General features: G+C 46.9%; 5 protein-coding genes across 6 annotated transcripts; 3 read left to right on the top strand and 2 right to left on the bottom strand.

Moving 5' to 3' along the window:
* Positions 1 to 559: 559 nt before the first annotated feature.
* REC114 (REC114 meiotic recombination protein) lies at positions 560 to 15,109 on the top strand. Its single transcript, XM_065642145.1, has 6 exons — positions 560 to 694; positions 1,233 to 1,322; positions 9,594 to 9,677; positions 11,865 to 12,077; positions 13,387 to 13,455; positions 14,918 to 15,109. The coding sequence occupies exons 1-6, from the start codon at positions 560 to 562 to the stop codon at positions 15,077 to 15,079; spliced, it is 753 nt and encodes a 250-aa protein (XP_065498217.1). The 3' UTR covers positions 15,080 to 15,109.
* A 79-nt stretch (positions 15,110 to 15,188) lies between these two features.
* On the bottom strand, positions 15,189 to 70,223 carry NPTN (neuroplastin). Its single transcript, XM_065641684.1, has 8 exons — positions 70,012 to 70,223; positions 39,567 to 39,729; positions 35,597 to 35,691; positions 26,895 to 27,028; positions 25,161 to 25,434; positions 17,198 to 17,219; positions 16,623 to 16,696; positions 15,189 to 16,268 (listed from the first exon to the last, which is right to left on the bottom strand). The coding sequence occupies exons 1-7, from the start codon at positions 70,097 to 70,099 to the stop codon at positions 16,636 to 16,638; spliced, it is 837 nt and encodes a 278-aa protein (XP_065497756.1). The 5' UTR covers positions 70,100 to 70,223; the 3' UTR covers positions 15,189 to 16,268; positions 16,623 to 16,635.
* A 16,900-nt stretch (positions 70,224 to 87,123) lies between these two features.
* On the top strand, positions 87,124 to 96,544 carry CD276 (CD276 molecule). Of its 2 annotated transcripts, none has more exons than XM_065641776.1 (8): positions 87,124 to 87,177; positions 89,657 to 89,796; positions 91,117 to 91,461; positions 91,843 to 92,139; positions 92,939 to 93,079; positions 94,357 to 94,398; positions 94,879 to 94,914; positions 95,879 to 96,544. In XM_065641776.1, exons 2-8 carry the CDS (start codon positions 89,757 to 89,759, stop codon positions 95,899 to 95,901), a joined length of 924 nt encoding a protein of 307 aa, XP_065497848.1. In that variant the 5' UTR covers positions 87,124 to 87,177; positions 89,657 to 89,756; the 3' UTR covers positions 95,902 to 96,544. The 2 variants fall into 2 exon arrangements, with proteins under 2 accessions (XP_065497848.1, XP_065497847.1); XM_065641775.1 differs by lacking the exon at positions 87,124 to 87,177 and adding an exon at positions 89,249 to 89,512.
* A 4,626-nt stretch (positions 96,545 to 101,170) lies between these two features.
* Positions 101,171 to 104,014, top strand: LOC135992488 (zona pellucida sperm-binding protein 3-like). The gene is made up of 9 exons (XM_065641687.1): positions 101,171 to 101,578; positions 102,168 to 102,286; positions 102,371 to 102,474; positions 102,654 to 102,831; positions 102,907 to 103,027; positions 103,135 to 103,226; positions 103,297 to 103,442; positions 103,692 to 103,811; positions 103,908 to 104,014. The coding sequence occupies exons 1-9, from the start codon at positions 101,171 to 101,173 to the stop codon at positions 104,012 to 104,014; spliced, it is 1,395 nt and encodes a 464-aa protein (XP_065497759.1).
* A 10,303-nt stretch (positions 104,015 to 114,317) lies between these two features.
* INSYN1 (inhibitory synaptic factor 1) lies at positions 114,318 to 121,981 on the bottom strand. Its single transcript, XM_065642017.1, has 3 exons — positions 121,894 to 121,981; positions 120,852 to 121,576; positions 114,318 to 114,989 (listed from the first exon to the last, which is right to left on the bottom strand). The coding sequence occupies exons 2-3, from the start codon at positions 121,026 to 121,028 to the stop codon at positions 114,318 to 114,320; spliced, it is 849 nt and encodes a 282-aa protein (XP_065498089.1). The 5' UTR covers positions 121,029 to 121,576; positions 121,894 to 121,981.
* Between the last annotated feature and the right edge of the window lie 19,640 nt (positions 121,982 to 141,621).

The raw sequence follows: 141,621 nt of genomic DNA on the forward strand, positions 1-141,621 counted from the left end.
TGACTCGTTCATAGGGATCAATATGGAAAGGAGGAGTGTCAGGAGGATGGAGCCAGGCTCTTCTCGGTGACAACCAGTGATAGGACAAGGGGCAATGGGTGCAAACTGGAACACAGGAGGTTCCACTTAAATATGAGAAGAAACTTCTTCCCAGTGAGGGTGCCAGAGCCTGGACCGGGCTGCCCAGGGAGGTTGTGGAGTCTCCTTCTCTAGAAATATTCAAACTTGCCTGGACACCTTCCTGTGTAACCTCATCTGGGTGTTCCTGCTCCGGCGGGGGGATTGCACTGGGTGAGCTTTCGAGGTCCTTTCCAACCCCTGACATTCTGGGGTTCCGTGAAGCGCCGCTGAGGAGAGCGAAGCGGCAGCACCGAGAGAGAGAGAGACCTGCGCGAGCCCGAGCGCGCTATTTCATTGGCTCGCCTTTCCTTTGCCGCCCGCTGATTGGTGAACGATCCCACCCACGCGCTCTCCCTGCCTTCCGATTGGCTGCCGCTTCCCGCTCAGCCCCTGCTGGGTGCGGCTTCCCGTGGTGCAGCGCGGTCCCCTCAGGGCCGGGATGGCGGCGGCGGGCGGGGGCGGCGGATCCTTCTCCCTCCTCGGCAGCGCCACAACGTGGCCCCTGAAGCGCTACGGCCGCTTCCTGCCCCCGGTAGAAGGCGACGATGAGGGGCAAAACACCTCCTCTTGGAAGGTGCGGGGGGGCGCCGCTTGGTGTAGCTGTGACTGGCTCCAGTGGGTGCCCAGCAGTAACAACTGAGGCCTTTGCAGGGATCTCGTTGCGCTAATGCAGCAAACAGGAGAGATTTAGCTTCATCTTTAATGTAAACACATCCATGATATAATAGCGGCCCATTTTTTTTTTTAATTTCTTCAGCAGTAACTTGCGGTATTAAAAACTATAGATCTTAAAATCATTTTGGTTGGAAAAGACCCCCAGGATCATCAAATCCAACCGTTAGCACCAAACTACATCCCTAAGAAATCAAGTTGGAGGAGTCCAAGCGTTTGCTTAAAGTCATTAAACCTGGATATGCAGTTTTAATTAGTAAAAAAATTCTTAAACGTGCTTTCTGTCTGTGGGAGCAGAAGGCAAGTTGTGTTACTGAGAGGTAAATGATACACCTGAATTCCACCACCGACCTTTGAAACGACTTATTTTGCATTAGAAAGGAAGATGTAGATTTTTGTGCGCACAGGGCTAGGTTTTTATTTTGTCTATCTTTTTAAAGGTTTTTGAATCAAATGAAGAATCAGGCTATCTGATCCTTACCATTGTGGTATCTGGCCATTTCTTTATTTCCCAAGGGCGAGCAGTGCTGGTGAGTTTCTCATGTATAAAGAATATTTCTCCATTCATGTTAGCGTCAGTACTAACTTCGTTTCCCTGCTCAGCTTCATTTTCTCTCCCACTAAAAGGAAAATGCCAATTTTATTTTGCTCATGGTAATTCTCATGTGCTGCTTTCTCTCCGTGTTTATCAGAATAACATTAAATGTGTTATTTCATACTGAGGAACACTGTTTCTTCTATGGCTCTAAAAATCTAGATTAAGATGTAATACTAAGGGCTGTTGGTGTTTAAAGATACTGGTTTTTTTCACTATTCTTCTGCCTAAGAAAACAGAAAAAACACGCTGTAGATAAATATATAACTATTAGTCCCTATAAGATTTGCTGTATGGTCCAGCTGGTTTCTTGCCAATGAACTTTGAGTATTTTGGTTTTGATAATTTGGTTTATCAAAGGGTATGGTTTTTTTTTCCTATGTTGGGTAATATGATCTGACATACATGTTATATTCATGGAGACAAAATAACAACTTCATTTTCACATAGCCTGTACTTAAGCAGCACCAGCGACTAAACTAAAGATTTCACAGTGACACTGAAGAGGTTAAACAAAACACTTCATCTAGGAGGACAGAGAAGGCCTGTGCTGGAAAGTGGAATCAAGTGTGTTCAGTGCGTATCGCCAACACTCAGTGATGATAACAAGTAGGAATTGGCTGATAAATATATCTGAAAGCTCTTACCATCCACTGGAAGATGCTGCACCATTAAGATAGCAAAAACTTTATATATAGATATAGAATATATTAAAGAGCATTTTGTAGCTTTAAATATGTATAAGCTTATAAATTAGTTTTTGCTGTGCCTCTTAAAAGGGCTTAAACTTACAGAAATATCTTGTAAGTATAGGGGTAAAACCAAGGATATCCTTGAATTTTTTTGGCCGGTGAATATGTTAGGAGTATGGAATAGATGAGCTAACAGCGAGCTGTCCGTCTGGATATCCCTCATACAAGACACGGTATTTGGCTCACATATTTTGTGAGGACAAGCTGAATGTTCTTGGACAAGGTAAAAATGGAACGTGGAAAAGTGTTTCAGCAGTTGTGCTGAATAAGAAAAAGGCACGGAGTAATTGAAAGTCCAGATAGGTGAAGAAACGCAACTGAATTGAGACTCGCTGCCATCTCTTGCCAAATTCTGCTTGGATTGCACCTCTCCGGAGGCTGGTCCTGTTTCCAGTATCCCAATGAGATGGCTGCAAATGTTTAATAGCTAGTAGGCTCATATTACTTTATAGAATCTCCCTGAAATAACCAAATAAAGGCTAACAGAAATAAGTTTTAGTAACTAACTAAAGAGCAAAAAAGGCACAGGCAAAAGCTGTAGCCCTTCAAAGGCTGCGTCTGGCAAAGACTGAATCTGGCAAGTGCCAGCAGGCAGATAAAAGTGCTGTCCTGAAGGATGAGTGCAGGGAGTATGAGAAAAGCTTCATAAAGACTTGGCTGAGAAAAGCACTTTCTTGCAGCTCCCGGGTTCAGTGGCCAGTGAAGCCTTCAGGCGGTTGCCTGGCTTGAAATGCCAGCTGAGGAATTTCGGAGCATGATCAGCTTTTAAGAGACACTGAGATATTGCAGTAACAATCGCAGCCTGAGAATAGTGCAGAATAGAGGAGGAGCAGACATGCTTGGTAAATGTGACTGATATCTAATGCTGAGTTTAAAAGGAAAAAAAAGTTTGTCTGCTTTTAAAATTCTGGCAATGCTTCTCTACCAACCCCAACAACATTTTATTATGTTTTATGGAAAAATTATATGAAACCGGTGTCATACGTGTTTTAAAACCTGATTGACAATTCCTTTGAGTGCACTTGTTTGAGTTGATGCAATTGAGCTCATTCTGCAGGTGTGTTCTGTGCATACAGAACTAACCCAGTGCGAAACACTTTGGTACAATTGTTCTTCCTGGGAAAATCCCAACCTACAGATATCTTTTCAGTCTTTGAAGAACAAAGGCTGTGGAATGTCTCTAGTGGAGCAGCCAGGATCATCAAACAGAAAGGTGACACGGAGGGATTGTGCTGGAAAAAGCTGCACGGGCAGTGATGCTGATAACAGCATTGATATAAAAATAAGTATGACCATTACTGGATCCCTGAATGCTTTTCTTCATTGTCCAAGGACAGTTTACACCCCTGTCTTTGGCCAGGAGTCTTCTAAAGCCTGTTGACGACAGGATCTGGAGAGCAGGAGCAGCTTAAAACACAGTATACTCAAAGCCAGCCAGAACTGCACAGGCCCCTGCTGAAATTTTGCAAACTCCTTCACGAGATGCCCTATAACAAAAAAGCTGCAATACTGTGCAGTCTGTGTTATTGCTGTAGAAATTATCAGACTGTAGAAATGGTTAATCTCACGGGTTCTATCTCCCTCTAGTCTCCAGCTCTCAGGAGCTGTCAGAAACCTGTCACAATATCTAAACAGGCTTTGCACGACTAAGTACATATAGTTCTGAATCTGTCACAGACCAAATCGTCTCACTGGGGTCCATCACAACGGACATTCTGTCACAGAGGATAAGGCACAAGTTTCTGCTCCAGAGGGAATGTATCAAATTGGATGGAATGCTGCAATTGTTGGAATGATTCAGCTTATGTTTTTACTGCGTACACTCATTTCTACTTGCTGGCCTGGGCTACTGAATATTTCCTTTTATTGCCAAGGAATTCTCAACACGTCCATGCTGCCTTACTCGCACTGAAATTCCCTCTGATCTACTTAAGAGAACTGTTTCTTGCTATGTAGTAAGTGCATCCTTTAAGTTGTTGATGTCTAGGCTTTTGATCTATCTTCTCATCCCTGCTTTTCAGACATTTTGATGTACTACAGGCTCCCGGTTTTGAGGGGACTGGATGACAATTATCACAGCTTTGTACCTCCACATAGGAACACAGCGAGGCACGAGATCTGTGTCACAGGGGCACCGTTTCCTTCTCAACTTGAATAACTATACTGCATTTTTGTAAAATTTCTGTGGATGAATAATAAAGGGATTTCCTCCCCTCTGACAGTAATCTAAGAACAAGCTGCTAGCTAAATTCAAGAATCCATTCAGTGGTGAATGTTCTTAACTTTGTTTTTTTGACTGCAGCAGTAATGATAGAGCAGGAACCCTCATCCCACCCCAAGAATTTTAACGTGATCATCCTACGTAATACTTTTTTTAAAAATAAAGTTTTCACCCAGCATCTGTAAGAAAGAAAACTTATTAATTGGATGCTTTTAAAATGGATAATACTGTAGTTGATATATTCTGATCTCTTCTGGTTTAAAATTGGCAAGGAATGTAGTAAAATCAGTGCATTAATAGATGCAAAATGTCTTGGTTTGTACCTTCTGTTTTCTTTAGGAAGATAAAAGTCAGGGTGCAGCTGTTCTTCGGTGATGCATACATTTTACAAAGGCCAAAATGAACCTTTTTAGCTGCCAGCAAGCTCTGCGTTATGCTGATAATACTGTGGGTGGCTGCTTTTTAAAGTCCAGCAAAAAAATCAAAGTCACATAATAAAAAGGGTGAACTCCCAGGATCTGGCTGGTTTGTATTTCACACAGAACTTTTCTTTGTCGATTCTTCTGCAGTGAACAGTGATGTAAACTGAACTAAACGGGGCAGGTTGGTAAAATACCTTGTGTTATGTACACTGCTGTGTGGTGAGGTGCCGTAGGTTTGAAATAATTGATGACGGTATCTAAGAAAGCTCCAGAACTGCTCATTGAAGTAGTTTTATACTATTACAACAAATAATTGTGGACATGCTCAGTGTTTCTGTCAGAAAACAAGTTAGTTATTTTTTCATGGGTAAACTTTTCAGGAAGGGGTGTGTGCTTGAGATGACTTCAAACGTTCTTTAAGGACACTGAGACATGTTTGTAAACTATCTTAACACCCTCTTTCCTTTAAAAATGCAGTCTGCTTGTGATCAGCCAAATGGAATTAAGGGGATGGTAAATGGAACCTCAGAACATGGAACATAAAAGGCCCTGACATGTAATGCAAACCCAAGGGTGTTTTGATTTGGCTTTTTTTTTTTTTTTTTAAGCAGAGTTCTTCATTTGGAATTAAATTACACATTTCTAGGACCTGTTTTTGCTGCAGTGTTGCCTATCAGAGTGGATATTTTACAGTAGAAAAATCTCATTCTTGCATACTGTAGATAATGGAATTTTAACAAGAATATCTCAACAGCGTCTCTATCAATTTCTGGCCACACTCTTCAAGAAACATCATGTTCCGTTTACCACAACTCTTACTTCCTTTCCCTCCTTCGAATCAGCACATCATGAAAATTATATTTTGGTGGTTTATTCAATGCAATTAATTCCAGTGCTAGAATTCTTAATGTCCTCCAAATTAAACAAATTGAATTCGTAAAGAGGACTTACTTAATAGGATAAAATTAATCCAGAGTAATTGATTTGTGACCTGATCTTTTAAAGTGTAGACTAAATGTCCTTAGTGCTCTCCTGGTCCCCTCACAACTTCTAATAAGCTAACAGTGCTTGGGATACACTGGATTCTAACCTCATTAACTAGGCAATGTTCTAATGTTCTCGATGCTCGCTTTGCACTGCCTGAAACTTCCGCACCAAATTTTGGCGATGATATTCACAGCAGTGCTTTGGGTAGACGAAGGTCCCCTGCAATAAATTGGACCGAAACCTAGGGAAGTAAGCAGGTTGTTACTGCTGCTTAGTGGTTCTCCACTGCAAAGCTACAGGTTCTTTTTTTTTTTTCTTTATTAAAGGTCCTATGATTGCTATTTCACAGAGTAGAAGGAATCTTAGTTTTATTGACTTAGTACCCCAACCATAGTTGAAAAATGTCAATTTTAGTTTGTTTAATTCTGCACTGTTGACATGATTGTTTTGCACAAGCCGAGTATCTTTCTGCATGAGCTTCCCCATTTGTTTCATATAACGATACATTCCTGTTGTGTCATGATTACATACTGGTGATTGGCAGGAGTAAGAAGTTTTAAGGAGTTCTGATCTTTTCTCTTGCCTCAGTCCTTCTAAACCCAACTCTTAGAATAGTTTTTAAAGAGTAGTGACGTCTATTAATGACATGTGTTTACCCTAGAGTTTAATGTATGGGATGGATGTAGGGAAGGAAAGATTTTGTATCAAGAATAAAAGAACTTGCTGCTTCATTTCACTTTCCTGGCTCTGCAGAGCCAGAGCACTCTCTTTAACGAGTTCAGCCCTCATGTGTTCTCTTCCACAATCAAACAAGCTTAATAGCAAGATTTCAAATCCAGCTTCGAAAAGATTTGGGGGTAAAAAAAAAAAAAAAAAAATTGCATGCAAAAGGATAATGCAGAGCTTAACATCCTTTTATTCCTTATTCCTGTTAGTTTGCTGTCTGCCTGCCTTAGTTTTTTTCTGCTCCCCGCCTCGTGTTTGGGGATTATTATTTTTGTCACACTGACACTCCTACTCTCAGTTTTCAAGACGGCTCATAGCGTAGGAATAAAAACTAATGTATTTGGCCTTATTTAGATCTTGAAGAAAGATACAAGTAAGGAAAACTTCTATTTCTCAGCGTGTTACAAGGTAATAACGAAGATTTGGTTGGAATTATGTTCAAAGTTTGATTTTCATCATTTCTAATGTTAAGCTGGAAGGACATTTTTATTTTAGTCATTAATGAAGGGAAGACTTCTATTTGTTATAAAATAAGTAGGTTTCTAATTTAAAAAGTGTAAAATCGCAACTCGCGTTCTCTTTTGGGAAGGCAACGAGTTAAAAATTGGTATTTTTCCGATATACGGAAGCATTTGATTTATAATCTATACGTCAGGTTTCAAGTAAACCCTTGTGAACATGTTTTCCAACTCTACTTACTTTTCTGAAAGCATCTCAGTTTTGCCTCTGCTTTAGTGTTCAGAATAATACTCGAACATCATTTTCAAGCTTTTACAGATTGTCTTATGAATGAATCCAAACTAATTGATGCAAGCCAGCATAGCTGCACTGGTACATAAAAACCATTTCTTAAATATGTATTAATTTTTAGTTAGGATTGCCTAAAGGCCTTGCAATCCAGCATAAAATGGGTAATCTGTTCCTGTGTTCATATTTTGCTTAGTACCACAGGGTTTCTACGTGATACAATAAAAATATTCACCAATAACATGCAGTACCTTCCAAAATACATCACAGGCCTCGTTATCTACCTCTGGGATGCTGGCAGAGATGCTCTTGACTTGGAGCACTGGAACAAGGGAGAGATTCATTGTGCTCTTGCTTCTTGTTGCTCTGAATTCCTTAACCTAACTTCATGGGCAGACTCATAACTCTCGCATTGTTGAAAAACAGAGAGTGGTCATCATTAAGAACCTTATTTTGTTTTAATTCGGGCAGCCTCAAATACAGTCGGTGCTGAGGTAACATGGAAAAGCTTTGAGGAACAAAACAGACCTTAACACGGGGCAAAATGGGGTTTATTTGCTGCTTAGAACTGAGGAAAATCTAGAAGAGCCTGACTACAGACACAGTAACTGATGTGAACAATTTAATGATGGAGTTCAGGCTGAGTAATTCTGCAGAGCTGAGCTGGTCTGAACCATTTCTTCTCCTTTTGCAGGTATAATACTTGTGCTGTGTATTGCTGGAGTACTGCATTGAGATTTCCGTTTGATTTAGCTACTCTTAATTATTTCTGCTTGGCAATATGCAGTCACCCAAAGGTGCAAGACAAAAGAAAATACTTTCTGCTTTGTTCTTCAGTTAATTAAACCTGAACTAAATTACATTTCTGTTAATTACATTTTTGAAGTTGAATTAATAGGAGTACATAACTAAAAATTCCAAATGCTGTTTTTTTCCCAGCATTCTTTACTATAGAAACAGGACATATAAATGGATGGGAAACATCAATAAAATAGTTGGTAGGAACATTAAACATTGGCTGCCTTTTATGATTTATTTGTAAACAGTTATTATTTTAAGGAGAAAATGTTTGTTCTACGTACATTTACAGTATAGGAAAAACCCTATAAAATAGACTTACTATGGGAACAGCTATATTTAAATAAACATATTTGCTGTGTCTCAAGAACAGCAACTATTTGAAATGCATAGAAGCAACACAAGTAGCCACAAGTTAACGTGGCCTTTGTGTTTTGAGAAGGAATGGATATTCCCCTCAATATAAGTTAAAACATGTTCAAGATTTATGGCTTTAAATGGGGGAATTAAGTCCTTGTGCTGATGTGGAATTTAAGTTAGTGTTTATTTCACAAAAATAAATATAAATGCACTTAGTCTTGTGTTTTGTACCGCCATGTACTGAGCCCTCTTTGCAATGCGTGTGCACGTTTAATGCTGATTTTTTGCTGTCACAGGTGCTGCTATTTCCACGATGTTGGCACCACCAAAATTCGTGACATTTGACATGACTTCTTGCTGTGCACAATCACTACCTTAACTTGCCGATGCTTTTCCTTTTTCAGCTTTAAACAATATTTTGGGGCCAAACTCTGCCCAGCCCTGAACATCCGTAGCCAAATTTCAAAGTAATATATTCTAATGTGCAGTTTAACCTGATTATTCTGGCAATGTTGTAACAGCGCTGCGTTCTTCTCTTAGCCCGCTAACCTCATACCTGTGTTTTGCTCAGTATATTCTCCGCTGTCACCTCCTCCCTGAAGAGACTGACGGGTAACCCAACTGCAGTATAAAAACATCTTTATCAAGATGCTTCGTTTACCTGAATTCCAGCTGGAGAAAATGGGCCTGAGCTGAACCAACTGTCCCCTTGTTGAGGTTTTCCTGTTCTCTGCTGCCCTCTTGGGCAACTCCATGGGATGCAGAAGAATTTAAAGCTCTGATGCAGCCGGTTTATTATGTATTTCTTGGAGCCTTTCATAACACGCATAAACAGAAACGTAAAATATATATGGAGATTAGAGTGTACCTTGACTCAGTGTTGTTACTGGAGCTGCAGATTCAGATTTAATTCCTCATGTGGTGTATTTTTGAGAGGCTTTGTGTTAATGTACTTAAAGGAACAAGACGTAAAGATACCTCTCACAGGTCACTGTTGAAACTCAGCTGTACTACTGGAAATATTACTCAGTGAAGCACACAATTCCTAGCACGGTAAAAATCACAGGCGATTTTTTGACAGATACAAAAGACTAATTGCATTAGGGATTAAATTACATCAGGGATTAAATTACACCACGCGACTTCAGGGTGAGCTTCTGAGTGTTGCATGTTCGTGCTCTGCTTTATTTCAGGAAGGCTTTTCATTAATTGATTCCCATAAGTGGTTAAAGATAGTCAGAAGAGCAGACTGCCTGCTGCTCCGCGCGCACTCAAAGGTGAGCTGCTTTTAATATTTCTAATAGCTGACACAGTTCTGTGTAATATAAGTTATCTTAATATTGGATAACATAAGTTGTGAGATATTGTCAATTGTCTGTATATTTTTTTTTTAACTCTAAACCAGAATGCATTGAATCATCCTAATGTCTTTCGTAACTGCTAATACACAAGTCTTTTAGACTTTTTCTGAGTTATCTACTCAAACAGTTAGACCAGTATTTATTTTAGAATCTATCCTTAAATATAAGGACTCATTTCAGAATAAGTCTAGTCTAACGCTGCTGCTAGGAAATACTAAGTGTCTTAAACTATTTTAAATTCACGGGCTATGCTTGCCTGAAACCAAAATACTTTTGCTTTCTGATTTTTGTCAATTCTTATGAAATGTGGAGTATCATTGAAGACAACTACCGAGCTGTTCCACTAATTACTTCTGATCAATCAGTAGATCATCAGTTTTCTTTACAGTTAATAGAACCTATTGCCCAGCAGAGTGTTGAGAGATTCTGCTGCATCTCACAGGAAACATAAAATCAACATCACGATCACTTTTTGAGGCTTGAACAAAAGCTCTGAGGGACAGCTCAGAAAAGGAAGAATATTAACAGTCTTAAATGAGTTTAATGCATTTAAGTGTTTACTTACCGTAAATTCACCTCCCTTAAACTGGATTTAGTGGCACTGCAGTGGTCCTATCATAGTTCCTCTACTTTATATCCTAAATTGTAGCTGAAGTGATCCCTTAAATGCCGTCAGTGTACATAACTTCTATGCTAATCTTCAAAAATATTACACCATTTCTGATTTACCTTGTGCTCCTTCTCAGTCTTATTTTACTACTTCACTCGTTGCAGTTTCTTTCCTATGTTTGCATTTTTGTTGCCTGTTACCTGCTTTGCAGTTATCGAGTAATCCATGTCAAATAAACATGGAGGTTAATCAGTGAGATCGCGTACTTCAGAAGAAACTGCGTGGACATTAACTGATTGGGTTGAGTAAGTCATTAATATTGTGTTTATAGTGAGACTCACTCATTTCTTCAAGAGTATTATTTTGATAGGGCATTGTGGACTCTTAGCTAGCAGAATGGGTTTCTAAACTACATTTTTGAGAAGCTCAGGATGGATGAAGGGACTGTAGGGGTAACTGAAACAAGTGTTCTTTGAAAGCCTCCAAAAGGAATTCAAATTAAGACGGCAATTACCTGTTTGTCATTGTAATGAGAACTTACCTATCTGGCAGTTCCACAAAACAGTTCTTGGTGATGCAACGCTGAGCCAGTTAAGTTGACATCTTAGTTAATTAGAGCAAATGTAACTGGGCACTGGCAAAATGAGTGCTACAGTTTGAATTATTTTGACATTTTTTTCCCCTTTAAAAAGGCACCGAGACGAGCTTTTATGCTTACAATGCCAGTAAGCTAAGTCAGTCCAAGGAAAACTTGCTTCTTTTCTAGTACTTTAACCATGTTTCAAGTTTGGAATTTCAAGATCAAACTGAAAGTCCCATTAATTCGCTCCCTAAACAAGAGCATTCAATGTGTATCTGCCTCACATCAGCTGAATGCTGACAGACTCTTGCACCGCTGTTTTCAGGGCCGTTTGTTGGACCTCATATACTTTAAAAATTCTATATGGTACAGCACAACCACCTATACGGAGGGTTCAGACCTGTCCAGATTTATTTTTAGTATTATTTCACTATTTAGAGTAACACATTTGAGTTTCTTGCGCTCCTGATCCAACTGCTGACTTGCTATGTTCAGCTACTTCTAGTTTAGATTCCAGAGTTACCTTCTCCTTACTGTCCTGTCATTTTATGTCACGACTAACTGTTCAGAGTTGGCACGTCCTCATAGGATACTCCTTGCAGCAACAGTAAGAACCGAATTTCCCTGTTACACTTGTAAAAACCCGTGTTGTCAGGGCAAGGTTTGCTCACTTGGCTGACAAGTGGCCCTGTTCACTTAGCATTTTCTGGAGGGTTTTTAAAGTAATTTTCAAACTAGCTGCTGGGATAAACGAAGATACAGCAGCAAGAACTCATTTCTTTGTATCTAAGTTGGTGCAGCGATCCGAAAATTAATCGCCTTCTTCCGAACTACAAGAAATAAGAGTTTAATTAAATCCAAATAGTTGGAGGGGATCGACGATTAATTTAATTTCTCTTTGGTTGTGGAGCAGAATGAATGCCGCCTGTTCCGCGTGCAGTTTGGTGGCAATTCCAAGGAGCAGATGCTGGAAAGCTGCTGCAGCTGCGTTCGGAAACTCGCAGAGTACGTCCCGGTGCAGGTTGCGGATGAGCAGAACCAGCAGCTCTATCACGGTCTCCCCCCGCTGGGTAACGGCGAAAATCAAGAGCAGGACACGGAACAAAACGCATCAGTGCTACTTATGGTAAGTAAGAGCACAGAGACAGAAAAACAATCAACTATTAGCGCTACATCTGTAAATGACAAATTTTAAACTAGGAGACCATCTATTAATAGATGAAGTATGATTTGGGAAACACGAAATTCAGTTTACATGCAGGGAAACTGAGTAAGTGACCAGGGCGGCAGCTGCTGACGCTGGTCATCGTCTTCCTCTTGTCTCAGCGTGCCTGGAAAAAAGTTAACAATGCTCAAAAATGTGGTTCCAGCTCCTCAGGCTTATTGCAATAAACCTCAGAGCAATCAGATACCTTTGCTTCAGCCTCCAAAAGGTCACTAGCAACCAAAATTAATATACACATTTCACGGGACCGTAGGAATATTAGCAAGTGTATTCAGGGTAGGAACAGAATGTTTCCCCTCTCCAAGACAAAGACCCAAGGTAAATATGGAAAAGTGTTTCTGAGTGTGACTAATTCTTAAATATCTGCTCTCCTGGGTATCCAGAGGACCATGTTCAACTGCTCTAAAAAACACATCCCTGCAGCCAGCTTAGCCAGGATATCCTTAGGTACGTGATAAAAGTATCAGGACCAACACTGAGCCCTGAAAAAGGAACAGCAAAGCTTTCAGCTACGTCATTTTCCTGATGATAGGAAGGTCCTGCTCTACTGGACAGTGGAATCATATTTGGTAGAGAAAGTGCGAGGAAAAAAAAAATATATATTACTAATCTGTCTCACGCCGTTTCCAGGAAGGCATACGAGAGACCTTCAACAGCTGATACTCAAGATTTGTTGTTTGTTCTTTATGAGATAACCTATACTTTAGGCTTTGCTCATTTTCCGATAAGCTGAAGCAAAAAATGAAAGGTAAAGAAAGCATTTCATGGCAGAATGCTACTGAACAGCAACAGTCGGACTGTTGGTATTAATAATGCTTTTGCTCCAGAAGTTAAGACTGAAAACCCTGCTCAGAAAATAGAATTGACAACTTCAAGCAACTTTTCAGTGACGTGGCCCCCAGGAAGGAAAAATCCTCCCGGGGTGCATTCACCCTGCAAGTAACTTTAGGAAACACTGTGTAAGTAGTTTAAAAGTTGTCTTAGTTTTGACATGACAGTTTAACTACAGGCCTATTAGTTCATGTCTTTCGTTTTAAAAGATTTGAGCAGATGTGCATTGAGGTTCCAGGAAAAATGCCTTTTTACTGCAGAAGGTAGCTGAGCACGTTCTCTTTGCATTATCTCTAAAAATGGAACCACTTCCCTTCTTGCGCATACCCACACTCTGCTTGCTAACCAGCCCTGATTTGCATTTGGTATTTTTTTTTAGCCAGATGAGCCTCTACCAGATTCCTGCACAAGCCTTGGAGAAAGAAGATCTGTAACACAGCTAGCGCAGGTAAAAATAATCTAATATTTAGATCCTGTAACTGAATCTCGCAGGCACAGAAAGTTATCTGATATGCTGCAGTCATCAGGTAAATGTCTTCACCGAACATCGGGATGCCATCGTCTACACCAACAAAACCCCGGGATCTCCTGTAATGATCTCGAGCTAGGAAATAAGCCACAAAACCAGGTATTTTGTGGCGTAGTCATTAACCCATTTGCATAAGAACAAAGCACCACAAATACCCAGAGCAAACAAATACCCAGAGGGCACACCCAAATAAATGGGTTTGTCCTCCTTTGACTGCAGAGATGACTCTTCTGCTGTCATAGTTCAAGTCTGAAAAGATGAACCTCATCCTTAACCCACAGCAAAAGATCCCGTAATTGAACTGGCAGCTTCACCAAGAAGTCCAGGGAAAAGCTGTGTTTAAAAATAACTGGAAGTTACCGTTCCTTGTTTACTGTGAATCTGGGACTGTACAGAAGCAGATGATTAAGGAGAAAACTCTTTCCAACCTCTTATTTTTCTGCTTGTACAATGCAGCGAGCGCGCATCACCAAGCAAGCGATCAAACACGGCAGTTTGCCTTTAGCAACTGTGTTTTTCATGACTAACCTCTGCTTTCAGAGGCAATCCTAGGCAATGTAAATTAAACCCAATATAATAAACAACTTAGATTCTAAAAACTATTCTGTGGTCCCTGCATAAGATGGGAACACGATACCTGCTTCAAACAAAGCTCTCTGCCAGTGGTTCAGTTCTCCATTTCCACCACTGCAGGAAGCAAGCAGAAACACTGATTTTAAGCATTTTCTTGCAGGTTTGTTTTTTTTTTTTTAAAAAAAAAAAACCTCCTCAACCATCTTTACAGATACTTTTCTCCACCAGGAAAAGAGCAGTAGTACAGTGTGAACCAACAATAATTAGCGAAAATATTAAGGCCCCTGCACATCATACTTACCTTCGGCATTTTAGTGATTTTCTTTACGTCTGCTCTCGTGTACAAAATTACTGATAACCATGCTGCAGCTTTAATGCCTTCAGCACAGACAGGTAAAGAAAATTAAAGGTGGGGAGGTCTAGAGAACATTTACAGCCCAAATGATGGAAAAATTTTAAGTTGTAGTGAAGCTGCTTCAGTTGTCATAGGAACCACAGCATGAAAGCACTCGGGGGTCACCCAGTAACCTATGGGTGCGTTAGACACATTTCATCCTTTTCCAGCGTGGAGGTTCACAGGAAGCCACGCTACCCGTTTCTGATTTAAATAACTGCAAAAGAAATTAAACCTGCGTAAAAGCGAGACTGGAGCTGGGTGTCACAGCAAAAACTCCATCCCGCAACCCTGCCCGATGGAAAGGGTTCAAAACAAGGCAGGCGCATCTTTATTAAACACTGACGACTTTAACGGAGCTGCGTTGTTACCAAAAACGTGTAATGGTACCTTTTTTTGGTTAAACTCTGGCAGTCTGTGCTGAAGCAGCCGGCCGAGCTCGCCCTCGCGTCGCAGCGCTCGGTGTGGCGCGCAGAGGAGCTGGGGCCCTTCATCCGCTTGTGTCTGATGGATCACAACTTCCCCGCTTTTGTGGAAGACGTGGAGAAGGAATTGAGAAAACTTGCAGAAGGTTGAGAAATTCCAGCTTACGATACGCTCCAGGACACCCAACACTCGGGATGCACAAGCTTAAATGTGATTAAATAGTTGAAAAAGTCTCACGCTGCCTTTTTTTTTTTGGTCAGTGTTTTATTTTTAAAAACAGGTGAATCCACTTTTTATACATCATTGCACTTCAACAAATACACAGAACACAAGTTCATGCATCTACAGTTACGCACATCATGAGAACCCTGTTAGGTCTATTTCTACAGTCTTTAAATCATGAGAAATTACAGTGTCAAACTAAAGAGTATAACTAGTTGCATAGAATATCACCATGCTGTAACATTTCATCATTTAAACAAAAAAAAAAAAAGAAAATTATAAAAGTTTGCCTGAATTGAATGTACAAGAATATGTTGAACACATCAGTGCAAAAGGATTTGAGAATTTACATGAGTTAACAAAAAAAAAATCACTTAAAAAGCAATCATATATATATATTTATAAACTGAAGTTTTGTTTTTGTTTTCAACTGCATTCCACCACCACATCGAACCATTCCAGCTTTTGAAGTCTGATTATAGGACACCCAAGTCTCTCTATACAGGTTAAGCCCTTAAGATAATTTCAATTTATATTACGTCTCTAAGTACCAGAACACTATAATTCTCTCATCTTTCAGACATACAGTAAGGAATGAATATCAGCAGCTTAAAAATGAAACACAATTACTGTATTTTGGTTTTCCCCCTCCCCCAAAATATAAATATATATACTGTATATATTTTTAAGTTTTGCTGTACTTTACAAAAAGTCTCACTAGATGGCAGCGGTGCGATTTAGAGCTTTGCCAATTTGAACAGCTACAGGAAGTAAAAAAATGGCGCATGCGTGAACCGGCTTTACTGCTTCTAATGTTTAAATAGATTCAGGAAAAAAATAAAAATTAAAAAAAAAAAAAGCAACATTCACAGCACATCAAGCCCAAAATAGTTTACACCTTCTACACTGAAGCATTATTAAAATTTATCTGGCTAGGTCATCCTTACAGGAGAGGCTAAATAAGGCATGCGTTAGACAGTCATATTGTTGCTCACTTGAAAAGGAAAAAAAAAAAAAAAGATAATAAATCAGACAGAACTGGAGTTCTAGAACCAAGAGTTCCAACCCTTAAATTTAGCAGGTCATATTGCCATCAGTCTCTCAGAAACTTAAAGCTCTACAAAAGAAATGAGAAAAGGTGCCAGTCAATGCCCGGCAGCGCTCCCAGCGTCACCTCCCGCCCCAGCGTGCAAAGCCAAGCGCTCCGGGGCTCACACCAACAGAAAGGGGGGTTTTCATTATTATTATTATTATTATTAGCAATAGCGACGATCAGCATCATTAAACTACCTGCGTCATATATGAAAAAACTCTTTGCCCCGCCCCCCGAGTGCTGTTGGCAGGAAGGCGAGCGCCGTTCCCAGGGACTTCGGGATGGTTTCATAAAACAACGGATCTTTACGCACCCCAAGCACTACAGCAAAAGGGCTTTAGCCTGAGCGTTGCCGAGATGCGGGCGAGTCATACTTACATGAGAAGCGTTTTTAATTTGTGTTTCGCTGGCGTAAGTTTTTATCTTTATGATTGTTTGTAGAATTGGTTTTCCTGGAGAAAGAAAGAATTAAAAAGTTGCACCAAAATCAGTCGCAAGCAGAGGAAAAAATGTCTTAGTACTTAATTAAGTTAAACATCACTTAATTTTTCCTCCTCTTCAGTGGCCAAGGACAACATGACTTCTAGACTTTGTATGTTGCCACCTTCTTGCCCGGTGGAATTCATGTCCCATCTCTGGCATTTTGCTTCCTAGTTTTACCACTTTGTTGTCAGTGATGGTTTTTTTGTTTGGTTTTTGCTTATAATATTTGTAACAAGTACATCAAATCGGCTACATCAGCCAGTCAGGGAGACCACAAATACTTGTTTTCTAACTCCTTCAGCACTATTTTCCTTGCAAAGACCTTGCCCACAGCACTTTTCCTTACGCCAAACCAAAGGGTCTGTCACCATCCATAACCTCACACAAAACATCAATCCCATTTACTGTCAATTCCCAGAAACCCTCAGATTATGCTCATTAATTTTTTTTTTTCCTTAAAATGCACTTACATTGGCCCAGCTGGTTCATCATCTGCAGCAGAAATTCCGATGCGATCCGGGGAAGACGGGAAAAGGAAAGAAAAATAAAGACAGAGTGAGATTTGGCACCGCACGCCGGCCAAACCGCGAACAGCAAACTGATCTATCTACAGCAGGAAAGGCCATTCCACTGGGTAGTGCAAAGATTCATGGAGTTATTTTTCTGGATTCAGGTTTTAATGGCAGGTATGTTGCTTCAATGGTTTTTAGTTAACACTTGGAATGCTGGTCATGAAGAACTGCAACTGTAGCGGACAGATTGGTGCAATATGGTCAGACTCATCTTGTCCCCAAGTTCCAGTGGTTCAATCTCATAAAAAATAGATGAGAAGACAAACCAACGGTTCAGTTGTAAAATCCTGCTGGTTGTTTTCTTGCATTGATTTTTTTTTATATATATATATATATATATTTTTTTTTTTTTTTAAGCGATTCAACAGCTGATGGGTAAATTACTGGTATATACACACCAGGGTATATACACCATATGCTCATCTTCCCCCAGGGATGATACAACCTCTACATATTCCATTTTTCTCAAGGTCTAATTAGAACGGGCCAGGTTAGGAGGAGGTTGAAGGTGCAATTAATTTCAGAATCCAAACACAGTCCTTGGATAGCAATGGGCATCGCAAAGGGCTCAAACACCTCCAGACACAACAGACGGAAGACTGACGGCACCGTTCTGCCTGTGTCTCTTGGCGAAAAAGATTGTCTTTTGGCAAAAAAAATTCTCTTCAGAATTGGAAAAAGATCTGCCAATGAGTAACGTTTTGCACCAGCTTCTTTCATGACCAATTGAACTTTTTTTTTTTTTTTAATTAGAGAATACCTTATTTTGCCCCCAAGCTGTAGTTCAGAAGACAGAAGTGCATTGAAACAGCTGTACAAAAAAAAAAAATAAATCCAGAAAGTTAACGCTCCCATAGAAGGATTTTTGGGGGGGACCAATTCAGGACCTGCTGGTTTTGGCACTCAACAGTTGCCGTTCCCACCTCGTGCCGGAGGGATTTTTTAAATTTTTTTTTTTTCACTGAAGTCTTTAAGAAACTCTCAGCAGGATTCCACAAGGGTGCTCAGTGCACATGAAGCAGTTATGGAAGTTACAGTCTTAAAACAGTGTAGGCATCCGCATGAGCACACGCCGGGAGTAATGTCGCTCACGGGGGACATTACTCCACCTGGACCTTCAAGGCAACGGAGAGGCAAAGCCACCGCTAGCACAGACAGTGACCAGAACAAAATAAAGGAAAATATTTCAAAAAAAAAAAAAAAAACTAACCACAAACCAAGAGCTTTACGGCCAAAAAAATAACACACTAGCGACACACCGGTGTCCACAAAAGTCCATTACCAGCAACAGTGACACTATCGGACAAGGGACAGAGAGAACTGGGACTAATCGGGACAGCCGGACATCAACGCGCTGGTGTTTGTACAGCGGGATATACGGACACATCGGGTACTGAAACACAAAGTGCGGGAGATCTACACCTGTCCTCCGCAAACAGCTTTTGGTTTGGCCGAAGGTCTGAAAGCGGGTCGGGCTGTGCGAGCCCAGCGGGGCGGATGGACAGACGGACAGACAGCCCCCTGCTCCCCCGCCGCTTTCAGACTTCTCTCCGCTCTCTAACAAGCAGCATCGACACCTTTGAGAGTTTGTTTCGCTGGACTTCAGAAATATCAAGCTGCACTGTTAAGATTCAAGCTCTCACTAGAAAAATAACCTTTTTCCTTCGCCGTTAAAATATTTAGCTATTTCAGATAGGTAGTTTTGTGCTTGGTTTTTTTTGTTTTTTGTTTTTTGTTTTGTTTTTTTTTTTTAAAAAAAGCCTCACATTTCTAAAGGCTGCCATCGGGTGTTTTCCCTACGAAGATCCAACAAAAAATGCCTGTTGGAATAGTTAAGATTACACGGTGGATCACCACCTCTCGCCCCTTTCCCATCTAGAACCTGAAGAAAATAAACCCGAGGACAATTTTTCTGTGCGTTCCTACCCTGGTCAGTTTTAACTGCTGGAATAGTGTCCCCAGTACAGTACAGTACAGACAAAGACCGAAACCTCAGCGAAATCGGGGGGCAACAGAACAACAGAAAAATAAGTACAAAATTAGACTAAATAAAGATTAAAAACAGCAAACTGAAATCCAAATTAGTCGTGAACGTGAATGAAGAAGTCTAAGAAAAAGTGTTAACATTATGACTTGTGCATTGTATAGACTAAAGCGGAGATTAAACAAACTCCAAAGCATGCAGATCTCTCACTTACCACCATTTTTTAAAGGTATGATGCAATTGAAGGGGGGGGGGAAAAAACACAACAAAAGAAAAAAAAAACACAAAAAAAAAGAAGTCATAGTAACCGACAAATATCAATATAACTCAAAACCTTTATGCCAGAAGACCTGCTCTCATCACCGATAGTCTCTAACAGTAGGTAAAACCTGTGGCCATCGAGAACATCCTCCCCGTACGCTGCTTCATTCCATTCTGCTCCCAAAATGCTGCCAGGGGAGCTGTAATTTTATAAAAATCTCCTCCTTTGGCAGGAATTTGCTTTTGAATTCTGCAGGCTCCAAAAACCCCACTGTTGATATGATACAGGACTAAACAAGCCCACCAGCCAAGCTCTTCTTGTGGGTATAACGAGGAATTCTCTGCTTAGTTTTGCCCTGAAAAGCACATTTCTGAACCAGAAGGTTAGAATTGCTGCATCGTGTAACGTATAATCAATCCTTCCAGGCAAAAATATCTGCACATTAAAATCACGAGATGATGACAAATAGATTCATATTAACTGTCTGGGAATGTAACTCCTGCTTCGGCCTGAAAAGGGGCTGGGTTTTGTGTGTGTGTCCTCTTTCAGAATTAATTTAGGAGGCATTTTATATGTTACTCAGCTTCTTCTACCTCCTTTGCAAGATTCAAGTATTTATTTTTAATACCAAATTCATCTTCTGTAGAATCTTATGACTGGTAGCAGTTAAAAACAAAATGCTGACGGGTACTTCCATCACTAAGATTCACATCGTTGCGTCCAAAGGGACTCAATGCTGCTGCTAGTGCTTTAAAACTTGCAAAACCATAGAATCTACAGAAAATAAGAGTTGAGACGGGTTTGGAGTAACGCTCTTCTCTTTGGCTTCATTAATGGGAATATTTTGGAGGGATGGGGAAAGAAGAGGCGAACGGAGACGCTCGTCTCGCTCCGTAAAGCGAATCCAATAAAAATAAAAGCGGTTGCTCTGAAATGGAATGAAGGCAGAAGCGTATCGGCAACGGAGACTCTCTGGCCGAGATTACTTACATTAAACTGAAGGAATTCTCATCCCATAATAGCAGCTAAGAAATTAGTTTCTAAAGGCCCACAGGAGCCAGGTTATTTGATTACCACGGTGATACAACGCTGCTGGGTATAGTAGAGAGCTATGCAGCGTGCCTTTCTGACAGTTTCCTCCCTTTGATGAATTTTAAGCTTGGGAGGGAAAGGTGCGGGTAATAGGAAAAAAACCCCAACCTAAACGAAAATTAACTTGTTACAAGGTAAACCGTTTCAGTGAAAACATTTTTGTTCTTTAAATTACTTACAGTAATAGCAGGAACAGGGAAAGTCAAGAAAAAAAAAAATATGAGTATTAGAAAGAATGTGGGGATATGGATGGAGCTTCTGCAGAGCCGGAGCAGAAAAACATTTATGGGAAGTCTTTGTATTAAGCTGAGAAATAAGAAGGGAAGAATGAAAAAGGACACGTTATAACCCAGTCACCTCATGGCTTGGAACTAAAGGTCACGTAGAATATGGATTTTAAAGTAAAAACTGTTTACATTCCAACGGGGGAATGTCGCCAAGAAGTTTTTACTTTCTACTTACCCCAGAACACACCCTTTAAAACAGCGTCTTTGCTAATTTTAGGCTATTTGATCCAACAACAATAGGAAAAAAAAAACCCCACCCAAACGCTTTCTTTAGGAATCTTTGATATATCCCACATGCAGGTCGCAACGGCTGATCGCTACAGCTCTCAGAAATAAGCAGCTTAAGCTATACCAGAGAGGAATAAAAAGCTATTTGCTTCCTTTTCTTGTTGAGCGACTTGCGTTCCGAGCCCGTTCCCGGTGCATGCAGTGACCCGCCGGCATCCCCAGCCTCCTCGTGCCACCCGCATGCAACTTTCACCCCAAAAGCTGCTGGAAGCTACACGTTATCCACCCGCTCCGGCTTTTTACAAAACCTAGCGGCTCTCCGGAAAAGGTCTGCGATCCGTAGATTGCTCTCCCACGTGGAAAAGCAAGGCCAAAGTCGCGTTTTGAAAGGATGCAGAAATTCAAGCGCAATCTGCCTTCCCTTCCTCCTTCCAGCACATAATTTGGATGCAAGGGGGCTCGCAGTTACTGGGGGTAATTGCAGTCGCTGCCCCTCCCAGGAGGACAAAAACGCCCCTAAATCCACAGGTATGACAGCGAGAACCTGCGCTGGGCACCACCCTCGCACCATTTCTGGTGGAAATAGAGATTTCACGAGTGCAAAGTTCCTTTTTCTGCTATACAGCAGTAGGCGAAAAAAAATCATCAACTGAATTATGTGAAGGAGGAAATATTAGCAAAGGAGCTACTGAGCAGCCCTGTTCCATGGCATAACAAGCAAATAAACTAAAGACAAAAAGCAAGGTCCATGCAAAAAAAAAAAAAAAACACCACAACAAAACACAAACAACCCAAAACAACCCAAAAACGTGGTTAGGAAATGCCAAAGTTAAAGGAGCGTCCTCGCCCTTCCAGCACAGCAGCGTTTCTAAACGGAGGTAATGCTTCCAGGGAATCCATTGGAAAAGTGTCTTAGAACAAGCAGCCCTTTGTCCCCCCAAAATGTGGAAACCTGAGCAGCCTCACTCTGCAGCTAAACAGCAAATGGAGAGGAACTGCTCCAAACGTGACCAGGTTATCGGTCCGTCCGCCCTTCCGCCAGCGAGAGGAGGCGGTTGGCACGATGAGACGGGTCGTTTTTAACCTGTGGAACGTGGAGAGGAGAGGAAGGGAAAGGGAATTAATTCCATTTGCTTTATTTTGGCTGGCCAGGTAGCGCTCCGGAAAGCATCCCAGATACCTTCTCAGATAGAGGTAACAGCCCCCACTAGCAACTGGGTGCTTCGGTTCAGCCTCGGTTACTAAAAGTCCTTTTCGGCACTTTTTTGTTTGAACTCAAAAAGGTACAGCCCACAAACCTTGCTTAATTTTTTCTTTTTCTTAAGGCTATGAAGCTCTTGCAAACACCTGCTCGTACGGACTTCAAATAAAATCAGTGAAATTGTCAGTAGGGCTTGCCGAAGGGTTCTCTACCTGAGAAACATCATATTCCTCTAAAAAAACCCATTCTTTGTCAGTCTGGGTGGACTGGAGGGGATACTCAGCTGATACTCAAGAGACATCACAGCTGTTGCCAAATAATATTTATATTAATATGATGTTTAGACTAATATCTGCACGAGTTGCTGGCTCACTGACGTTACCCGCTCAGCTCGCTGCAGCGTGTGGAGGCGCAGGTACGATTTCAGAAGCAGAGACGTTCAATTCCAAACGACAAGCACACCATTGCATTAAAACATTAACTTTGGCATTTCGTAACAACTTATTTAAAATAATAAAATTAAGAATAACCCCAGTAAAACATCCAAGTGTGTAAATCAGCAGCCTACCGAGGATTTCTCAGATACGCATTTGTAAAACGCCCCTGCTTGTAGGGTGTTTCCCACCACGATACCACAGAAAGCTTCAAATGCCACTACAGAAAGTGCCAGAACATCCAAGGGAACGTAGGACCCAAGTCGGCCTTTAGTTGGGAAGATGCGATGCTGATTGTGTCTCTTCAGCCAGGCAATAATTGCCCAGATGTTGACTGTGATATGGGATTTTGTCCTCCAAGAACGTGGACAGAGAAAACATCTGCCCACCACAGAGGAGCGTCACTGTCCAGGACTCAACCTGAGCTGCCTTTAAAATAACAGCAGCCCGAGCAAGCGAATTGAGTAACCTCGGCGACTTGGCTCTTCATCTTGGCCGCCTCCAGAGATGATGAGCCTGGATCCCTCGGGCGTCTGAAGAGCGGCTGGACCAGCCAGGAAAACTTCAGCCTTTGACACAAACGGGGAAGCAAAGTCCTCACCTCCAACGTGCGCTTAATCGCATTAACACGGTGGTTGCATCACGAACTGGTAACATCAAAGCCAATTTCTATTGGGTTAAGCCCATTTGAGGCTGCTTGCAATTAATGTTGTCATATCAAATTTTAATTATTGATACTTTGTGAGACTTCACCTGCAATGCAGGGAACTATGAACGGGCACCAACACAGAGGCCGGATCCTCTCCAGCCACCCTGACACCAAAGTTAGGCCAACATGAAACAGAGAACATTTCAAATTGTTCTTTTTAATACATTTGAAGTTTTCTGGGCTGGTTGAGAGCCACTCAAAAACTGCTGGCAGAATAAGTCTCTTAGCAACTGTGAAGCCGTTAGTTATGCGGAGGAACATGCACTATACGGTTTAAATTTTGGATACACACCTAGAACAGTCTCAAGGCATGCTCTGTAAGCAGTTAGTAAATGCTACTCAAGTGGTTAAGATCAACAGCTAGTTTCCTCTAGGTATGCACTATTTAGGACAATTTCTACCTGCTACAGAAGGGATTGACGCCTCAGCCATTCTCATTTGTTATCTGTTTTGTAAGATGATTTTTTTTTTTTTTTTCATTCTCCGAAACACAGCTCAGCAACCGTGAAGTCGGTTTTGCCCAAACTCCACACGTCGATCCCTGTTTCGGCACCTCTATTTCCATCCCAAAAGGCAAACGTTGTGCTGCGTTATCGATCCCTTGTGCAGCTCAACGACAACTAGTTATTGCTGCCCGGGCTCCAAGGTGGCTGCTTTTGGAAGTTCTCTCCCGCAGCAGAGGGCTGGTCCGACCCAGGACAGCACCGCTGACTCAGCACTTCCCAGGCTGACTCAGCACATTGCCCTCCACCTACTCGAAAGCATTGGCTCCGTTACTTGGCCGCGTCATGTTCCTACAGCACGATGGCATAACCAGCCGTTCCTCACAAGGATTTTCTTGATAAACACTGTAGTAAGCAGCAAAGTGGCATATTAACCTGTTCTTCGATCTGGTTCTTTCAAATACTCATTTCAGGCTCAAACTGCCTCTTCCTCCATCTTTTAAAAATGAAGGTATGCAGAAGAAGCTCAGAGATGAAACAGCTACTACTTTTTTGTGCGTACCAAACACAGTTTAACTAATTAGTGCTACCAAACATGATAATAAAAACCTAATCTTTACAAAATATTGACTCAGTGTCTATTACAATAAGATATAGTTTCCAGAGCATTCCTTAAATACAAGTTCAGTTACACACCAACATTAGAGCCCTAGCCCCACTCTTTTAACACTGAAAACATATTTTTGAAGCATCTCTGTGGTCCCAATCTCTTTTAAATGTAACGTTTCCTTCCAAAACCTGCCCGGTGTCCAATCCAGATGTGACATGGAAGGAGTGCAACAGCAGATCAGTGTTTCCAGCTCCCCCTGTGCTGCCCTATGCTCCTTAGGGCTGACATGCAGGATTTTTCAGGGCAAAGAAAGAGATGGGAACGCTAGACCCCTTGTGCAACAAAAGCTTTAGAGATATTGAGATAACCACCCTCCCACCCAATAGTCTGAGATGTTGGGGAAATCCAGGGTTAGGACTTTGCACAGCACTTGGACCCTCTGCGCTTGCTGGGCTTAATGTCTGGAGAGGGAACGGATGAGAAAGCAAAGAGCTCAGAGCTGAACAAACCGGGCTGCTGATCCTTCCTGCCACAAACCCCACTCCGTTCTGCTTCCTCACATTTGCTTTGCCTTTACTTTCCTCCTTATGAGCGGCTTTGAGCACACTTACCGTCTGGGACTTCATCCGGCCGCTTCCTTTTCTCATAAATAACTATGATGACAACGAGGATAACGATTTCTGCCAAGATCCCCAAAAAGGGCCAGAGAGGAGCCAAGTGGCTGCGGACACGGAGGATGGTTGTGACCGAGGCAGAGCCGACCTGGTTGGTCGCGTTGCACTGGTACTCGCCGGGATCCTCGTTGATCTGTAGGTTTGTGATGCTGAGCTCAGTGTAGTTGTCTTTATTTGAAATAAAGAATCTGCCGGAAGAGTTGTTGATGTCCTGATAAAAGAAGAAAGGTGGAAGAGGAAAAGACCAAGAGCTTTAGGAAGTTCTGGTGCCTTTTTGTATCAATGGCATGGAAACTAGAAGAGATTTGAGGGATTCTTGCAAAGAGGCTGGTTCCTTAACGCAACAAAAAAGCCCACTGCCAGTGTATCTCTCGCTAAAGTGAATTGTGTTTCCAAACAAGAACAAATACCAGCTTGGCTGACAAGCTGTATTTTTACTCTTATTCTTTTCCCTCTCCTTTAACAGCATCAGCCATGAAATGCCAGTGGTTGCAATTGTGGAAACTACCACGGTCTCAGCCTTTTGCTTCAAGAGAAAGCGCTACGCTCCGTTCACCGGTTCACAGCAATAGGATGAAACAGGTCGATCTAAACAGATGAGACAAGTCACGGGAGAGAGGATACGCTCCCTAGGAGGGGACAAAACGATGTCAACATACAGGGGCTAAAAAAGAAAAAGCAGTGCCAGTTAAGGTTATTCCACACCGCATTAGAGAGCATTTTCTAACTATTTAAGGTATGACAGCCCCAATAAAACTTGGCCTAGGGCAGCCTAAGCCACTGACTTCAGCAACATTGCGAGAAGCTGGAATTCAAAGCATCGCATTCTTTCTACCTTTGAAAAAAAGACTGGCAGAGTTGCTTACGTTTAAAGAATTAAAAAGGGACAAAACTTGGGACAAAATATGGATGTTTGATCATCCTGAACGTTCATCTTGGATGAATTTATCAATAACTTCAGAAATACAGTGTGAAGGGCAATGTGCACAACACTGCAGGACTCTGATGACTCGCAGCTCTTCGTAAGTCACTCACACAGCACTATCCCATAAAAATTTAAGCTTGCACTTGACAAGGAACAATCAATTAACATTTTTCCTTCATCTATCAGCCAAATTGCTACCTCTCGTACAGCAATGTAAAAACAGCTGGGGTGAGGACTTCACAACCTCTGGCTTCTCTTCTGCTCTTCCAACTGCTGGTGAAATTGCTTTGCTCACTTAGATCAGTTGCCACATGGAAAAAAATACGATTACTTAAACACTAATAAGTAACCCTGACATACTCATATTAAGTCTTGTGAGCTCAACCAGTAAAACTGGAAAATAGTTTGAGAAATTTGTAATCAAATGCATTTTAATATCACATTTCATAACTCACATTTCGCAATTTGCAGCATATACCTTGAACATCACAGCTTTCTGGACAGTTCATAACTTTGCCCAGCGGCAACACAATGACCAACTCTGTTCACACAGCAGCAAAATAAATACCCATTTTATCCTGAAAAATTTCGGTTTCACTCATTAACGTATCAGACTTTGGAGGAGCTGCCTTTCAAGAAGTTATAAGGCACCCTAAATAATGTATCTCTAAACGCAAGGTACTCGTTTCCTTCCTTCCTGGGGGTTCCGGCAGGTTAATACGTGCCTGATGCCGCAGTTTTCTTACCTCAAATATTCCATTGACCTTCTTGCGCCACACCCACTCGGGATGTGGGAAGCCCACGGACTTGCAGTACATGAGCGCCTCCTGCCCCTCATTTTTGTTTTCACTTCGCTTGTGGCCAGTGATGTCAGGAATCGCTACGGAACACAACAAAAAACCCTCTACGTTTACAAGCTGCTCATTCAAGCGAGAGTTAATTCAAGCTCTGAGAATTTGAACAGAAAATAAGCGACAAGTTCCCCGGAAGCTGTTGCCTTTCCCACACTGAACCCACCTTACAGAAGAAAAATTGTGATTCCCGTGTCTTTCCAAGCAACATCTCAACTGAAGATCTGCAACAATGTCCTTCAGGCTCAATTGGCCAGACAAATTGAGGGACAAGGGAGAAATCTCAACTTCAGACTTGAGTTATTTACCACAAACCAACAAAACTAAGGTGGCTGAGCCGTTCCCCAGTGCAGGGAGCTGAGAAACACCCGCACGTCCCTCCCCACCGCTCAGGAGCTCCCTGCGGCTCTGCAGGACCTCCAGCTTTGAAATCGAGCTGTCAGAGACTGGTTACAACTTGCCCATCGCGTCAGGACTCTGAAGTGACGCTGTCAGAAAGCTAAATCAAGGTGTTCTGCCTTGCAGCAAGATTTTTAGGTTTGGTCCGCAAACGTGCTGTGACTTGTTATGCTTTATGCTTCTTATACCTTACAGGGAAACTACTCCTGGGTACCTGGAACACAGCAGAAGTCAAAATCCCTCCAACAAAGATCATTTTGTTCACCCTACCCACAAATCCATACATTCTAAGGAGGGCTGCGGGTGAAACTGGGCAACCACATGCAAAGCACAGCCCTGAATATCAGCAGACGGTCTTGTGAATTCATTTCTCTATAAATAACGTCCCTGCCCTTTGCCACATTTGTCACGGCAGCCCAGTGCAGCCTAATACCTCACGGGAGATTACGCTGGATCACTGGAGCGCCCGAGCTGAACCTTCGCTTAAGCAGATGGCTTTGGTGCCGTGCTGACCACCTTTAAAGCCCATTCGCTTTCTAGCTTGCTAATTATGTCACACGTGGCCTGCTGTGTGATGGCAGGACTCTGATCTGTTAATCCAGTCAAAGGCCAATCCCAGTGCTCCAGGAAAAAAAAAAATAATAATAATAAACAGGCATTGGAATTTATTACATATTCGAAATTCCCTTTGCCACTAGCAACGCCTACAGACAAGCGTACAGAGGGAGCATGGGTTCGTGACAGCTTATTGGCAGCTGCAAGCTAAAAGAATTAAGCAAATTTCACAGTCCTGAGCAGTCCAAGAAAACAAGAACAAGCAAAATGTCTTGTGCAACAATATAGCATGAGCTGAGCATGCTCCTTCCAAAAATTACATCATAATTCTTTGGGAAAATGTTCAGCAAGTTTAAGTTCTAAAGGAATTATCATATTCCAAATGCAAAGGCTTTTCGAATGCAGAAGGTATCCCACGCCTTACTCCTGCAAGATTCTTTTTGGACAGTAATGCAGACGATTGATAGTATTGTCAGAGGCAGAATTAAAATAAGCTGCTGAACAACTGAAAAGTCATGGTTTTAAGAACATTAAAGCTACAGCGTTCCTTAGTATGTGTGTATTCGCTGAAAAGACAGGAGAGGCTGATCAACCCCGGCTTTTCTCAAAATGCCTGTGTAAATTCAAACAGGATTTCCAACACAATCATCAGCTTTGCAGAAGTTCTGACCGTTTGCCATGGAAAGAAACAGGCACTTGCTGCTTACAGAATTATTCGCTCTTAGTTGCAATTTCTAATGGATGATTTGCACTAACAAGACGCTGCAGAGCATGAAGAGGCTGGTTTCTTAGCAGAGATATTGCCCACTGGAAATTAGAACTAACCCCAGAACTTCTGGGAGTACCCTTAAGGAAGTTATGCCATTTTAAAATATTTTAATGTGTTAAGCATGTTCTCTTTTTTTTTCTTTTTGCTCCTGATTTTAGGTAAACACTTTTTCAGCTGGGAGCTGAAAAGGAGCTCATTACTATAGAAAAATACTATGATTGTATCATTCCATACGGAAGGTGAAACAAGTACTTGATCCAAGTCTGTAAGAATCCACACAAGCAAATAATGGCTTTGCTCGCAATATTCAATATACGTGACTGCATAGCAAGACCAATGGATGAAGTTAGACAAATGCCGATTAATTGCAAGATGATGCTGACCGTAACCACAAGATATAAGAATAAGGCACTAGGAGTTTTATTTCTCCAAGAAAATTGACTCTTAACATGTATCTTTACATATCAAGCATGAAAAAAATTTGAGAGCCATAAAGCGTGAACTGAACGAAGACACCAGATCATAACAGTTCTCTGGTCTTGTGCGAAAAGAAGCTGCCGGGTATAGAAACTGCAGCAAGCTGCAAAGGAAAGAACATCCCACTCTTGCTACGTGGTCACATACCTGTGCCTATGAGCAGCAATAATACTCGGAGGAAATTAAGTTTTCAAGCTGAAGGTCTCCAAGCAGAAAATAAATCAGCTTTAAGGTTGAGTGTACTGGTACTAAGCACCAGTATGCACCTGCAATGGTCCTTCAAACCACTGCCTGCAGCCTCGAAAAGGAATATAATTATTCCAAAAGGTGATTCTTCTTTGACAAGAAGCGCAATTTCATCTCGCGATCTACTGAAAGGTGTCACCCCCGCCTCGCTAGGCTTAGAAAGTTCTCTTTTAGGCAGGCTCTAGGTAAGCCGGCGGCTTTCACTTACTTGAGGATGATCCGCAGAGATCGCATCCAACCCAACAAAAATGAAAGGCCACCACAAGAGACAGGCTTCAGGTGGCAGGGCAACAGTCCCAAAACCGGCACTGTCAAAAGTGATGGCAAATTAGCCCCGTTGGGAAAAGGAGAAATCGGATTTATCACCTTTGAGTCGAAGCCCCGCACAGTCCCCACCTGTCAGCGCCATGGTTTTTGCTGCCGTGTACCCACGGCCGGCGAGCCAAAGCACAACCTCGCCAGGGAAAAGGGGACAGCCCGTCAGCTCTCTGCAGCTGGCCCACTTCTTCTGTGACACTGCTGATAGAGAAAGCAAAGAAAAATAAAAAAAAAAAAAGAGGAAAAGCTTTCTAGGACACAGTAACTTCTACTGCAGGGTGACCCGAGTGTCCTCCTGCAGCCAAGAGATTAAATTATATTTCCTGAAGAAGAGGGCATCTTCGTCGGGTTATCCTAATGAGAGCAAGAGCGACGAGAACACGTTGAGCTCTTTGCAGGGCGATGCAGCAGCCATTTCCAGCTCTGCTGGGGCAGGCACTATTTTTGTACGCACTCCACGGAATATTAATATTTCAGGGCATCGCATGCTAGCCAGCTTCAAGCTACGCCTGAGATATTAATCCAGTCCTTATTCTACCAAACTGTTGGGCTAATTGCATTCTGCCGCACAAACTACATTTAAAACATCGCTGCGAGTGACCTCGATCACAGATTTAGCAAGAGAGCGATGTTTCCCTGTGAAGCTTTTCAAGGCGAGATTTTTTCTTACACCGTTCTGCTCCAGTGCCAGTAAGGAATAAAGCACAGAATGAAGCGGGTTTTGCTCGGAAAGGATTTAGATTTCACTTCAGCTTTTAAGCAGCGGAATCCACGTCTCTGTTCAGATACAGTTGGCTGTCGAGACATGAGCACAACACGCTATGTCAGCTCCTCATCACTGAAACCAAGATAATGCCCCTGATAAAAGAAAGCAAGTTTTATATTCCTACATTGTGAAACTGCAAAATTAAATACTGGAGGTTTGTTTGAAGCAGCATATGAAAGAGCAGAAAGAGGCAGGGCAGGTTTAATTGCTACTAAAAGAGAATCAAAATAAATACAGACTTAGTCATTCTTGAAACGAGTAAACTCCTGATAAGCATCATTCTTTCCATAGTTTTAAACTGAATCACAGAAAGAGGTTTTGTGCCAGAGCAAACGTTGGGCCTTTATGCTGTGAGTACCAAATACGCCCAAAATGCGCTGTGCAGCAAGTGCTTTCTGAATGATATGCTTTTAATACAGCCCTGAAAAGAGGCTTTTTTCTTGTTACAAGGCATGCAACACCATTTCTTGATATATAGGAGGTATTCAGCCCTTGATTTCTGGGTATTTTCAAGATTTTTACTAGCATTCCTAAAAAAGAGAGGAGAACTAATATGCATAACACCTCCAAACCATGTCCCACTTCACAAAACCCCTTCAAGTTTTCCCATTAACAGACAAAATTAAAGCAAGGGCAAAAGCACCTAAAAATATTCTTGCATGTAAAAACTATTACGTGTGATGGGTGACCTAGTAAAAGGGCACAGGAAGATTGATTTTTCTGCATTATAATTCTAATCCACATCTACCTTTACAGCCTGGGCGGGGAGCTAGAAGACCAAAGGCACCATAAGACAGGAGAATGTGATGCGCATTTTCTGCAACATGCTTAGGACCACTCTAAAGTGCAGTTGTGCTACAATAACGTCCGGTTTCTTCATTAATTTCTGGCCCCAAAACTGCTGCAGAGGTTTCTTAAGGCAACCAGGAGTCAAGACACCAAGATCCTTCAAGGCTGCTGAAATAACCACTCGTTTTCCAGCACGCTGCTTGGGCTGGAGCCAGAGTTAAAGTGGAAAAATTAAAATTCTCAGTGCAAGTGTTGCATGGGAAACAAAAGCCTCCGGCTCAGCTGAAGTTAGGGGGTATAATAAGCATTTTTCAAAAGTGGTGGGGTTTACGTCTCTCAGAAGCAGCGAACAGGACTGGCCTATTGGGAAATCAATAGCAACCGGGGAGGATAGAAAAGGAAGGTGCAAAACGAGCGAGGGGTGAGGAGGGAAGTCAGAAGAATCCCCTCAATGCAGTGATGGCAGAAAGACCTTAAACAAGAGGCATTTAAAAGCTCGACCTGTCCAGGCGCACAGAAAGAAAGGAGCCTTCGGTGGGAAGGCAGGGCAGAGAGAACAGATGTCCCCCATCAGTCATGCTACGTACATCGACATCTCTCTTGACGCTTGCGCTATTTCTGGGCAGCCAGAGGGAACTGGAAGCGTGTTCTTTCCCATCTGGCTCTCGCTGCTGCAGACGATGGCTGGTAGAATATCAGAAGACAAAAAGAAACTTGTTTCTTCCTCCTCCTCCTCCCAAGATCTTGATAAGAGCAGAAAGACTGCAGAGGCAGAATTCTTCAGAGCTGCGCTCTGAAATAATCTGAGCGATACTCCAAGCCTCCACAAGATGCTTCATCTGAAAGCCGACTGTATGAAGGAAACCAAACTTACGCCATTCCTGGCAATTTGGAGAGACTGATATCAAACCCCAGTATTTTCAACTGCTGTTACACTAGTGCTGTTCTAGCAAATTCTTTACCAAGAAAGTCTGCTTTAAATATGCGAGCACACCTAGTAATTCGACCAGCGATGCTCACGTTTCTGCATTTCTATCTTCTTACACAGCACATGGAGAGATTCAGGAAGAAAATAGGCAGCATTACATAAAAGGCAAATGGCACTGGTATATCCTGGATTACATCTGCTGCGAGGCATTTGTTGAGGTTGTTCGCAAGTTGTCACACAGTCACTATTTTGGTCCACAAGCACTTTCATATTCAGAACCATCTTTTCTGCGTGCATCGGCAGTTAAAAATCGCAATACGATTACAACTAGCAATTAAGCTATTAAATTTGCGTAAAATTGCTCACCCACAAATACTGTGACACGTCACACGTGCAGGCAAGCATTAAATTACAGCAACTGCATGGTCAAACAAGATTCCTGCATCACTGATGCACTATGTACATCTTGATTAACAACCAGGTAATGTCTCCACACATGAACTAGTATCAAAAATCTGTTTGCTTTGAGAACGAGAACTACTCTGGCAGAACACACAGAATATTTACAGCGAACTGCAGGAATCACGAAGCAAAAAAAAGCAAAGCAAAGCAACACCTGTGAATTATTTGCATCTAGTACAGTTATTATTCAGAGACATTTACATCCAGGAAAATATGCGTGATACCATACCAACATACATGTACGTCTCTTCCAGGAGCAGTAACTCAAATGAGCATCTCTGATCAGAAATTAATTTACGTACAGCACTAAGGCTGCAAGGAGACCACAAAGTTCTCTTTAGCTGGTGATTTCAATGCAGTCCCAATTTATTACTACAGAATTTCCAAGTAAGAGGCGTTAGAAAAGCATCTTTTCAGTTTAAAAGTGCACGCGTGTTCTAATTTGTTTTGCAGAAGACTTGACAAGAAGGTGCTTCCCACCCTAGACAAGCTCCAGTAATTCTCTCTGCTAAGGAGGAATTTGAGGCCCATCAGCCACTGAAAGGAAGAGCTGGAGAACGGGATTACTTAGTCCTGGCTTTAAGACTGCTGAGCAAGCTGCAGGTGTCACACCTCCCAAGAGCGGTACTGGAATCATTAACTTCTGACCACTCAATTGTATTTATAGATAAATTACCTGCGAAAAGTTGTTAGTAGGATTAATTATGGTTCTCCCTCTGCCCTTCATGCCAGCACTTCAATCAGATATATTGGCTTTTCTTTCTGCAATGTTAAATCCCACGTCCCCGTAAATCTCGCTGCCAAGTTCTCCTGGTGTCCCCACCTGCCACTGGACAGCAGAGAAGCCCTAAGCCAAATGTTTCCAAAAGGCCTTTTGAGAGATTATACAAAGCTGGAAAAGGTCTTAATCTATTATCAAAGTAAAATTTCCTGTCTTTGGAAGCGGTTTGTCACTCAAAATAGCCTAGGGAAGGCAGAAAGTACTTAAGATCTTAATTAAGATAACATTAGAAGATTTAGCAATTAGAGCATAAGAGCAGAATGCAAAAAAATCCCCTCTCCCAACCCCTACACCTATGTTCCTCGAACACCTAAAAGACAAACTCACCAGAAGTATAAATTAAGTTCGAAGTCAACTTGCTGCAAGCAAGGCAATAACTATTTTTAGGGGTGCAGTCAGATTTTTAATCAATAAGTCCATTTCTCCTGTGTCCACATGCCGTACACCTCTCAGCTGGGCCGACAAGAACTTGCAGTGCATTTGCATGAGCATCTATTTTAGATTTCCTTTTTCCATGCAGAGCTAGCTTCTGCACCAGATTTGATTAAACACAGGGTTGTTTCATGCAAGATCGTTGGAAAAAAAGCTTTTAAAACCGACACAGGAAATCAGCAAGCTTTTCTTGGTATGGCATCAGTCAGAACGCTTATTTATGTGGCAATATTCTCCTTCCCCAGGAAACTGTTGGTGTGGTTCAAAAGATGCTGCTCCCTGGGGAGGAAAGATGGCAATCAGAATGCCACTGTGCATTTGTCATCTCACACAGATAGAATTACTCCTCGTCCCTCACTTTGGCTTCGGGATCCTGGCCATGCAGCAAGGCACCAGAAATTCCCAGGAAATAGGTCAGCTTTTGGCTTTTGCTACAGATCTGTGGTACCTACTAGAATTTAAATAGCAATGATCACTGTGTAGAGCAGGACAGGCTGCAGCGCTGGGGCAGGGATGCTAAGAAATAGCATCAAGCATCCTCCTTCCCATTTGCCTTTTTCAAACAGCAGCAGCAGCAGCTCTACTTTTAAGCTGGGGATGTAAGGAAGACAGTAAGTAATTATTAATTAAATTTCAAACAAGTTTACAGTATACCTTCATAAAACAAGCATCGGTATAGTCCCAGACAGGCTGGTTGCAAGACTTTTTAAACACATTTTCACATTAACTCATCTGTCTTTAACTAACGAAGCTGCCACGATGCATCAATTCCATCTTCGTGCAGCACAGAAGGGACAAAGCACGGCTACTGCAGAGCGGTGGGTCAGTAAATTCCAGCTACTCAATGAACAACCAACCATTGTGGCAGCAGTTTAACACTCTATAAAATACCATCAGCTCTGTGTTACTGCTGGTTTGTATGTCTCAAACACTGTTACATTGTTCAACAACTACAATAAAATTCAGTGCAAGCGGCGCGCTTGCTGCACTGCAAGATTCTCCTTCACATTTTGCGTTTTCTACTCAAGATTTTAGGGTCCTAAAGATTTTAGGGTCCTAAAGATACCAGAAGAGCACCAACACACACAAGACAGAAAAAAAAAGTGTATGAAAGTAGAAAACTCCAATCTGGTCCAGGGCATCTGTCCTAACCAGAACCCAGGCTTTCCCAGCAACTGAAATAGTCCCTGCAGACAAAAAACAGTTCCAAGCTGCCACATGCAACATGCTGGTTCTTACTTTTTTTGGTATTCAGAACAGGCAAATTCAAAGTATATTGAATACGTTTCCGATGGCCTCATTTACAGCGAGACAGGGAGGAAACCACAGCTGTCTTTCCATGAGCACAGACATATTCTAAAGCAATCTTTCCCCTGCTGGCCGTGCGCTCCCGCGATGGCCAGATTTAGCAAAGGAGTGCATTAGTGTGCGCTAGAAGGTGTTTTAGTAGCCTCTGTGTGGACCAAAAGTGCAATGGTCACATTCCCGTTATCTGCAAAATCTTTCCCCTGAGACTGTGTGCAAAACTTCCCCAGAAATTACAACCAAGGATTAGACACGGGCTTGATTCCATGAGGAAAGACCTTTGGATAGGCTCTGAGCGAGGTGGCAGAGGCACTGAAAGCACTTTTGGGGAGAGGAAACAAAACACAACAACAAGAAAAAAAAATAGTACCTCTCACTTCTATAGTGGCGTTGGCTACAGGAGAGTTTGAAAACACAAACACGCACAAGTATTCCCCTGACTCTTCTGCTCTGGGCTTCAAAATCCTGCAGACAGGGAGAGAACACATGAGCCGTGTTAGGTACTGTGTTAGCAACTTAAAGCTTTTAACTGAATTTCACAGCTATTACTTGTTATTCAAGGTATGTCGTACAGACCTACCTACTTGAAATAAAGGATGTTCGCCTAGGAAGTGAGCTCTAGTCTGGAAAGTCAGTATCAATTTAGCTGGAGAAGCTGCATTTAGTTAAAAAGCAAAGAAGGAGCCCAACAACTGTTAATTATGCACCACGGTTAGTTTGATTTAGCCTATTAGGCAGATATAACCTCCCACTGAGGGAAAGATGTGATTTACATGTAATATATGGACAATTGCAAAACAACAGACTACAAACAGAATGAAGGCTGACACTGTCATACTGTCATCTCAATCTGTTTTCATTTTTCCATAACAGATATGAGGCTGGTCCATTAATAGTTTTCTCTGATTCAGACTGGATGTAGAAAATCTGCAAAAGCTGGTCAACTCGTGAAGGAAAGCACCACACAGGAATCTGCTGCCACTTTAAATTAGGCAAGACTAATGCAATAACAACTAGTAGAGGAAAAAACAGATGCAAGCCAGAAAGAAGAAAATCAGAGCTGTAACAAATGCCAAAAATTAAAAAAATAAAATCACGATGAATTTTTACTCAAGATAGTATTAACTTTAAGTCCACCAGCTTTTGCTGTCCTTCAAAAACCTTCTGGATACAAATGACTTTAAAAGCCCTACACATGTTCTTCAGATATTTACCTACAAAAGACATTAAACTAGAGAGAAAGTACGACGATGTGATGCAGAATTTACATCTCCACACAGCACAGAGCAAGGCAGAGTTCTCCACAGCCCGCCCTCCCTTTACTGAAAGGCTTCTTGGTTTGCCTTGTTTTATTAATATTTTTTAAACACATTAAGTAAATAGCACACGGCAACCTAGTAGAAGAGCACTGTAATAAAATAATTTACACATGGAAACTTCTTAGACACATAGAAAGAGCTGTTCAGTTTAACACAATATTTTGACTCAAGTCTCCACTGTGTTTATAGCACTTTCCAGAATCGCCGGTGAAAGTCTAAAGTTAGTTATAAAGTTAATACACCTTTCCGATAAGCAATAATATACCCACTTTTCACCGAGTTAAAATTAAAGATTATCTTAACAGAAAGAACGATCATTCAGTATCAAACATGATAACCTTAATAATGATGTGATCATACTTTGGCCTCTGCTTTGTTTTAATCCATTAGAGTCAATGCTTAAAGGAGGAGAGGGAAAAGTGAGACACGGTATTCTTGCAGTTCTCCACAAACTGCTTTTTAAAGTGTGAAACAACAATGGTATTACTACCATAAATCATTAAAGCAAGTGTAAATGGATTTAGCAAAGTTTTAAAGACAGACAAACACCTGAACCAAGTTTCTTTAGCCAACAGCGTCCCTCAGCCCCATGGTTTTAGGAAGAGCCCAGCTTCTGCTCAATGTAGACCTTTCGGCAGATGTAAAAAACAAAACGAACCCCAGGTTTTCTTCAATTTAGCTCAGTAACCTGCTGCTCAACTCTGAATTTGGGAAGAAATCACTACTTTGCTGCTGCAAACCATGAACATAGACTAGAGGACAGGTCTCCAGAACGAAAGCACAGGATGGCCAGAATCACTTCCAGGCACTTGCTGCTTGTAAAAGAATACACCGCAAATAATTCTTGCCCATTTTTAATCAAAACGGTGAACTAAAAACTACGCTTAACTCTGAGCTTTCTGACTGTGACTGCCTTTCAGAAAAAGCAGCTACAACAAGTTTGAATAAAGAATCAAGAACTACGCGTTCGATTTCTAATGTTACACAAAAGCGGGATTCTTAAGGTAAGTAGTTTAATTCTCAAATTCTGAAGCTTACTGGATGGTGAATAACACTGAACTAACTACATCTCCTAGCAAAACAACATCTCAATGACTGAAACATCGAGAACCTGGAAAAATGTTTTATTTTTTAAGGACAATAAGTAGAATGCAAGAAAAAAAATCATGTAGAGAAATCCTGAAGCTGAATAACCTCTTTTAACTACAACTATGTTGATATTGCCTGCATGAATTTAGTATTTCTGGATCTAAATAAAAAAAAAGTAACCAAATCAAACTGGAAGTTAACAGATCAAATGCAGTGTGACCACATGCAACAAAGAGATGCCACAGAAAGCCTGAAAGCACAACATACAGCAAAGCAGCTTATAAATGGGCAGGAAATCTGAGGTCTGCATTGCAAATGCAAATTTCCTGGGATTCCAGCATGCTCTACCAACCCTTAATTCACTGGGAAGTTAAAGCCAAAGCCAAGTTTAATTCTCCCTTACAGAGGAATCTGGAAGGAAAAGCCCACTCCAGCTTGCAACAGATTATAGAGAAGTCAGCCATGATATTCCTGAATAATAACAATGTGCAATTTTCAGTAACCTTGATGTAAAGGTCCTTTTCTATCACTTAAGCTGGTGCTTTTGGACAAGACTGCTCATCAAGTGAATTACTAGATAAAAAAGCAGAGCCTTTAAAACTCAGCCCCAGTGTTAAAACACTGTACTGAGAAAATAACAGGATGTAATTATCGAACTAAATGAGACTACTTTTTAAGCTGCAAAACTGAACAGATAAGGCAAAGTGAGCTAAAGTACAAAACAAAAGGAAAAATTTAAACCCACATTTATCAGAATCGAGCACAAAATCCTGTGGATGAACGGATGCTACGCTAAGGCAATGAAAACCCTGAGTATTTCTTCATCTTGTGCAGGAAGTTTCTTTCCTTTAGTGCAGTGACAAGGCACAGTAGAGCAGATGCAGTATAATATCGTGGGCCTTGACCAGACAGAAGCATCTCTTTCTGGCCTACCAGCTGAGCAGGAGGGTCAGAAGTGGCCTAATGTCTCCAAAGGGTATGTTACTACCAGTGGTTAAACATGCCTGAAGTGCTCTTCATCTTAGCTTAACACTGAACACAAAGGTGTATTTGCTATCCGTGCTGGCATCAAGTGAAGAAAATGGAAGGAAAAAAAAAGAAAAATCACACATACAAAACAGATCTGAGGGCACCACTGAGCAAGCTTCATAAGCTTTCATCAAATCCATGGCAAAAAAGCCACATCTCAGGACTACAGAAACCCTCAAAGGATTTCTGCCTGATGCAAGCGGCAGTGAAACGAGAGCGGCGGCTGCACACGTTCCGTTTTCCTTCACACCCCACGAGGGAAGGGCAGAGACAAAGCCACAGCATGGGCACGTGGAATAGATTAATGCTGAAAATGTGTTTGCACTGACAAATAAGAAGCACAAGTGATACAGCTGTACTGGTTTAATCAAGATTTGGTACCATTTCATAGTAGTGGTTTGACAACTCATCAATTACAACTCGGAGAACACCGTATTTCATCTCCCAAGGCCAGAAAACAACTAAAGCAGCTCACTTCAGCTGTGAGTTATATGCTGCATTTCCCTGCATGGTAAAGATGCACAGCTGCAGGTCCATCTTTATGTAGACTGCACAATATACTTAGAGAAAAAGAAAACTAGACTATGTGTGCGTGTGTCCACACACCATGTATACCCTAGAGAAGAACTCAGAGTTTAGATTGAAAAGAGAAGTTTACAGTGTGTTTTTGTCGACATTATGTTTACAGGAGCCAGTTGGTACAGACATAGACAACAATCTTTCCAGAATTGTTCTTCTAACACTATTCCCAGGTGTAATTTTTGTGGAGCCTCTAGCGCAGATGAATTCAATTCATCTGAGGGACCGCGCAGTCCCAACATCCCACCACCTATCCCAAAGGTGTATGTCTACCAGGTTGGTAATTCTCCAGTATAACATGAAGATTATTCCGGAGAAACTTACTTGTATTCTGTAGTGTTGGAATTTTTTCTAGTGCCAGGGATCTCCTCTCCATTCTTCACCCAGTAACTGGCAGAAAGGGGGCTGGGACTTGTGGTGAGGTTACACTGCAATGTGACGGCTGAATTCCGAATGACTACATCCTCACTGGAGTTGATCCTGGGCTCTGAAACAAAGGACACGGTAAATAGGAACGAATCTGCACTGGCAGCGCTAGGCTAAAATTTAAAAGGGGAATTGGGAAGGGAAAAAGACTACACAAGGGATGGCACTGCACTAATTTGGGAGACATCAAGAAAGTCACAATAAAACAGCTGACCACTAGCGAAGGCAACACCTTACGGATCAGCACCCCTATGTGGAAAAAAAAAGGAATTATTAATTTTAGATTGTTTATTTTAATATTTAACATCACAACAGATTTCTCTGTAACACCATTAATTATTTTTTATACGCTACTGACCATAACTTGGGAAAATGCATGTCCTGTGACTATACGTGGAAGACCAGCTAGTCTTTTTGCAAGCAGCTTCTTTTTGGTTATTCCTTGGTTCCTCTACTTACTTAAAGGTTTAACACAAAACCGTTTTCTATGCAGAATAGCCCTCAAAGTTAAACAGTCGTCTGCATAATATTTCTGGACCTCCTCCTGCAAAAAGACTAGTGTCTACCTAAGGACAATATCCTGTGCACACAGGTATTTCAAATAGCACAACTTTTCTGACGTCTGAAAGTTGAGCAAACACCCAGTGTGAATAAGGCACAAGTCTGATGAAGGATGGCTGAAAACAGCCCTGAATGCCTAACAATAAAATGTAAGAATATATACCATGTTAAAATTAGAGTCGGGAACTATTTTGTTTCTAAAGTAACCTTAAACATAAACATTTATGAAGAAAAAAAACTACGTGAGTCTCATTGCATAAACAGACCATAAGAGTTACATACTTTGCTGGCTGCATTAGGAACTGAACCCATGCTGGTTCACATTACCCTCTTACCTGGGAACATCAAATTCACATTTTTTTTTTTAGGGGAAAGCCTTTCAGAAGTGCTAGGATTATTCTGAGGGCACTGTCCTTATATTTGATAATCATGGGGTTTTTTTAAGACTGGGCAGATAGCTATTACTCTCTAACAAATAAGGCTGACGAATTTTTAGAATAGTGGGAGACAAGTTTCTTCAGAAGCTTGGAAAAAAGACCTTTCTATTGAAGGTCTCAGGGCTCACATCTGGTTTCAAGTATTCTGAAAAAAAAAAAAAAGGAAAGAACACAGGATGACAGAGCTTAAAGGAAATTTAAGGATTCTTGCCTTTAGTTTTCCAAAAATACCTAGATTTAGTATTGGCTATAGTTTCAGCTTGAACTAAAGGCCACTCCCGTAGCAGTCTCTGCCATGTAAATCCTGCTGTGTCCTCTGTCTTTGATGTATTTCCTGACTTTAAAAGGTGAACCGAATTCCAAAGCAGTCGCTGCTGCCAGCTGCTCGTTTCACCCACCGCTGAACTCCAGGGTCGCCTCCTCTGCCATCTGGTCGGCAGTGAAGGGCAGGAGCCTGAGGAAGTCGGTCAGTGATGAATGTCTTTGTGATTTTCGCAAGTCAGCAAAGGATTTTTAATCCTGTCAATTTTGTTACGCCTTGTGGTAACATCTTTGGAATATAAATTTAGTCATACCCATGCTGGGTTTTTTTGATATTCGTCTGCAAAGCACTTGGAACACAAATTATGAAACAGAAAAAGGAGAAGTGGAAAATACCCGGACTGTCAGAAACATTGCATTTTTCAACTCGTGAAACATCCATGTATCCAACAGTATTGCCCAGAGAGGAAAAAAAAATCAACCCTACTAATAAGCTGACAAAGCCATTTGAGTCCTGTATGTTGTTTCCCCCCTTTCTTCAGCAGGCTGGCTACATAGCTGCTTCTATTTAAAACTAGGACTGCCATTTATCTGCAGAAAAACTGGCAGATACTGTAGTAAGGTTTTTTGACACTTCTCAGACACTTCGCTATTACCACACATTTTCAACTGTGCTTCTGTGCTGGGAATTTTAGCCGCACAGGACTTGTTTGGGTCCTATGGGGCATTCAATTGTTTTACTATAGCTGTAGCATTACTGGAGTGCCCCATATGCTTTTCCATCCTCCACAAAAAGCTTGTGTGCATTCTCAGAAAAATACTAACAGAGCTCTGGAAATATTTTTAGCCGTGTGTTTGAAACAGTAATTCGGTAACAGAAACATTTATCTAGAGAAATCAACTTTTGCTGGAATTCACTGATCACACTGGGGTTTGTTTTAAACATTTTTCTCTGATGATGAAAGAAGCATCTTCAAGTGCGTAGCCTGTGAAATAAATGCAGCGTTTCTTTTCAGAAGGAGGATGCTGGCGGGACAGGCTTCGGGCTGCTGTAAGCGAGACCGCACCACATCTGGCGAGCGCTGTTCTAAGAGATGCTGATGTCTGTGCTGAGACGCAACCTGCGGCGATCCTGGAAACAGAGAGTATACCTGCTGCCAGCAGAAAGAATTACACAAATGCTAGCAACAGGGAAAAAAAAGTCACCAAAAAATATCCATCTAGTCCCTGCAGAAAGTTAAATCTTTAATGCAGAAGGGGTTTGACAGTGGTAATCTCCTGGCTTTTGTATTCTGTTGATAATGAACCATCTTGGGTCAGCTCTTCAGCACCCAACATCAATGAAACAGAACATACAAATTAAAAACTAAACATGCCTGGAGCTCCAGTAACCACTTCTGCTAATTCGCACCTATTCTTACCTACATCTCCACTAAGCTGTGATGTCCAAAAAAATTTATAGCTGTCTCAAGCTCGCTTTGCTGCAGTTTGCTGGGGCCTTTTGTGTCTGACTTGCAACTTCTCACATTTTAGGTTAAGAAAATTAAAGGCCACTGGAAGCAACTGCAATCTCATTTACATCTTTTACCTGCATTTACGTTACTTTAATTTAGTACAAAAAAAAAAAAAAAAAAAAAGGGCAATTGGGCAATCCTAACCTGATTTAATTCTAGAAGCCAAACTGCAAATGGAATGCTATTGGGACGGCAACATCCAAAGGATGTCCACTTAAAAGAGCAAGATGCTGAGGAGCTTCTTTTTACACATCACTTAACGTGCCTATCTTATGTAGGATGAGGTTTTAAAATTTTTTTAAAAAAATTTAAAAATTTAAAAAAAAAAATCCATAATTGAAGTTCTTTATCCAAACTAGGAATGAGATAGAAGCTAGACACTAGTTATTGCATGCTAACTTACAAATCAAGTCACACTTGACCTCTTCGCAATTCAAGGTTGGGTACTTGAGACAAGCTGTGATTTAAAGGACAGCGAAAAGAGGTTGTGCTCTTTTGAATCATCTGAAGTTCCCCTTCAGCGATGCTGATGTCAAGTCAAGGCAGCAGCAAAACAGCCACCATCAGCTGGAAACTCCAATGCTGTTTAGTCAGAAAATCACCATTTCAAAGACAAATGGTGTTCGTGCACACAACGCAGCAGATGAGACATTTTGGGCAGCTTCGGATACGATAATCTCCATCTTCCAAGGATGGCCTAGCAACCTACTTCCCCCCCTTATCTCCGTTTCCAGGATGGCTATGCAGGAATTTGATGTTTAAGAGGGCTGTTTCCCTAGCAGTAGCAGGTCAAATCTCTGAACATACACAGTATTACAGAATATTAAAGTATTCTGCCCAATATTACCCCCCCCACACACCCCCCTGCAATGAATAAAACACAAAAGCAGAAGAATTAACCCGGGCACAAGGCACTTAGCAATAAAGTCACGATACACACTCCAGAATTAGTAGCATCAGATGCAACAAGACGACATTAACTGGGGAGGAAGACGAAAGGTTAAACTTCAATCCCCGGAGCAGGTTAGTTATTAGTATCAAGTGCCTGAGAGAGGAAAAACCCATTTTCCATACGGAGACATCTTCACATTAATTCATTCCCAAATGGTGACTTGTCATATGAAAAAGGATTTTCTCCCTCAGCAGGTTACTATAACTGACTAAACACAAAGCAAGGAGCACAGGACCACCACAGACTTGCCACACGCTAGAAAAACTAAAGGGCTTAACAGGGGCAGGGGGGATTATCCAGGAGAAATCACTTCCTAGAAGGCAAATTTTTTAGTTTTTTTCTTAAGGTGGTATCATTTCCTAAAATTACGTGGCTCTTGCTGTTGGAGGTCATGCAAGCGATCTACCCATCAGAGTCCTTTGGTACCTCAAAGCACAAAGGAGGGATCGGGCATCAGGACTGGAAGCTGAGCAGGTTCGAGCTGAACAACCCAATGCCGCTTATATTTTCAAATCGATTCATCATTGGGCGCACTATTTTTCCACATGTATCAATGTTGTTTCCATTTTCCAGAGGGAAGGTCTCTGATCCAGCAGTGCCCACTGCAGCGCTGTGCTTTAGGGAAAATGTGGTGGTTTTTCTTTCTCTTTTAGGTATCCAAAACCACGACTGAGACACAATTACAGAGTTTGGCATTTCTGTACCCAAACAAAACTCAAAGTGGTACACAAACGACCTATTTATGCACAGAGCACAATAGCAAGACAACACCTATGCCTCAATCTTTGCTGCCTTAGGACACTGAGAACTCACCGAGAAAGCAAGTTCTCCTGTACCTCCATGTAGCAGGCTCACATCGCAGATTTAATTCACTCTACCTATAACTCATTAGACATTTGCTTCTTCTCATCAGCAACTGCAAGACTTGTGCATCTTACGGAAAATGAAACGTGGTTCTTCTCTACTGGCTGTGACAACATAAATTTCCAAACTCAGCTGGGGCTGCTTCAAAAAGCAATTCTGCGCCAACCATACTCACTGCTTTTGAAAGCTTTTCTGCTGCCAAAAGTTGCATTCTCAGATGAAAGTCATTTAGCTAAAGTTATTAGTTCAATGCTGGGGGAAGATATTTCACTCCTCTTTTCATGGGCTGGATTAAGAATAGCTGCATCAGTCCAGTGCTGCCGCATCAGTGAACTCATTAGGAACATGCTGCTGTTCAGAAAGGAAAAGAAACACCACGACTTCATGGAAAAATCTAAACATTCAAGGTCACGTGTAACTGAAAGGGAAGGATTTGTACAGAAGCATACATGCAGCCAAAACCGCGTGAGAAGGCATTCAGAGAAATTCCAAGAGAACAGAAGAAATAAAAATAAAAACGGTTAGACCTGGGAAGAACACAAAAAAATCAAATATAAAGGCACTCACGGAGAAGGCAGCATTAGAGTGGTTGGGAGCCTACTACAAAACTACAAGGGGTAGGGAAGAAACACAAATTCAACACCGGGCTTGCTTTTTTTTTTTCCTCCACACAGAAGCTAAAAATGGATCTATAGATTTTCACAAGTCATTTTTGATCCTAAGGAGGAGAGACACAGATGGCAGACAACGTCAGCACTACAGGCAGAGAGGAGCAGCCTCGGGTTCCAAACAACAGCACAAGGTAGCAGAGGGTTTGACGGGGGTAACGGGGGGGTGAGGGTCACTAGACTGCCTCTAGATACTACAGTACCACTACTACGGGGTGCCGGACTCACTCTGAAGGACGCTTATAGTAGCCTGGGCTCGAATCCACGTTATGGAGGGATTTTGCCTCAAGTCATTCCTCCTGGGATCGTTGCTGGCCCTGCACTCGTAAGTCCCAGAGTCTTCCAAGGTAAGGCGGGTTATTCTCAGCACACTCACCCCATTCGCCCCGTAGGCAGTGTTAATGGTGACCCGGCGCTTCCGAGCGCCGTCCCACAGCTGTTTGAAAGACTCAGCCCGGTTGACTTCAGCATACCACCACTGGATCTCTGGAGTGGGGTTCCCAACCACATCACAGTACAGTTCAAAGGCGTCCCCCGTGAGCTTAGTTTCTGACATGGGCGACTTGACAAACCCAGCTAGAGGGAGGGGCAGCAGAAACGCAGTGACAGAGCGGCAGAAAACAAAAGATCTTTTAAAGAACAAAGCAATGAGGTGCAGAAAACAGAGAGGGAAGACATTAGCATCTACAATGACACAACTTTTATAGAAAAAGCACAACGAGGAGCACTGGCGGCTGGAGGTTGATAGTTTGAGAGCAGTATACTCCCATTTGACAGTATTCACGGCATGAAGCGCTTTTCTCCTCGCCGCTCCGGGGATTCCATCCCTGGCAGCCGTACTGGGGAAGCCAAAGGCTGCAATGCCAGGAGGTACCTCCAAGTCATAGAGCAGACTGATTTTTCAAGCCTTTTTCAGTTGCATGCACCTTGTAATCGGTAAGTGTTAAGAGTTCATGGCCAGATGTCTGTTCTCTGAAGAGTTTTCTTGCTTTATTCAACCGATTTACAGGGGAGGGAGGGGTAAAACCCTAACCTGCTGCCCTATGCAGCTTGCAATTGTGAACTCCGCTTTGACCTTTCCTTCCATCTATTTTGGACTTCCGAGGCAGGGAATTCCCCAAGACACAAGTGACCTACTTTCCTGAAGTAGCCGGATCGCCACAGCTCCAGGAGTCTCACAACCCTCTATGGTAAAGGCAATTTCAGTGCTATATACACACGCAGGCCAAAAGATCATTTCATTAGTGAGAAAATGGACTAAGGTGCTTCAACAGACCACACGATTTTTGCCTTCTGAGATGTGATGCAGTGCTGACATTTGAGATCAGGCCAAAATCTCCTTATTATGGCACGAAATCCTTCAATACTTACCAGCTTCAGAGCTGTGTTAAGAGCGCAGACATGCTAAGTTGTCCTTCAATCCTATTTTCAAAAGTATCTATTGAAAACAGGGTTGCCTTAAAGCCAGCCTCCTTCCCTGCCCAGCCCCTCCTAAAACTAAAAGATTAGAATGCAGCTGGCCACACAGATTATGCAGCAAAACCCGTCACATTGCTGTGTTCCCTGGGCAGCGGGACTTCTCATCAGCAAGCAGAGTTAGAGTGCCACACAGCTGGTAAAACTGTTTCATCCCTCCTCTTTAAACTCACGGCTTATTTTCAGGAAGAGGATAGAAAGGCAATTCTTTAGAGAAGGGAAAAGGTGTCCTTAAAGCCTTGGAAAAAATTCTGATGCACACTCATTGAATAGTATTCCCCCCTCCCATCATTTGACCACACTCTAGAAATAGTGACACAAGCAGTTGTACACTGACAATTACAAGGGTAATTTGCACTAGAGATGTATCTCTAAAAAAAAAAAAAAAAAAAACCACCTGGGCAAGAAAACAAGATCAAGAGTCTCCAAAGCAGAAACAGAAACTGTTCCTTGCCGGCACAGTCCTGTTTGAAGAGCAACTGTGCAGTAGCTGCAAGTAGCAGCTACAAGAACGCTCAAAAATAAGAAATATTAACTCCACAAATTGTTTCAATTAAACTCCTTTGACAAGTATTCTCCAGCCTTGTGCTCCAGCACCAAAGAAGGCGAGCTCTACACTCAGTAGAAATACCACCACAAATAACCCATTGCTGCAGGGAGGGAGGAGAAAAAGAAAAGCTATTACACGAGAAGTGCCCTAATTACTAGCAGCTCCAACCCCGACTCGGGCCACCGTCGTGGTTGTTTCTTGAGGTTAACAAGGATCACACTGTTTTCACCCTGCTGGAGGTGGGGTTATGATCGTGCTCTGCTGGACTGTCCACATTTCAAGGGATGCTGAACGAGGAAGGCTTTTGTATTCCCATCAAACAGCGAGATCGGCATTTATCTCAACGTGGCTTGCTAGACGCAAAAGGCTAAAGCAGCAGCATATGGCGTGGGCGAGCTTCTTTCCAAATCCTAGCGGTTCTCTCTCCTATACTAGAGCCTTTTTTCCTACTGTAATATTGAAATGCCACTCACAGCCAAAGAGATGATGGTAGCTCAGGGAAGACTGCTCAGAAAGCAATTCCCCTTCTACAGGTTCACAGTTTCCACTAAGCACAGATGCACAAAGATGATGAACTGAAATCCATCCCTGCAGTCAAAGGCCAAGTGACCCAAAAACCCTAAAGCCGCAATTCAATCCTATTTCTCCAGCTGTGCCGGCTACTAAGCAACCATTTCTGCGAGAAAGGCTTCTTACCTGGCCTGGAAGGGCTGTAATTGTACATTTTAAAACAAGGGTGAGCTGCACTGCTGCTGGGGCTACACAATAGGCATGCGTGGCATGAAAGAGGACTGTAAATCCTCTTATTAAAAGGAGTATCAATAATTTGAATACAACAAGCTGTCAAAAGCTTTCAGTTTTGAATCTGATTCTGCATTTGCTAAGCTCTTAAAAGTGTTGCAATTTTGCATAAAGCCTAAAAATAATTCTAAAATATTAAACTGGACAACTGCATCCAAAAGTCTGTGTAGTAAATATTCTCTGTGTTTAAGTTTTAAACCCGAGGCTTCCATCAGTTTCAAATCCTCTTGTAAAACAACGTCTCAGGTTATGATAAATTTCAATACAATGCTATTGTCATCTCAGCAACCATGTCATCAGCACAGATAACTCCATAATGATGGCAAAGAAAAGAGCAAACTGGATTTGGCGGCCCTCCCCACCCCACGAAGAGATAAAACACACTCTTTAAAAAGGTATTCCAGCTTCGAATAAAATCCTGGGAGGACAAATAGGAATGAGGGTGGTAGGAAAGCCTCCATATGCAAATTAATAAAAACCTTGCATTACAAAGGACTGGCAGTGCAATTAAAAACCCTACACGAGAGTCTGGGGTTAATGTTTTGCATTTTCAGTCATTCAGAAACAGCAAAGGCAAGACATCAAACAGCATCAGTAAGCTGAGGTGATGCTTCCAGCTACTGTACATCTGCCAGAGGGCCATTTCCAATTAAGATAACCAGCCAGAAGCTACAAAAAGAGCTGAAACCTGCCAGTATCAAAAAAGAAAAAAAGAAAAAGAAAAAAAAAGAAAAAAAGGCTACATATTACAGAGAATGCTCCCTGTAACACAACAGGAGTCTGGAAGTTGAAGCACTCCTGCTTTTTGGCAATTGTCAGCAATTTCCATAATTGTTCGAAACCAAACAGAAAATGACATTATACAGATTTCATTGCTTACATAAGAGGCTTTCGGAGCCCAACAGTTTCCTTACTTGGTCTTCTCCTAGCACAGTACTCACTGCTTTGTTATTACCGTGTTCTGCACAATTCTACAGACAGGAGCATCAAAAGAACAAATACACCCCAAAATACAAACGGATCGAGCCAGGAGGTCAAGATTTTTGTCCAAGTGATTATGCTCTAGCTGTTTAAAACTGAAAACCTGCCCTTCTTTGTAATTCCTAGCTGTCTTTTTCCAAAAATGTAAACCGTAGGAAGCACTGATTGCAAGAATGATTTTCAGCTTCGGCTTGCAAGTGTCAGCCCCACAGAGAATAGCAGAGAACTGCAGTCAGCATTCAAAAGCTCACAAAGATCAGGGCTCTTGGGAGGCTGGAGGGAGGAGGCAATAATCCACAGATCATATCTTCAGATCATATAGATCCCTGCAAAGCAGCAGAATAGCCCAAACCTTAAGTGAATCCTTAACGTAAAGTACATTAGGAATAAGCACCTGCAAGTGCTTTCAAGAAAATCTTACTATACTATGATTTATTCTATTTTTTTATTATTGACAGCTGTATTTATTTCATTATAGGCATCAATAAGTTACTCTGTTACACAGTGAGTTTTCACCATTAAAATAAAAATGATGGTTTGTGCCTTTTTTTTTTTTTTTAAGGCTAGTTGCTATCACGCGTAAAAGAACAAGAAAAAAAAAAATCTATTGTTAGTGCTAAACTGAGGAACTGGATGATCGGGTAGTGAGGTGGACTGCGAACTGGCTGAAGGAAAGAAGCCAGAGAGTCGTGGTCAATGGGGCAGAGTCCAGTTGGAGGCCTGTATCTAGTGGAGTGCCTCAGGGGTCAGTACTGGGGCCAGTATTATTCAATATATTGATCGACGACTTGGATGAGGGAATTGAGTGACTGTCAGCAAGTTTCCTGATGACACCAAGCTGGGAGGAGTGGCTGACACACCAGAGGCTGTGCTGCCATCCAGCGAGATCTGGACAGGCTGGAGAGTTGGGCAGGGAAAAATTTAATGAAATATAACAAGGGCAAGCGCAGAGTCTTGCATCTGGGCAGGAACAACCCCAGGTTCCAGTATAAGTTGGGGAATGACCTGTTAGAGAGCAGGGTAGGGGAAAGGGACCTGGGGGTCCTGGGGACAGCAGGATGACCATGAGCCAGCACTGGGCCCTTGTGGCCAGGAAAGCCAATGGGACCTGGGAGGGATTAGAAGGGGGGTGGTCAGTAGGTCAGAGAGGTTCTCCTGCCCCTCTACTCTGCCCTGGCGAGACCTCATCTGGAATATTGTGTCCGGTTCTGGGCCCCTCAGTTCCAGAAGGACAGGGAACTGCTGGAGAGAGTCCAGCGCAGCCACGAAGATGCTGAAGGGAGTGGAGCATCTCCCGTGTGAGGAAAGGCTGAGGAGCTGGGGCTCTGGAGCTGGAGAAGAGGAGACTGAGGAGTGACCTCATTCATAGGGATCAATATGGAAAGGGGGAGTGTCAGGAGGATGGAGCCAGGCTCTTCTCGGTGACAACCAATGATAGGACAAGGGGCAATGGGTGCAAACTGGAACACAGGAGGTTCCACTTAAATATGAGAAGAAACTCCTTCCCAGTGAGGGTGCCAGAGCCTGGACCAGGCTGCGCAGGGAGGTTGTGGAGTCTCCTTCTCTGCAGACATTCCAACCCGCCTGGACACCTTCCTGTGTAACCTCATCTGGGTGTTCCTGCTCCGGCGGGGGGATTGCACTGGGTGAGCTTTTGAGGCCCCTTCCGACCCCTGACATTCTGTGATTCTGTGTGATCCTTCACAAGGACTTTACAAATTTTCATGATGGACCAGAACACACACAAAAAAGAAAGCATGACGGTCCAGAAGGTGTAGCTATTCAAGTACACTATTATGTTTCCAATCAATCTTTTTTTTTTAATAATTGATGGTTGTCTGCCTGAAAGACAGCATGAAGAATAAGTGGCAATAATATTAAATCACTTTTGCAGAGATGCTTGTTCATTGAAGATTTGATCTCAACCGCCAATCGTGAGGATAAAGGTGAGGAAAGCAATGGACTAATGCTCTAAAATTAGAGAAACAAATTAGTCTCTACATAAAACTCTGCCAAAGATGAATGAAATCCAGTGCACAGCAGGGCTCTTCACATTTGCAAAATCTGCATGTTAAAATTTGTACTGTAGTGAAGAACTGCTAAATCCAGGTTAAAAATAAAAATGCATCTGAGAGACAGGTGCACTTCAACTGGGAGTGGGAGAGAAACTAAGAGCTATTCAAAAGGGCAGCCAAAAATTTCCATATGCAGTAAGAGAAACATGTACAGCAGACTCTCTGAGCCAGAAAGCTGGAAAAGCTCCATATTAAACAAATCCAGAGTTTAGAAGAGGAGAGTGGACAAGAAGCCTAAAGATAGAGAGTTTAAATGAGCGTAAAAAGCTTAGCTTTACCACTCCTGAGCGACCCGTTTTCATTAATGAGGCTTTATCAATGAAAGACACCTTTTGCAGATTAATTTTTCTTCTGTCAATATTTATCAGCTACCTGTCGGCTGAAATTCAAGCGAGGTCAAGCCAAGATACATTCCAGCTTTCACATATAAATGAATCGCAGTTTCACATACTAGCAATATCCCTCTGACTTCAGCCGGCAGCAGCATCCTTTCCAACTTGTAGCTATTTTCCTCGTCGACAGAAGCCAGAAAAAAGTCAGGAACCGAGTACCTCTGGAGGAGGTGCGGGTGGGAAAAGGAACGGGGCTTATCCTCTTGCTGACACCATCATGTAACTGTAGGATTAAATAGAGCATACAACTAGATATTTACGCATATTAGAAGCGCGTGGAAATATTTCACTGTAATTCTGACTAGCTTTGGAAGCCTGTAGGGTTTGGATTCTACATTGGCTGGAGCCCAAATGAAAAAGCGACACAAAAGGCAGTGCCTGAATAGCTTAAAACCAGTATCACAATGACCAGAGCTTCCCAACTTCCTCACCTCCTAGAATGAACGCACGAAATAGGATCTTGATGGAGAAATCAATTCTTATAAAACATGCTAGCAGTGATCTACCAGCCTAAGAATATACAGAAAGCAGTACCTGGCAAAAATCATCCTTGAGCTGCAGAAACGATTGCACCATTGATTTAAATACCCTTTTGTTACTGAAATTAACACGAGATGCAAAAGAATCTATGCCAATGGCACTGGAGAAGCAAAGCAGGGAAAATATTGATCTTCCCAGGTCAAAGCCTGGTTTAAAGAAAGGGGTTTAAAAAAATAAAGCTAGGTTCTGCCTTAAGAAAATGTAGATAAGCGCTAGCTGAGGGAAAAAGCGTTAAACGAGTTCCAGCAGAAAGCCATAAAGAAGCTGTAACAACATAGAACAAACAAATTTCTTTATGTTTTACATGTATCAAGTGTGAAGATTAAAGCTGAAAGCAAGCACAAGCCCATCAACATCAAATAGCAAGAGGAGACGGTCTTGAAAATGGAATCTGCAAAGATCGGGAAATGGGAAAATACGAAGCCCAAGAGCACAAGGGGCTGATCAGAGCAGTTCAAAGCAGGACGCGGGCACAAGAACATACAAAGGTGACCTAAATGAAGGAAATGCAATATATTTCCAAGGACGTTTTCAACTCTAGCTGTAACAAAGCAATTTTACTGTCAGGGCAAAGCAGCGCGCATCTCTGTCAAGGAAGATAATGCTCCTATCCTGATCCTATCTCTATCTTGTGGTGAGTTCCACTTACATAAAGAAAGAAAACATGGTTCAAGGCTCAAAAAAGAGAGTTTGCAAAGCTAGTGCAAAAATAACCCAATTTTCAGTATGAACCCACAATACACAGACAAAATGTAGACTACTTAGGGACTGAATGCCTTACAGATTGCCTACATTGACAGTGAAATCCATCACGTAAACAGCAAGAGGCTGATGTTTCCTATTTGTCCTATTAACCCACCATATGTCTGCATTTCACTGCTTCTCCACTGCTCCCAGGCCTTTAGCACAGTTCTGGAGATCGTATTTCTGTGCTTTGGTTGAGAGCTTTGCCTGCAATTCCATTCATTTATAGACCGAATAAAGTAGAGCTAAACTAGTCCTTTTTTGTTTCCCTTTGTCTCGGAAAACCCATTTAAAACTTCCTCATTAATGTAATTTATTTTTGTAAACACATGCCTTCAGAAGAGCCTTTCCTAAATGGAATAGCAAAAAGCCAAATATCTTTCCTAAAGTGAAGTTTTATATGTTCTATGGACCAGCTTTATCCAAAATACTACAGGTGAGATACCAATGCGTTACTCCAGCAAATGCCATCACCCTTGGTACCAAAGTTGCACGATCGAAATAGGGATTAGGGTTAAAGATTTCAGTTAGGTCTCCTCATTAAGCTGGTTTTACACCTTTTTCCTAATTGCTACTCTGGATTACGCAGTCTGATTTTGTAATATATACATTAATTCTTCCAGCTTCCCTAGGCTCTGCATAGGTAAAATGAGGCAAAGCTTTACCAGCACATGCTTCAGAGCAACTAGATAAATGGCTTCATCTTTTTGTAGTGGAATTATGAAAAAACTGCCGTTATGAGAATTTAAAAGGGAAGAATATAACATAACATAACCAGATGCAAACACTTCACGTGCTCCTGAAATGCTGCATTTGTGCTGTCTCAGAGACGATCACCTTCTTCCAAATTAAGTCTGGTGGTGACAGCAGGACTCAGGGTTACAAAATGTGGTCGGAACATCAGGAAACAATTGGGTAGACAGCGGTTTCAGAGAAGGGGACACAAAGCTAAGTGCTAGCTGTAAAATACTTCTTTAAAATATGAAGGCACGGCTTTGCTCTGCCCTCACTTTAGCTTACTTTCACCTTTATTACACAGCAACAGTCTCAGTGATAACTTGCATCAGAATATCAAAGAAAATTACTATAAGAAGTTGCCCTTCTCGCCCCTCTCCATTTGCCTTCTGCACCCATCATCCAGGCTTCCAAAATCAAGCACCAGGTGTCTGCTACACAAACTGGTACTCTGTCTAATTAATACCTTTTGCTTCTTCACTGAAGGGTGTTAATTAGGTGACAATTTTTTTGAGGGCAGAAAAAAGCCCACCATCACTTTGACAAAGTATTGCATTTTTGCTTCATTTAGGAAGGCAAAAGGCTGCCTAATTAGTGTCTAGTTTCTTTCCAATACTCACCTTTACTAAACCAAAGTATTTGAAATGAGTCAAATCTACAAAAAAAGTGACAGCTAGCTGGAGAAGCCTGAAGATATCTTAATTCCAAGGAAAGCACTAAAGCATCCTGCCTGGTTTTGCCTATTATTTCGTAGGTTTGACGGTTTCCCGTTCTTTTATCACTAGAAAGCAAGGGTTTTAATCATACCAATGGCAAGAAATGAGTTTGGGTTTAATCACTTCACTGATAAGAGATGGATTTCAGTTTTACAGTGTCCTCGTTGCTGCAGGTGCCTCACCAGCTGCCACAGCATTCCTACACATTCTATATTGCATCAGCCTTTGGCTATAAGTGCACTGCACCAGTTCCATAAACTAAATAAATAGGCATTCATTTTCTTAGTCTGTTTTGCCCTATTTAGCTAACTAGAGAAGCAGCTTTAAAACCAGTACTTCAATGTGCATATCAGATACTCAGATGAGCCTATACCGTCTATAAGCATACTGAGAACTAGAGCGATACACGAAATTAATTCCTGCAATCTCATCTTGCAGCTTTATATAGCTGAAGGTAGGTTATGACTTGCTACAGAGGAAAACGTTACCCAGAGAGCATCATCTAAAATGCATGAGCTCATGATGTAGCGTTAGATTCATTTCACAGAGAGGGAAACCTGAGGATTACTTTTCTCCAGGTCCACAGACATGAGGATTAACATTTTCTGGATGCAGACCAACATTCCTTACTTCTCTGTGCATTAGAAACCCATGCTTAGTTTGACATGCAAAAAGATTTATGGACGAACTAATTTCTTTTGTTTGCTGAAGGAACATTCAGAGTCCTTAAGTTTCAGAGCCTTCACTGTTGCAAGGCCATCCTGGGAACATGCCCCACGTAGCCAAGAGACACTTCTCTAGCACAAATGCGTGGAGAAAGGACACACCGATCAGCTTCTGGGTTATAAATCAGAGACATTCAGACTGGAAAGGATTTCTGAAGGTCCTCTGGTCCAACTGCCTTCCCCAAATGTAAGTGCCTTAGAGCAGGTTGAGTCCTTCAAGCTGCCCATTCATCTTCTCCCACATACATTCACCGCAGATGCTTTTATTCCAGAGTTTCCTCGGAATAAAAAAAAGTAATGCTTAGCTTCACACCACAATGATTTCCAAGTGCAACTATTCTTGTACGGTCACTTATCGTGCAAACACTGATCTCAGTAACCATAATTCACTGAAAAACAAACAAACAAAAAACCGCATCAAATGACAGTTCATAAAAACATTACTGGATAGAAAAGACACTGGTGTGTTGCGGCAGTTACAGCTACATGCTTCAATTTCAGGAAATTACTTTCACCCCAAATATATTCTCATTATATAAACTGTTTGGGTTCAGAAACCTTCTCTGGGCATCTTTCTCATTCACATGATTTCATGCGTTGTGGGCAGTGTTTCCAATTCTGCTTTTGCAACAACCCTGTATCTGTATGTTTGATACCATGATGAAGACATTAAAATAGATTCAAGTCTGGAATATCCAGTAAAAGAACCGTCGGAAGAAGAAATCAATACCTACTCCCTCATTTTGGCCCCACATTGATGTCAGCCTGCTGGTTATAGTCACCTTTGGAAGTGTAGGAGTACGCAGATCTTTTTTCCTAGTTCTTTAGCTGGTAAGAACCAGGTTCTTCTAGTTCTCCAGTATATAGTCTGAAGTAGTAACCGAAACGCTGACTTAAGTCTTCTACAAACAGGTGGGAAACTTGGTATTTTACTTAGTTACTGGAAAAATGATGGAACAAAGCTGAAATACATTCCACTTTAAAACAATAAGCAAACATTTACTTGCTCACTTTGTTAACTCACCAACTCCTATATTTTTCTGTAAAGTAGTGGTTTACATGTACAAACTAGCTATTCAGATGACCCATGAGAAGCAGACACGGGGTTAAAGATGCTATTTTTACACAGGCTTGTCCCTAAGGTCTGCTCTGCAGTTCCTATCATAGCCCATTTTCCACTGAGTGCAAGCTCTATTTTCGATTTATAGCTTCTTCATCATGAAAGTCTGCCCTTTTTTTAAGCCGATCTGCTTAGAGGCATCGAAGGAGTATCAACGAGAAATCTCCAAGCCTCTCTTCTGCCCTATGAGTTTAAAGTGATTCTCTCTGTTTTGGTTGGAGAGACATTTTTAAATATCACTGCAGACATGATATTAAGTCATTCTCTTCCATAGGAAGATAAGAAAATCCCTCATTTGCTCATAACACTGGGACCAACACTCCCCAAATAAACGATAGATCAACGGAGACATTTCAAAGCCAGCTCTGATCAGTTTTAAGCAGCACATGTCAACTTGCCTGTCAAATAATTAACAATGTCCAGATCAACAGTAAGTGCACCAATTCGTTCAGTGCCTTAAAAAGCATTTTTCTTCATATTTCAAAGAAACCACTAAAGGATATCAGTCAATAACTAACCTGGCTGTCTTTAGAGCAGCTCACGTATATACCGCAAGTAGCACAGAAGACGACATGCTAAACAGAATTATATTTAGCTATGTGGCATTTCAATCAGGTGCTTTAAAAAAGGCGAGTCTGGGTAACTTCATTTGGCAGTTTGGGTAGGCCAACAACTTGACTAACACCAATTAAACAAAGGCGGATGACAAGGCTGCTTGAGTGATCCCAGGAAAGCGGCAAGTCATTCCTCACAGAGGACACGCATCTCAACTCAGGGCAGCGCCAGCAGAACACAAGCCAGTCTTAATATTAAAGTAGCTTAAAATACCAAAGAGTCTTGTCATAATCACGTGCCTGAATACTACATGGATGGCTGGAAAAGGTTCCCGTGGGCTGACTGCAAACCGAAGGGCTCAGCGTTGCAGGACCGATGCAAGACTCCAGTGACTTTAGGCAGTTTTCATTTTCTGATGAGGGATTCAAAGCAGACGTACAAGTGGTAATCAGGTTCACTAAGTAGCCACATTCTCCCTCTAGTAAAACCTTGAGCTATAAACTATTTCTAATTTGAAGGCCAAAAATAAAATCCCCAACTGGCTGTTGGAATCAGGCACTCAAGCTCTTCACCTGAGGGAGCTGGGCTGGTTGCTTGCCTGATGCTGGCACAGCGCAGGATGCTAAGCTAAGCCTTTTTAGAACTCTATAATTGTCTAGCAAACGCTGCTCTTGCATGCCTGGCTGTTCAAAAGAGCCCACACTGTCAGGAAGCTGGTTTGAATGCATCAAGAAGCATTTATCACAAGAGATTTTCTTCCATGTTGACTTTGTAGACTACTTTCTCTAAGATTTTTCCCAAGATTAAGCTTGTATCATCCTCAGAATAGGCAGGCATTATTTTCCTGTTCTTTCCATTTATGCTTCTCCCTGGCACAACTTAGGGACAAAAGACAATTATCCATGCAGGGAGAAAAAAAATAAATTAGCCAGTATTTATTAGGTTTAACTCCCTTTTTTTAGGTCACTACAGAAATATTATTGTTGTAGTTAATGAATGTACAATAATTTCTCCCAAGCAAAACCACACAGGAGCAGAAAAGCTCCTATATATTGCAAAAAATTGTCAACAACTAAGAACCCACTCCCTGGAAATAAGCAGGAAGGAATTCAGCTTCACAACACTGAAAAGCTGAGTTTCAGTAGGCAGCAATTAAAATTTGTCCAATGTTCACACGTAACACAGCAACAGAAGCCTGCAAACTAAAGATCTGAAAAAAATTTTAAGACTACCAGATTTGCACCCTACAGCTATTGAGAACACTACAAAATGCTGGTGAGGATAACAAAAAATATCTTGTGTTCAGATTAGTTATTTAAAATCCTCAGACTATGCCATTAGAGAGCTAAAGGTTTAAAGTACTCCTCAATTTTGCTTTGACCTTTGCTGATTCAACAACCGTGTTTGAAAGGAAACTGATTACATTTCTCTTAAGCACAAAGGAAGCACATCCTGAATGGCAAACCTCTTTTTTCCCCTTTTATGCATTCTGCAGAAGTACTGAGCTGCTCTGTCTCATCCGTGATGAAGAAGCAGGACATTTGAATACACCGGCCTTTTTAAAGAAATGCCCTTTGCAGAACCGTTGGATTATGTAAGAGGTCACACAATTTGAGTTAGGGCTGAGAACAAGTCATTCAGTGAAAAAAAAAAATCCATCTACATGCACAAGAAATGCTATTAGCAGAAGGTACAACACATTTTAGATACATTTTAAAATGTAAATATATAAAATACCAGCTCCACTGCAGGAGATGGGTTTAGAAGAGGGATGTTTTATTTATTTCAAAAGTTTATTTGCTCTGTAGCTGGAGAGAATTACTGCCCACTAACTGCTAAATTCAGAGTAACACATCTCTAGCAGGTCAGGTCCTGATCTCCCTGGTCAGACAAGCTATATAAGCGGCAGAGGGCAGCCCAAAGCCAGGTTATTCTCCAGGAAAACACTAATATATTCCAGTTACAGGAGAAGACGAAGGCAGGAATTAAATGTATTAACATGTAGCAGGGATGCCACAATTTGTTTGCCAGATTTACGTCCATTTGAAAATGGAAAGATGCTTGCTTCAAGTTGCATTTTTGAATATTTTTCCCCAAGCCACTTCTACAGGGCTGTTCAACTTCTCCCGTTTTGACGATGCCTCTGACCACAGGAAGGTTTTGCAAACTCGAACATCCACACCAAGCCATCTACCAACTCTTCTCGCTTTTATGTAGGATGCGCCAAGGGAAATAGCCTTTGCCTTCCCAGCGCTTTGTGCCAGTACACACAGCTGCATCAGGGTTACGCCATAAATCGGATCCTGCCTTGGACCGGGAGGTTGATCTCGCATGGCCTACTGACACCGCTTAGATTATGAGTACTAAAATATAAACTGCTGAGGGCAGCTCCTCTACGGCATCAAACGTGGCTATTGATGAGATGAAATTCAAGTTCAGTATCGGCCAAGATTAACGCAAGCCTAACGGGATTACCCACACCGTGCATTCTAATCCACACACAGAAATCACCTTCCTCCAGCCGCAGGCTGCTCATCACCAGGAACCAAGCCTGACTTTGTGTCACGCCCCCCCCACCCTCCAGATGATGTGCAGAAGGTCAACAACCCCTCCACAAATGCCAGTTGTGGTTAAAGGGGTCAATTTTCTAGTTTTTTAGCTAAAAGAGTCAGCCTTACAGCTTGAAACACAATGTACAGCCCTCCTGTTTAGGCTCCCCTGCTCTGCAGCAAAGGCAGCAATCCAACTAAGGGCCAAGCAGATTTGGACTCTTCAAGTAGTAGTCAGCATAAAAGGCAGCTGACATAAAATACTGACAGAAACCTGTTCCTTTGTTCAGCATAAACAGGCAAATTTACAAAACCACCCCACCGTGCTACCAATACTAAATATAAGTGAAAAAAAAAAAAACAAACAAAAAACCCAACCCAAACAACGACAGCTGTATCTGCTATAAGGGCTCTGCAAGAATGAAAGTGAAGCCCCCTAACAGTTCACTAAGCAGTTTTTAAACTTTAATTTGGAAATTCTTCTGATTTTTTTTTGAACTGAGCAGCAGTACCAGCACATCACCGATACAATGCATTTAGGCAGATAGCTTGACAGGACTGAAATCTAGAAGATTGAAAGGCAAGGGTTCGAGATGACTTCACTATAAAACTGATGAGATATGAAAAAAGTACAACACAGAAGCCAGTGGCAAGACCCAGCACCAAGAGAACTCAAGCCTGGCCTACTCAATATATCAGGGGATCCAGACCCACCTGAGATGTATTTAAGAGTATTTAACTACATTTCAGAGATTTTTTTTGGTGTTTGAGAAGAGTAAAAATGGTGACCTAAACAATTTGGTTAAAATCTGATTTGAATCATCTCCCTTAAATCAAGTTAAAAAGGCACTTTATCTACTTTATATCACAGCACCGATAAAGAGCTGTCGTACTTAACATGATGACAACAGTAAGAAGTCTTCCGTGTGCTCTTGAACCAAAGACCACATTCAATTGTGCAGCCATTTTACAACAGCATTAAAGGATATTTTTAAAATACCTGATTAAAGACGAGACAAATTTCACTGAAAGAATTTCTCCTGTACCAGGATAACGGTGGTGGTCACAGCAAGAATGTAAGAACAGGGCAAACATGCAGTGATGTTCTGCCAGCCTGCAAGAGTTCGGTGCTGAGGCTCTTCCTAAACCAGAGGTGATGTTTTCATTGCCATCATAGACCAAGTTTATATTTCCACAAAGAAACCAAAAAGCTTTCTCTAGTAATTTTCCATCTCTGAGAGGCAAGAGCTGTGTTTCAGTTTGCAAAAAGAGGACGACAGTTTAATATTTGGAAAACCCTTTGGGAACTATAAATCCATTTATTTTTGTCACACTGAGGCCCCAAAACAGGAGAGCAGCAACGCAGGACAAGGTACTGACTGGGCAGCCAATGTCAGATTAACATTCAGTAGGTGCTGTTAAAAGGATAAATCATCTCTACAGTTAATTTGCTTAAAAAAGGGGAAACAAAATGCAATAATGCTTCGGGAAAAAAAAAAAAAGTGAATGTAGGCCACTGACAAACAACTCACTCTCAGATTTTTACTGGGTACTACAAAGCCACAGACCTTATTGTATCTACTTAAAGCAAGATCTGAGAAGATGAAGACAGAGGTACAGGGACAGAAAAACAGGTCTGTATTCATCCGTGCCCTTTTACAGTTCCTGCCTTGGCTATTATTTATAGCTCCTTAAAAGCTATTACTCTCCTGTCATTTTTGCCCCATTCTCCCAACTAGTTCTCTTCCTAGAAACCAAAACACAACCTTCCCCCCCTCCCCCTTACTCCATATAGTTCAAGACTGGGGTCACTAAATTGATCCTGGTATTGCTAAAAAATAGGAGCTTTGCAAGTCTGAGACCCAAAATATCTAGCTTTGCTTAAAACAATCTTATACCCTTAGCTGGGACCCTAAGTTGCCACTGAGCACTACAGAACTTGCAGCAAAGTGCTGAAAAACCCATCAAGTGCAAAATTTAACAAATTAAATCCGAAAGCAAACTATCAATACTGCACACCTAAGTCTCATATTTGGTTCAGTACTCTCAAAACTGGGGAGATATGTGAACTGTCCTGTCTACTTCAAGGAGTTTGTTTCTGGAAAGAAAAAGCTGGGAAGGGAACACTGCACTACAACATGTTCTAAGGGGAAAAAAAATGGGGAGCATTGCACTGTAACCAATCTAAACACAAATAATCCAACAGAAAGAAAAGCCTTTCACGGTACTGAATGGTTAGAGCCAGGTACTCAAGCACCACTCCCAACCCTTTTGCATCAAGGCACAAATAGGATAAAGCTCAAATATTTCCAAAAGTGCAAGAGTCAGAGGTGACAGCACTAAGATTGTGGGGGAAATCCAAAGGTGAATACAACCTAAAGCATTGTATGATGGGTGCCAGTCATCAACAAAAACACAAGCCCAGATACAGTAGAAGGGAGAGAAGACAATTTTGTGAAATGCAACTTGTTTTTGGCAGTTCTGAGAACACTGGTGCTGGGCCAGAGACATAAGGAGATCCCCAAGTCTGCACAAACAGGTGAAGCTTGTAAGACCAAAAGGTAAGTACCCTGCATTAAATAGAGAAATAACTGGCAGTGTTAGTTTGTAGACTATGGGGACCAAACAGGCACTAAATATACCACTTTTTAAAGTAACAAAGCACAAAGGGAGTGGCAATCAGAATGTTTCTCTCTTAGTGCAGATGTAGAGCAGCTGAACAAAAGAAAAGCTCTCCCAGTCTAACTAAAACATCTATTTGTTCAAATAACTGCTAAAGACAATCCTTTCACCTGCAATTCGGAAGTATCTGCACCAAGTCTTCCAGTATGCCTGAGACATACCCAGATTTTGCCATTAGGTTAAATTAAAATAACTTGTTTCTTTTGGGATGGGTCATACACAGCACAGCACCAGCACTCTGCTCACCTTCTCAGGCTTTTTCTTCCTCTGCATGAAAAAGCGGTGAGGAAAAAAGGAAAAAAGAAAAAAAGCCAGACCAGGCAAGCTGTAGCTTCCCAACATACATAAATACAGAAGAGGAGTCCATCCAGAGGAGACTTGAGTCTCTGAGTCACAAAACCTCCATGTTCAGCTGCTTCAGGATTTTGAAAACACTTCCCCAAGGCGACTCTCTTCTAGCGAAGTGCTAAACCTTGACAGCAACTAACAGCTGAACTCACCGTTTGTGTAGCCTGGCAGTCATCACCAGAGAAAGAAGTTTGCTATACAACTTGTTTTACCACATGCAAACATTGAATGAAATGATATCTCCAAATAATTAAGCTTCCTATTCAGACACATTAAGGTAACTTATCAGAAGCAAAAATTAAGCTCCTGATTGAGCCTACACTGAAAGTCTTCAGCTACCAACTCAAGAAACACAGGATAATGCAACTCTGGTCAAACTAAAAGTTTACTTATTTGGTGACTATCCGCCTTAAAACTGCAATTTTTACATCCTATTACCACATTTCTTACTATACTAAATTCACTAGACTTGCTCTCTCTCTATACATATACATATATTTCCTCCGTGTCATTTATTCTTGGCTTTCTTTGATCTCAACCTCTTAATTCCCTACTAGAACAGTTTTCAGCCTTTTTCTGCTATAAATCCCCTTTCTGAATAACGATGACACAGGACTGCAGAGTACAAATCAGCAGTATGAGTGGCAGAGGACATCATCTGCTGAGGTCTCCGAAACTTTAGGCATGTCTACCAGTGAGGATCCAAACGTTAAAGATTTCCTCTTTCTCTTGCACAACACCCCAGCATGCACTTTGTTATTAAAGACTCAAGTATGAAATTTTGTTATTATACGAATTTTGTCCGCTTGCAAAAAAATCTTAATTTTGGAAAAGACTAATTCTCCTGCAGAGCTCCTCAATATCTGCATAATTGTATGCAAACATTTTCCTTCTAGAACAGAATTTTTACAAGTTTTCTAGACTGATATGCAGAACTAAGAACTACTTCCAGTTACATACTGTGATACGTTTTTCTCATTTCAAACTATACCCCAAAATGTGAATTAATATGTCATCACACTTCTATAAAAATCAGAGAGAGATGCAACAGCACAAAATGTGAGAGTGGGAGTCAGCTGCTTCTAACCTTGGATGCTTAAAGCAAAGCAGAGAGAACAAAACAATATTAAACTATCTGTACATAGAGGCTGGAATATCTCAAGCAGATAATAATAACCAAAAGTACAATAAATGGAAATTCGCTGTCCTTGAAGATATACAGAATACAAGATCAACGACATACTGCAAAACTGTATGTTATGGATCTTCTAATTGTTTGCTCTGACAGCCTGCATAACAAGGGTCATAATTTCACTGTACTGAGACTAAAAACAAAACCCAAACACGCAAGAAGCCAACAAAAAAACAGAAACCAAAACCACTCATATCCAATCCTCACAACGTCTTTGACAATCTCAGATCCTGTATCAAGGGACCTTCCTTCCCTTTCCAAGCTCTGGACCACAATATCAGTTTCAGATTTTCCTCTATCAAGAAAGCATCATCTAATATTTTGAACACTTATGTCAGTCATTACATACTATGTCTAGCATCATGGAAAGACAAGAGCTTCTTAACATTACAACACTTACAAGAATTTAACAAGACTAACAGAAACAGTGCAGCTGAACTCCAATTTCTAACTGCATTTAAACCAGTTTAGCATCAATTATTAGGAGTTTTGAATGAATATGATAGGAATTAAAAAACTATTACATTTACAACTTGAACTTGCTAAAGTAGATTATCTTCGTTAACTACCACAAAGCTTTTCTAACAAACTAGGCAAAAAAAAAAAAATCCAAGAGTGATCAGTCAATATGGTATCTACTTGGTTTTTAAAAATGCACTCAAGCATCTGGGTTTTTTCAAGCTCTTGCTGTATGCCTTCAGTTAATTATTGCAGTCTGCTTTGCGACTGCCATGATGCCTGTTGAGAGCTTACTGCATTGCCAAAATCCTTGTCAAGCTCTTCTCTAGGCATTTAAGTTCAATTTCCTCCTTCTTTTTTTAATTTAAAATATGTTCTTTATCAATTTTATCAACTTCCTAGAATTAAATTTTTTTTTTCCACCCACTTTTACTGCTGAAGGTTTGGACTGATTGTATCTTTTCGCACCTTCCCTTTTCCAGCCCATTATATTCCCCTTCCTCTTATTTTCTCACGTCTTCAATATGCCTCTTAGAAAAATGCATTTAGTTCAGGTTTCCAAACACACACACAAGCTCTAGGGAGAGCCACCATGATCCCTAGGTGCACCCAAAGCCAGCAATAATCCACAAAACGTGGGAAATAGTAAATACCTGTGCTACTTAAACTAAACAGCACTTTCCCTCAACAGATTCACTAATGTAACATTTTAAAATACTTAATGTAAAACAAGCCTGTACAAATATAGTACAATCTAAGACCACTTTTTTTCTTTATTCAATCCAGAACAGGGCATTATGCTCTAAAAAAATTTATCATTCTTTATTATAGCAGAGACCCACAGCTTCTGACAACATATGATGAGGAACCCTTCACAGCTTCAAAAGTTATTGTCTTTTTTCTTGAATGAGTTTGCGTCAGTGCATAAGCAGTGACTTCAACCACACGGATGACCCAGATAAGCTTCAAGCTTATCAACAGGGCATGAATTTTTAAAAGTCTACAGTAGTTGTCTTACTAGGGGACAAATATTTTCAAGTTTTGACACAGATACAGACATTTGATCCAGGTTGAAATGATATTTAGACTCAATCTCCTTCAACACCGAGAAGAGACCATGTAGTACAAGACGTCAAAAAAGCGTTTAACTCAGGGTGAAAACAAATTTAACGCATCAAGTCATGCAAATAACATCTCAGATAATTATCACAATTTGAACAACTGGGTATTATATTTGATACAGAACTTTGATAGCTCCAGAGTTAACTTTTAACAGCCGCTCTCTCTCCTCCAACTTTATATAAGCCAGGTTTCATATTCTAACTCAAAAAAAAAAAAATCACAAGCCACTACAATCATTATGAAATACCCATAAAACAGAGAAGGGTTTGGGCAAGGGAAGAAGAACAGAGCTGCATTGCCTGCCTGTGGTTCAATAGTTTGCCCATGACAATCTGACCTCCTACTATAAAGTTAATATAAGCCAAAGGTGACTCTAGAGGAGAAAGAACAGATGCGGTTTCCCTAATTTAGGAAAGCTTTTAGCACTGCCCTATATAAGAGCCTCATAACAAAAAATAAAATCTCATTAATGTAGCTTGGCGTATCCTATGTTTTTTTTCTGAAATAACAGTACAAGCAGATGGAAAACAGAATGAAATTAAGACACGATAGGTCTCTTAAGCTGATGAAACTGAAGCAAGCTGAAGTATGGGCGGATGCTCGACAAGATAAAATAGGTGATGCAAACAGGAATGCCATCTGCAAGACGCATCGAGTGATCCTTCCACTCCACTGAACCTTGGTCTGGTCCCAACTAGAAGTGTGTCCAGTTTTACACATCACACTCCAGAAAATGTGACTTTAGAAAATCCGCAGAAAATCCCCAGGAACAGCCAGGAAAATGCAACTTCCCAAGAGCAACCATGACAATTAACCTGGAGAAGTACAGCAAGTCATTGCTGATGAGAAGGTAACACCCTCCTCCCCACTCTAAATTGCAAGGATAAAAAGAGTAAAAAGCCCAAGACTATAGGAAAGCAGGTTTAGGTTAGACTTCCAGAAGATCTTTCCAGCTAATAGATATGCAGAAAGTTTATCTAACTTACGATCTTAACAGGTTCATCAGTGGGAGCTGCAGCACCTCCAGCACTTGAAGAAAAGTCTGAATGCTCTGGCTTTACAACCCAAGGATGAATCACAGGCTAGCATTGTCCTTTGCAATGCAAGTTTTTACAATTGCCTCCTCTCAAGTAGTACTTACAGCGAAAGAAACAGCTCATTGTGAAGGGGACAATGTGCCTCATTCATGAATTTAACAAGAAGTAGTCTTCAGACAGTAGTTGTGTTGTAAGGACAGCTAACACCCTCGGCATATTCATCACTTAAAAGCAGTTCCACTGAGTCCCTCGCTTTGAACTGTGTCGTGACAGAATTAAAACTGTTATTTGAAATGTGACCACTAGCAGCTTATTGCCTCTTTACCTGTTAGCTGAGATCTGTCAGAATTCGGTGCAATTTTCGAGAAGTGTACGTACATTAGTCATATTGCTTGTTTTTAATTTTCCTATGCGGGAGTTGTAGGAGGAAGGAGAATAGCAATGGTGGGAAAGAGAACAGAACTTTGAACACTTTCCTCGCTGCTCAGCCCACACCCTCACTCCATAAATGCTGTACGAAACTGGTTTTTAGTTTTATCTGGGGACCATTAAAATAATGTCAGAATACAATCAGTGCAAAATGGATGAGAATCAGCAGTTGGAAATAGCACAACAAGTATAAAAGCAAGGTTTTTCACTCGCTCTTTTAAGAAGAAACTCATTTAAGAAGCTCCTCTTTCCTGATTTTATGGTCATTTCTGTACTGGTTTCTGCCACCAGAAAAGCCACATTCTATTTTTAGCCAGCTAGCTCCTTCTCATTCATCCAAACAGAGGATGAAGAGAGCAGAGCTACACAAGCACCATCTAACTTAATTTGTTTTTATTTCCACTTCTGTCTAGCTTTGAATAATAACCCAAGCAATTAATAACGCGGTTTTCAGTTTTAAAAATGTGATGTTTAAGAACACCCTCCTCTACAGAACACACAATTTGGTTCTGGTTTTAAGCGCACTTTGCCAGACCAAAGCTCTGGAAAGGGAAGAACTCGAAAAATTGCTAGCAATTCAACTCGCATGTCAGTGTGCTGAACAAACACTCTGGATTTCATGGGGGCAGTCCAAGCATCTGTTTTAGACAACAGTCAAATACAACCATGCTACTTTAACTTCAAACACTCTAGGGTGAAATTATTAGTAAACGGAAGCCTTTATTTCTAAACAAGCAGCTGGAGAAACAGAGGTATTGCAAAGGCTAAAAAACAGCAACTGGAAAAGGCGTGTTATTCACCACCAAACAGCAAGTCAAGCACCATTCCATAAGGAGGAGGATGTTTGTTTTGAAGCACTGAAGCGATTTTCCAACAAATACCAGTTGGAAACTACAGGTTTAACACAGATCATCTTGACAGACTGGCTTTTTTCCAGCTGTTCCTCCTCATGATTCTTCATCTCTCTTCTAACCCTCCTTTCTGCCACTTCATCTAAACTACGCTCTGGATACAAGTGATGAGCTAACGTGCGCCAGAAATGCAGCCTTGAAGAACCTGACAAGTTTCTCAGAAGAATATTCAGGAAAAGTTAAATATCTGACATGCATTTTTTTCTGTGATCTTTAGGTGCTTACGCAAGAGTTTAAAAGTAATCCATAGAAGTGTCAAAAACCTACTTCCAGTTTTAGTAAATTTAAGCCTACGGTTGGGTTGGATTAAACATATTCTAAATTACATTAATTCTGGAAAAATCACTGGCAATTCAACAGTGATCTCCTGTCGAAAGCAGGAAAGAAAAAGCTGCTTCCCACAGACACTCAGGATTCCACTGGGCATTTTCTGTGCCAAGTGAGCGGTGACCTGCCCTGCAGTTTCAACAAGTTCATTACCATTCCTTTATCATCCTAAACTTATATGGTGTTACTGTAGGTTCAACAAGTTCATTACCATTCCTTTATCATCCTAAACTTATATGGTGTTACTGTAGGTTCAACAAGTTCGTTACCATTCCTTTATCATCCTAAACTCATCTGGTGTTACTGTAGGTTCAATAAGTTCGTTACCATTCCTTTATCATCCTAAACTCATCTGGTGTTACTGTAGGTTCAACAGCACATGGACTATCACCTTTTGCTCCATATCAATAATAAGTAACCTAATTCTTGCGTGTACACTTTGGGATCCTTCCGAATACCTTCAAAGCCCACACCTGTGCGTTAGATTTTTTTTTTTTAAATGAGTTGAATGAGTTGTCACCAACATACTTGCACATGCCTGTTCAAACCACAACATCATTTTTTCTAATGACTTACAAGGAGTATACACAATTCAGGAAATGGCTGTACCTATTCTTCATGCCAAAACCAAAGAGGAATTGTTCTGTTTCATTAAGCATCTCACTTGCCATTATTTGCTGCAAGAAAACAGTTCCTCTGTGGCAGGGACTACAATCTTTAATTTTTTTTGCCCTTCTGCTACAACAGCATTCAAATTGGGGTAAAAAAAATCAAGAGCAGCAATAAACCTTATTCAGAAGAACCTCCACCTTTCACTTGGCTTCAAAGTGCTCTACCTCCTTTCCAAGAAAATTCACACTCACCTGTGTAAACTCCTACAGCAGCAGACACTCAGAGCCTCCCTTACCATTTAATTGCCCGGATGACCCTAGTCAATCAAGTAAAAATTTAATGAGCTTTCATGATACATCTGGGGTCTGCAGTCTTAGATCTGCTGCTGCTTGGTTACCTTCAGGTCAGGTATGGAAGTCACGATTAAGACACAAAGAGGCTGAAGCCTTCCACCTACCCCAAAAAGTTATTTCATTGTTGACCTCCAGATATATAACTACTGTCAAACACCAAATGTTTGTACTGCCTACCAGCTATTTGAAATTGTTATACCAGCTGCCAGCATTTGACACCTTGCTTGCAACTCTGCACAGGAACAGCTTCAGGCACACAGCCCATTTAAACTGAACGTCAAAAGACTGCTCTCACCTCGCTTCATCCAAACACAAGGGGAAGCACCCACGGCACAGGCAGATTAAGCCTGAGATGATGCTCAGATAGCACAGCTATCACACAAAGCAGACAGCACCTCTGCAACAGAGAACCAGACTCGAGGCACTGCTCAGCCCCACTAGCACATTCCTGCCAGGTCCCTCATTCCCACTGAACCCCAGTGCAACTTGCCCAGACTCTTTTAGGCTCTGCAAGAAGTCCCTCGTATTGCAGAAAGCCCACAATTTTAATTCATCCGGCCTGGATGCCAAAGCTGCTTCTGTTTGATTAACAGAGGCTCAGTTCTAGTTTCAGACTGCAAAATCTGCACATACTAAGTCAATAATTGTGATCTGGGATCTTCAGGACGTTATTTCTTTCATCTACATCTCTCCTACCACTGCCAAATATGCTGAAAGCCTCATTTTTTTCTAGAGCAAGCAGCTGACATGCTGCAAGGCAAATTCACCTCGGTAGAAGGAAAGCGCTAGGACTGAATAATCTCTGCAGAGCAGAAAGGAAGAAGAGGGAAAGAATGATGAAACGACAAAGCCTTGCGTGGGACTGGTATAGTAGTAAGGCATCCCTTCCTAACAGGTAAATTTTCCCCTCACACACATCAACTGCGAGCCGAGACCCCTGCCCTTCACAGCACTTACAGGCCAAGGCATCCCCGCCATCAGCTTCACCACGACGCTGCATAGGAAGCCGCCTCAGCAAGCCTGGAGCAGCTAACGCCCGCCTTCCCGGCCGCACGACCGAACGCGCGTTTTTTAGAGCGCTGCAGGAACCTTCCCGGGAGCGGGAGGCTCACTCGGGGTCAGCCCAGCCCCTCGGCCCCGCTTCGTTCTGACCCCAATTGCCATGCACTTGGCTGCAAACCCATGGGGAGGAGGCACCCCGCGCTGCATTTACCTCACGCTTCTTCAAGGAAGAGAGAAGGGTGGGTTTGGCTTGGGTTTTTTTTTTTTTTTCCCCCTTCTTCTTTTACGCTCCTATCAGAGGACCTCTTTAGTTGCTAAGGAACTACGGTTTTATTGCATTATAAATGATTTGAGGCAGGTTCAGTAGGCGGGAGATGTTCCATTCTACCGGCAGCCTCAGGAGTAGCCGGGGCGGGGGGGGGGGGACCCGCCGCGGCGCGGCCCTGTCAGCCCCCCCCTCCCCTGAGGGAACCGAAAACACGGGGGGGTTTCCCCCAAAACCCTGGGTCGGGCCCCCCCCAACACGGGTCCAGGGGGTAGGGCGCAGTGTACCCCCGCACCGCTTGACCTCCGTCCCCCGCCACAGCCACCCCCGCAGCAACCAGCCGCCCCCACCGCCCCGCGCCCCCCCGCCTCCGCCCCGCCGCCCTCACCGTTCTGCGCCGCGGCGGGTCCCGGCAGGAGCGCGGCCGTCGCCAGCAGCAGCGAGAAGGCGGCGGGGAGCGGCCCGGAGCGCGGCATCCTCCCGGAGGGGAGGCAGGAGGAGGAAGGGGGCGGCGGGGCGAGGCGGGCGGCGGCGGGAGCGAAGCGGCTCCGTCCTTCTCCGCCGACCTCCTACCGCAGCGCTGCGCCCGCTCTCGCGACGCCGCCGCCACCTCTCGCGAGATTTCAGCGGGGCGGGGGCAGCGGCGGGACGGGCGAGAGAGCGCGGGGCGTGGCAGCGCGCGGGCCGCCCGCCCGCCCCTCGCGGCCGCCATGTTGCTGTGAGGGACGTTTGGCCCAGGGCGGTTGTTCTCTCATGACTGAGGCGCCTGACCCCAGCACGGGGGAAGGACCGAGAGACATCGTGAATCCTTAATGTAAAACACAGTCTCTTCCCGGAATATATACTGGTACCTGTGTACATACTGACACCCGTTTTTACAAGTTAATTTAGGGGGAAGGACTGAGAGACATCGGACTACGAATCCTTAATGTAAACCACAAACTCTTCCCAGAATATATACTGATGCCCGTATACGTACTGATACCCGTATTTACAAGTTAATTTAGGGGGAAGGGTACCCAAAGTGCCAGGAATCCATACCTTAAATAGATTGATAAGGGGAAGGGTTTTGTATGTAAACTGAGGCAGGGTCGGGTGGTCCGTAAACCCTGAAGGACCAACCGATGGGGAACAGGGAGGGAAATCGCAGCCGGGATTTTGGGGGATATAAACAGGGGCTTTTCGCCCTATTATGTGTGCCTGCCTTTAGGTGGAACACCCGGTGCTGCAATATCGTTATTAAAAAAAAATCGCTTTGCTGAGAGATCCCGCCTGAGCCTATTCTATTTGCAGAATAATTGTTTCCTACATTGTCCCCGTTCCCCCCGTCAGCTTCGCGTCCGCACACATACAAAACACTAAAATTATTTTAGATGCCATTTTATCAATCACTGCTACTCATTTATATAAAAAAAATAAAACGGTTAATGTGTTTTTTCAAGCACCCTCTCCTTTTGGCACGAGCAGGAATCCGAGGCCACAAGAAGCAAAGATTTTCCCCAGGTTAGCGGGGCAGTTGGGGGCAGAAAGCACAAAAGCTCATTCCCAGTTCACCGGACCTGCCAAGCGCCACAGAAAATGTGCGATGCTGAGCTTTGGGCAGGTTTTCCCTTTATTTCTCTGTCTGTAAAACACTGATGCCAGGGCAGATCTACTTACGCTGCAGTTGCTTTGTACTGCACTGGTGAGCCCAGCCCATGGTAAACTCAACATGGAATTTAAGCCAGATTTCTGTTTGCTCAGGACAAGACAAACTGCTGGATCCTGCTGCTGAATGTGAGTCTGTTCTATTGCACACTCCAAGCGAGGAGATACAGGAGTTGCAGGAGACCGTTGGACAGACCAGCAAAGAAGGATGCTAGAGAAAAAAATAAGGGGGGGGCAGGGTGCAGAAAATCCCTGAAAACCAGATTTTCTGCTTTCTGCAGACTCCTCTGTTTCCAGCACAGAGATCTCTGCAGGCATTGGTGTCCCCACAATGGAGAGGACTGGCTCATCCTGGTTATTCTCAGCTGATCGTTTGCAAACCGAATCCTTTTATTGCTGGCGTGACTCAAAGACTGAAAAGGTGGATCGGACACACCTTTTCCATTAAAACCCTGCTCCTTGCTTGAAGCCAGGGAAATCGCTGCTCGAGCACTTCAGGACTTGGATGACGATCTTCATGGGGCTGAGGTCACACATGAGAAACGTTTGGGCATGTACAGGTGTTGTACATAATCCCGGCTGCCCCTAACTCCCCAAGGATGCCGTGGTGCTCGATTTGATGTGTATCCGATATTCCACTGTGCCGTGTATCCTGTGCCGAAGAATTTCCATGGTGCATTTCCATGACTCACTATTCATGCCAGCTGAATCATCTGTGACACTACTATTTGTTTTCTTGCCATGGTGCAGAAACATCCTTTTTCCCCTCCTCTCTGTGGAACAGCTCAGACAGTAGCACTTGCAAACCAAAAGGAATAGGCAAAAAAAAATGAAGGTTTCACACAGCGGTGTCCTTCTTTCTGCACTTTGCGTGGTGTTTTGCCTGCTGAATGTTAGCTCCAGAGGATTTTGCTGTAACTCTCCCTTTTGCAAACACCCACTCGGTATTAGGCCTTACCTACACTCGAATGTTTTCCAAGTTTGGAACTAGTTAGCGATGTACTTGCCTCTGAGCATGGTTTGTATCTGCACAGTAATACTTGTTTCGTAACCATGGCAGCTCACAGTGACTCATGCTGCCAGAGGCCTGGGCCAAAGTTAGCAGAAGGCTTTTTTAATTTTTTTTTTTTTTTCCCCTCTATAACCAGCTCAGCACGCCGTTGTTTTGCTAGATCTTCTCCCCACAATTGCATAACTCACCCGTCAGGTTCTCATTCCTCTGGCTCTGTCCTGGGGACAACCCCCGGGACACGCTGCCCTGCTTACGACTGGTTTGGCTTTGCCGGAGCGTGGGGCTGCGGCTGCTGGAGTTTCCCTCGAAGATTTTGGTCAGAGATGGTTACCCGGAGCGGTTAACGAAGGTGCTGCACAGACTGAGCTACCTGTGGGTTTGTGGTTGGCGCAGAGTTGCTGTGAACATATGACACAAGAAACCAAAGCAGAAGATTGCCACAGCCAGAAGAGGATTGTGCTGACAGGCCCAATCTGTTGCCTTCAAGAGTCTTTTGGGGTTCCTACAGATCCCTAATGTAGCAAGATCTATTCCTGCTATACTCGGGTATCCAGCCATGCTTAGCATCAGGTAAAAAGCTGTTCTTTTATCATACAAGAGCACATCCTCTTACAAGAGGTTGCTCTTGTTGTGGAGGAAAATAGGATTCACCAGCACTGGATCCAACACAGTGGCTTGATAGTAAGGAAATTGTTTCTTACAAAGGCAGGCTGAGTTTTGTGGTGCGGGGATTCCTGACCTCCTGAGTGGCAGGGGAGCTCAGACATGTCAACAATGTTTCCAAATACAGTAACTCAAAATCCCTGTGTTTCCCTTTCAGTCAAGACCCAGCTCCTTTTTGCCTGGGGTGTCTCAATTTTTACTCTCCGGTTATTCCTCAGTACAACAGAAAATCTTGGATTTGAAAGAAGCAAAGAGGAAGAAAAAACAAACCAGCAGCAGCAAATTCAGGAGAAAGTTTCAATTCTTCTAGCATTGCAGAACAGCAAAGAGACTTTTTTTTTCTGTATTATCTTTGAGTATGTCTTCTTGCAACTGGAAGTGTTTAAGGCATCCCTATTATTTCAATGTAGTTATTGATATGGTTTGGCACTCTAAGAAAGCTCTGCCTCTAGAAGTCTCTCTTGCCATCACCTTCTTTTGAATCTATTATTGGCAAGTTGAAAATGTAGGGTAGAGCATGAAATGCTCACTGATGTCTAGCAGTGAAACTTTGCTATTGCAGCTGCTCTCAGGGCTGAGAAACGCTGAATAACAGCGGTTAATGCTTTGAGGGTGACATGCTAGAAAAAACACAGATCCACATCCAGCAGCCTCGTCCGCAGACACACGCACACGGTGTGCTTGCAAACCAGAATGCCTCGGCACTGGAAGACTGCATTGTTAAGCGTGCAATCAAAAGATAACGCACTGTGTTTGTTTTGTGCATGCAGGGGGAGAGGTGAATGAGCAAACACAATGCAATCTATACGTGCATATACATTATATAAGGCTGCCAGCCCTTGGCATTCATTGCAGAGGTTTACTGGAGGTAAAGTATTCTAAAAGGTAGCTCTGGCCTTTGGGTTATGCACATGATTAATGTTATTTTAATCTCCCCAAAGGCACAATGGTAGGTGGGGAACATCATTAACACAGTCAGATACCTGAGTGGAGCCACCAGGCAGAGGTGACACCCATCCCAGCGAGTCACCAGTCAGTCATCCTAAATAGCCAGAGGAAAGACTGAACTGAAAAAGTTGGAAGAATGAGAGGCAGAAGAAAAGCTCATAAAATCATAGAGTAATGTGTTCTGAGGATTGAGAGGCAAAGGGAAAGCTGCTGAAATTATAGAGAAACGGGCTTTCTGAGGAAAAGAGGAATGACCCCAGGGTAGTGATGAGAAGACAATATAGATGTGCTTTCTTATTTTGCAGAAAGCTGGCTTTGCGCATCTCAGCCTCACTGGGTGATGGCAGTTCGGTTATTTCGAGTGATCTCCCATCCTCCCACGTGTTCAAATGTTCCTGTCAGAACTGGTCAAAATGTTTAAACTGATTTTTTTTTCCTCCCTCTGAGAAGAAGTATCTTTTCAAGCAAAACAAACATGGTGACAGGGTAATTATGGTCAGAATGATCCACAACGTAAACAAAGAGTCCCATGGGAAATATCAGCACATTTGATTTCATTTTTGTAATAACAAAAAGAACACCTGAAGTTTGTCTAACTTTATTTTTGCAGAAAAAGAGCAAGAACAACAAAAAGAGAGCACTTTTTTCCTGTCTCTGACCCAACCCCAAAGTTATTTCTCTCAATTGCAGATCTTCATCCAGCTCAGCCACACAGTAGTGTTTTTCTCTACCCATTTTTTTTTCAGAGAACTGGGTCCAATAGCTTAGTTTCCAGTTACAGATACACAAGAGCTCTTCCCTGACCTCATTATCCCAAGGAAAGGGATATCGTTATCCTCCTGCTCTCGTTAGGAGCAGCTCCAGGATGCAGGGGGACAGCTATGCTACACCCCAACTCTGTTCCACATGCTGTGGGTCCCAAACAGAGACCTCCAAAAAGGCACAAAGGGAAAAAGCTGAACACCTGGAGCAATTGGCAGGATGCAAAGGTGAAGTTGTGGGTGATGCCATCCGAAGTAGACAGCAGGTGGCACCCATGGATTAGCACAGGGTGAGCACAAGCCAGACTGGGCAATGCCTAAAGCTCGGGTTTAGCTTCGTCTCCTGGAAAAGCAGGGAAATGGGTTCTTTAAATCGCATGCAGGGGCATCTCTGTGTCCTGGGATTATTCCCCACAAGGCACTCAGGCTATTCCCATCACGTTTTGTTAGCCTAGGGGCTAGGCCTGGCTTTGGTCAAGGGCTGCCCACAGCAAGCAGAGCTGTTGTGCCAAGGCCACTGCTCCCTAAGGGACAGGGAAGGAAGTGGGACACCAGGGCTGGCAGAAAAGGACCCACCCCAAAGTACCTGAGCAAGGAAAGCAGGACGCAGCCAGGGTCAGCCGAGAGTCCCAGTCATCAGGCATGTGCACAGTAGTAAGTTAGGCTTGAGATCAAGCTGAGAAATCAATCCACAGGGCAGGATCAATCCTGGTGAGGGCAACTGGAGTCAGACACAGCCAGGTGAGTCCTAAGCAGGTCCAAGGTGACAAAGCAGACCTGAGTTCACACTAAAAAAAAAAAATAAATCAGCTCAGATCAGGATTTAGATCAACAGGGCTCATAGCTAGGTACAAGTGTAGCTAGGGCTGAACTAGAGACCAGCACCCCAAGGGCACAGCTCAAGTAAGGACTGAGTGTCCTGGGCCAAGCTTAAATAGGCTCCCAAGCCCATGGGTGGGAGTTCCAGGTGGGACTGCTCAGGGCTGTTAGCACCCCCAGGACTTGTCACCTGGAGTCACCTTGCTCAAGTGATAGAAGAGCTTGTGCCATCCCCAAAATGCTGCACGCTGTGTTTTATTAATACATCATTTTTATTAATGTTTTTTATACATACATATTTTAAGGAATACATCGAGGGATGCCTCAGTGAGCCACACGGTCCCTCACCTCCTCCTCAGGGCCATAGTTGGCTGTGCCACCCTGGCCTTCTGCTCTTCCCTCCTGGGCTCGTGGTTCCCAGTCCCAGCTCCCCCATGACGTGAGTCTCTTCCTAAAGGAGCACCCACATACGGGCATCACTGCGGGGGTGCTCAAGCCTGGTTTTGGGGGGCTGGAGGCAGCCCAGTGACCCGGACATCGATGACAGCTGTGTTCTCATCGCTTCGCATCGACCGCAGTCCTCTCGCTGCCTTCCCCCTCGGTCCCAGCCATGTGCAGCCAACCAGGCAGAAACGCCAATATGTTGGACTAAATGCCGATGATTAAAGTGAAATGAAGATGATCAGGCTTGGATCATTGAGGGGGACAACAGAGGGAATAGCCCAGCCAGGAGTTCATTATCCAGCTGATAAACAACAGCTCGTGGCAGCATGGATCACTCACGATGGTGGGCAGTGGGAGACCATACGTGTCACGTGTGCTGGTTATCACATTATATGTGACATTTATCTATTTTTAGCATCCCCTACAGGTCAGCTTTTACCAGCTAAAACAAAATTAAAGGTATTAGCCAGCCTTTACAGTATGGTAAATGATACAATTAGCTCAGCCTATTTTCCTAATCCTGTGTGATGCAGGTCAGATTAGACGTGGGTTTTTCTAGCCTTAATGGCTCTCTTGGCTTCCTCTGGTTAGGCCTTTTGAGATGGGGCTGTCTGTGCTGGCCTGGGGGGCATTTATTTTAGCCAGTGATGCCACGGTTTAATAAAAGCGATTTGATGAAACCTGACGCTCCCTTTTCCCTTGAGAGTATGACACCTAAAATAAACACCAGTCCTATGAGAGAACTGGGTCCCCCCGTGTGAGCACTAATAGGCTTTAACGGCCTCGAGCAGCTTCACCTGAGACCCCCACCCACACACCCTCTGCCCATCGCTCCATATAAGCTCAGAGCCAGGCAGCTGCTCTTGGTTTGAGCTGGAGTGAGTCTGTCTTAAGTTGGGCTTTCAGGCTGTGTTGGTCAGTGCTATACCACGTTAAGGCCTAGAAATGAGCTAGACTGGGAAAACTGGGGGTTTCTATGGAGGTTTTAGGCTTTGTTTGTGTTGGGGATAAGTGTCTGGGCTTCAGACTTTTTTGCACCTTTAAGAAGCAAAAGTTACTGGGGAAGCTGCAGTGAAGAGGGCTTGGGAAGAGCTTCTAGATGCAAATGCAAAAAGAAAAGCAATTTCTGAGCAGAGGAATTTTTAATTGATAGGAGAAAATGAGCAATGGGGGGTAGCATTGAGTGACCGTGGGCTCAGCTGAATAGCTTCAGTATCTCACCTACAAAAGCTCAGAGGAGTTGTCAATAGGGAGGTTTAATTGATGGCAAACATTATGGCTGGTACAGAATTAGAGACACTCCAGACTGAGCAGGGAGGACTTTTATAGCAGTGAACAGATGAGTGTTGTGAAAGATGACTATGATTCTTTGGGCATTTCTGGGTTAGATTGCAGTAAAATTGCAGCAAAAAGCAATTTTGCTTTAATCAACTATATAACAAAGCCCCAACATAGTAAAGAGCAGAAGGCATCAGAAGATACGAAATTGTCAGCATTGCTGGAGCTGAAAGATAAGATTGTACTCCTTACAGCTCGCCTGAAAGAAGATAAATTATCCACAGGGGCAACTCTGAAAGGAAATAATGGACAATTAAAGTTGTTTGAATTACAGTTTTGGGGAAGCATGGGGGGAAAAAAGCTGGTTTCGGTGGAAAGTCTGAAACCTCCTTCATGTGTGCTTTTAGAAAGCAGAACTAGTTTTGGGGAAAAAAAAAATATAAAATAGGCATGGCAACCCCTAAAGAAGAGCATAGGATGTGTTAAGAAGGGACCTTAGAGAGCGATGCTGAGCCTGAGGGATGTGTGCATGGAAAGGGAACTGCTCTGAGCTTGCCAGCAGCGAGAGGCAAATCTGGGGAAGCCTGAAGAGTGGTGAGAAGGCTGGAAATCTCATCCCTGGAGGTCCTTGCCAGCAGTCCTTGCTGGTTTGCCTCTCAGAGCCCGTGGGCGGTGGAGGATGGTTGTGTTCCAGCAAGGCTGGGCTGCTGGGAGCAGAGGTGGGTGCTTGTGCAGCATCTCTTCACCCTCCCTCCCTTCCCCAGGGTCTTCAGCACACAGTGTTGTGCCCTGGGATGCTGGTGGGCTTTGGGAACGCTTCCCAAACTTCAGATAAACCTTGGTCCCGAGGCCGTGTGGTCTCTAGAAAAAGCTGATGAGGTGGGTGCAGAGGTATGTGGTTATTTCAGGTTTCTGCTGATGTCTGCCCTTCTTTGGGCTCGATTTAAGCACAGTGCAAACAAACCACAGGCTAAAGGTTAAAAAAAGGCTGCTAGAGGAGTGTGTCTGCGTGAGCTCAAATAACCGTCCTGAAGCCACCTGTGTGTCTGATGGGGCTTTGCTTGGGTTGGCCAGGCCATGTCGTGTCCCCAGGTGAGTCCTGCTGTGGGACAAGGTGGTCCATGCTGCAAACCTCCCCTGAGGCCCATCAAGCTGCTGCATAAGTGTGGGGGAAGGAACAGCTGATCTTCAGTTTGTCGTGACAATGTCTTTGCCTGGCTTTGTGAGTGGGAATCTCCTTGTGGGACTGTGCCTAAGCAGGTGACAGGATATTTGGGAGAAATTCGGTGTATCCCGTGCTACAAGATCCCCTAAAAAGCTGACAGTTCCTCTTGCCATCCCACTGACCACCTGTTGAGGGGGCCCAGCTCCAAACAGATGGCAGTGGGGAGGACTGCGATGGGGATGGTGGTGCGAAAGTGGCATCTTGTGCATGATACGTTTGACATGTTGCCATGGGACAGCTGCAATTTATAAGCCTAAAGCATCAGCTGTAGACAAGCTTTGTGGTGACTTCTGCAGTTGCCGTATTTCTTTCCTTGCTGGCAGCTGCCTTGGAGGAAGAGAAGAATGAGGAGGAGGATGGTGATGGTGCTGAGATGGAGGAGCTGCTTTGGGAAGGGCTTTTCTTGGAAAAATCTCTGTTCTGCGCAGCACAGGGTGGGCTCCAAAAATGTGTGGGAGAGTCTGGAAATGTGGTACACTAGCGCTTGGCTTCCTGACATCAGCTACTCTGGGAGCAGCAGCGTGGGGGTTATTCCCTCTGAAGGCTTCATTTTTCTTTGGATCATGCTTTTCCCACCGCTGTAATAACTCCTTCTCCCCATGACCTCTTGGGACCACTATGGCACAGATGATGGTGAGGATGGAGCAGCCGATGGGCAGCCGGGATGTGCTGCAGTGCGTTGCTCTGAATACTTCTGCTAAATTTTTACCCAAGCTGGTAGGAACCAAACCACCCCTTAGGCTTTGACCTCATTTCAGGCTTAGGTAAATTTTGCTAGTGTGTTCCTGGGGAGAAGAGGGACAGCCAGCAACGTGATCAGCACTTAAGCTGCCCTAGAAAACTGGGCTTAAAAGGGATATTTGGCGTGTCTAACAGCAGGGACACTAATGGCATCATGGTTCCTTTGCTTTAGGGATGCTGCTGTGGAGGATTTTGCTGGAGCGCTGGGGATGCTGCGCAGGAGAGATCTGGGCTGTGTGTCCGTCTGCAGGCTCAGACTTAGGAGCTGGTGCAGCAGTTGGTGAGTAAGGACCGGGTGGTGGAAGCTGCCAAGCAAGCCCGGCTGTGCATGGCTTGGCCAGGTCCTGTGTGGGCTCTGGTGGGCATCCCCCAGGCACGAGAGGTACTAATATGTACTTAATATGTAATGCAGCCTCAGGCTCCCTACTGATTAGATCAAATTAGCCCCATGGCTGATTACAGTTATATTTTGTGGGGGAATAGCATAACGCTTTGCATTAGCTCAGTCACGCCCTGCTATAAGGTTTAGCCAACTTCACATACCATGTAATTGTAAATAGAAGTGTTGAGTCAACCAGGAACAGTTTCCATTAAGACTCTGTGCAGCTTTTGCGCAAACCTGGTGCTTGCGTGCACACAAATTGTGCACGGCACGTATCCTTTGCAGTGTATCTTGTGAGTACCTAATGGCCCAGGCAAATCTGTTTTCTCTGTGTGGTTTGTTCTTCACCGGTGCACCATCTTTTGATGTTCTGCATGGCTGGGCTGCGGTGTCACTGCTTTCCTTGGGACACGGTGATCCCGTCCTGTGGTGCCGCAGCTCCGCTTCGGCACTGCCCGGGTATTTATTCTGCTTGATTTCCCTTGTGCATGCACTTGAGGTTGGCTGTGCTGTTGCTGCAGTTCTGCCTACATGGAGTTTGCTTATTGTTGCGATGTGGGTTTTTGAATTTATTAAAGAAAACACCTTAAGAAAAGGCTTTAGAGAGAATTTTTTTGTTTTCCAAATCGTGAATTGATGAAAGCTGTAGTGGAAGTAATCTTGCAGAGGTGTTACTGGGCAAAAGAAAAGCCTTGTGACTTTTCTCTGATAAGAAAATACCTTACTAATATTTACAGATAGCTAGCCTGCTCTGAATGGAATTAATTTCCTGGGAGATCAAAATGTAGGACATGCTTTGTAACTAAACCAGAAAACCCTGCTCTCCTGTCTGCTTTTTCTGTGAATGGACAATTTGTCTGGTATGTTCAGGAGACAGAGCCCATGAAGATGGGTACGGGGACAGTGGGTAAATGGGCTTGCTGGGGATGATGGTGGCCATGCAGCAGTGTTTGGGAAGCTGCATCTGGTCGTTGTCATTGGAAAGCCATGAAAGCTGTGGGAGTTAACGGGAGTAGCCATCAGGTAAGGGGGCAAATGCATGGACATCCCTGCTGTGAAATTCCTCCTGCTTCTGCAATGTGAAATTTGGGAGGGAGCTGCCAGCACTATGGGACCTTCACCCCATATTAGGGTGGGCTCTGCAGCTTCCCATTTCTGCCCCCACCTCCGGCTCAGTCTACATTAAAGTGGCAGGACCAGAGCTGGGCTGTCCGGTGTCCCAGTCCCTTGCAGGACACGGACATGCCTTTTGCAAAGCTGTCAGTGCTGGATTTGAGGCGTTTCTCTGACCTCGGGTTTCACAGGTGCAATGCTCCTGCCTGCTCCCATGCAGGCTGGCACCCACAGCCTGGCTGGAGGAGGATGAGGAGGGACAGACCCCGACTACCCCACTACAAGGGTGGCTCTGGAACAGCAGGGGATGCTGTGGGGACAGATGAAGGCACTGGTGACACCTGGATGCACAGAGGAGCGATACCTTTGGTGAGCAGCCCTCATATTTCTTGGATTTGGGAAAAAAAACCCCTTTTTTCCTTCATGTTGTCCTTGCTGGCTGTTTGCCGAGTCCCAGCCTCCCTTAGTCCAGTGGGCTTGTTGGAGAGCTGAGGTGGTTGCAGGAAAGCTGCTTCGTGCTGTAGATGCTCATAGCAGCAAGGCTGGGTAGAAGGACTGGGGGATGTGGAAACAAAGGGAGAGAGGAGGAGGAGGAGGAAAAAAGCCTCATTTTCCATGTCTAGGGGAGGAGAAGTCCTCTCCAAGGGCCTGGTGTGCAGCTCAGCCTAGCAGCTTGCTCTTCACCCCTGCGTGCCTTGAAAGCAATGCAGCTGAAATGAAGAAGAGCCTTTTAGTCCTGCAGTGTCTGCTCTGAGGCAGAGTGCAGGAAAACCTCTACAAACAGGGCAGCTTCATCTTCCTGCTCCTGAGAGCCTCTGCGTGAAGCAAGGAGGCAGAGAATGACATGGTTTTGGGGTGTTGAGGGCACAGACATTCCTAGAAACCAGATCTGGGCAAAAAAAACTCGACGTGCTCCAGCTCGGCTCTGGGGAATGGCCAGTCCCACTGAGGATGTGTCCTGAGCTGTGCCCAGCAGAGCAGAGGTGAGGTCTAGTGCAAGGATTGCTTCCACCGCTGCTGCAAATTTAATACGACTTGAAAAAATAAATACCCTTGTGGCTGTGACTGGGAAGGCTGTGTGGGCTTGGCTGACTGCAGATACTTGCCCTTGGCATGCACGTGTTGGCAGGGCTCTCCTCACATGGGCTTCTGAAAGCATTTTCTGGGGGTGCAGACCCCCATGTCGTGGAGTAACCCTGTGCTCGCCCTCTCTCATTACCCCTTGCAGACCCCTTAAGGCAATTTCACAACAGTTTAGGCAAAACTAAGTAAAGACTGTTGCAGTGTTGGCCCCATCCCCACTCCCCAGTGCATGCTCCCACCCCTTCCCTTGCACCGGGGCACCCCAGTGTGAATTTGGGCTGCCAATCCCAATCATTTGTTCAATTTCCAAATAAAAATCAGCATGATTGGTTCATCTGCAGTTGTGGGAGCACCAGCACTAGCAACCTAGACCTCTAGCACTTTCAGCTATTGCCATCCTAGGTCCCATCCAGATTTTAGGACAGATAAAGCCCCCATGAATTTAGGGGGGAATGATTTGCAGCAGCTGTTTTGAACTGAAGGACAGATGAAGGCTCTGAGCCCCCATTTTGACCATCTCCTGGTGGGGGGATCTGCTGGGCCTGTGCTTGGGAAGGAGAGGGGAAGGGCTGGTGTGTACCTGGGTGCCACCCAGGTGCAGGATCAGGGCTTGGCCAGGTGTGCACCCACATCTGGGAACTCATCTCATTTTTGCCACCATCCCACTGGGGTTGTTCTGCATCTGGAGTCCACCGCTGGGCTCTCTGCTTATGAATGACCCTTGTGTGCTGCAAAAATGCTGAGCTCGCTCCAAAGCAGCCTCCTGCCACATGTGCGGACCTCAAACATCTGCGCTTGGGCGGTGGTGAGTGATTCGCTGTCCCCAGCCCCGTGTCTCGGGATGGCCACATCCAAAGCACTTTGAGCTCTGTTCCTCCTGAGTGAGCAGGATTGAGGTTTTCCAGATGCAGCCTCATCAAAAAAGGCTCAGGAGCCTCAGGTTAGCGTCATGGTGTCTTCTCCTGGGACTGGCTTGGTGCTCTGCCTTTTTGGTTCAAAGCAGCCTCAAAACCTCATTCCTACTCCTCCACATCCTTTGCCTTTTGCCATTGCAATGTTCCTTGCATTCATTTGAAGCGGCAGCGAGAGGAACAGGAGCCTTTTTCCACGTGTCCAAGGATTCTGCAGTGGAGTAGCTGAAGTGTGGTTCCAAAGTGCTTCAAAACAGATGATCCTGGCAGCTTTCGGGGGATGGAAATCTGCACATAGCCAAGGCGGGATTTACCCTCTGCTCCCCTGCCTTGTACCAAAGAGATTCTGAAGATGACATGTGCCCGCTGCCCTGTGCTGGAAGGAAATCCAGGAGATCCTCCTGGGCATTGCATGTTTTATTTCTCCACCTTTAGCAGCTGAAAACTACTGGTGCTGTGCAGTATATCCATGGTGTTAATTGGAAGGAGAAGCAGCCATGCAAGCCTCCCTGGGATGCATGGAGCTGATCTGCATGCTGTGGACACTTTGTCAGGAGGCTCCACATTTGCCCCAGCACCTCCATCCATCCTCTCCTTGATCAAATTCTGGCTAAGCATGAAATTAAACTTGCAAATTGCAGCCTTTTACTTTGTTTTTCTGTATATTTTTTTTGTCAGCTTCATTATTATGCACATTTCTTATGCGCAGATCTTGGGTACTGCAGGGTTTGAGGAAGGAAAATTAGCCAAAAATAATCATTTGGAATGGAGAACATCTACTATTTAAATTCCTCCCTGGAAGCCCTTTCATTGTTAATTATGAGCAGACTTGCAAGCTGCATGGGTTTTAATTTTTAGCTAGTTTTGATGTTGAAAAATCTGCATTTGTTTCCAAGCTTTTTAGTTTTTGCTTTTTTGTGTGCGTGTTTGTATTTAACACTAAGAAAGCTCCTGGTGCTCAGATGCTCACTTTTGCATCTTCAAAGACTAACAGAAGCTGAGTTGCACTCACAGTTAAGATATCAAAGTGGTGATGCTGCTTTTATCACATGAACTCTTGGGAGAAGGGACAAAGTCATGAAACCGTGATGCTGTGAAGCCCCCTGTGTCTTTTTTGGGGAGTCTTTGTGAAACCCTTGGGTTCTACCTGCATTTTTGGATTGCTGAGCTTTGATGCTGGAGATGCCCATGGACCTATTGCTCCTTGGAGCAGGAATAATCTCATGCAAAAAGGCCCCTGCAACCCACACCATCTCCCTGCTGCAGCATTGGGGGCTGATGGAGAAGATCCAGCCATCAGCCTCCAAAAATGGATGGGGACAATGTGCCAACATGAGATGGCTCATGTTTGGTCTGCAGGTGCTCCTCAGCTGGAGCTGGGATCACACAGCTGCTCTGCACATCCAGCACTACCCATGGCATGCTGGGCACGGAAAAATCCTCTTGATTTGCAGTGCACATCTGTGGATCAAGCACAGGGCTCCCAATTTAGTCACAGGCTTCTGAAGTTTATTGGCTTCATCTTTTCTCATTCTTGCTGCTGTCACCTGTGGTGCCTGGGTCAAGGCGTTCAGGTCTGTTGCTGCAAAATCCTTCCTTGCCTGCAAGGGGAAAAAGAATTGGTTTTAAATATAGTGTGTTTCAGGTTATTTTTGTTTGCCTTTTCATTTTAAGCTGTCCAGGTTTGGTTGTTCCAGCTTTGCTCTGTAATCAAAGGGGTGAGGAGCTTCCTTTGCTCTGGAGCCATGAAAGACCCAAACCTCCCACGCAGGGACCTGGCTGGGGCACAGCTGCCGCCACCGGAGCCTCGGGGACACGGCAAGAGCTTCTGGTGCTGAGAGACCCTCTGTGAAAAACTGATTTGAAAACAAGAAGCTGCTTCCTTTGGGGAAACATCTGTTGTGCGTGTGTGTGCTGCTGAAAAATCACCCTTGCAAAGAGCCTGGCTCCTGCTCTTCCTCCTCCTCTTCCTCCTTTCTTGCTGTGCTCCCTTTCCCGGTCTCAATCCCGATGAGTCCCCTCTGTGCATGTTCGGGAGTGGTGCTGGGTGCTGCCTGCCTGGGGCTGTATGAAAGGAGACATTGTGTGCAAGACTGTGGGAAGGAGCTCAGTGCTGTGACCCTGCCCCAGCCTAAAGTTGACCCCATGGGTTGTGGGAGTGATGGTGGTGTCCCCCCAGCACCCAGACAGCCTGCACCCCCAGAAAACCAAACTCCCAAAGGTGCTGAGATGTGTTTTCCAAGGGAACTGTGGTCCCTTTGGGAGGCTGATGCAGGAAGGAAGCTGCCCCGGTGGCTCATGTGTCTGAAGTCCTGCTCTTCTAGTTGGGGGACCCTCATGGGTGTCCCCTTCCAGCACTGTGGTTCCCAGGTATTTGAAGGGTCCCCCTCTAGCCCCCAGCAGCATTTTCTACCAAGCAAAGTGTGTGGGTTCTGGTGCCTCTGGGCAGCTGCTGTGGGTCAATCGTTAGCCAGTTTTTTCCCCAGGAAGTGGCCTCGTCTCCGCAGGGGAAACTCCAACTGCCTTTTGTTCTCCCCAGACGAGATTGCTCAGCCTTCCTGCCTCACCACAGCCTGGCTCTGTGTACCCCAGTTCCCTGACTTTGAAGGCTCCAAAGCCCCCAGGTATGAGTGCTCCAATCTACTGGCTCTGTGCACCCCAGTCCCTTGGGTCTGCATGTCTGAAACTCCCAGCTTTGAGGGCTCCACATCCTGGCTCTGCACACCCTGATCCCCCAGTTCTGTGCACCCCAACATCCCCTGGCTCAGTGCACTCTGGTTCCCTGGCTCTGTAAACCCTGACCCCTGGCTCTGTGCACCCCAATGCCCTGGGTCTGTGTGTACCCCAGCTCCAAGCACGCCAACCCCTCTGGTTCCATATGCTCTGGTTTCCCAGCTCTGTGCCCCCCAAACCCCAGGCTATGTGTACCCAAATCCTCGAGCTCTGTGAATGCCAGTCCCCAGGCTCAGTGTGTACCCCCAAAGCCCTGTGCACCTCAGTCCCCTGGCCTGGTGCTCCCCAATCGCTTAGCTCTGTACACCCCAGCCCTTTGGCTCCATATACCCCAATCTCCTGGCTTGGTGCTCCTCAAAGCCCCAGCCCCATGCACCCCACTCCCTCTCAGTGCCCTCCAATCCCCTGGCCCCATGTACTCCAGTTCCTGTGGCTCAGTGGTCCCCAGTCCCCCATCTCTGTGCACCCCAATCTCCTGCCTCGGTGCCCCCAACTCCCCATCTCTGTGCACCCCAATCTCCTGGCTTGGTGCCCCCAACTCCCCATCTCTGTGCGCCCCAATCTCTTAGCTTGGTGCCCCCAACTCTCCATCTCTGTGCACCCCAATCTCCTGGCTCGGTGCCCCCAACTCCCCATCTCTTGTGCGCCCCAATCCCCTGGCTCATTGCCCCCAACTCCCCATCTCTGTGCACCCCAATCCCCTGGCTCAGTGCCCCTAACTCCCCATCTCTGTGCGCCCCAATCCCCTGGCTCGGTGCCCCCAACTTCTCATCTCTGTGTGCCCCAATCCCCTGGCTCGGTGCCCCCAACTCCCCAGCTCCATCCAGCCCAATCCCCTGGCTCGGTGTCCCCCACTTCTCATCTCTGTGCACCCCAATCTCCTGCCTCGGTGCCCCCAACTCCCCATCTCTGTGCACCCCAATCTCTTGGCTCGGTGCTCCCAACTCCCCATCTCTGTGCACCCCGATCTCTTGGCTTGGTGCCCTCAACTCCCCATCTCTGTGCGCCCCAATCCCATGGCTCGGTGCCCCCAACTCCCCATCTCAGTGCACCCCAACCCCCTGGCTTGGTGCCCCCAACTCCCCATCTCTGTGCACCCCAATCCCCTGGCTCGGTGTCCCCAACTCCACATCTCCATGTGCCCCAATCTCTTGGCTCGGTGCCCCCAACTCCCCATCTCTGTGCACCCCAATCCCCTGGCTCGGTGCCCCCAACTCCCCAGCTCCATCCAGCCCAATCCCCTGGCTCGGTGTCCCCCACTTCTCATCTCTGTGCACCCCAATCCCCTGGTTCAGTGCCCCCAGCTCCCCATCTCTGTGCGCCCCAATCCCCTGGCTTGGTGTCCCCAACTCCACATCTCTGTGCGCCCCAATCTCTTCGCTGGTGCCCCCAACTCCCCATCTCTGTGCGCCCCAATCCCCTGGCTCCGTGCCCCCAACTCCCCATCTCTGTGCACCCCAATCCCCTGGCTCGTTGCCCCCAACTCCCCATCTCTGTGCGCCCCAATCTCCTGCCTCGGTGCCCCCAACTCCCCATCTCTGTGCGCCCCAATCCCCTGGCTCGGTGCCCCCAGCTCCGTGCACCCCAATGCCCCGCTCGGTGCTCCCCGGTCCCCCGCACCCCACTCCCCGCCACCCCCCGGTCCTTCCCGGTCGCGGCTGCTCCTCCTCCTCCGCCGCCGGCGGGACCCCGGCCGGAAGCGGCCGCAGCCAATCAGGGCCGTGGCCGCCGCCCCGGGACCGGCCCGCCCGTCGGCGGAGCGCGCGCTCCCGCCCGTCCCGCGCCGCCTGCCCGGTAAGTGCGCGCGCCCGGCGCGGCGGGGAGCGGAGCGGGGCGGGGGGGGGGGGCGGCAGGGAGCGGGGCGGACGCGGACCCGCCGCTCCCGCTTCCCCTCCCGCGGGGTCGGGAGCCCGGGGCGTTGTTCCGGGAGGGCGAAATGAATGAGGCTCCCACCGGGAGCCGGTGCCGGGGGGGGGGGGGGTGTCGGGGATCCCCTCGCTGCTGGGGGGTGCGGGGTCCCCACCGTGTGGATGCAGCGATGGCAGCGTCCCCGGGTGCTTATAGATCCGTCCAATTGAAAATGCCATATTTAATGTGTAGAACTAAACCCCACCCCACGCATGGGACAAAAACCCCAAGCGATTGTGCCCATTTTCCCTGTCCCTTCCTTCCCACCGCCACATATCGCACCCCAAATCCCCACCCGGGATTTGGAGGTTGCACCCCATCTTTCCACTCCTCCTTTGCCGTGTCCCCCATCCCCACAGGGTCCCGCTTTGAGCTTCTGCTGCACACCAAGAAGTTAAGCGGGGACTAAAAATAGTCTAGAGCAGAGCTGAGCTTTTCACTGGCGCAAACCCTGGGCAGGAGCGGAGCAAAGCTGGAGGCTCAGCCCAGGCACCCACAAAAGCTGGGACTCTGACCCTTACCAGTGGGTGAGGACTTGTCCCTGGACCAGCAGATGTTTTCTTTACATCTCCACCTATCTGGGGGTGATAATTTGGCAGCTGGTCATCTGGGTATTATAAAAAAAAAAAAAAAAAAAAGCAGAGTTTTGGCTGCACGATAGTAAATATTGAAGAGGAGAACGGGTGACGCATGGTCCTCGAGGTCCCACTGCAACAGCCGGCACACGTGGTGTGGGTGGTGCTCGCCTGGCTTGTTAATGTTTTTCTGACGCTTTGTAACAGGATTTAATTATTTCTTGGGTTTATGGAGGGTTCAGCCCCCCTGGTTTGCTATGCACGAGGGTGTCCCCCTTCCAAGGGATGTGTTTGTGGGGTTCGTTATATCCTGACTTACGATGAAAGCGCAGGTCCAGGGCAGAGCCCGTCTTTTGGCCAGGCTCAGGCTGCAGAGATGGGGAAACTGAGTCACGGAAAGGCGAGGCACCCACCGAAAGGCAAAGAAAACCCCCTCTGGCTCCCAACTGCGGAAGGAAGGTTGGGGACCACGGTGTCCCCTCCCTGTGACACCTCTGAGATGGTCTGGCAGGACTCATAGTTCATGAAAACGATAAAATAGAATTTATTTTAGCATCACCAGGAAAAATAAAGAGCTCCAAGGGAGATGAGTAACCGTGTCCCTTGCCTGGGCAGCTGAGTGATGCCCCGTCACCCTGCAGCTCCCTCCCTTCCCGGCTGCCTGGCGCTTGGCTTCCTCCGGGCTCATCGGCTTGGGAATGGGCGAGAGTCAGGGATATGGGTTAAGAAAAAAAGCTGGATAATCTATTTTGCCCAAAGGAGCCTCGTGCTCAGGAGGGAAGGAGAGGAGATGCTACCCCAGAGCTCTTGGGGCAGAGTCGTGCCTCAGTTTCCCCTCTGGGACCTGAGCAGAGCTTTGGGGCTGCCCATTTCCATGATTAAAGAGGGTTTAAGGAGGAAGGCGCCGATGGCCGAAGTTGTTCCTGCTGCACCCAGGGAAACCGGTGTCACCATACTGATTAACTGCAAATACGGCTATTGCATCGAAAATCATTGGCGTTAAAGGCTCCAGGCGGAGCAGCGGGGCTCTGGGATGTGCTGGGAGAGGGATGGGACACGGCAGCGGTGACGCCGGCTGCGATATCTGGAGCTCGTTTATGCTGCGAGGGAGGAACGCGGGTCACGAGGGGCTCAGCAAGTTCTTGGCACGGCCAGGGAGGGATGCTCGGGAAGCGAGCCACGGTAGCCAGCGGTGCCGGGCAGCTTGCCCTTGCCTCTCCCCACATCCAGCTCCGAGACGCTCTGGTTTTATTCCCCATTTTTTGGGGCAACCTCATGCCGGAGACTTTCCTGCTGCGAGCAGGGCTGAACCTCGCAGTCCTCGAGCCTCTGGCGGAGCCAGGAATCTGCGAATCTCTTATGTTTGGTTTTTAGCCATTTTGGACACCGGGAGAGAGCTGCTTCCTCTTGGAGGACAGGGATGGAACAGCCAAAAGCTGCAGGGAAAAGCTGGGAAAGAGAGAAACAAAAGGGGAGGAGAAGCAGCGAGGAGGGGAAGAGGCTCACGTGGCTTCCCCAGGGCACCGGCCAACTCCTCCGGCACAAGATTTGCCTCCGGGTTCCTCGGCTGCCCGGTGCAGGGGCTGCACCGCTCCCTGGGCCGATACCAGGCTGGAGGCAAAGCCCCTCCTGCGTTTTATGACGGGGTGGGGGCTCTGGTTGGCATGTGGCAGCCGGAGAGGACGGCTGGCATGGGCTCCCCTGCCTGACGCCCGGTCTCCTGCCCTCTCTTGCTCTCTGTCCCTGCTCCCCAGCACCATCTCAGTGTTTCCTTCTTGTTTTTTTCCTAGCTCAAGGCACTTACCACAAGAGAGAAGATTCCCTTTGAGAAGGACGCCCCGGGGCTGCGCTTACGTCTGCTTCCTTACCCAGGCTTTGCTCGTGCCAAGGATGCTGCTCGCCCTGGGAGTGCTGGTGCTCAGCCTGGCAGGTGAGTGAGGCTGGAGAGGGTTTGGGGTTGGCATTGTCTGTGTGTCACAAGCCCAAAGGAGATGTCCTGAGTGTTCATCCCGAGAAAGCTACCTTTGAGCTGGCGGCAGCGCCCACAAGGTGTTTCTCCTGTTTTTGTCGTCCTCCAGCTGCCCAGAGCATCACCCCATAGGTGTGATGGCTTCTGGTGTACATGGGCCACCCTCGTAGCAAGGGACATCATCTCCTGTGTGCTAAAGCTGAATGACAAAGGCGTGGGAGGACCAAATCCTGAAAATTTCTTACTTACCTGGCTCTGTCCCCATGTGCTGGCCCCCCGGGTTGCAGCACCTCAACTTGGGAGAAATGTGGGGACAGGAGCCTTTTGGGATGCTCAGCAGCGATTCCAGCCAGGCTGGGTGATGTTCCTAAAACCTGCTGGCTTTTATTATTAGCCAGAGGGAGATGTGACGCTCTCGAGTCTGCCAAGAGCCAGGGAGGCTGCCCGAGCACTCTTCTTCTGCCTGTCTGAGATCCCTGGCAGGTCTTCTCCAGCCCAGCTCCTTCCTGTGGCTCCTCATCCTCCTCACTTGGGCTCTTGTTTAAAATTGAACGTCTCGTTGCGCTCATCCTCAGGGAGGTATTTGCTGCAGGTAACAGCTTTGCTCTGTTCTGTTAAAGTCAGAATATTAAGCAAATCCTTGGTCCGAGGTCAGATTTTTCCCCTTTTCCTCCTCCTTTTGGGGTTGGGAGGAATTGGTGAATGAAGCGCTGCTGGTGCCCAGGGTATGTTTTGGGCGATGTCACCACTCGCTGCCAACGGGGCCGGCTCTGAGCATGAAGGGACTGGCAGCCCTGGCACGGTTGGCACTGATCCCTGGCACAACGGCAGGGTTGGCATCCCACGGTGACTCAGGGACGTGGTTGGCATCGTGCCGTGGCACCGGGATGTGGTTGGCATCTTGCTGTGGCACACCAGTTGGCATCGTGCTGGAGCACTGGTGCCATCTAGCGCCTGCCTGCCCAGAGCTGCCTCATCCTGGGGACATGGGTTTGTGTCCCCACTGCCGTCACCCACCGACCTTCTCTCCCACACGGGCTGTGTGTCCTGGGGCGGTGCAGGTTTGGGTGCCTGTGGCTGCAGCTGAGGGCAGCGATGCCTCAGGTTTGCGGGCTTGGCTGGGGGCAGGTGCTAGGAAGGGTTCTGAGTTGCCACCTGCCCACAGGTCCCTCCCGTGGGCATCCCTCGATTTGCTTACATGTTAACTGGATGGAGAATTAAGGAAGTAGATTCTCTAAGGTCTCACCACCCTGTGCTTTTGCCCTCGCCACCCTCCCCCAGGTGCCACGGAGGTCCAGGTCCCGGATGAGCCCGTGGTGGCTCTTTTTGGCCAAGATGCCACCCTGCACTGCTCCTTCTCCCCCGACGCCAACTTCAGCCTTGACGACTTGACCCTCATCTGGCAGCTGACGGACACCAAGCGCTTGGTCCACAGCTTCTCCGGTGGCCGGGACCAGCTGCTAGACCAAGGTGGGGACTACGCCAACCGTACGGCCCTCTTCTATGACCAGCTGGCCCAGGGCAATGTCTCGTTGCTCCTCCGACGTGTGGAGGTCTCAGATGAAGGCAGCTTCACCTGCTTCGTCCGGGACTCCAGTAGCGCGGCTGTGACATTGCAGGTGGCAGGTGAGAGATGGAGAGTTGGGGTGTCCCTCCATGTCTCCCCCACAGAGAAGGGTTCTTCATCATGCTTTGCTCCTCTGTGGAGCCTCTTTCTCTCTCCACCCTTGCTGTGGTCTCCCCATGAAGTCAGGTCTCTCATAGAGACCAGCCAGCTTCATCTCCCCAAAATATTGCTGACAGGGGGAGGTGCTCCCTCCTGTGCCATGGTGGAGGGGCCACCTGGAAGCATGGCCATACATGAATGAAAACTGAGGAGGCTTCAGCTTGTTGGTCTTCTTAGCGTAAAGAGTCTTTCCTGGGGCTTGCTCAGCCTCTTGGTTTACTCCAGATCCTGCTTCTTTGGTCTTCTCCGTTGCCTCATGCTGACTGTCCTCTCCTTTGCAGCTCCGTACTCCAAGCCCATTATGTACCTGGAGCCCAACAAGGACTTGAAGCCAGGAGACCTTGTGGCTGTGACTTGCCACGCTTCCCGTGGCTACCCCCAGGCCAGCGTCCTGTGGCAAGATGGCCAGGGCAGCAACATCACGGAAAACATCACCACGTCCCAGGTGGCCAACGAGGAAGGTCTCTTTGACGTGCACAGCGTCCTCCAGGTGCTGGTGGAGCCCAGCATCACCTACTCCTGCCTGGTGCGAAACCCGGTGCTGCAGGAGGAGACCCGTGCCTCCGTCACCATCACGGGTAAGCCAGAGAGGGCCAAAGTTGGGGGAAGGACGGGGTGGGCTTTGCCTCAAGAAGGTGACCGTGGTGGCACCAGGATCCCTGATGTGACCCAGAGCCACGCAGGGGGTTGCTACCCCATATCCCTGCTCTACATCTCTACCCATGGACCTACAAGAGTTGTGCTGTCCTCCCTGTCACCCCAAGCTGGTGTCCCAGCTAGAACTAGCATTTTCAGTTCTTAGTCTCTGGCTTTGCTGGTTGCCTCATCCAAGTTGAAACCACCCCAGAAAGCCAGTGCAGGGCATGGTAGTTGTCTTCTCCTTAGCACATGGCCATGGGATGCTCTCCATTTGGGGCTCTCCATCCCAGCTGCGACAATCCTGCTTCAGAAATCCAGGTTGGAGGAGTTCATCAAGCGCCTTCAACCTCGTGCCTTCACTTCGAGCTCCTCCCACTGCCCTCCTGGAGCTCTTTATAACCTCGTGTGCTCCCTGGAAACATTAATTTGCGTTTAATTGCCCTTGGTATTGAACTTACTGGATTGAGAAGGTGGGTCCCTGGTGGAGCGTGGACGTTTTGGCTGGATGCATCAAACTCTTGCAGGAAAACTCCCATGGATGCTGCTAGTTGGGAGCAGAGGGGGAGCTTTTGCGCAGGCTGCCAAGTGCACGAGCAAATGCTGAGCCTTGAGGTGACGTCTGTGGAGGGGCAGAGTTTGGGGCAAGGTTTTAGTTGAAGAACAACAATATTAAGCGGAATATTAAGTCTGGTAGTGATGCTCACCATGCTGGTATTTCTCTTCCCGCCTCCCTGCCAGGCCAACACCCTCGCTTCCCCACCGTGGCTCTCTGGGTGACGGTGGCACTCGCCATCTGCGTCCTGGGGCTGCTCATCGTCCTGGCGTACGTGTGCCAGAAGAAAATCCGTGAGAGCTGCGAGGAGGAGGAGGAAAACGCAGGTAACGTGGTGGGTACCTCCCTCTCAAAAAGGGATGGGGCTTGCAAGGGGTGATGGATGGGGGGAGCCGGGGCAAATTTTACCTGGCACGAGTTTTTCTTGGTGGAGGCATCTTTTAAAGAATGAAGGGATGCTTGGAGCTGCTGGGGTTGGCTGCGTGCTGGTTGCACGCATCGCTCCAGGTGGCTTTTTCAAACATATACTTGGTTTTCCTGCCACCCAACGTATCTTCCCCCGTTCATCATCTTGCTCCGAGCATCCTCTGTGGTACCCACACCTGGGTGTGTGTGGAGCATCTCCTCTGAGAAGGTGCCACCATGGAAATGCCACATGCTTTGACACATGGAAATAACATGAGATGCTCCATGCTCTTGTTTTCTGCATCCTTTTCCTGTTTGCTTTTTTAGTTCCTTTTTTTTTTTTTTAAACTTGTATTTTTATTATGGAGAGATGGTTGCACAAAAAGGGGAGTCTTTGCTGCTTTAAAAAAAAACCTGCTGCGCTCTGAAAATGGCTACAGGAGCAGCTTTGCTGACGTTCCCTTGTTTATTTTCTCTCGCCACGTCCTGCCAAAGCCTTTCCCTGCCAGCATCGTGCTGCGGGGCCTGGACCCGCCGCCTCCTTCCCCGGGGGCTCCCCCTTCGCTCCCCTTTTCTCTGCCGGGGAGTGCGATATCTGGCTGTGGGGTGTCCCCAGTGGTGGGGTCCAGGAGCGTTTTCACCTGGCAGATTGTGGAGAACCATCTGCAGGAGAGAGAGAGAGAGAGAGATATATATATATATAAATATATAAATGTAAATATATATATATATGTATTTTTTTCCCTCTGTAACAGAGTATTTTCTCCTCGGCCAGGGGATCTGCAGCACTGTGAAGCTCAGCGATGGCCCCGGGCCAGCTGACCTCAGTCCTTTAGCATCAGGACGCGGCTCCCAGCCTGCAATGTTTTGCACTGACAGCTGCACACCCTCAGCAATAACCTTTTGCTGTGGCTCTGGGTCAGCCAGAAATCAGGCAGGGACCCTGCACAGCCTTGAGATGGGGGAAATACCCTCCACGGGGTGCTGGGAGGGGGTACTGGGTGCAAGTGGGTAGCAGTGACCTCCTCTCCGAGCATCACCAGCAGCTCGGCAGTGCCTGGTGCCGAGCAGAGCCCGGGATGTGCAGCGATGGGGACAGTGACGGTCCAAGGGACACCCACCAAACCTGGGAAAATGGGGTTCAGGGTGGGGTGAAGCCCAGCAGATGCTTCACACGCTCCGGCTTGCTCTTTTGCAGGGACGGAGGAGCAGATTGAGGAGGGGGAAGAATCCAAGACAGGTGGGTGAATGATGCTCATTATATACTTGTTATTAATTAATATTATTATTATTATTATTATATACATGCCTTAGAGCACATGTTCATGCCACTGTTCCCTATGCCAGAAAACACTCGTGTGCTTTGCACCCTCCAGTGATGCTCAGCCCCGCTGTGCGTGTTCCCCGCTCTTCCATGCACCCCTCAGGCTGGCAGCTCCATGATAAGCCGTGCTATCTTGTAATAAAAAGCACTCGTAGTGCTCTGGTGTTGTTAAACGGGTTAATTATACGTGTAGTGATTGCTTCTATCAGCAAGAGCAAGCCTGCTTGGGATGCTGGCTCCGCTGCCGGGGAGATTTCAGGACTGGGGGTTGGTTTGAGATGGAAATTGGTGGGTGCAGCTGGGGTGGGTTCCCCAAAATGGGGCTGGGAGATGTTTCCTTGCTTTCCCCCGTCCCCCGCGGTGGGGACTGACTGTATGCTGGTTTGCTTTTTGCAGCTCTGCAGCCACTGAAGAGCAAGGAGAGCAAAGATGGTGAGTGCCCAGCCCGGGGCATTGTGAGGAATTTGGGTCTTTTTTTGAGCGTTGCCGTCAGTTTGTGAAGAGGAGGGGAGTTGCTGGGGTCCATCCTTGCCTTGCGGAGAGGGAGGCATGAGCTTCATCCCTCCCCATGCAGAATTCCCCACCGGCAGCCCAGTACCAAATTTCTGGTGGAAATTCATGAGAATTAGTCAAAGCTCCTATTTCTTTTGTTATCTTCTCCCAACCTCGGTGCTGCCAACAGCCCATCACCCATCCCAGCCTGGTGCCTGGTCAGCCCTGCTCCTCCCCGACTCATCCTCCTCCCAAGATCTCAATCTTTTAAATTTATTTCCTTTCTTATTAAAGGCAGAGGCTTGGCCTCTGCTGCCAGTGAATTGCTGCTAATTTAACCCTCTCTTCCTCTTCTATTAACAGCCCTGTTTTCTCTTCAATGCAATTTCCCCCTCCTGCCACCCCGATGGGTCTTTAAAAGCCTTTTCCTCCTTCCCTTCACTCTGTTAGCAAAGCATCAACCAGCTCCACTTTTCCTCTTTTTTTTTTTTCCTCCTCTTTGCCCTTATCTCCCCCTCACCAGCCGCTGCAGACTGTGCTTGGCTTCCCAGCCCCTCGGCTTTTCATCCCCGATGCAGCCTGTTTGCTTAACCTCGCGTGCAAGACATCTCCCGCTTGCTCCTCGGCCACTTTTTCAGCAGAAACGAAGCTTGAATAATAACATTTCCCAGGGTTTGCTGCCTGTGGGGGTGTTTTCTAGCCAGGAGGATGGATGGAGGGATAAAAACATCCCTACATGTGCCTGGTCGTATTTGCCTAAGGCCCTGGGAATGGGGATCCCAGTTTTCCAGGGCAAGGAGAGCCCAGAGCTGCCGGTGACCAAATTAACTCATTAACCTGTGAACTGTTATTTTTTTTAATGCCTTTGCCAATTTTTATTTAGTCTCTTTTTTTCTCTCCTCAGATAACGAGCAAGAAATTGATTGACGGGAGCTGGGACAACCCCAAGCAGCGCCTTGTGCCCTGGACCAGCCGAGATGTCCCTAGTTGGGGACAAGTGGGGTCCCCTGGGGAGGGCACAGACCTGCTGCCACCCTCGTCCCAGGCCCTGTCACCCTCCACCTTCCCCGGCCGTGTCTTCGGGGTGCCCTGGGGCTGGAGAGAGGCTGCGTCTCTTTATCCCCGGTGAACCCCGAAGACCACTGCATCCTTCTCAAGGGTGCTGTATCGCGGGTGGAGGCTCCTCCTCGTCCGTCTGTCCGTCCCCATGTGGGGCTGAGAACAACCGAGCACCCTCTGTGCCTGCTCCTGGGTGGCCACAGCCAGACAAGCCGCCTGCCAGGGCAAATTTCGGTGCCTTTTCCAAGCCCAGAGGCCTTGGGATGGGTGATGGGCTCAGCGGGGTCCCTGGGAGCGACCGACGGAGCTCTGGGAAGATGGATGGGAGCTGCGGGATGCCCTGGCGCAGGGGGGACAGAGCCCGTGCTCTTGGCCCCAATGAATGTGTCACTCCGGGGACGTATGGGGACGATTATTTTTTCATGTTACTCCAGTGTGGCTCCCACTGGACTTTTATTTTTGCCTTAAATGCAAAATCCCATTGGGGTGGGTATCCCCTGCCTCAAATTAACCTGGGGGATTTTTTTGAGGGGCGGGGAGGGAGTTAAAAGGCAGGGCTTGGGGGTGACCTGCTGGCCAGGCAATCGTAGAATCCTGAATGGTTTGGGTTGGAAGGGACTTTAAACATCATCTAGTTCCACCCCGCTGCCATGGGCAGGGACACCTTCCACTAGACCAGGTTGCTCGAAGCCCCATCCGGGGTGGCGTGTCCCTGGTCCTGCTCTGGTGGCTGGAGAAGTCCCCACTGTGCCCTTCGGCTCTTCTGCTGGTTTTTGTCCTTATTTAAAATCCAGAAGCTAAAGGGGATCCTTGTGCCTTGACAAAATAAATTTGGGGCTTGTTTTGGCTGCTGCTTTCTGGGCCTGGCGTGGTCTCCGGGATGCAGCTTTAGCTGTAATTAGTTTAAATATTGAAGTTCCCAGAGTGAAACCTTTATGTCCCCATTTCAGCCCTGCCCTGTTTGTCCCTCAGTTCCTTGTTACTACCACAGCACTTTGCACTTTGCCACCCTCATCCCTACTCAGCATGGGGAAAAAAACCACTCCAGTGAAGGGGAGATGCCTCCCCCTGTTCCTCTTTATTTTAATACCTCGAGCAGCAGAACGAAGAGCAAAATCCTGAAGGGACGTTGTCATCTATCAGAGATTGCTCAGAAATTCGGGCTGGTTAATCCCATCGATGGGATGTGAGTGGGGGCTGATGGGGAAGGGACCTTCCTAAATCACCTGCGGAGGATTATTTTCAGTCGTCCTTCCCTGGGCATGAAGCCAGGCTCTGCATTTCGATAGAAAAATATTTCTTACAGCGAGACGAGGGAAAGCGTGCCGGTATCAAACTCAGATTAGGGCATGGGGTGGATGGGGATTTCATTTTGGGGCTTTGATCTACAGCCTGAATTAAGCGCCAGTGCAATTTTTAATGACATGCCAGGAAGTATCATTAATATTATTTATCCCCCAGCTGCTGGGCTGGGGGAACGAAGCTGTTAACCACCTCCAGCTCCTTGGTGGGTGGCAGGATGGGTTGTCCCCATGTCCATCCTGAAAGGTCCTGAGATGATGCCAGCATCCCTGGGGATGTCTCCTCTAGCTGGGAGCTTTCTGGGGCATTTCTTTGGGTAGATTTGAGGGATTTCCATCCTTCTCCTCCCACTCCCCGATAACAGTGAGTTTCCAGTCACGAAAGTGGGATTTAACAGGTACAAAGGGCGAAGGCTCCGGCACGGAGAGCTGGCAGCAGCTCAGCTGCTGGAACTCGCTCGTGTTTGCTCTTATCCCTCCCGGGAGCAGGCGAGGCTGCGAGTTCATCCAAACACCCTCGATGGGTGAAAAAACAACAAAATCACATTTGGCAGGTGATTTCAGAAAGCATCAGAATGAGTCTCCCCATCTATAATTTCGAAAATCCCTTTCTACCTCTGCTTGTAGCTTTTCCTGGGGAGCAATAACCAAAAGAAGAATTAAGTTGGTCGAAGAGTCCAGGACTTGTTGTGGATGACCAGTTTTTCTTTCGTTTCCCTTTGGTTTCCTCCTGGTGCAACAGCTGGGATGGGGAAACCCCCCAGCTCAGCGCCAGCTCTGCTCGGGGCATTTGCTTTCCAGGGGCAAGTCGGAGCCAATGCAAAGCGCTGACATGCTCAAAAGTTCCTTTTTGGCAAGAAAAGGCCTTGAAAAACTCTCCATTTGTGCCATCGGTGCCGGTACCCAAATCCTTTTGATGGGGGATGCTGAGCGACGTGATATTCCCAAGGAAATATTGTGGAGTCAACACTTCTGGAGCCAGTTTTTCTCTCTCAGGACCCATTTTTTCACAGCCCAGTCCCAAGCAGGTTATTCCCCGTGCATCTGGTCCCGCTAAATCAGAGTTAGCAGAGCGGCTGAGAGACGTTTTAATTACAGATTTGGATATCCTGTGTGATTTATCCCAGGTAACTCAAGCAATTTATCCATCAGCAGTTACAAGAGATCCGAAGCAGAAAGGAAGCACAGGGAATATTTATCGCGGTGACTCAGAAGTTGTTTAAGAGAGATTTGAAATGAAACAGTGACATCGCTTAAAAAACCCCCTACCTGGCATGAAGAAGTTATATCCAGCCAGGAAAATTAATGAGCAATACAATTTTCAAACTCCAATTCCCCTTTTTTCCCATGTTAGCCAAGCAGAAATCGTTTCTCTTTGGGCTGGCGTGGGGGTGAGGGAATTGGGGTGATGTTTCCATGTAGTTTTACAATCAGATGGCATTTCAATGTCATTTTACCATCATTACTCAGAGTAGGTGAGACAAACCGCTCAGCAATGCTTTTGCCAGTGGGATCTGAGCCACAATAGCATCATTTTCTCGGGGACGATGGAGAGAGGTTGGTGTTGCTTAATGAGCCTTAGAGAAACATGTGCTGTCTCAGGTAAGGAGATGTTGCTTAAATATTGCCGGAGAAGTATTCCTTTCCCTGATTAATACAGTATTTAACACGCCAGTGAAAAAGCACCCTGGTAAATAAAGCGCTGACAATGCAGTTCTTTGCTGTACCCGACAGAGAGATGATTTTTCTCATCTCGGGTGCTGAATTTGTGAAGAAAACTGAAAAATTCAGGAGGAGACCCATCCCAGAGGGAGGATGGGATATTGCTTCCTACAGCGTGGATCCAAGATTTTCACCGTGGGACTTGTCCTGCTCAACCCAAGGCTTTCCGAGGAGCGTGGATGGGATGTACGCAGCCGTTGGTCTTCTCCATCTAGGAGAAGACCCCAAGCTCCTGTTAACCCACTGCGGCAAAAAGGAGATGTCCCCCAGTGTCCTTCGTTCCCGGAGGAAATCTATACTCGGAGGATTCTGCAGACAGAAAGGGCTATTAAATACAGATTACAGTGATGGATAAGGCACGAGCTGCGGTGCGAGAGCTGGGAGGTGGTGGATGGTTTTTATTGTTTGCTGCCTACTGGTTTCTTCTTGCACCTGAACGAGAATAAAAGTGGTTCCCCACCCAACGGGTTCAGACTTTTTAAGGCTTTTTCAGACTATTTAATCTCCCGTCCGTGTTTCATCCCAGACACCTGAATTTATTCCCCTCCATCCCGTTCCCTTTGGAGCAGGAGCAAAGACGTGCGGGGTGCAGGTACCCATCCCTGTGGACCTAGTTCCCCGTAGAGATGGTTTGCAGGAGGTTGGGTGAATCAACCCCTGGACCTTCAGTGCCAGGGAGGATGACGGGGCTGTGGGCAGCACAAGTGTCACCTCTCATCCTCCTGCATGACTTTGGCTGCAGGAGCTCCCCCGAGCAAACCCGGCTGGCATGTCCCAGTGGGGTAGAAGACACCGCTCTAGCACAGGGATGAGCTGCTTTTGGTGATAACCCATTGCTCGCTGAGTTAATAAAGAGAGCTCGAGCCACCGGCGAGGTTTTTCTGGTTGTATTATCTATTCATCACTCATAAAAATTTCAGGGGTGGGGCTGGGACACGGAGATCGTGCCAGCAGAGGATGGCATGCGTGTATGTGGCTTTATTCATGCTTTGGGGAGACACCAGCGAATGCCCAATGCAAGGATCCCACTGGGAATTTTTGGGCATCTCCTTGGTCTTGGTGGAGCTTTGCTCATCTGGCTCCTTGCTGGGGTCTCCCCTAAAAGCGACCGGCCACCCCATCCCAAACCCACCCCGCAGATCCCAGCAGACCAGGAGGAAGATGCTTCAGCCAGTAAACCCCATTTCCCTGCACGCCCATGTAAAGCACTGGTAGAAATGCAACCACTCAGGCTAAAAAAACCCTCCTGGTTTGTCCGGCCGGCCCGTTGAAGAGCAGGTGTGAGCGGGGGCATTGCTCCCGTGTCGGGGGGACATCACTCACCAGCCTCTGCCACCACCGCGAGCAGCTTTGGGTGACCCCCAACCTCTTCATCCAGCTCAGCCCTGTAGAGCCATTAGTCATCCTACTGTACACATGAGCAGCTGTGCCAATTAGCATCATTAAGACACGAGGGCCAATTAATCTCTCGATTATGCCTGCCATTCACTTATCAGCTGCTATTATGGGAAGATCGGCTTTTGTACCTCTGCTTTCTATGCACATAAGCTGGTTATGATGCCTTCATTACTCGATAGACAATTACCCAGCGCGGATACCCATGAAATCAAGCATGGACAGATTGTCGACACCCACAGGCCAGAGCCCAGGTGGGTTTTGCAGTCGGAGTGCTCTCCATTTCTGAACGTGACACCTCGAGTGGTGCTCCAGGACCTGGATTTTGGGGAATTGCTGATGCTGATGTTGTGGAGGAGACCAGAGGAGAAACGTTTGTGGGAGTCTGACTGAGCCCTCGGCACATTGGTGGCCAAAATTGGCTCCATCTCGTATAATAGAAGAACACGGGCTTGTGCCCAATTGGCCACTGAGGTGATGACGGCTGCTGCTACCCCAAACAGGCAAGACAGAGGGACATGGGACAAATTGCTCCAGGGAAATCACCCTCCGTGCCCTGAGAGGGAGGGATGGTCCCAGCTGGAACTCATTGCCCTGGGCTGCTCCTGGCTGGGTGGGGACCCCAGGTGTGTCCCATCTGGGCTGGGGCTGCTGGGAGTGCTGCTATAAAAGGTTCCTGAGCAGCATCTCCTCCGTGAACTGGTTTTGCTGGAGTCGGGATGGGGTCTGGAGGCGGGTTAAGTGCAGCTCTGTTCTGCTGGGTGCTGGTTGAGGCAGCATCTTACAGTCCATGGGGTTTGCCCCAAAGGGACTCGGGGGTCTTGAGGGTGCGGGGGGACTCCTCTTGGAGCCGGCCCCGTGTCCCTTCCTTCTCCCAGCCCTCCCCCTGGGCATGGGTGGATGTTTCCCAGCTCCAGGCTGCTGCTCCATTGCACCCCGTGGCCGTGCAGTGCCAGGAGGCGCAGGTTGTGGTCACCGTACACAGGGACCTCTTTGGTACAGGGCGCCTGGTCAAGGCTGTGGACTTGACCTTGGGCTCGGCTGCCTGCCTCCCTCTGGCCCGGGACGTTGCTGAGAGCGTGGTGACCTTCGTGGTCGGGCTGCATGAGTGTGGCAGCACCTTGCAGGTGAGATGGGACACCAGGGTGAGGGGCTTCTCCATCGCTGTGTAGGTAACGGACCTTCCCTGAGCTTTCACCAGCGCTGGGTGGGGGAATGAGAATTATTGCGGGCAGTTTAACTGCTACAGAGCAGCGTGCTGTTGTGCCGCCTAATTCATCTTTGGTCCTGGAGATGACCTAGTAAAGGTGATAACAGGGTTGGGGATGAAGGAGCACAATGCTGCCATGAGAAGGGGCTCAGCTGGTTGCAGCAGATCTCCAGCGAGGGGTGGTGTGACTATAGCAGAGGGAGTATTTTGGAAGGAGGTACCGTCCTGAGGACTTAGCTCAGGTGTACACTCACCAGCAAGTAAGGCTTGTGGTATTTTCTGACTTAGATGCAACTGGATGTGTGAGTGTGTGTTCTCCTGGGCTGGGATGGCAATGCAAAGCTTCACAGCAGCCTGTCTGGACTGGATTGGGAGTGTGGAGGTCACCCTGTGCCTTTGCACCTGAGGGACCTGTGTGTCCCACTACAGGCTATTGGGTGGTGCTGAGCTTCTGATTGACTGGTTTGTTTTATTGACTTATCGAGTCTCCCGAATCTTCTTCCCAGATGACCCCAGACTCCTTGATCTACAAAACAATTTTGTCCTACAAACCTACTCCTTCTGGTAACCCGGTCATTGTAAGGACCAACGCAGCTGTGGTTCCTATTGAGTGTCACTATCCCAGGTGAGCAAATGCGGGCAGTGTCTCTCCTCCCATGCACCTGAGGTGATGGTGATATCCTTGTTAACACCCATCTCTTGCATTCAGGAAGGGCAATGTGAGCAGCAAAGCCATCAAGCCCACATGGGCTCCCTTCCGCTCCACCCTGTCGGCGGAGGAGAAGCTGATGTTCTCCCTACGTCTCATGAACGGTGGGTGCAGACCTGGCAGCCCCTTGTCTCTCTTGGTCACGTGCTGAGAGCCCGGAGCTCTAGTCTGGGCTAAAATCACACCTTGCAGAAGTGGCACATGGGGTTGCTGCTCAGTTATGATGTCCCATGTGCAAGGGAGAGTCTCCAAATTAACCTGTAAGCTTGAATCTACCTTCCAGATGACTGGAGCACCGAGAGGCTCTCCAATGGCTTCCAGCTCGGGGAAAGCCTGCACCTCCAGGCTGATGTTGCTTCTGGAGACCATGTACCTCTAAGGCTCTTTGTGGATGACTGTGTTGCTACTCTGAGTCCTGACAGGAGTTCTTCTCCCCGATACGCCTTGATTGACCTCAGCGGGTAAGGGGTGCGGGGCTCTCTGGGTGGTGCTGCTGCAGCTGGCTGGGATGTCCCTGACTTCTGACCCTTGTCTAGGTGCTTGGTGGATGGGAGATCAGATGACACCACTTCAACCTTCATCTCTCCAAGGCCGAGGCAGGAAACACTGCAGTTCACGGTTGATGCATTCAAGTTTGCAGGAGATCACGGAAACTTGGTGAGATGTGGTGGCCACTCTTCTTCCCTTGGCGTGTTCAGAAGCTGTGCTGTTCTGCATGAATGAATTTAATTAACCTTGGATGTTGGTTTAATTTCTTCTTCCAGATCTACATCACCTGCCACCTGAAGGTCTCCCCAGCTGACCAAGCCCCAAATCCATTGAACAAGGCCTGTTCCTTCAACAAAGCCAGCAGCCTGTGAGTAGCTGGTGCACGTAGGGAGGGGGCCAGCCTGGAGAAAGATGCCTTACAGGTAATTCTGTTCCAGGTGGGCTCCTGTGGAGGGTACTGGAGACATCTGCAGCTGCTGTGAGACCAGCAGCTGTCCGTTGTATGGAGGATACCCTGGGAGAACTAACCCTCTGGCCAGATGGCCAGCGAGACGATCCAAGAGAGACATCTCTTCCAAGCAAGGTAGGGTGTCCAAAATGTACCCCCAAGGCAGGGTGACCCTCCAGGTTGGGATGGCCCAAGATGCTGGAAGATCTTCAGAAAATGTATTTTGCCTTAAGGACAAACCCAGCTCTTCTCCAGTGTCCTTGGGCAAGTAACTGTATCTGTATGTCCTTCTATTTAAAACTACTAGAAAGCTGCTCTTCCGTAAGTCCAGCCTAAGCAGGAATTACCTCTCCTGTGAACTCATTCATGTCCATCTCTTCTCAGGTGGGTCCTCAAGGGCAGCAGAGGCTGAAGTCTCAGTTGGACCGCTATTAATCCTGGATTCAGCTCAGGGATTAAGGAGTTCCTCAGGAGGTCTTGTGCCAGCAGGGAAGACCCCACATGGTATGTGTGTGTGGTTTTGTTTGTTTGACTGTGTCTTCAGGTCTTAATGGCAGGTGACTCCAGGTTGATCTGGTAAGTGGCTCTTGTCTTTTCCAGGTGCTGCTGAAGGGCTTCCTATGCTGGTCCAAGTTGTTCTGCTCACAGCAGCCACTGTGCTGAGCTTAACTGCTCTTGGATTGTTTCTTGGGTGCAGAGAAATGTAGCTGCCCTCCTGGAGCCTAATTGTAACTCCTCAACCTGAATAAAGAGAAATGTTTCTGTCCTTTCCTTGTGTCCTCAGTGGGGAGGAGGGACAGCAGTCAACCTTTGGTCTGCTCAAGTGGGAGCTGGGGTTGTCCTCATGCACCATCCTACAGATAAGCCGTCTACTGGGGGGTGGCCACAAGCTCTTGGGAAGCCACCAATGAACCAAAGATGTGGGGAGCTGTTGCAACCTGAAAGCATCTCCCAAACTGCAGCACTTGGAGATGGAAGGTGCCTCTCTGCAGGAGGACTTTCCAAATGTCCTGTTGAGGTCGCATGGATGGTGGATGCCTGGCCTGCAAAACTGCGCCTGACAGCAAGGAATCCAAAACACTGTCTGCAAACAAGGTATGGCTCCTGTTTTCAGGTGAGTAAGGGAAGACTCTATGATCTTAAATGGGTTCCTGGTTCTAGAAGTCCTGTTTGCTCCTCCTTATCAGGGATGATACTGGAGAACATGATAACAGCAGCTCTGCCTTGGATTTGTTGTAGCCTGGATAAGGAGGCAGCTCTAATCCTGGGATTTTTGTGGGTGCTGAGGCTGAGCATGGCTTCTGCTGCTGGGACAGCTGGCAAAAACTTGGTATTGGAGATGGAGAAGGGTTGAAGATGGGTGTTGCTTCTGGTTGGCATGGCCTTGGCTGTATAGAAAGCAGGGGGTGGTGGCTGGATGGGGAGGTGGAGCTGGTCACTAATTAAAAGAAAGAGGACAAATAGGGAAGTCGAAGACCTGGTGCTTACAACAGCCTTTTCTGAGCTGAGGAAACTGCTCTTGGCCCTGGATAAAGAGTAAAGAAAAGAAGTGCAAAGCAGCAAACTTATTTCAGAGCAATGCCAGCAGCCCCAGTTCTCAGCTGTTTGGTCCTTTGCTTTTGCTAGTGTCTTTGGAAAACTGCTGCTGTTAAAGGCATCACTTAGATTTGGCAGGTCAATGCTGGAAATGGTACTTCTGCCCTGAAGCTCTTTGGGTTACAAACCCCCAACCATTAGGCTGCAATCTAGTGATGCTGATTCTCCATATGACATCCTCCAACAAAGCCTGAGTGCAGCTACAGCTCTGTAAATGAGCTTTTTCTCGCACTGAGAAATTAAATTGGCATTTGTGCTCCATGGGCTTGGAGCAGGAACACCCTCCCTGGGCAAGATGGGTTGGAAAGCTTGGGGATGTCTTTGCTTAGGGCAGATGTTTCTGCTTCTGTTTTCAAGAAATTAAGCAGCTGATCTGAAATAATCAGGTGGAAAAATGAGGCAGCTATGTAAGCTTTTGTTTTGGGCTGAAATCTTCCCAGATCAGGCTGTCAGTCTTCATGCTTTATGCACCAGCTACATCCTGAAGGAGCTACAGAAGATTAAAAACTTCAGGTTTTTTCCGAATTTTTTTTACTGTGATGCGAAGTGTGTGGCCAGGCTGGGATGTCACCCTGCCGAAGGGCTGTTGGTGCTGGAGACTGTCCTTCACAGGTGGTCCCACATGCATGGTCCTCTTCTAACCATCTGTCTTAAGGCTCCTCACCCCTCTATAAAGCTGCTTTCTTCCCACCCTCCTGTGAAATCTGCCACCAAGAAGGACCTGGTGCTCTCATTCTCTTGAAGAGAGAAAATATGTGGTATGTGCTGGTGGTGATGATGCTCAACTCACCTGCTCTTCCCCACCTGTGAACCCCATCAACCCCAGTCCCAGAACTGCTGCTTCTGGCCTTTATTAGCATTCATTTTGCTTGCACACATGAGCATCTGAGTGAAGACTTAATTAGAAAGCTGGAGATGCTGGCAGAGCAATCAATGTGTAGGAATTAATAACGCGAACAAGGATGCATGGGGGTTATTCGCGTGTGTCTCCAGTTTGCTGGAAGCACCCTGTTACATGGGGATGTTGGTGATAGGCTGTAAGTGGCCTTCAAGGCAATTAATTAAAAGAAAAATAATTTGCCACACAGGAGAATGATTAGGTACTTCTTACAGGAATCTAAAGGTAAAAATGAGCTGCTTGGCATGTTCATTTGCAGATTTGTGCTGTGCAAGTGGTGTGAGCACTAACAGCCACCTCAGACAGCAAGAACAATTAAAGGCAGGTTAAAATAATTAGTTAATGGAAGACTTCCTGAGACCAGTGCACCCTTATCCTCTGCTTGGGGTTAGGGTTTATATTTAAGCAGGATATTTGAGCAGGTGGTCGTGGGACTGTCCCCTTTATTGCACTGTCACCTGTCCTACAGCAAAAGGGACTTTTCTGCAAAAGATTCCTGGTCTGTAAGGTAGGTTGGTTGCTTTTTTTTTTGTTGTTGTTGTTTTACCTAAACTTCCAGATGTGATGGAAAACTCCAGGTTGCTGAGGCTGGAGTGTCATTTCAGGGGTTTATTTCCCAGTTTTGAAAGCAAGAGGCCTCACTGAAGATCCCAGAGCCGCCTGCCTTGTAATTAAATACAAACAAAACCTGGTTTGTGGAGCCCTGCGGCTGCAGGGAGCTACATCTGCGCACCCCAAGGACTTTCCAGCCTTATTTATTGCTGGTTTGTGGTTGTTTTTTTTTTTTCCAAGCTAAGAGCACTCTTGCCTTAAACGCTGCATGGGTCTGGTGCAGACCTTGCCATTTAAATATGTTGCTGCAGGTGCTGATGCCCTGTGGTGCAAGGAGCTCCTTTCCAGCCTCTATTTACCCCTGGGAATCAACTCCCTGATGTCCCAAGGATCTTGTTTCTGCCCCAAATGTCTTTGGGATCTCAGCCTCCTTTATTTGCTGCACTTAGACCCCAGGTAAGGGGCTTTGGCCACACTCTTCTACTGCAGAGCTGTCCCTAAATCAGCAGCTCCTGGAGACCTGTGAAGCCACGGGAAGCTTGTTAAAAATAAATAAATACTCCCTGTACTGTAAAAAAAAAGCAGGAAAAATACCCTCTGTTTTTTAAAAGGTGGGGTTTTTTGCGTGGGGGGTGTTTTTAAGTGAAGAGGTATGTGTAGAGAGAATGTGGGATGGCTCTTGCGAGTGGAAATCACCCCACATGTGGGTGGGATGCGAAGGGTGCAGGGATTTGTTTCTTACGTTGTGCCTGTTCTCAGCCCCGTGCATCTGCACAGGTCCCTGGACACTAGAGAGCATGTCACTTTTTGATGCCCAACTTTATGCATTAAGTGTATACAAAGTGGCAGCTGGGTCTCAGGGCTAATTTCCCAATTATGTACATTATTAATGTTCAAGGAAGTTGCTACACTTTTTTTTTTTTTTCCCCCCTCTCCTTTTTCTCTTAGAATGTTATTCTAAGTCTTGATGCTGCTAGCGGAGCTTTTACAGGCAGTGACCTTTGCAAAGGTGTTTCCTGAGCACTTAAGTTGTTTGTTGTAAATAATATCCATTTTCCCTGCGCGAAGGAACTGAAAAGGAAAATTTCTAGTATCTTTTCTGGGTATTTATTCCTATCCAAGAGACAAAGGCGTTTCCCCAAGGAGTTGGAGTTAATTCACTTCTCCTGTCTTTGCTGCCAGAAAAAACACTGCACAGTGTAAATAGAGAAAAAGGAGCAAAAGCCATTTGAAAACACCGCCAGTCAATTAAAGTTTTGCTGTATTTGCCGAGATAACGTAGCGTAATTCCCTGCTAATGAATTAATGCACTACTTCTTGTTCATTAGAGCTTCCCTAATTTGATTGGAGTTTCAAGTGCTAGCCGACTTCATTACCAGTAAATATTAATGTAATGAAGCTGGTTTTGGTGGAGTCCTTCAGTCCCAGAGACTGTATCCAAGTGATGTGCTGGGGAAGGGCTGGGAGGAAGAGGAAGGTCAGGGATGCTGCCCACTTTCTGGGTCAGCAGCATCCTGGGCAGAAAGCACCTTATTTCCCTGTAGCATCACAGCCTTACGGGGAGGAAAACCAGAAGCTAAACTACATTCTTCAGCAACTGCCAGCTCATTGGTGTAGCAAGGGGAGCAGCCCCATCCCACCGTCACCCTGGCTTTGCTTTTTACTGAATATAGATTGCTCTTTAATAAATATATTGTAGGAAAGGTAAAGAAGAAAGCTGTTTTCTTCCTGGAGGCTGGTACCAAGTGATTTCAATGGTCACGCATGGGAAAACATCACTCTGTGGCCCCTTATACTTTTTTTTTTTTTTATTTTCTTCCCCCTTTAAACATGCACCAGAGGCTTTAGCCAAGGCTGATGCTGGGATGAGGGATGTGTGGTCCCAAGGAACGTTCCTGCATCCCACCGGTGTGGCCAGGGAGGTGGGGGGGGACAGGATGAGCTTTGCCTCAATCCTGTTCTTTGATGTAAATGGCTCCATGAATAATTTAAGCTCTGCCTTGCTTATACTGAATAATCATCTTGGCTCCGGCTAAGTGGGGATGAGAAGGGAGTGCTTTCTTTTTTCAAGCCTTTTTTTGTTGAGTTTTCCCAGAAGTGTTTCTTAAGTGCTGGGTGAACAGATTTTCTTGTGTTGCATCAGGCATTTGCCAAAACCTGAGATTTGGTCATTGTCCAGCATCCCAAAGGTGACCACGGATGATGCCCCAGAGGTGAACCAGTGATGATGTCCTGGGACACTGCATGAACCAACTAGTAGGGGAATACCTTTTAAAAATCCATATTTTTTTATTTAGTGTACAGCTGAGATGGGGATATAATCCCGCAACTCCAGGTGTGAAGTTACAAGGTCTCCAACCTCATCCTGACACCTCCTGGGACTTTGGGCACAGATTTTCATGAGCGTGTTGTATCCCACCTGGCTCAGGTGGCTTTGGGGATACAGTTCTACTCCCTCCCCATTGCCAGACCCAGCAGCATTGCTCCATATTGTGGGCTGGCACTGATGCTTTTGATTTTTCTTGTTTGTGTGGTCTGTGTTTGGTGTTGTGTGTGGTTTGTGTTTTTTTTTTCCTTCCTTCTAAGAGACCCAAAGTTTTAATTATTTATTTGGAGCGTGATTAATGTTTTGTCTGATGTTGTTCTGCCAGGGGAGCCCCGGTGCGTTTTGGTTTAGCGAGATCTAATTAAGAAGTCCCATCAAGCATGTCAGCCCTTGTCTTACAAGTACCTCCAGGGCTCCTCTGGTGCGGATGCGTTTCAGTGGGCTCAGCTGGACCCGGTGGCTCTGGGGGGGCTGGGGATCATCATGGGGGTGCTGCCCTGCAAATGAGGGATGCTCTGGCCAAGCACCCTTCATCCCATGGTCAAGGCAAGACCCAGGTTGCTGCCACTGCCAGGGCATGGAGGTAAGAAGCACTTTTGGCCTTAAATTTGCCTTTTCTGGTGGGTTTTTTTGGGGAGATGCTCTTCAGAATGCGGCCAGGCTGAAGCTGCCTTGTCTCCGTGTCCCCCATAGGGGTGAAGCACACGGGGTGGTGACAACATCCACCCACAGAGGTGAGGTGACACGGGGCCACCATGCCATGCCAGGTCTCAAAGGGGTGATGGGATGGAGACAGCCCTTGCGTGGGGCACACACGTGTTCCCACTGCCACCCAGTGGTGGCAGAGCACCCAGAAAATTCATTTTAGAAGGCAAGATAACGTAGTAAACGAATCTACGTTTCCCATTGGCATAGCAAGGGCGGAATCCAGGTTCCGGAGGGTTGAGCTCCAGGAGCAGCAGCCACTGGAGAAGCGGATTTGCTGGGCTGGAGGTGCTGGTGGAGCTGCCGGAGCAGCTCAGCAGGTCAGGCAGAGACTTTCACCTCAAATCTGGCCCCCCACCACCCCAGGGACATTAAATGGTCTGGGCATCCTCTCCTGGGACATCTGCTCACACCCTGCCTGTGGCCTCAGGAGCCCATTTAAGCTCAGCCTGGGGTCATCGGTCCCAGCTTGAGCTGGGCTGCGTGGATGCTGCTTTCCAGCCATGCCCATTGCCCACTGGCTTCTACCCCTGTTGCCTTAGACCTTCATCCTCACCACCCTCCTGATGCTCCGAGCTTCCTTTTGACATCGGCTTCCTCCTCATTCCCCCCTTTCTCTCTTGCTGAAAGCTCCTGCCCGCTGCTGGGTATCTAGCCCAGCTCCCCATCCATCCCTTTATATTTTTGTGTTGTTTTTTGTGTTTTGGTTTTTTTCCATCAGATATCTTCTGCCACTGCTCCATCCTGGGGTTATCAGCCCAAGCATAATGACAGGGAAGCTGTCCTGGCCAGAGAGCGACCAGCAGCCATCCTGCGGTACGGAGGCCCCCGGCAAGCTGTGAAATTACAGGCTGGCAAGTGCCAGGCACAAACGAGGATTAATTAGCGCACCGTGGCCATGAGCACCCGTTTCAGGCCCATGTCTGGCTGGGTTGGGCTTATGCATCTCCATCCCGTGGCTGCCAGGAGGGCTTGGTTGGCAGAGGAGTGTGAGCAGGGGAGCTGCTCCGGTTGGGGTTTTAGTGCCAAATTGCATCGGGGTGAATCCGTGAGTCACCGAGTGCCCCGATATGTGGCTTGGGGGTGCCCCTGAAGCCGCTTTCCCCCTCCGATGGGGATGCGCTGGGCTGGGGGTGAGGAGGTGAAGGGATGCGGGATGCCGTGAGAGCTCCTCGGGGAGGGAGAGGCGGCTGGGTTTGTGCTGGGGGTGGGCACGGTTTTGGGGTGCTGTGAGCAGCGTGGGAGCGCTCTGCACAGCGCGAAGCTCCTTGCTTCCTCCCCGTGCAGCCTTTTCTTGCGAGGAGAGAACTGCCGCTGGCAAGTTATGTGCCCCCGAGGCTGGAGATAAGAGAGGCACGGCGGATGCGACCCCGGCTTGCTGCACCATGGAGCCAAATCAACCTGAGCTCCCGGGACTGTCGTTTTTTGGGGGAATGCTCCTTTTCTTCCCATGGAGAGCAGCGCCCTGGATGGAAGGGTGAGGATGAGGAGGGAAGAGCCTCGGTGGCCACCTGGCAGAGCGCGAAATGGATTTAACTCCCGAAAGCCAGCAAGCGAGGATGAAGGAGCACTCTTTTTCCAGCTCTGAAGAAGCAGCGTCGTACAAAGCGCCGGTACATCACTTGCGGTAATTCAGCCGTGGAACAGCGAGGAACAAATAAGACAAGATGCTGTACATTAGCAGAGGCAGGAGGCATAGCCTCTCCCTTCGAAAACAAAGCATTTGTCTTCCAGCCACAGCGAGCAACCGGCCCCGAGCAGTGCAGGGGGTTCAATATTTGGGGATGCTTTTACCAGGTTGTAGCCTGGTCTGAGCCAGGCCTATGCAAAATCAAGCCCAACTCTGTGGGGGGGAGAGGTTGCTGCAGTCCCCTGAGAGCAGATCCTAATAGATTTGAGCAAAAAAGATGCATCTGTTTATGGAGACATCTTCACTTTTGGCTTCCCGGGGGTGGTTTGGATGAGAACAGGGACTTGTGGGTGCAGTTCGGGCTCCCATCCCCTGCAGAACTGGCCTTCCCAAAGCCTGACCCCAAGCTCAACCTCTTCCTTCGGCTGGAAAATATCCCGTTATCCACTTTGACGGCTGCCTTTCACGTCAGCAAGCTCAGGAGTGAAGTCTCCAGGCAGTCGGGGTCTATTTTCAGCCCTCGCTGAAGCGAGATGTAGCGAGACTGCTTATTCTGAGGGGAAACTTTCCAGCTGGATTTCACGAGCCTGGAGGGATTGGGTGAGAACCAGAGGAGTTTCTTCAAAACGCAAACCCCAGCAGAGCCTCTCGTAATTCGGGTCAACTCAAACAGGCGCCGTGGGGAGGGTCAGAGCTGGAGGATTCGAATATGAAGCTGCAATTCTGCTTTAAAGCCCAGCAAAGCTCCAGCTGGAGCAGTCACCAAGCATCCTTCTCAGCCAAAAACCAGCAGGATGTGTGGCAGAGGTACCCGCCGTTCTGGATCTTTGGCTGGGCTGTGTCCTCGTTTTATTTGCGGTCTTTTTTTAACTGCTTCTTGGAGGAAACAGGAGCCCTTTGGCCTTTCCTTTGATGGCTCCGGTGACTCCCTGGTTGCTGTTTTGGGTGCTTGTGAGCAGGTTTTGGGGTCCAGGGAGGGGTTGGGGATGGAGGATGTGGGATGCTGTGGGGGAAAGGCTTATTAATTTGGTAATATATTGTGTCAAGAGAAAGTTAAGGTGTTTTCCCAGTCCTGTTCTGGCTCCATCCCCCATCGCGCTCCCCGCAGCCATGAGCAGTGACTCTGAGTGGGACCTTGTTCCTGCAGGAGCAAAGTCCATTAATTCATCATTAATAATGAGGATGGTAGTGAAATTAATGATGTCAATAATAACTTTGTTACTGGTGTAACTAGTTTGAACAGTTCCTCCATGTTTGTGTCAATAATCACTCCCATTCCCTTGAATTTTACTGTAAAAACCCCCAAACCAGCAGGTTTTCCTGCTAAATGATAACAGCAAAATCCCTCTGGGTGTGCAGAGGAGCAGCAAGGACATGGCCTGCGGTTCTCTGTATATCAGCAGTGGCTTTTATTACCTTTTACCCTGAGCAAAGGGGAGTGGAAGAGTTGCCCCCTCTCTATTTACCCTTTTTATGGTGTTTTTTCCATCTGTAGGCCCGAAAGGTTAATCCAGCTGCCGTTGCTTGGATTTATCGGAGAGCATGAAATAAAGCTTGCACGGCTGTAAATTCATTCTTAATAGAAACGTGGGGGAAAGAAGATATTACCCATGTCCCTTACCCGGCTGCAGAACTTGGCTTTAAATCCCCAGCTGCAAGTTGAGCAGCTTTGCCCTGAGCTTTGCATCCCACGCTGTGCCTCAGTTTCCCCTCTGGCTGCTTTTGCAGCTCATTCTGGGGCTGCAGGCGATGCAGATGTCCCCAAACGCGGATCAGCTGAAAAGCATCTCCTTCTGCAGCTCTGGCTGCTCTCAATTTTTCCCTCGTCCTCTTCCTGGCATCCTTCGGGAGGAGTTATTAAAGAACGAAGCTACATCTATTAATCATGCTTTTACAATGGGGCTGTAAAAAGCTCATAAAAATAAATAAGTAACCAGCTGTTGACATGTGAAGTAGTGGAGGGAGCAGAGTTGTCCCATCCCATATCTCCCTGTGCCGGTGCTGGGTGAGCCCAGCTGTCCCCTTTTTGGGACGTGGGATGGGGACATCCCATCCTTTGATGGCCTTATTTGTGAAAAAACAGGGGCTGGTTGTTCCCTTGGGGTCCCAGCCCTGTGGGTGGGGGGAGATGCTGAGGAAGATGATGCGTCAGCATCGTCAGCATCATTTTTTCCCCCTTTGCGGGGCTCTTCCCTCTCCCAGGGATGTCCCGGTGGGAACCCAGATGGATGCTGCAGGCTCTGCGCATCCCCAGGTGAAGCCATGTCCCTTGGGCCCTAAAAAGTAAAAAAAAAAAAAAATTCAACATACAATAATTTGGCTGCAAGGTTTTTCTCCTGCCGTGATTTGGGTTGAGTTCTGAGAGTTTTGGTCACTGTCGTACCCTTTGCCTGTGGTAGCAGGGTGGCAGTGAGGGTCCTGGCTCTGCAGTGACACTGGGAAAAGCTTGAAATGGAACATCTCTGACCCGGATTAAAAAGAAGGACTCAAGGTGGTGGAGTTTTCCTGCCAGGCTTGGGAAAAACACCATCGTGCCAGGGGTGCTGGAGGGCTGGTGGTGCAAATACAGCTCTGCGGGAGGAATTGCTGATGGGGAGGACACAGGGGGTCATCTCCAGGACCTGGTGCTGCTTTTGGATGTTGGAGGCTTTGGCAAAACCTGGAAGCGAAAAAAAATACGCCAAGCGTGGATTTAGAGGCCCAGACTCCTTCATTTTTTTAGAGCAAATCCACTTCTCCCCACCCCCAAACTGAAGCTGCAGCTTTTGAAATGCCAGACCAGAAGTAGGGACCTCTTGGGTCTCGTGGCACCTGGGGAGGTGGCAGCGCTGGTGACAACTGGACGTTCAGACAATAAAGCAGATCATACCAGCTCTTTTTAAGCCAAACAGGGATAAAAAGTCCCAAGGAGGAATATTTACCCTCCCTGGTCCAGCCACCCCTGCTCCAGCATCCCTGCATCCCCATCCATCCCCAGCCACAACCACTGGCTCTCCCTTCCATATAGGTTTCCCTTCTTTGGCACATATATACATATGATATATATGTTATTGTTATTATTTCTCCATGATGGATGGTTTATTGATCGGAAGCTTCTGTCCACATAAAAACCAGTTTAAAATTCCCTGAGCCTCAAAAACGACCGGTAGGTAGTGGGGACATTTGTCTTCTTTGCCACCTTTTCATGTCGATTTTATTATTAGTATCGATTTATTGAAATATATATTTATATATTTATATATATATTTTTCTGTCCCTCCCCAAGAGTCCCCCCGTCCACCCGCCCTCCCCGAAATCCGTGCGTCAGTTTTTATTTTTCATTTTCTGCTTGGCCGGGATATAAGGCAGCACCGTCTGGGTGCTTTTGTCGGCTACAGTCTGGGTGCTGCTGTTCCTCGTCAGCCGCCGCGCCGGGGCTCCGCCACCGCCGCTGGAAGGATGCTTGGAAGGTGGCACCTTCCGCCCGGGTTCCTCGGGGCCATCGTCCCCCAGGGACACCGTGCTGTCACCGTCCCGGTCGTCATCGCAGCACAGAGCGTGGTAAAGCACCTTGTCGCTGAATCGCACCCGTTCCCGCGTGCCGGCCGGCCGGGGATGCGGGAGCTTCTGACCGGCTGTTGTGCCGCCGAACGCTTCCTCGCTGGAGGAATCCGGGGTCCCCCCGCCCCGGGGACCGTTGGTGATGGGGATCCCCCCGTTCATCAGCCGGTAATCGGGCTGGCGAGATGACGGAGGCTGCGGCCGCGGGGGCTCGGGACCGTCGCCGGGGTCGGAAGGGGTGGAAGCATCCAGGAAGGAGCAGAATTCCCAGCTGTCGGAGAGGATGTCGGAGGCGGCGAAGTCGAGGGCTCCCAGCTCGAAGGCGCCTCCCCCCTTGTCGCTGCTGGACGTGCTGCTGGCCGTCGCCGTCGTCCAGTCGTCCGGCTCCAGCTCGAACTCAAAGTCGGACGTCAGGCGGTCGATCTGGCTCACCACCTGCGGACAGACGGACGAACGGTTGGGCAGGGAGGAGACACCGGACAGGACCCTCCCAGAATAACACCCCGTCCCTAATTTTCTGCCGTTTTCCTCAGCGCCACCCGTGTGATGAGTTGGGAGGTCTCAGCCCGAGTGGAGCCCCGAGCAGGGGGTGAAGCTTCGGGTGCCCCCACATGCCGGGTACAGCAGGATGGGCCCTTCCCTGGGTGGCCCTGGGGTCTGCCTTGTCCCTGGGGACCCCGAATGTCACCCCAAACCCCTGCACACGTGCTGTCCGTCGGCCCCTCACACTTCACCATGGGGAGCCACCAGTGACTACCGCCCGGAAAAGGCGGCTCCGCAGGTGGGGAAACTGAGGCAGGGGGTGGAAAATGTCCCAAGCTCGTGGGACAAAATACATGGGAAGGTGTGAGGAGGCTGCAGGGACAACACCGTCACCCCCCACCACACCGATGGGCTCGGTCCCCTGCTGCTGTGGCATCCGAACGGAGCTGGTGCTGTTTCTCTGCGCTATTCCTTGGTGGGTGTTTCTCTGTGCAGATACGTGCGCGGGGAGGTGCGGGGCTTTATTTTGGGTGGGAGGCACAGCACGACGTGAAAATTCAGCTCGGTAGCAGTTTGAAGGGCGTATTTTTGGCAGGGTGGCTGCCTCGCCCCCCCCAGCTCTCCGGGATGCTGGCAGAGGGCCTGGCCGGTCCCAGCGCTGCCAAGCAGGGGGTGGGCAGCGGCAGACAAGGAGGGGGGCCGGGGGGAACCCCTCGACACCTCCAGTATCCGTTTGTGCACCCAATTGGTGCATTTTATTCTTCCCCCACTCCCTATCATGCGCCCCCCTGGGCATTGGTCCCTCCCGCTGCTCTCTGGTCCCTCCACGGAGCATTTGGGAACAAAAAAAATCCCCTTTGCTTGGCTTTTTCAAGGTGCTTTCTTCACGCGTGATTATTTTTTTTGCTGGTTATTTGGCATCACTGCCTTTCTTTCCCCGTCTTTTTTCCTTCCCTTGCCCTTCTGCACATCCTTTCCTGGTGGAAATCAGCCACAAAATTCCCCAAATAAGGCAGGGAAGACAAATCAATGGGCAATATCTCGCCAGACACATTTTAATTCCTTCTCCTCATGCCCTGCTATATCTCCGCGGGTGCCACGGTTCACCAACGGGTGTCAGACCTCCTCACCCCAAGAATAATTAATCACAGCGCATCTCTCCATCATTTTTATGCTGCCGTTATCCCATAACTCCATTTTTTCCAGCATTTTGCTGGGGGAAACTGAGGCCTTGGGCTCAGACACCCTGTTCCACCCTTGTGTTGGGTGACCTCAAGAGGTACTAATACTACTTAATGGCCTCCATCAGCCCCACCTGGGACCCCCACCCTGCCCAGGAGCCCAGATAAGCTCAGCCTAGGCCTGGTAGTTCCCTCCTGAGCTGTGCTGCATGGGCACCTGTCCCCAGCCCCATGGGCGACTTCTCTCCTGGATGGAGCCCTTGAAGGCACATCGAAGCTGGGAGGATCCACGTCAAAGTCTTGAAATTAGAAAAGGCAATTGCTTCTGTCCCCAATGCACTGCCAGATATTTTTCTCCCCTTTTTTTCTCTGGGGGAGAAAGGGTGAAAAAAGGAAGAAAAGAGAGAAAAAAAAAAAAAAAAAAGACCTTTTCTTTCTCGGTGACAAGAAAAAAGTAGGAGAAAGGGCAGGAAAAGAGCTGTCTCTGGGAAACACCCAGCCATTATTATTTTTTAATAAGGCAGCAAATGATTCTGCTGAAATCCTCTGCTAAGATGAGATCACCTCTGTTTTGACGGAGGTGATTATAACACCAGGTTCGGGGCGAGCATCTCCCTGGGCTTCCAGTTGGGTCCCTGTCACCCAGGGTCCCTGCTCATCCTCATTAAACGGACCCGCTGCAATTTGGGCTTGGTGGGTGCCGGGAGGTGGCACGTCCCCGCCACGGCACACAGGGATTAGTGTCACATTGGCGGTGGCTCAGTTGGAGCTATTTTCAGGAGCATTTTTTCTATTTTAAACGGGCGGTGGTGACAGCGGGGGGGTGTTAAATACCTATGTGACACTTGGCACCTGCTGCGGATTTAAATGTAAAGTAGGATTTGGTGTTTTCTCCCCCCTTTTCGATGGAGAGGGATGGATGAATCAGACCTGGGTGGTTCGGGTTGAAACCCCAGCGATGTTCTTGTCCCCTCTGTCCCCCTACAAGCAGGTGATGAGGGTTGGAGTGTCCCTGGGGTGTCATAGGGGTGACCGAGAGAGGACGTGTCCCCATCCTCCCTCACCTTTAGGTTTCACCTCATTGCAAAGAGCCACCTTTTTTTGGGACAGCAGAACATTTCTGCTCAAAACAGCAGGAAAATAGGGAGCAAAAGTAATTCCCCTTAAACTCGTGGGTGGTGTCACCAAGGGGCTTCATCCCGCTGCCCCAAATTGGGTGTTTTACCTTCCCAACTGAGGCAGAGGTTGAACATCTGGAGCATTGTCGTTTTTTTAATGAGATTCTTGGTTATCGGCTGCGAATCAAGCAAGAAGGTTCCTGGCTTGGTGGCTCCAGCTGTTGGCCATGCTGTTTCCTATTGAGGAGCTAAACCTCCTCAAAGCTCAAGAAGATACTGGAGAGGTGAGGAACGAGGTGAGAGGACAAGAGGGGACGTCAAAGGCTCGGTGGCCTTTGACAATGCAAATATTCCCGAGAGTGGGGAAGGAGCTGGAAGGTGCTGGGATCAAAGTGGTGCGTTTGACACCACCGCCTTGAACATCGGTTCCTCCCTCCGAGGAAGAAAAGAGCCTCTGGCAGAGCCCCCGCGACCCCACAGCCAAACACTCCTGGAGCAGGGACCTTCTGCATCTCCCAAACCTCTCCCCGGCACAGGGAAGGTGAGTAAATATTTAATAAGGAATAAATGATTAATTGGAGCTCGCAAAGAGGAGCTGGGTTACAGGGGCCTCTCTTCCTCAAGCTAACGCTTATAAATGATCATGCCGTGGATCTTGGGATCATTTCTAAGATCATCAGCTGCTAAATAGTTCAAAAATCACGGCGCAGTTCTCTAAAACAGGTTATTATTAGAATAATAAGCCGCCTTCTTGCCGTGAACTTTCCCAGGCATTCCCAGCTAATCGCCTATTGATTATGACATTATTAAGGTATTTATTATCATAAGGGGTTGCAGGAAGGATTTTCCTCCTGCCCAAGGCTTGGAGGGGACCCCTCAGTGCTTGGTGAGACCCCACTTCTCTCGTGCCAGGGTTACAGGGGCGATAGGACCCATCCCATGGGATTTGGGGGAATTTGCACATAGGGAAACTTGCATAGACGTTTGGTTCTATTTCCCTCCTCTGAATATACCCCAGGGGGTGGTTTCCAACCCCCAGCACTAATCCAAGGGTTGGAAAAAAGCTCAGCCTTGCGGTGAAGACACCTGGGACCTCCTGGAGCATCTTTTTCCCCGTGGCATCACCCGTATTCCCACGGGAAGAGGCCGGGGCTGGCAGGAGACAGGTGGGAGGGCAGGCAGCGCCGACGGAAGCGCCTTCCCCGCCTGCCTCCTGCCCGCTTTCTACTTCCAGTGTGCCTTTTCGATCAACGCTTTTAATAATAATTTTCCCCGCACATAATACAGCCCTGTCGTGGAGCGCTGGGGAATAATTATATACACAAAAGGGAAAAGAGGGAGAGTGGGAGCGGAGAAACTGGTAAACCAGCATTCTGAATCGAACGGACATCTGGAGCGACAGCCGTCGAGTGGGGACCGTTCTGGGGAGCTGGGGACGGTGCCTGACCCAGGGTCCCGCCAGCATCACGCAGGGAAGGACAAAGCAGAGGAGGTGGCTGCAGGGATGGACATTTCTGAAGCCTTCATGGCATCTCCGTCGGAGAATACACCGATACTGCAAGTCCCAGGGCCCTGGGGGCACCATATGGGATTTAATGACGCCAAGCAGCCCCTCCTGGGACCCCCACCCATGAGCCCATTTTGGCTCAGGGCCATCAGTCTGGGGCTGCAGGGTTGCCTGTCCCCAGCCTTGTCCCCAGCCCTGGCCCTCACCTCACCACATGCAAGGTAGACAACCACAGGGACTTATTTTTTTTTTATCATTTTCTCTTTCAGCAATATCCTTACGATTTGCCAGCCTGCTGTCTAGCACACACTTTTCTGGGTGGGCTTGAAAGATTTCCACATAACATGTTCCCATCACACTTGCTATGAGTGATCTAGAAGACAAGGGGTTGGATTTCCAAAGACTCTTAATGCCCGACATCTTCTGGATTTGGCAAAAACCAGACCTCTGTTTCTATGGAGCTGCTGCAGCCCAGTTTCACCTGGTGGGACTGGTGTATTTTAGCTCCGGAGCCTGCTCTTTTATTGAGTTTGATGCTGTTTTGTCTAAGTATAAATTCAACTAATTGCTGCAAAGTTATATGGATATGTTGTAGGAGCTGTGGAGAAGGGCTGAAGTTTAGGACCCACCTTGTGGTGAGGACCTCATGGCTGACCTGGTTTTGTTGCTCCATGACGTGAGGAGCAGTTCCAGCCTGGAAGGTCACTGGCGTCTAGGGACATGCTTCCCAAAACGTGTCCCCAGGGAATGTGTCCTCAGGCCACCTCCTCTTCTCCACTCTGACACACGCACACAACCTGACTTGGGCAGCCTACCAGGGATCCTGCAGGGTTGTTCAAGGTCCTTCTGACCCTAAGAGCTGGACAGGGACCCCATGGAGCTACCCAAGGCTTGGTGGGAAAAGCAACTCAGCCGCGGTTCTGAAACGGTAAGAGATTTGTCCCATCCCAGTCATCCTTAGCCCTCCGCATCCTTGGCAGGAGGGATGCTCGTAGGATCGTGGTGGTCCCACGGGCTGAACTGACACATCCTCACTTTCAAGGCCTCTTTAAGCTCCCGGACCAGCACGAAGTGAGCTCGTGCTAAATGGAAAATAGCTCTGCCTCCTGATTATTACTATTATCACTATTTTTAATCCACCAGAGATTCATCAAAGGGGTTTCGGGCTTCTATGTTGGCATTGTGGGAATCAGGGTGGCTTTTTGCTTCGAGCGGCCAGGTTTGTTTTCTGCTGCAGGAAGCCACAAGAGGAGCAAGGACAATCTCTAGGGATGCTCTGGCTGGGTTATGTCACCTGCAGAGATGTCCTAAATTACTAGCCCTGGCCAGGTCCCCTTCCCCTCCACCTTGGAGATGTGTTGCCCAAAGCCTTGAGCCCCAGAAATATTAAATTCCCCACTCTGCCGTGCCACCGCACCGGGAGGAAACTCCAACCACACTTTATATGTGTGTGTAGGTATATGTATATATAGCGGTTTTTTTTGCAGGAGCAATGGACCTCAACAGCCAGGCTATGGGACAGACTTTGGCCCCCTGCCCAGCCCATAGACCCCATAATTGCACCCAGGGATGACACCAGTATTTTCAGTGCCCTCTGCAATGCCCAAATCCCTGATTTGAAAAGGGGCCTGAAAACTGCTCCCCAGGCAGAGCAAAGCCAACTCCACGCCTGCGGCACAGCACCAGCAGCCCCAGTATGTGACCCCTCGGTGCTTCTCCCACCACCAGCACCCACAGGGTCGGTGCCTTGGCCGGGCCCCCCAACTCTGAGCAAACCCCAGTGTCAACGTCAAGAGCAATTTTACAAACCACAGCTATTTTTTTCTCCCCTCTCTTTTTGAAAATCCTTACTGCAAACCAGCCGGGTTGATGGGTTGTGGGTTCTCAGCTGGCTCTGCTCCCCCCAGCCCGGTCCCAGGGGCAGGAGACAGACAGTGGGACACGGCACCTCCATTTGGGACCAGCAGCTCCCACGACCCGTTGCAATGACACCCTGGGGCATTCCTACCTCCCGGAGCTCCTTGGCGACCTCCTTGAGCTCCTGTAAGATGCCTTCCAGTTGCCCGATCACCATTTTCATCCGATTCCGGATCCTTTCCCTTTCGCAATTACTCCTGCTGCTGCTACAATTGCTGCTGCTGGGGTGGTCACAGGGCTGCCTGTCCTGGCAGGTTCGGGTGTCCATCCTTCCCTACCGGCCTCGGTTCCCGGCCCCAACGGCTCTGTCCATCCTGCTCCCCGCTAGCCGGGTGGCCTGGCGTCCGCGCAGCCCCTCTCGGCCGGGGAGCTTTCAACATCTTAACGTTCCCCTGCCTCCAGGAAAGTCCCAGCCGCACGCTCGCCTCCCTGCGAGGTCGGGGGGCTCCGGTTCGGAGCGGGGAGCAGGGTCGCGATGCACCATGCGGAGTGGGGAACGCTGCAGAGACGGCTCAGCCGGTGGCCGTGGGGAGATGTGGGGTGGCCATGGGGCGAGTGGAGGAGGCGAGCAGGGTTTCGCCTGCCTGCTGCGGCGGAGCAGGAGGAGGAAGAGTCCCTCAGATGTCCCAGGAAGCTAAAATCCAGCGGCTGCTCCCCGGTGCCAGGGAGGCGGACGCGGGGCTGGGTGTCCCCAGGGAGCGATGCTGCTCCCTGCGTCGGGCCCTTGCTCCGGGGTCGCCAGCTCCAACACTGGGTGGTTGTGGTGGGGGGTCTCCCAGCCCGGCACAGGTGTCCTGGGGAGCCCAGGGTCCCCTCCTGCAAGGACAGACAGACAGACAACGTGAGGGAGCCATTCGTTCTGCAGCTGGGAAGTTGGAGGGGGGCTTTGCCCACTTCCTCCTCGCCTGGATCACAGCCCTGGCGTGAGGACAAGCCCCCGCGTACCCCCTCAGTAGGTCGCCCTGAATTGGGAGCGGGGGGCAGGTTGGAGCCTGGCACTGACCCTGGTACCCCTCTTTTGCTCCCCCCCAGTTTGAAACCCAGAGACTCGGTGCAGTGGGGTCTCACTGAGCCAGATGGATGGATAGACAGACAGCCAGACAGCCAGACAGCCATGCATCTCAGGAACTTACCGTCGGGATCCAGACCCCGCTTGGCTCCAGTCCAAGCTCTTTCTTGTCCTTTTTTTTTTTTTCCCCTTCTCCTTTTCTTACTTCCTCCTCCTCCTCCTCTTCCTCCTCCCTCGGGGCTATTGCGTGGCACAAGAGGAGTCCGGGGGCCACTTTCTTTTGGTTGCTGTCAGAAGGAGTGAGACGTTACCAGAGGTGACAGCCCGCCGTGGCGGGGGGGGGGGCGGAGACACGTCGCGGGGGACCCCTCCGTTTTGGGAGGGGTGTCAGACAGCCCCCTCCCCACCTCTAGCCTCCATTGCGGGTTCAAGCCCCAACCCCGACTCGGCAGAGGAGAGGGAGGAGAAAAACCCACCTTGCCCCCAAATGCCCCCCCCACTTCCCGCGGTGACTGGGGGGGGGGTAAAGCAGCACGGGCGGAGGCGGAGCAGGTTGGGGGGAGGCATCCCCCCAGCTCGGGGGTGCGCACAGGGAGCGGGGGGGTCCCGACATGCTCGCGTCTCCATCCCAGGTACCCCCGTCCTCCATCCCTGGTACCCGCATCCTCCGGGGCACCGGGGATGGAGGATGTCGGTGCCCGCGTTCTTCCATCTCCGGTCCCCGCATCCTCCATCCCCGCTGCTCGCAACCCGCATCCCCGCATCCTCGGTACCCGCATCCTCCATCCCCGGTACCCGCATCCCCGGTACCCGCATCCCTCCCACCCTCCCGCTCTCCCCGGTGCCCCCGCTGCTCCGCACCCCCGCACCCATCCCCGGTGCCCCCGGGACCGACCGGCAGCAGCGATCGCGGCTCAGGGCCGGCCGCTCCCCGGGCGCCGGGCGGGTGGAACGGGGCGGGCGGCGCCCGGCGCCCCGGGCTGAGCCATGGGGCGGGCGGAGCGGCGGTGGGCGCCCGGCCCCCCCACCGGCCCCCGCCGCAGCCTCCCCGCGGCTCCCGGTTCGGCTCGTCCCGGTGGTTGCTGTGTCAGAGAAAGGGGCTGAGCCTCCGCCGGGCGGGGGGGGCTTAAAGGGGCCGGGAGCCCCTTTGCAAGGTGAGGAGCGGGGAAGGGGGCAGCTCTGGGGGAAACTGAGGCAGGGCTGGGAGGGGGTGCCTTGCTTGGGTGGGGGTCCCTTGCTTGGCGGGGTGGCTGTGCCTCAGTTTCCCCACTCTGTTCCCCCTCTCTAAATAATAACCTCGTTAAGGCTGGTCACTTTCGAATGTAAAATGTACACACAGCCCTCCGCCGCTGCCGCCCTATGGGTCATATTTGGGGTTAATTTCTGCGGGATTTGTAGAAAATACCAGTGCATCCAGGGTGCAGGAGAATCATTCTAGCAGAGCTTTCTACTGCAGAACTTGCCTGGGCAGGAGGAAAATAATAACCATGAGTCTGAGGGGCGGGGGGGGTGTCTGGTGTGGAGGGGACCAAAACAAGAGGAAGGAATCAGCCCAAAGCAGGGATCCATCCTGGGAAAATCCAGCCAGCGATGGGAGCAAGGAGAATTTCTTGTCCTAGAGCTGAACCGCGACAATAGGTGGCAATCCCAGGTCTGCGGGAGGCGAGATGGTGTGTGCGCATACATGTTATTTATTGCCTCCTACCGGGTGTGTTCGAAAGTGCTGAACACACTTTTTGGCGTGGACCTGAACTGACTCATTCTTCAGCGAGCAGCTCGTCGCGAGGTGATGCTTTGGGGGCTCTTCCGATTCCCGTGGGATGTGCAGGTCGGGATCCAGCGTTGGATCTGTGGGATGGCAGCAGTGCTGAATGCGTGGCGGGTGTCGGCGAGCAATCCCTCAGTGCACAGCTTGATTATAATTATATTTTCCAGGGTAACCGCATGGCTGGTGGGAAGTTTTCAGCGGGAGCTTCCTCCGTAAAATAATTTCCACCTAAAGCTCAGCCAGGCACAACTCGGTCACCCAGGTCCCCAACGACGATGACACTCTCTCCTCCTCTCCCAGGCTTTGATTTCCTCTAATAGCAGGTTAACGGCAGCTCATGCTCTGCCTCTGCCGTTAACCAGGCAGAGACAAAAATCAGTGGGGATATTACGACAGTAATTTGGGGAAGAGTGGAGGTGGCAAAAGTGGGATGGATGTGCTGCTCCCGGGAAATCCACCTTGGACCGGTGATGCGGGACTAGGTCAGGTCTCACCTCCGAATGCACACAGAGGGTCCAGGGAAGGCGATAAAAATGATTTTGGTCAGAGCAGGACCTGAATAAACTACAGTGGGGAATAAAATGAGCGAGTGAGAGGTGGGCTGGGGAGGAAACTTGCTCTTCCCCTCTCCCATAGGTATCTGCTCATTGCCACTGTGATGGGTACCAGCAGCCTGAGGACTTCAGGTCCAAACCAGGTTGATATAAGGTGCTTGAAAATACCCATTACCAGTGCTGGAGAGCAGGACTCTTGAGTGTTGGTGTGGCCCAGAAACCCACCTTGGAAAGCCTAAGGCAGCAGAAATGTCCCTGCAGGGATGTCCAAAGCCTCCAGTGTGCGGTTGAAGGCTGGAGCAGTGTTTCCTGCCACCTTCTGGAACCCTCTGGATGGACATCCTCAGGGGTCCCACCCGTTTATTTGCTGCTTCGCAAAGCCTGAATTCCGTCCTGTGAATAACTCAGCATCTCATGTCCCCTGTGACTGGTCCATGTCCCCTATCCCCCTACCAGACATCCCCTTCTAACCCATCCCACCTTCCTCGGGGTCTCCCAGAGGAGCTCGGGAGGCGATTCCCAAATGCCACCCAGCTTTGGTACCCACTGGTGGAGGGTCAGGGTGTCCCCACGGGAGGGGCACAGCCAGAGCGTGATGGAGAGAGAGAAACGGCTTCATTCCCACCTCCCTAATCTCTTTCCCTCCCTCACTCTACAATCTTTATTTATGCTTTTCACTAGATCTGATTTCCCAGGGATTTTCCCATTCCAGCAGGAAAACTGCTGGGAGGGGATTTCTCTGCAAAAGCTTTCGGCCTCACAGGCAGTTTATTTTCCAGGCTGGTTCCTGAGGGGTGGCTCTCAGCTCAGCAAGGCTTAGCAGGGCACCCCCATGGCAGGGGGTCCCCTCCATCACCCCAAAATCTCCCGTTGGGGCCCCAGAATGGAGCCGATCCCCATTATCATGCTGCTGGCAGGTGCCCTTCGCCGCCGAGCCCGCTGATGTATCGCTTCCCCGCCGTGACTCACTGGCACAGATGTAATTTCTAATTAAATAGCAATTCTTTTCAGAGCCATTTATTTCTGTTTCTTTTGTATTTTGATTGGAGTGTCAGTCAGTTTTTCACCAGTTTGTCAATTCCTCTTTCCCTAAAGATTAGCTAGGGGAGATGTGAGAATACAGAAATACATGTTAGCAGCACCGAGCCTGGGAGCAGCTCAGGTCCCAGCCACCCAGGGAAAACCCACAGAGAATATGGTAAGAAACTGAGAAGGAGAAAGAAAATAATCCCCCAAGAAGCCTTTGCTTTGAGCAGTGTTTCAAAATCTGTTTTCTTCCCCATTTCCATCGCTTTTCCACAGCCCGCAGATCTGCAATTCCCATCCTGCGGCAGCAGACGGTGCGTCCCTCTGGGAGAAATCCCGCGGATGCTCTTGGAGAAGCATCCTTCTCCTGGATCAACTTGTTCCTTGGGCCATTTGAAACACGAGACATGGAAATTCATCTCAGAGACGCTCCAAAATGTGGTCCTGGATGCTGGTTTGGGGGTTCCCCTGCCTGCTGGGATTTTGGCTCCCTGGGACAAGGGCTGGGGTGAAATCAAAATCCTCGCTCTCAGTGATAAATAGAGATTTCTTTGGTGAGATGGCCCACGATGGGCTCTTTTTGAGGGTGAGGGTGAGGATGAGGTGGTAGAAACCGCCACTGGTGTTGAGCAGCGATGGTTTTGCTCAGCCAACGTGCTCAGGCCACGTGTTGCAGCCGCGTGATTTCAGGTCGACTTGTTGCTTTTAAGTGGATAGAAAGAAAAAAAGCCTATTAAAATGGAGTGGCAACGTGGGTGTGACCTGTGAAACCAACCGTTTTGCTGGGGAACGGGACGTGGAAAAACTCACAACTGCTTTCCAAAGATGCTGGCAAAATGGGAAACTTCTCCTACCCTGAGAAAAATGTTATATTTTAATGAATTGGTGTATCTTGATGGATATTGTATATCCCATCGTGTAGGGCTGTTGGCCTGTGTTATACTGACTTGTCCAGCTCTTGTCTAAAGCATCACCCCATCTGACAGCCCGAACAACCCCAAAACCACTCAACCTCCCTCCCTGGGGCTTTTAGCCCAGACACATCCCACCTGGGGAGGGTGGGACCATCAATATAAAAGGATTGAAGAGGCATCAGCCTCCCTTTAAAGGGTCCCAGAATGAGAGCGGGTTCTTTTGCTGTTTGTTTTTTAGCAAGAGGAGGTTGTCCCCATGCAAGCTGTGGAGGAGCAGTGAGTAACCCCAAAGCATGGCTCTTCTCCCTGGGATTGGGTCCTTGGGGTTTATTTCCAAATTCTTTAGGGGCTGTGCGGTCTGAACTTCTTTTAACAGAGCTTTATTATTGCTTTCTTATCGGGGTTCCTGCTGTGGGGCTGGAATGGGGTTGAGCGTGGCTCCCTCCATCACCACATTAGCTGAAAGTCCCGTGGAAATGTTGCTTTTTTTTTTTCCTTAATATTTAACAACTTGGCCTCAGATGGAGCCAGGGAATCCTCATCATTTCCACCCTGCTCTGGGGTTTACCCTTTTTCTGGGTGGACAGAGCTGGGAACACCCTGTTTTCATGGGTCTGGGCGTCTCTGGGCTCAGGGAGATGTGTCTGATGTTCCTGCACACCCTAATTAAATTCTCACTGGGGAAAGCGCACAGGGCTGGCGTTGAAGTATGAAATGAAGTAGGCAGGGAGTAGGGAGAGCAAATATTAGCGCTCTTAATGGCCTTTTGTTTTACTAGCGAAACTGCTATTAATCACCCCGGCGAGGGGAGCCGAGGCTGCTCGGGGATGGTTTCTCTGTGCAAACAAATGAGCAGAGGGGAGAACTCCAAGTATCCTGGAGCCTGGGTTCTGGGAGTGTCCTAAATGCGCATTTTTGGCTTTGCGGGAGAGATAGAGGTGTCTTCTGGGAAGGGTGAGAGGCTCCAGTGTGGATGAAAACCCTTGGGTGATGCTTTGTGCTGAACGAGCAGGTGGCACCAACGTTCTGTGCCTCAGTTTCTCTTTGGTTTCCGTGTTTGGGCTGAAAGTGCTCCAGGAGAGCAGGGAAGGTCTTGGGAGGCTGGTGGGTGGTGGGCACCAGGGATTGGGGGGAAAAAAACCCGCGGTTCTGGTCCTTAGCCTGGACTCAGAGTCCAGACCCTGGAAAGCATCTCCTGGGGTTGAGCACTAACGGGTATTTTCTGCCGTCCTCAGCTTGTCTTGTTTGGAGTTTCACGTGCTACTTTTTAAGTGGAAACCTTTCATAAAGGTGCTGATTTGGAGCGTGGCTCAGCAGGCTCGGTGCTCCCCTGGGTCCCGAGGACCAGGGATGCAGCAAAGCTGGGCTTAGAGGAGCCCCAGCAGCGGCCAAGGGCTGTGGGCCAGTGCTGGAACTCAACAGCAAATTGGATTTTTCCAGCTGCTTTTCAAAAAAATAAAAACAAACCCAAACCCTACCCAAATAAATGCTGAAAGGAAAAATAAGCCTTTCCCCAAAGCTTTGGAAGAGGGTTTTCCAGCTTCCCTTGCACTTTCCTTTCCCTTTGAGGGATGCAGCATCAGCAATGACGTTCTGTGAATGAAATGCTGATTTGGCCCAAAATTGCCTTTTTTTTTTTTTTTTTTTTTCTCCTCATTTGACACCTGCCAGGATGACCATACCCAAGCAGGATGGTGCTGGGACAAGAGATGTCCTTGGGAGCTCTGGGCTCAGTCCTGTCCTTGGGGAGACCCTCTGCGAGGAGAATACCAAGCAGACGGACCCGACCTGTGCCAAGGGGACCTTGTGCTAATCTCATTTTCGTGTGTTGCAAAGTGCCTGCATTCAGGATTAGGCCAACTCCTTGGGCTTCATTTACATTTTGAAAAGCCTTGTCCGTGACCTTATCCAAGTTTCTGGCTCTCTTTCCTCCGCAGTTCTGTGGGGACGGAGCTGTTCTGTGTCAGAGATGCTCCGGTGTGGCCGGGTTGGGTTATATATTTATATAGGAAGGATAAGATCAGTGGGTTCAGCGATGTGCTGCTTTGTTGGCTTTGGGGTTCCCAAATAATTCTGGGGATTGTTTAGTCTCCAAAAGCAAAGTTAAATTTGCAGGGCCACATCTGCAGGAGCCAGTTGAGCACGTCAGTGGTCCAGGCAGAGCCTGACCACAAGGATGCTCGCTGAGAAGACTTGGGTTTAAGGATTTCTTGATATTTCCTGATAACTTCATCCCCGATTCTATTCGCTTTCTTGTTTATTTGGATCACTGTGGTGCTGGGATGTGGAGACGGAGTCTCTGGGTGCTGCATGTGACTGTCACGAGGGCTGGATGTAATTACAGCATCTTCTCCTGTCGGGTTGGTATCTCGGTGTTGAAGCTGGGAACGTGAGAGCTGAGCCCTGGCAGGGGAAAGGTGACCTTGCCTGGGGAGGTTTCCTTTTCAAATTCTTCATGATTTACAGTGTGCAAGGATAAACAATTAATCAGTGGGACCTGTGGCCCTGGAGGGCGATGGTGTGGTGACGTGGTTGGTTCTGGGGTAGGACTTAGGATGGGGGAAAAGCTCTACCCATTTTGGCCACAGCCTCCTTCTTATTTCTCTGGTCAGAAGCTGCTGCTGCCTACCTGGAAATATTAATATTAATGAAGTAACTAATTACTGCTCCTATCTCAGCAGTGCCCATCCCCATGGTGTCTGAGCCATCATTGGTGTTCCAGTTGTGATCGACTCGTTAGCCCAAATAGAAATTTCTATCAAAATTGCTTTCAAACGACATCTTTTCTTCTGCAATAGGAATGGAAAAGCAAAATCACAGGGAGTTTCCAAATGCAAATCTCTTTTTCTGTGGTGGTGGCTTGTTTAAACGCTGCAGCGAAGCGGCGCTGGCATCCTCCAGGCACAAATAGCTCTTTGAAACTTGGACAAAGGGATGGAAATTTGGGGATTGCCAAGCGTTCTGTGGGGCTTTCTTGGGGGCTGAAATATTTCTCGTTCCTGGAAAACTTTGCCTGTCTCTGCTCTAGGGCCCCGCTTAGCACGGTGGATTCGCAAATGAAAATCCTTTAAGCTTGGTAATAACCAAGGATTTTGTGCCTTGGGGCTGGGTGAGTTCACTAATGTGATGCATGAAAGGATATTAGAAACCCCAAATGTTACTGGGGTTGATATTTTTGGGGGGAGAGGTATTAAATCTGCTTGGTTTCACGGCAGGATTAATCAGCGATGGGCAGAGCTGCCAAAGGTGGAAAACCCTTGTTAAAATGTGCTTTCTCACGTGTTATCCCTTGATCGCTCTTGCCAAGGTAACCTTAGTAGTTAGAAAATATAAAGTGTGAAATTATGCCCTGGCTGTGGCTTAACACGTGGCTGGGTGCTGGACAAGGGTGCCCAGCACAGCCTCATACAAGACAACAGAGAATCTCCCCTGACACATGGGTGGCTTTAAAGGCCAGGAATAGCTTTAAGAGAAAAAAAAAAAAAAAAAAAGCTCAAACCCCAATTTTTCTCCTTCTTGCAATGGCAATTTATGTCACAGCCTGGTCCCGTGTCTGCTCGGGGCATCCCTGGGCAGGCTGGGAGGAAATTTAGTGCGGGATTCTCCAGAGTAAGGATGATTTCAGCAGCGTTGGGTTTCCATGACGACCTGTGCAGCATCCCTGGAGCCAGGACCATGCACACCCCAAGATGCAACTACCTGGGAAATTAGGGAGGAGGGGGGAAGAAATAGCTACAGCTTTGCTGAGTCACTGCTGGCTCGTATTTATAGGCACTGGCAAAGCTCATTTTGGGATGCTAATAATATATTTTGTTAATTAGAGGCCGCAGCAGAGAGCTGCTTGCCTCCTTATTCCCCAAGCTAGGGCTTGTTAAATAAACAACTGTGGTGCTTTTGACGGTAGGGGGGAAAAAAAAAAGCCAAGAATTGCCCCAAAAGTCTCCCATGAGCTGGTGGCAGGGAGGAAGGGGCTTGTACATCCCTCTGGGATTTGGGCTGTGACCCCACGAAAGCCCCTTCCCGGCACCTTTTGGTGCTGCAGGGTTTGGGCATCACCCTGCACCCAGGGATGCAATCAGGCTGGAAAACAGCATCTGCTCTGGATTTATTCTTCCCAAGCTGCAAGGGGATCCTCGCACTCCTTGTCCCTTCCCTTGGGTCACCCCATGCTGTTGTCCCCAGTGCCACCTTCACTAAACCCCCCAGGAGGTGACAGCCACAGGAGGGGGAGGTTCAGTGTGGCTGTTCACGATTTGCAGCAGCTTTTAAGACACAGCGGCAGTTTTGCATAAAATCTTCTCCAGATGAATATTTCAAATGGACTTTAGTGAGATGCTAATGGGTTTTCACAGTTGATGAAATTAAGGCTGTGTTCCTTCAAACCTTGAAGAGCTGACTTTCAAGGGCTTCTTTTTTTTTTTCCAATCTTGCTGCTTTTTTTTTTTTTTTCTCCCCCCCACCCCCAAGTCTTGCTCTGGTTGATGTTTGCTCTCCTCTTTCCTTTAAAAAGTGCCCATTTTGGTGTCACCTGCCCTGGTGGGATGCTCCTAGGCAAGGTCTGTGGCAAAGATCATCATCTCAGACCACGGGAAGAAATACGGGGAGCTGCAGAGAGGATTATGTTGGAAGCCTGGTGGAAAGGGCTTCGTAGCCCAGAGAAGTTTGAGATTTCCCAATTTCCTAAAGAACTGGGGAACCTGCAGGACATGGGACATCCCAATGGGCTGTGGCTGCCTGGGGACTACCCAGCTGCTCCCTTGCTGCGGTCATTCAGAGCTTTCCAAAGCATCTGGCACAAGTTCCGACTTCGGTCTCCTCTTTGTTCGGAGCCTTTTGGGACAGGCTGAACAAAATACAGCTGGCTGCTTCTGAGCTTTGGGGAAAATAGACATAAATAATTCTGTGAGCAGTTTATTTTTTTGCCGAAAGGTCCTCTAAGGGATGGGATGCTGATAGGACACTGAAAAAGTGCTCTGAACCCCATGAATGCTTGATTCTGCTCTTCTTGGTGTGCTTAGAGAGGATCTGTTCCTCCTCGTGAGCTGCAACACACTTGCTGAAAATGCAAAGGATTTAAATCTTCGCAACTCGGAAGGGATTAGACAAATTTTCCTGAAACCTTCTTTGCTTCAGACATGATGGCGAGATGCATGTGCCATGCCTGAAACTTCAGAAGGCATCACTTGAATTCCATGGGTCCAACCTTTCTGACTCAAGGACTTTTGCTACAAGGCTTGGCTTAGCCATTGCTCTCGCCTGTGGGAAGAGCCAAGTGCTTAAGTATAGAAGAAACTGCTGTGGCAGTTGCATCCCTCACCTTCTCCTAGGCAGGGTGGTGCGTGTGGTTTTATTTTATTTTGTATTTATTTTCTTTTATTTATCGGTGGGTTCCCCAGTCCTCAGCATAAGCACCACATCCCCTTTGGCTCTTTTAATTTGCTCCTTCCCTGTGCTGTGTGTAAGGACCAGCCCTGCTGAGCCCCTTCTCCAACCACAGGAGCTCCCGGAGCTGGGCAGGCAGGTCCTCAGGAGACACCCCCAAGGCGGAAGATCATCCCATTCCCACCTTCCAATATTATCAGCACAACACTAAAGCCAAGCAAATCAAACCTTTGCTCCTAAGTCATGTTGCTGACCTGCCCGAGTGAGGGGCTGTGATTTGTGGTTGTGGCAGCAGCTCTAGGCGAGGGGGAGGTTGTGAAAACATTTTGAAATTAGGTTTTGGGGTATTTTTGGCTTCTCTGACCCAAGAAGCTTCAAGCTTTTTCCTGCTCTTTACCTTGAAGTATGCATCCTCCTTCTGCTTGCTGCAAGGATGGACAAGAGGGGAAAAAAAGAAAAAAAAATCCATGTTCTGAGGGGCAGAGGTTTATTCCCAAAATGCCTGAGGGCTGTTGGGACTGAGCATAACGGTGTGTTCAGCTGCTTGGTTTCCTTTTCTTTTGCAGGTGGAATAAAAAACAATGTTTTCAGCAAGAGGAAAGCTGAACAGTGATCATTTGGGGGACACACGGTTGGGGTTGTCTGAGCGGATCAGAGCGTTGTGTTCTCCTTTTGCCTTTGAACGGATACGTAGCATTGTGCCTGCTGCAGCACAAAAATAATAATAAAAAAAAGAGCCCAACCAAATGCCTTTTCAAAGGAAATAATCTTCTCGTGTGGTTCCTACCTTGGGAAGGAGCTTGTTCCCTTTCCTTCACCCCAGTAAATGCCAGTGAAAACAGCCTGTTCCCCCCAGAACAGTGTTTCCCAGCAGGGATATGTACAGAAAGGAGGATTTTTTTTTTTTTTTTGCTGGCTCTTTATCAGACCGAGTTAAATCCTTTGGAAAATGTCACCTTATGCGACTTTGCAAGGTCTGGCCAGGCTGATGGTGCCAGGGAGCAAAGCCAACCCCTTGGCTGTGCTTGCTGGGTAATGTCACCTGGGTGTTGTGACCTTGGCTCTGGTGTTGGTGGGACACGCTGCTGTCCTGGGTGATGCAAAGGCTGGGACACGAGCAGGTTAGTAAAGCTCTGGTGAGCCCAAAAATATAAAACGTAAAAATATCTTTAGTTTTGCTTTTGAGTTGCAGGGGAAGCAGGATGCTGTGGCAGGGGACGCAACAAGCTTTTCTCAAAATTCAGATGTCTCAGGGGAAGGTGTATCTGGTCCATATGGGGTCAGCCCTGGGATGGAGGGACCAAGCTGGGTTTTGTGGCTGCCCCAAACCGTCGATCATCCTGGAAACCGCCTCCTGCCCTGTGTTGTTCCCCCTGATCTCTGCAGTTGTGGCTGCTTTCTGCAGCCCCATGGACTGGTTAAGAACTTACGGGATGTCTGCTGGGGGTTTATGGCAGTAGAGGAGGTTAAACCGCGGGGTTTTGATCACGTAGCTCTTGGATTATCTGCTTGTGGGTCAAGTGGCCAAGCAGCAGGACTGTCGATTACTTGCAAGGGTTTGGGAGGCGATTAGGATTTCTCAAAGTTTGGGCTTGAGTTTGACACTGATAAGAACGGGGGTAGGTCAGGGCTGGATGTGGAAACCTAGTGAGATCCATGTAGGACATGGTCCTTCTCTGGCTCAGGAGAGAGGTGACAGCACCTGGGTGGTGGGGCAGAGGGAGGGGAAACTGGTGTGGTTTTAAAGCTCCAAATTAAGTCTCATTCCTCCTCTCTGCCCGAGCCCTCCTTTAATGGGAACACGCGGTGAAGCAAGAGTGGTTAAAGCTCTCCTTGCGCTGGGGCTTTTGATCAGAGGAGTGTTAATTACGTTTGAAAGCGGAGGAGAAAGCCTAATGAAGGCGAGATCAAAGGGAGCGGCGAGCAGGCTGAGTTCCAAACCGCAGCTCACCCCAGGATCTGCTGAGAAGGTCCTTGCCCTCGTCTGGGCTGTCGAAGGTGATGGGGTGTCTGTCAGAGGCTGATCTCCACCATGAAGCACCCCGTGGTGTGACCTTGGCTGTCAGCCATGCTAATCATAGGATCAGAGAAGTGATCGTTAATTATTTAGCTGGGGAAGGGTGTGGGGCTTTGCAGCTCTTGGGTTGCGCTGGCCCAGAAACCTCATGTTGGCTTCAAGGAGTATCTGCAGTCCACAGGCATCCGGCAATGCCCTGGGGGGAAAGAAGACCCAGGGAAGAGGGAGAGGTGAAGCTAAAAGTCCGTATTGGCACAAGAACAAATGGGGAAAACCTGATCAGGAATACGTTTAGGTTGGAAATGGGGAGAAAATGGACAGAGGATAGATGTAAAGCCACTGTGATGGAGAGATGCTCTTGGGGATGCGTCGTCGCTGCTGAGGACCAGGAGCCTCATAATTGGTTTGCTAGTTGATGGAATAAAAAGGCAAATATTTGCCTGGATGAATTGTATCTGGCCACGGGGGCTGCTTGAATAATGAACCGCTGACACACAGCCTGGGAGCTGGCAGGAGCTATTAGCAGCATCACCTAGTTGGGAAGATGATTTGAGCAGTGAAGGTACTGAGATGACACCTGAGGTCATCTCCAGATGTTGGGCTTCATTGCTGGGAGATGTTCACCATCCCTTCCCCAGCCCTGGCTCTCCCATCACAGGTATCTCAAGCTTCAGGAAAACTTTTCCACCTCTTGCTGTCCCTCCTTAACCCTCAGTTTGCTCTTCTCATCCCTCCTGATTGCCTTGTTGCAGAGCACAGACCTGCTTCGCCTTTAATCAGAAAGAAGCTCCTCCTCGATGTGTCTTATGTAGTTTGTTGTCTTGGGCAGGCAGGATTCCCCCAGGAGCTGTATATTTTTAGTGCCCGATATTGTTTTAATCATAGCAAGGAGTGCTGCTCGGCAAATATTATTTCGGGATGTGCAAAATTAGCGATCCTGCTGTCAGGGAAGAATTGGACGGCAGCTAATGAGTTTGGAAGCACAAGCTGGGGTGGAGGATCCACCACGAAATTAAAGCAGCTTTGAATTTTCCCTCTTCCACTAAAACTTTATCTTTTTTTTTTTTTATGCCCAGGGTTTTTATCAGAGGCGGACAAGCCACTTCCCTCATACTTTCGCAGTCAAAGTAGGTGTTATTTTTTGTAGGACCTGGTTGATACCTGCTTGGGCTTCCTGGGGGCTTTATTCACCATGTGAAGTCTTGCAGCATTTCTGGGTTCCTCCTGCCTTAACCCATGGGGCAAAGGGCTGTCCCGCTCCTGCACTCCGAGAAGCTGAGCAGAGGGTGGCTTTGCCTTTGGAGGGGTCTTTAGTTCTCAAAGCCGAGCAGCTCTGCCCTGCCAAGCCCTGGCTGGGTTGGTCTCCTCCACCTCTTGAGCCTTAGGAGGCTTTGCCAAAATATTGGGTGGTTTATTTCTGTCCTGCATCCTCAGGGTCCACCCATGTCATTTTTTGGGGGGCTCCTGTATCTTATCCCAAACCCTGAGCAGGTGTATGGTTGAGGCTGTCTGGCAGCTCTATCCAGACTTGTTTTCCTTCCAGGGGTTGCTCCCACATTTCTACCCAGCTACTGATTGTCTTGATAGTTTTGCACACTGACGTGTCCAATTCTGGGCTGAAACTGCCCCAAACAAAAAATCGGCTTGATCTTATCAAATTGTGGCTCAGACCTTTGTGGGTGCCACCCTGGGCTGTGTGCTGGCTTTAGGGTTCCCCAGCTCTGTTTCCTCTGCAGGGCTGGTTCTGCTGGGGTGATGATGCTCTAGGTGAGGATGAATATGTAGAAAGGCCATGGTGGTTTGCATCTTCTGTGGCTGGTCAGCAGTGAGGCCTCACAGCCATGCATGATTTTTTTTTTTTTTTTAAGTAACACAGGTTCCTCAGCCTTGACTCCTTCTTGTCCAAGGAGTTTTGCATCTTCATGTCTCAGGATTTGTGGTGGGAAAGCCCCATGCTGGCCATGTGCCCGCAGGAGCATCACCTTGTACTCAGAGGTGTGGGATGCTGCGTAATCCCATCCCAAAGGGCTGACCCCTTGCAGTGAGAGCCCTGCTCGCTCCTGCCCTTCTCACCGCCTCTTGCATCTGGAGAGGATGGCTTTTTATTACAGCAATTTGCAGAGCCGATGCTGGGGAGAAGTGCTTTTGAAATAAAATTTGTGCGTTAGCTCCAGAGCCCACTTATGGATTTGCTGGGAACTTGCGCTGAAGTGATGCTCTTGCTGGGGAAATGCAGGGGTTGAACAGCCCTGAGGTTGGATGCAGAACCTGGAGCTACCTGCAAGTTCCTCTTGCAGCAGAGAGTTAAGCTTGTCCTGGTGCTTGAGCCTGGTCTCCATCAACTGCAACCAGTCCTTCATCCTAGGTCACCAACCCTGGAAAAGTTGGAGTAGAACGTTCTTTGTTTGTAAAGGTCCTCGGCCGCAGCAAGGGAGAGTGGGGAGTGACATTGGGGACTGGCACAGGATGGAGCCAGCTGGAATGGGACACCCTGGAGCAAGCGCTGCTGGTGGCCAACGATGTTTTTTTGCTCTTGACTCGACCATCAGCCCATGTCTACCCTTGTGGTAGGCGGCTAAGTCCAAACCACCGGTGCTTTCAAGCAGTTTTGAGAACATCTGGGTAGGTCTAGACCTTGCCATTGCCTGGGCTTTTAAACTTAAAGCCAGAGAGGCGGAAAAGGCGCGGATTTACGGAGCTGGCCTCACTAAATGACCCTCAAATTCTTAATTTACAAAATGCCTCTTTACACACAGCTCAGACCTTCACCAGGCTGAATCAAAGCTGTTTCTTCCGTGTTTATTGGCATGATTTAGGGTGCTGCAGCTTGCTATCAAAATGGGTGGCTGTCAGCACAGTGAACTGGATGGGTCTTTCTCTGCTGGAGAGTGTCTTCTGCTGCTGTCTTCAATGCAAGGACTCAGGCCCTTGATCTGGAGATGAGACTCGTTTTCCTGGAGACAGCACAAGGTCGGGGCAGATGCTCAGCACAGGGCGGGATGGGGAGCAGAGCTACTGGGGACACGGTGTCAGTCACCAGGGGATGACGCTGCAGGTGGCATCGGGCCAGTTTTTACACAGGTGCCCGTTGGATCTGCAAACACTTTGAGCTTGTCCAAAATTCGCCGATTAAACAAAAGCTGCAGTCACAGAACCATCCTTTGCTGCCGTCCACTTCGTTTACAGGAGCAAGCTGGGGCAAACGGCACTTTTCCCCTTTCCAATTGGACCAAAATGCTCAGAGCCGAGAAAACTGTGCACAAAACGACTTTTCTGGGAAGAAAAAAACAAACTACAATTATTTTCCCCACCCGAAATACATACCCCTGGATAATGCTAATTGCATATCTCTGAATAATGCTAATTGCATGCAACCTCTGTGAAGACATGTAGATAATAATACCTTGGTCCTCAAATATCCTCTTCAGAAACCTCATGAATATGACCAAAATGCCTCAATTTTGTCCCTTTAAACACCCCCTGCATTATCACGAGGCTAATGAGCGCGGCGGGGGGCGGCGGAGCTGGTTTCCAGCAGGCAATGTAGGTCGTGCTCCAGTTTTTCTTCCTCCAACAAGCAGCTGTGGGACCTTCCTCCTCCCAAATATATTCATGCCCAGGCTCAGGAACGCAGCGTTGTGGACGATGGCAGCGAGCAGCGGCTCTCACGAATGGAAGCAGCTCTGGAGCTCACTGTCAACCTTCTTCAGTCCATGGCTGTAGATATTTGTGCTGTCCTGGTATCAGGCTTGGAGGATTTGGCCATGAGGGCTTGTTTTTGGGCCACTTGCTTTTGGAGAGATCTGGGAAGATGGGTTGGGGGAGATACGTCTCTCTTTTAGGACCAGGAGGGTGCTGGCCATCTGGATGGCCTCTGTGATATTTGTCTTGTCTACATATCTCCAAATCAAGCTCTTTGCTTTTCTAGATGGTCTCAAGGACTTTCCAGAAATGAATTTTCCCCACTCCTGTGCTCCTCACCCCATTTATCTCCAAGGGATTCTCGAGGAGGTCCCTCGTCACCGCTGTGGTCCCTTCCTGGCCACATGAACGCTCTGTTCCAGTGCTGGGTGGTGATGTATTGTTCATATATGGGAATCTGGCTGTCTCCGAGCCTGGTAAATATAGCTTCAGCGAGAGCATGTCTGCATGCGTGTGACAGTCTGTGCAGCCAAGCTCTATTTTTAGGAGCGCTGGCAAAGGACACACACACACACACGGATCTAATCACAGCTTCTCCCAGGCAAATGTTCCCTTTCTCTGTTGTGGTGTTTTTTTTTTTTTTTTTTTTTCTTTCTTTCAGGCCGTGCTTATCAATTTCCTCCACATTGTTTCCTTCCCTTCTTCTGTGACATGACAACATGCTGCGGGGAGGAGGGAGAAAATGAGCCGTGATGCGGGGGGAAAATAGTTGGGAGAGGGAGATACCTGGGTGGGAGGAGATTCTGCACCTGAAATTGGGAGATGCTCTCCTAGACAAGAGCCCCAGCCTCATGGGTGGCCTTGGGGGATGCTCCATGGGCTGGGTGTCCCCTGGGACAGCGTCTGGGGGAGCTGGGATGTCCCCAAGGTGTCCAGTTTTGCGTCGTGGGGTGATGAAGAGCACAGCGCAGGGAGGAAGGCTGGAGGATGAGTGATAAAAATGCCCATTCTCTGGGCTGTGATTTAGTGCCACTGGCAGGAAAAGGCTGTTAACTTATCAAGACTTGCGACACGTCCAGCTTTTTCTCGGTGTGTTTGCCTCTTGGCGTGGCTCTCCAGGGAGGAATGACATCGGTGACAGGTCAATAGAGTGGTCATGGGAGGTCCCGGCACCCCCCTGGGCTCAGTTGTGCCCCGTGCTAACAACCCCCGAATTTCCCAGGGCCTGTGAGAAACCAGCTTTCCCCAGCTGTGCTGCTCACAGGTTCCCTTGCAACAAATATTCTTATCTATTTAATTCACCCCAAGGGCTGGTGAAACCACACGTGGTCAAATTTCACAGGGCGATGACCTCTGACAGCTCCGTATCTCGGGGGATGACAACACCCGTGCCAGCTCCAAGGCACAAATATTTCCGTAAATGATGTGCCTCGGCCAAGAAAAGTGTATATATATAATTTTTCCCCCTGGCTGATTTGCAGGCAGTGGTGAGACAAGCTTCCCAGGGTCTCTCCCTGCCTCATTAGGTGGTCAGAAGCAATTAATTTAACCCCTCGCTTTCTCCCTTTGGAAAGAAAAGGGATTATTAGTTGCTCTTGGAGGCGGCAAAGATGGATGAAGCCAGTTAATGCTCACCCTAAGTTTTCGGTGCAGTTTCAGATAATGAAACTAAACCAGGTTGATCCCCAAAATTCAGCAGAAATCCTGGGGTTTTTTTTTGCTAAAATGTTCTTTGCCTGGCATTAACAGAGCAAGTGAAAATTCATCATGGTCTAAACAGGACTGTGGTGTGGAGTCTTTTTTTTTTTTTTGGCAAATACTGCTTTTCTCAGAGGTGGCTAAAAAATAGACATTTTGTAGTTGAGTGGCATAAAGATATAAAGGCTATTCTGAAGGAGAATTACCATTTCTTCAAATTCTTGGTGAGCAAGACCATTGAAATTGTCCTAGCAGACACATTGGCTCCGATTGCTTTGACAGGGCACCCACTTTGGATGCTCAAATTAAGTTTGAAGCTGTTTTGTCAAGTAGAGCGCCATCCTAATTAAAAAAAAAAAAAAGCCTGAACAGACATTTTTTTTAATTGAAATATTGCAGGAAAAGGCAAATTGGGTGTTTGCCCAGGCAGTTGGGTCAATAAATATATATATATTAGATTTTTTTTTTTTTCCCAGGAAAAAGAATGGTGGGGGTGGCCAGCCTGGGAAAAAAACAACCAAACAAACATTTCTAATTCCAGGCTCAAACCAAAAAAAGGCATCAAGGGAGATATCGGAGAATAAAACGGTGGCCCTGCCAGCCCTGCACTCATGTGCCAAAGCCCCAAAGAAATATATTTTCTAAATGGGCTATTTGCTTTCTTTTACCATTTGCCATAAACACAGTTTTTTTGTCTCATAGCAAAGATGCACTCTTGCTTTTATAAGCCTGTCTTAAGCACCACTTCTTACATCAATGGCTTTAAATGAAAAAAAAAAAATAGAAAGCTCTTTTGAATACAAATGTGGCATTTACTTCCTTAATGCCTCTCTGGCGCTAAGCTACCTTCAAACCCATCAGAGACACTTTAATATATTGAACAGAACTCCCCTCATTTTGATGCTAATGCAGCATTTCATGCAGATAATGTGCTTGAATCATGCGCTGAAATACATTAAAGGTGAAATCTAGAGCTTCAAGAACTGCTGGTGGCTCAGCTTTCTCCTCCTTCCCCACTTGCATCTGCAAGCCAGGTCTTGCCAAGCTCCCTGGCAGGTCCAAAGCGAAGCTTGTCCCATATAACTTGATGTATGTCTTTAAATTTAATTAGAAAAACCATATCACCTGATTTTTTTTAATTTTTTTTTTTTTCCAATGCTGTTTCATTGCAATGGGATGTTCACTCGTGGAAGTCCTTGCTGCAAGATGCTAAGAGCCAGCAAGGAGCTCCTAAACCCAGGAAGAACATCTCTGTGCTCCTGTTTCGCTCCTTGCAAGCTTCCACATCTCCTCATGGCCTCCTCTGGCGATGGGAATTGCTGATCCCACCTGGATGTTTTCTAATGTTCTTGTTCTCCCAATGCTTGATAGCAGTGGTTTGTTGTCCCCTGGTGATGGGAGAGCGGCTGCATCTTCCATTCACTGTCTGCAGTCAAAACTAATAATAAAAAGAGCTCTAAATTGGGTCAATGTGAACTCAATATTTTTTTTTTTTGGGGGAGGAGGAGGGGGAAAAAGTTTCCCTTTTGGGTCAGCAGGTGTAAGAGGACCTGACAAGCAACTCCTTATTAAAAAGAAATTAATTTATTTGTGGAAACCTCATTTCGTTTTGAAGAAATCAAAGGCAGGCACGTCAAGGTTGGGAAAGGCTTTCAACTGTGCTTTTCTGTGACTGTCATTAAAAAAAAAAAAAAAAAAGGTCTGATTTCTACTGAAACTCCTGTGATCTGTAATAGTCTGGAAGGAACCTGGTTCTGGAGGAGACCCAGGTCTGGGTCCTGGTGATGGTGTGACTGCTGTGAATGTGTCTCTGGGGGGGATCTAAAGAAGCAGAGAGAGGAAATGAAACCTTTTTTTCCATCACTGGTGTGCTCAATCCGCTTTGCTTCCCGGAAATCTGCTTTTTGAAAGCAGCTCAGCCCTTTGCTGCAGCCCTGCCTTGGCCAGGTGCCCGTCCCTTGTCCTTCCTTGCTGGCAATCGGGGCAGGAGGATGCCACATCCCTGGGTAAGGCAGGAGGGCATCACGGGAACAACCCCTAGGGCTGAAAAGGGGATTTTTTTTTTTTTTTAAGAAAACTATGGGAAAATATGGGTGAAACCAAAAGGGGTTGGTGTCTAGGCAAGCCCTGGAGTGATGTGCAAGTGGAGCACGGTCAAGAGATCATCCCCAGCCCATGCTGTGACTCTTCTTACACCAATTTATCATTAAACAGTTCCAGATCTGGCAAAGGTCTCAGCTGGGGTGGGAATGGCAGAGGCAGAGCTTGACCAGCACATGGGACACCCCAAAGCGATTGGGGTCACTGGGTCTGGCTGCCCCCCAACTTCAGCAGGAGGTCTAGGGAGATGACGGGCATGTATTAAAGGAGCTGGTGTTTAATTTCCCTTCCAGGCTGGTGTGTCTCCTGTGTCCCTGTCCCTACTCACACGTCTTCTCACAGGTGGCACCTCGGCTTGTGACCGAGCATCTCTGGTCCATCCCATCCTGCCGATGCAGACGGGCACAAGCCAAACGCACAGACGGACAGAGAGGTGCCACCTCCTTTCCCAGGCTAAAGCCCAGCTATAGGAGAAGAGCCGGTCTGTCACCTCGGGAGGTGACAAACAGGAGCAAATCCTTTCTGACAGCCGGGAAATGCCATGGCCTTTGCGATGGAGCCGAGCTGACGGCGGCACCGCTCCCCGAGTGCGCTGAGCCTCCTCTTCCAGCGCTGCTCGGTGGGGAGTGTGATGCTTGGAGACAGAGGCAGCAAAAGTAGGCTTGAACCCCTTAGAGAAGGGCTTGGACACCTCGGAACCCCCTTGTGCTTTTGAACACAGGGTGCAAGCTGCACCCCTTGTCCCGGTTTG

This window comes from Caloenas nicobarica, chromosome 10, assembly GCF_036013445.1.
Source record: "Caloenas nicobarica isolate bCalNic1 chromosome 10, bCalNic1.hap1, whole genome shotgun sequence".
NCBI classification, from domain to species: Eukaryota; Metazoa; Chordata; class Aves; order Columbiformes; family Columbidae; genus Caloenas; species Caloenas nicobarica.

Coding starts and splice junctions, on each gene's coding strand:
- INSYN1 (XM_065642017.1), bottom strand. CDS start 121,028: ATGGACACCCGAACCTGCCAGGACAGGCAGCCCTGTGACCACCCCAGC. Junction 114,990..120,851: donor TCGCCAAGGAGCTCCGGGAG/GTAGGAATGCCC, acceptor GTCTGTCCGCAG/GTGGTGAGCCAGATCGACCG.
- CD276 (XM_065641775.1), top strand. Junction 91,462..91,842: donor TGTGACATTGCAGGTGGCAG/GTGAGAGATGGA, acceptor TCTCCTTTGCAG/CTCCGTACTCCAAGCCCATT. Junction 94,915..95,878: donor GAGCAAGGAGAGCAAAGATG/GTGAGTGCCCAG, acceptor TTCTCTCCTCAG/ATAACGAGCAAGAAATTGAT.
- REC114 (XM_065642145.1), top strand. CDS start 560: ATGGCGGCGGCGGGCGGGGGCGGCGGATCCTTCTCCCTCCTCGGCAGC. Junction 9,678..11,864: donor TGCTCCGCGCGCACTCAAAG/GTGAGCTGCTTT, acceptor GTTGTGGAGCAG/AATGAATGCCGCCTGTTCCG. Junction 12,078..13,386: donor ACGCATCAGTGCTACTTATG/GTAAGTAAGAGC, acceptor ATTTTTTTTTAG/CCAGATGAGCCTCTACCAGA.
- LOC135992488 (XM_065641687.1), top strand. CDS start 101,171: ATGGGGTCTGGAGGCGGGTTAAGTGCAGCTCTGTTCTGCTGGGTGCTG. Junction 103,028..103,134: donor CAGGAGATCACGGAAACTTG/GTGAGATGTGGT, acceptor TTCTTCTTCCAG/ATCTACATCACCTGCCACCT. Junction 103,812..103,907: donor AGCAGGGAAGACCCCACATG/GTATGTGTGTGT, acceptor TGTCTTTTCCAG/GTGCTGCTGAAGGGCTTCCT.
- NPTN (XM_065641684.1), bottom strand. CDS start 70,099: ATGCCGCGCTCCGGGCCGCTCCCCGCCGCCTTCTCGCTGCTGCTGGCG. Junction 27,029..35,596: donor CGCCACTATAGAAGTGAGAG/GTACTATTTTTT, acceptor TGTGTTCCGTAG/CGATTCCTGACATCACTGGC. Junction 17,220..25,160: donor GCCGGATGAAGTCCCAGACG/GTAAGTGTGCTC, acceptor TTTCTGCTGCAG/ATGATGAACCAGCTGGGCCA.